The 144,179-nt window shown below is 45.1% G+C and overlaps 1 protein-coding gene across 1 annotated transcript; it reads right to left on the bottom strand.

Annotated features, from left to right (window-relative positions):
* Positions 1–50,986: 50,986 nt before the first annotated feature.
* LOC8038060 (homeobox protein Hox-A5) lies at positions 50,987–141,233 on the bottom strand. Its single transcript, XM_002406361.5, has 2 exons — positions 139,986–141,233; positions 50,987–56,446 (listed from the first exon to the last, which is right to left on the bottom strand). The coding sequence occupies exons 1-2, from the start codon at positions 140,572–140,574 to the stop codon at positions 56,160–56,162; spliced, it is 876 nt and encodes a 291-aa protein (XP_002406405.2). The 5' UTR covers positions 140,575–141,233; the 3' UTR covers positions 50,987–56,159.
* Between the last annotated feature and the right edge of the window lie 2,946 nt (positions 141,234–144,179).

The following is a 144,179-nucleotide window of genomic DNA, read 5'->3' as shown; positions in this document are numbered from 1 at the left end:
TGTCGCCTGCAATTTCAACCTGTCAATGACTGTTTTGTTTGGTGGACATTCGGATATAAAGATACTGGAGATGGCGCATACGGTACATGCAGTAAATTGATTTTGTAGACTGTGACACTAAAGACTATTGCATTAATTGGTTGCTTTTCTTTTCAACCGGGAATGACGCGAACATATAGCATTTCGGTATCTTCAGTTACACTTAAGGTGTGCTATACGTCTTTAATCCTAGAAGTACACATTTCAATGTTTAATACTTTATTTATTTACCAAAGCCTACATGTGATATGGTCACCATGTGTAAGCCGTCTTCTTTTCTTTTGTTTTCGAGCATTTAATATTACCACTGTATTAGCAGCAATGCGGAGATTATGATTCGAGTGTGTTTGTCATGCTCAGTTGGCCGCTTCGTAGACTGTAGTAGGAACGATCAAATTCGCTGCTCCGGTTTTATTTCATTACTCTAATGTAATATAGCATGTTACCGATTTTTCCAGCACACTCCAAAGAGCCGCAATCGCTAATCTTTCCGCGTTTTGGAGAGATGCCAGATAAACTAAACATGCCATTGACAAAGCAATAGAAAACCTGCTTAAAAAACATTTTTTTTTATTATAGTGATTAATCAAAGGAAGAAACAAAGAAAGAAAGAAAGAAAGGAGGAAAGGAAGAATGAATGAATGAAGGTGAATTATGACCGCCTCTATCAAGATTGAGGTCGAGGTTCGCTCTTTCGTGCACATCGCATAAGAAAAGTGTAAACATTTTTTTTAATGAAAGATAGATAGACTTAGCAGTGCTCATTAAACATGATTACATGCCACTGGCGAAACATCTACCCACACCGAAACATTACTGGTACTACAACCGGAGAAACGGCAGCACCAGATCACCTCAGGAAAGGCAGGTGACGAATTAAAACCGACGCCGAACTTATTGGGGCTGCTGATATTAGGTTCACAATTATGGAAAAGTTGAACAAAAAAGAAAGCAGGCCTACACATCTGAACCTTCTTTAGGACTTTTCTTCCGCAACGTCGAATAAATAAATGAATAAATAAATAAATAAGAAATAAAAATGTGGGTGCATAGACACGAACCAACCACGCGAATTCTGCTTTCTGAAGCACCCGGAAAACCCGAGTCACGAACGGAGGAGAGGGAACACACGTTGCCGCCGCAGCGGCCGCTGCAATGCGAGTCCACGCAACGTGTCGCGGAACAAGAGTCGAGCAAAACCACAGCCCTCCGCCATTCGGCATTTCCTTCGTCCGCCGCGTGACACGTATGCGAAAGGCAAGAAAGGGGTGCAGTGGAGGGAGAGAGACAGAGGAAGAGGAACACCGCTCCGAACAGTGGCCGGCCGCCGCCCTTCTCCATTCTCGATCCGCTGTTAATATTCGCGGGGACGAGCCCGCACAACAGCGTCGACGTCGGTCGCCACTGCATCCCTGGTCATCCGCATGCGAAGATGCCAAGCTCGTCGGAAGGCTGGCAGCGAAGAGACGGAATGTCCCCCCACTCAGCCCAGCCCCGCGAAGGAATGCTGCACCGCGCTACAGGAAACCCCGACTGAGTAGGGGAGGGAAGGAGGCGAAGGTTTGTGTGACAGATGGCACGCAGGCTCGGCGAAGAAAAGGGAAACGCGGGCGACGAGGAGGAACGGCGGTCTGACTTCCCTCGCTGGGAATCAAAGCACGTTTCCCGCTATCGTCATCTTTTCGTGCCCGTGTATAGACGGACGAGGCGAGAATTTTTCATTTCGGCTTCAATCTCCTTCCAGAACCAACCTCTTGCTCCGTATACGTATGCGCGTCTTCTGCGGACGAAGGCATGAGGGACCCTTACCCCTTTTCTGTCTGAGGTTTCGTTTTTTTCTGTTCATAAGTGCGTTTCGGCGGGTTGTACGACGACTACTCTCACTTGAATCATTTACGCGTCGACCTTTTCTTTGGCTTCGTTATTTTTTGTCTGTGAACGAGGGACGTGTTGATAACAAGAACTGTCCCTGTGATTGTTTCGAAGCTGACGTGTGAGGCTCCATATTTTTATCTTGCAAATCCGCTGCTTCGTGTTTTCTTCTTCTTTTTTTGTGTTGAAATGATTGATGAAAAATGCTGCGCGTTTGCTATTTCGATGCACTCTCTACAAACAACACAACAAGAAAAAAAAAGGATGTTTTTTTTTTTGTCTTTCTTGTAGGTTAGACCGCGCGTCACCACAGTAACACGCAATTGGTGGATAATGTGCAGTAGACAGCAGTTAGTGTGTTGTGCATGAAAGTAGGTGCTGTGAACAGAGTCAGAGCTCTGTTCACTCTGAACAGAGTGCATGGTTTGAATGCTGTGTAAAGTTCGTTTGCATTGCGCCCGCGTCACACGTTCTAGCAGTCATTGCACCAAGCGTTTGAACCAGGGATGTCTTCGTACGTCAATTAGCAAGTAGGCCATTTTTCACCGAAATTAAAAGGCCAGAATAGTATCGTTTAATATGCCGCGAGAAAGATGTGGCTCTTTCCATTGTCTAACCAGCAGTACCCAGGCTCCTACGTAGTACGCCAGTCGATAAGCAAGTCCAAATCCATGCCGAGGTTCCGGTAATTATATGGGGATTTATTGCAGCAGTCAATAATACCCGGTGCCCCAATGGGACATAATTATATTGACCGTTTCTGCGTTATGATACACAGAAACGATGACCATTCGCTTCAGTAATGTTTTACAATAATGTTTTATTTTGCAGGCGCTAATAGGAAACGCTATATAATAAGTTCAGTGCGGAAACAAACACAGCGAAAAATGCAATTTAAAGTACCACATTTTCCGGGCTATCGTCCGCAGCTGGTGTATAGTCCGCGGGGGCAAGTTTGGGTCAAAGATAAAAGTTGTTGCTTAGATAATCCGCACCCGGTGCGCAAGTCCGCACGTGGCACATAGCCCGCACTTAGTGCCTAATCTGAACGTCAAAATTATCATACACAGCATGCTTTGACAAATGTCTGCTGTATTAGCTCACAAAGAAGCTTGTATGATACATAAATCACGATTAATATACTCTGTTATTTGTAAAATCCCTACATCTCGTCAAGGTGAACGATCAAGAAAAATATTAAACATCGATAACCCGAACCTGTAGATAGACCGCACCGGGTAGAATTTCAACTCTTAAATATGCATAGTCCGCAGGCTGAACTACAAAAAATACGGTATTACCTGACATCTCTCATTAAGGTATTTATGTAATGTAAAAAATAAAAGTAACAAAATTAGATAAGTTTGTAGAACAAACTAAACAAAAACAAATGAATATTTCTCTCTCCCTCTCTCCTGTTCTCCTCAGCCTCACACGATTGTTAAAACACTTTAGAAATGAGCTTTTTCGGCGAAAAAGTTGGCCTCCTTTCTTTAAACTTCATTTGGAACATATTTGTGCCCAGGACACCGGACAAAAAGATTTCGATAGGAAGCTTGATAGGTCCGTTGTTCCGGCACATACAGAACACAATACAATTCTTTCACTCCCCTGCAGATTTTCAGTTTGGGACTCAATATCAGAAGCAGGAATTGACTTTTACTGTCCTATAATACATCGGATGAAACTTGAACGCGTGCGCCAGCTCTCGCTCCTTCATCCTCTTCCGAGGGGAACAAAGGACACGACTTGAGGGATGACGACCGCGCCATCGTGGCATGCACATCCCACGCTTTCGAACCCCGACCCACTCCGAGGTTGGGCGCGAAGGTGGTGGTCGTGGGACGTTAACCGAGACCGATGAGCCGTCCAGAAATATCGGTGATGAACGCGATCAGGAAGCAGGATGCGCCGCGGCGGACCCCGGCTTCCTGTCCGGCGTCAAGGGCGGCACCAGTGCGAGCGCAGCTTCGGGGCACAAGTCGCGGTCGCCGGTCGACTCCCAATGATCTCTGCTCGACCTTGGTTCACCGCAGATTGTGCTCTCCTAGGAATATATATTTTGAGACTATCGTTCCCATGACTTTGATAGCAATACACCATAACGATACAACGCATGCGCAAAGGCGTCGGCGGAGTATGGGGCATCGTTATCGGAGAGTCACAGGAACGAACGATCTACGAAAAGTCTATATTATCTGGACGTTAATTTCGTGCACAATAATAGTTTTTTTTTTTTTTTTTTTAAGCGGGTTACTGCGCATCTTTGCATCCTCTCTCCTGACCCTTGGTTCTGGCTGTCGTCATTTTTGGAGAGCACCGTCTCGCACGATCAACATTGTCAGCAGTTGTATTTGCAAGTATTTCGTGTTTTTCGATTATTCGTTTCGAGCAACGGTAGATATGCGGCATAAAACACATTGAAAACGGATACAACGACACAATGTCATTGTGTTTTGACGGACTCGTCATAAGAAAACGTTTATGCGAACTGCGAACTACTAGAACGTTTCTGCGAACTACAAATGAAACAACATTACATTTGTAGCTTGCAGAAACATCCGCAGATGGCGCTCGTTACTAATAAAAGGCCCATTGTGTTATGTGTATTCAGAGCGCAGGAACTTTGTAAGCCCTTATGAGAGTCCGGTGTCGCCACTGCATGTAAGAAATTCAGCCATTCGGTATCACTGCTAGCCTGGGGGACTTTGACGAGCCTCATGCAGTAGTGATTACAAGAATAGACTCCAGTACGACCTAGCTCAGATCGAAACGGGCAGAGGCGGGGATTAAAGCCGCCCAGGATCCCTGGGTAGGGTGTAGTAGAATGGGGAAGTGTGCCGTCCGGCAACCATGAGAGTGTCGAGATGTGCAAGCACGTCGGTGAGGGCGCTGTGGGCCTGGAGGTCGCAGCATAGATGCTTTATTCGGCGTAAAATGGTCCTATTCTTTGTTTGTTTGTGTCTGCTCGGTTGTGAGAAATAATTCCATTCTATCTCACACCACTGTGAAAAGGCGTGAATTGCGCGAGCGGCACAAGCTTTTATTTAAAGGGCCAATGACGTTCGGCCAGTCTTGCTTCTTCAATTTCGTCTTTGTTGTACTGCTATTATTTAAGAATAATTGTAGGCCAGAAAATCTCTGAATTCATTTCGCCTAGTGAGCATGCATCATATAAAAATGAACACCAAAACTGGCAAAATCAATGAAGCGAATTCGACTGCCGTCTTTATTGGAAAGCAATTCTACTTGGAGAAATTTGTTTCTCCTGACATGTCACACAGGTCACACATTTTCCTTAGGTTTCCTGTCTTTTTTTCCTGCATCAATTTTTTTTTTTTTGCTTGAATCAGACGATCCCATTCCGATACAAGGAGTGTTTCTCTTCGCATGTGTTGTAACCCACGTTGCACCCCGGCACAAAACATTACAGCACCGTCTTTTTCTTCGCAGTATTTAACACCGTTCTGTGTTTTAAAATAAATTCCCTGTGTAGTGCCCGATCGAAAGCTTTAGAAATGTCTATACAAATAACATAAACTTGTTTGTGATTACGTGTGGATGCTATATCATGAGTTATTTCAGCCAGCTGTGTTATCGTTGACAGCCCAGACCGGAACCCATGTTTTCTGGAATAAAGCAACTTGTTGGCTTCAAGGAGATAAAATGTGTGTTTTGCTATCATATGTTCTATGACTTTACATGCAACACATGTTAAAGGAATTGGTCTGTAATTACCTAAGGTTAGTATATCGCCCGTTTCTAAAATTGGGACAATGGGTGCACACCAACAATCTGAGGGAAGCCGCGATGACTACAGTGGACTTAAAAATAAGCAATGTAAATAAAATGGCATCCATTCAGCGTACGTCTTGAAGAAAAATATTAGGTTTCTTAACCGGGCTGCACGTCTTTTTTTGTGTGTTTCGATGTTTAGCAACGTTGACAGAATTCCTGTTTTTGTTATTACTAATGCGGAGCATGGTATACCACTCCCTCGATCTATTTCGAAACTTGTTTCTATGTTCCTGTCATTCTGCGCGTGCTGGCGCGTCATTCTTTCGGTCCTGTTTTCTACATTATTGTGTGATGTCTCGAGCGTAATTACTGACTAAAAGAATATAAAAAGGTTGATGCTATCTGCTAGAATGCTAATGTATGTTATTTAGCCTTCGTTCAAGGTGATTTGTTCAAAGCTCTCTTTCTTTGGGTTCATATATCGCCAGAATATTGGAGGTTTGTTTCTTAGGAAGTCGTGAAGCGTTACTAAAAAGTAAGTTTGTTTTAGCGTTTTCACCATCCGCTTAAGTTGTTGACTTAGTTATCGCATATTAACATTTAAACCGCTCTTTTTTTTCTATCCCTTTTTAGTCTTCGTTTAATGTGAATTATATTTCTTGTTGTCTAAGGATTATGCCGCTCTGTCTCATAAAATCTCATAATAACTCCGTGTATCTTATAGATATGACAGGAGACATACGTTGCCACAGAAACGAGCCCACACAGCAGCGCACTCTCGTCGTTGAAGTGGCTCCGGTGGCCGATGCCAAAGGAGGTCAATGATCGGTGCCGGTCAGTCAAAAGTATCCTAGCAAAAATTATGTTCATGCGCTACGCTAGAAACCACCGAACCTTTGAAGTAATGATACGACTGAGGCGGCTTGCCGGAACAGTCTAGCTGTAAATAGAGCTTGAAAGAAGGCTTTAAAAGTGAGCCGCTCATTGCTTTCTCGTCAGCTGTGTGCTCGTAGAGTGTAATTCATAGCTCTTAACGAAATTAGCTAATGGAAGCAAAATGAAAAGGAAAACGCCACACTCCAATTCATATTTGTCTTGAGGAGGGTCACTTCTATTTTCCCTTCACACTATTCTTACTCAATTATGCATTATGTAAAAACTTCTAAATAACTATGTGAAGGGTTAGATTTAGCCTGTGTTCTGTCTACGCTCACGTCGAACACGAACTGTTGCTTGAATGTCGAATGCTACGCCCACTTTACCGCTCTCCATGACACACCATCGATTGTGACTCTTTGTGACAAACATTCCTTAGCTCCAGGTTGCCCTGATCCTCAGGCAAAGTGATTCTCATTTGGTGTAATGACGGAAGGACAGGTTACATTAGCATTCGACAGTTATTATCACGTGGGCCCGATAATAACACACATTGGAAAGTCGCTATTACTGCTGCACTGGCGTCACTCTATACAGTACCCGGTTGCCCCGGCGCGGTAATCAAGCATCGCTGAGTCACATTCCTCTTCATTACCTCCGAAAACCAGGCGCGCGCAGACGCAGGCAGACACCGCCTCGAAGGCGTTCTCGCGTTTCCCTCCCTCTCGAAGCCAAACCGGTGCACCCAAAGTGCATTGACTGGCACGCCAGAACAACAAGAGCGCGTCTCATTTTCCCCTCGCCACCTCCCCGTCTCTACCAACGCGCTCCGCAAGCCTCCTTTCACACACCGCGTACACGCCGCTGCGTCTGTGGCAACGCGGTAGCCTGATGTGAACGAAGCGGGCAATGGCGTGACGACCAAGTCGAAGAACGCGCGACGGTGCTTCCGATGAACTCTTCGGTAACCGTTCCCGGTCATCGACATTTCAGTATCGCGGTTGTAGCGCTCATATAACGACCGAAAACTCAGGAAAGACCGGGCGCGACGAGCCAATGACCTTATCTCATCATCGCTTTGTAGCTTATTGTAGGTACTCACGTCACATGTATGGTGTGGTAGTGCAGAGAGCGTATGTAGGTACACCTCCTATTCATCGGTTGAAGGGTATAATAACAGTATACTGTCTCGGGGCATTTCTATGTTTTCTGGGTTCTCAACGAACGATTCATGCCGGCAAGTCGGGTCTTGTTATTAGCGGCGAGATGTTTTGGTGGCGCCCTCCTATGGTTCCCCCTTGTGACGTCATTGCCTTGCGAACAACAAGTTCGATGGTGTTTGTAAATCGCATGGTGGAAGCCTGAAATCATTGCGCTCTCAAAGCAACACTGCCAACACCGACGAAATTAAAGTTCTTTCATTCCTCTTATTTCCGTCGATGGTATACCCTTTCCGACGTCATAGTCAGCTTTTCGGCCAATCGTGGAAGGCCGACCACAGCGACGCTTTCGGTCGCGCTCGTCGCCAATACCAAAGCCGAGTTCTAAAGCAGTCTGAAGGCTTGTTCACACATTTGCATCGGTTGCGTTCGCATGCAACTGAAACGGTCGGATAAAAACACCGCAACAACCGTGACTCATGGATTGTTTTCGCACAGTCAACCCTTGCATCGCTTGCCATGCTGTGTACGGCGAACACTTGTCGCGGTGACTTCGTCGTTGCGGTCGTTTCAGTTGCATGCGAACGCAAACAAAGAGGATGTGTGACCCAGCCTTGAAACCTCTCTTTCGGCGAATCTATTCCTTCACACTTGTAAAAAGGTGTTACCACTTATAAGTATGAAGAGACCCTTTTACAAATTCAGTGCCATCTAGGGGCTGAAATATCGGTACAAATTGTTGTATGCTAGTGGCGGATAAAATCTGGCCCGTATTCATCAATGGCAGACGTACGAAAGTTGCGGTGTTTTTCGCTGAACTGTTATTTTTCTATTTGCTTCAGTTTCGAAACTGTCAAGAAACTACCAAACCGTACCAGGCGCTTATAGTTGAGTTAACATTTTGATAAAATTAACATTTTATTGTCTGGGGCGTGTCGAAGCCGAGAATTCCAGGGACTTACATGACAACCACAAATGCGTAGCGCACTTAAGTATAATCGAGGTGATATCGAACAACGATTAAGGGAACTAGCGTATGAATGCTCACGCTCCGCGTCGGTTTCTGTCTTTAGATGCTTCCTTCTCCAGCCATAAAATAAGGCCGCCATTTGCACCTTAATACTCACTTAGGTTATGATAGCTATCGAAGTGGCCAGACTGAATTTCGGAAAGGGTCAATTCTGTGTCCCGCTGAAACAAGCACGTCACTGGGTTTTCTCTAGTCACTCCTATCCAAGATTGTTGAGCCGAGAATTTGAATCCTTATTCAGCTACAAGTAGGCGTCACACTCGAAGATGTCGGAGAGTCCCTTCCTAATATACTTGATGCTTCCGAGTCAGGATACCTCCCGTTCGATGAGCTCCTCATGTTCATCTTAAAGCTTCAAGGGACACGGACAGGGCATTTAAGATTGCCAAGGTTTTTATTTGTACATGGCATTTGAGAGCCCAACTTCCCGGAAAACAATCTGCGGCTCGAAATTCGTTTTCTTTGCGCCCGAAAACCGCCGATCAAAAATTGGCCAGCTCGAGTTGCGCTCACTTTCTTTTCCGTGGTCACGTGCCGTTCCCTATGGTTTAAATATAATCAAAGTCGTGGGTCATCGCATGGCACACACACATTTTTTGTGGCTTTTAAAAAGCCGCAAATTGAAGAAAAATAAAAGTTGCACAGCCATGTGAATTCCGTCCAATCTCTCCTTCTCTGTATTTCTTCTTTTTCCTCCCCAGTCCAGCTTCAGTTTCAAGCAGTTGCTTTTTTTACTTCATTAAACATATACGTGACACTGTAGCTAAATATTGATTGGGTAGTCTTCTGACACCATAATAATTCGCCTTCCCAAGAAATAAAACAAAAATTTGGGGGGCTGTTAGTGTCCCTTTAAGACATAAGGACCACGTTGTAGTACCACATGCAATACACATATTTAGACAAAAACTGAGAGCTCAGCTAACTTACCATGGTACAACCTCAGTGTCAAGGTATAAGATAAGATCTAGCTACTTTCAAACATAGTTGCGCTGTCTGTAGCCGAGTATACGGGAACGCTAAATTGACTGTTATATTTGCACCTTCTAAGTTAGGATCAAACATCGTTTTATTAGTCGTCGACCCTTCACAGCCCTCCTGACGTGACTATAGCTTCGGCGATGTTTTCCCAGTCGCCGCGCCATCTCAAAGAAAGAGAGATAGAGAGAGAGATTTAGGGCGTAGTGCAGCGATGTGTTCCCTCCGATGGTCTCTCTCTCCCCCAAAATGAAATCGAATTCGGGTACACTTGGCTGCTTGCTTTCGGAACGAACGTTCGTCGCTTTCGCTGTATACATCTCTATTATGGACGGCAGGGACGGCAAGAGGGGAGGGAAGTCGGACTCACGTGACACTCCAGGAGCAAATAGAGAGGGGCCCGATCGTCGTCGGGTAGTCCGGTGTCGTCGTCGCCGCCGTCGTCGTCGTCGTCAGCGGAACGTTCCGGTCGTTAGCGCGACGTCTACCTGGACCCGGCCATCGATCACTGCCGCTGCTGCGGCTGCCTGCGGGGCCGTCCCCCAGCGAGGGGACTCTCCGGCAGTCTGACCTCCTTTGCCTCGCTTATCCGACGCTCTGATCGATTGTGGGGCGCCCACTGCGCGCTTCTACGGTTGTCTCCGCTCACTCGGCGGAAAAGCGAGCGTTATCAAATAAGAAACAAAAACAAAAATTCGCTTTCGTCCTGGTTCCGACGCGGTCCGACCGCGAGAGTGAGTCATTCCCGTCGCCGGTGTTTGTAATCTTCTCGAGATCGAGACTCTGGTCAGGGGGATTTTGCGCCGCGGCGATGGTGTGAATCCGCGAGCGGCGTTGATTTGGGGGAACTTAGCGATCGAGCTGGGGCCGAAATATCGATTTTTTCTCTGGCGAGGCGTGGCGGAAGTTTTTGGGGGGACCTTTGAAGTGAGATGAATCTCCAGGGTGCTGACCTTGGATTCGGTGAGGCGCGTGTGTACAACAACCGAAAATCATCGTGCCCTATATTTTTTTCTGGTTTTTTTTTTTTCTTCGTTTTTCTGACAGTTTTTTTGGTTTTAGTGTTTTTTGTTTATCTGAACAATTTGGCGAATGTACAAAAAAATCTCGAGGGTTGGAATAAAAAGGAGTACCTTATCTGGCAAGTTTAGGAACACAGGTTCTTAAAGGGGCCGCGCAACGATATTGGGTAAGGAACGTTTGCCACTTTACACCAGCTTACTGGCACTATGGTGGGACCCAAGAATACTCGAACGTAACGCCACCGACCAGAAAGGTCTTCGTGGCGGTTAAATCGCAATGATAAAAGCAGGCCTTCTTTTTCAGTCTCTCCTTGGCAAAATTTAATGACGCATTTCGTTAAATACTCGAAAGGATGAAACATGCAGGACGGAGAAAACAACACATCTTTCGACTTTCAACGTCAAAAGATGTGTTGTTTAGTCCCTCCTTCAGTTTTATTCTTTCTAATATTTAACTTTATCACCAACGCGCTCTACAAAAGTATATTGATGACGGAGCTATGGAGAAACAGTGCGAACAATACGATTTCCGGGAGTGCGTAATCGAGCTTTGCAATCCCCGCTGTGTCGATATTTAAATGCATGCTCATGTGGACACGAAGACTGCGTACTCGATTTTGGCTCTTGACAATCAATGAATGCCTAGACATGCATTCGGGCAGTGGCTCGTGCCCAATCGATGAGATGACGGGAAGTGCCGAAATTTAACAATGCGTAGAACTCAGCGCGCGCCTTGTGCTCTGCCAACTCCCGACTCCAGCGACCTATAGGAGACGCCACTATCGGGCAAATATGGCGGTCGAATCCAGGTCGTGCCGTGCCATGTGCCAGCTCAACGCACAACGCTGGGGCACCAGCAAGTAAGCATTGGACTCAAAATTGGTTCTTCTGCGTTTGATCTTCCACGTTTTGAACCTGCAGCGAAATGTTCGGGTAAGCGAACTTCCAGAGGCTCTACTTTCTTCGAGGAAACGAGGAAAGGACTGCCCACTGTCCTCCCACGGGGCTGATGAACGTTGAGAAACACAGATTGTCTGGCTCACGCGGTTACATAGGTCACGTGCAGAGCAACCTACACTCTCAGAAAAAAAGGAGCCAAATGAGCAAAAAAGGGTTCTTTTCGCTAAACAAGAACCGATTTCGGGGAAGATCCTTTAGAAGCGTGCTTTCTCAACCAAAAGCACCCCTCGCAAAGTAAAAAAAGAAATGCAGAGCTAGTTTCCGGCCTGGAGAGAGCGAAAAGGGTTCTTGTTGCAGCCAGGAAAGAGATAAAGCGATCTTTGGAAAAAGGAGGTCACTTAAGTCTTCTACCGGATAGAGGGACACAATGACCAGGCTCGAAAGGCTTTGCACGCGAGAAATTGGGTGCGCCATTCTGTGGAAACAAAGCTGCCCGTGCGAGCTGTCAAGTCCTTGAAAGCTTAGAGAGGTGGAATGTCGTAGTTATTTACCAAGTCGCGTTGTGTTGTTTACCACACCGAGATAATCTTCGCCTCGGACCACAGATGAAACAGGCTTCGATGCCTTTGACTCCCGGGCCACCTGCTTCAGCGGTTTGAACACTGGCGTTCGTTTGCAAGCGTAACTGCTCGCCGTGTTTTATTTAGTAAGAAATGTTAGTATAAAGCTACTCTTAGGTACTCATTTGTATAAACCAAACGGGTCATTGAATTAAAGTTTATTTGAAGAAATCTGTACCTCCGGAAATCGATTGTGTAGTTTATTTCCCCCAACCCCCAAAAAATGCATACAAATTTTCAAAGGTGCAAAACTTCGATGAATGAGCAACACACACAAAAAAGTGCATGTTGCGATGAATGAGTGATACGGTGATTAAGCGGCGTCGTGTTTTTTTTGTAACAAAAGCTATTTTTTAACTTGCTTTCGTGTTTAAACAATATACGTATAACTGCGCGTGTGAATGAAAAAAAAAATAGAACAGAGGAACGTTTTTTGGTTGTTTTTTTTTGTTTTAGTATAGAATGCAGTTGTCCTAGCTTGTGGTCATGAGTCATGACACCACCCGTCTCCCAATACGCGCCTCTGATTGTTTCGCGGCACGCGTCGAGCCGCAAAAATAGAGTTGGGACCCATCCGCGAGGGGCATCAAAAATCCTGCTGCGCGGAAGGTTCAAGTAATGTGTTGCAGTCATCTTTATCTTCAAAAATAAATCAGTCTGTAAATGGTGGTTTTTCGATTTCAAGGAGCAGTTATGTCTAGAAGGATACCCCGAAATAATCCCATAGGCATATTCTATAAGTGCGTTTTGAGTGAAGCAAAACTAAACTTCGATATGCTGTGCGTTCAAATTTATGTGCAGTGTAAGAAATGAGTGCTCCGTCCGCCGTTGAACCCCGCTCGCTACTTTAAGGTCGCCCACCAAGAGTTAGGAGAATGGGATGGCATGAGGAAAAAACAACAACACAGAAACGTGGTCGTTGCTGTTCTCGTAGTTTTCGCGAGCAATATGGCATGATAGGATGCAGAACAAATGGCCTGGGACGAAATGGTTCTGGACGAAACGGCCCCGGACAAAATGGTCCCAAGTGCAATCCCGGAGAGAATGGTCCGAAGTGATTTTTAGACACTCATCTTTTAATAAGGTTCTTCTCTGAAGTTCTGTTAAGTACATTCAATGCTCTTATAATGCAACTTTTGTAGAGACTATAAAAAAAAAGAAGCTCAATATAGACGCGACAATGTTGGAGAAACACACACACAGGGCAGGCACCTGTCTCGTGCGTGTTTTTCTTCGACTTTGTACCGTTTATTTTGCATTCTTTTTCATTATGCCGATCAACCAACTAGCCCAACAATCTATTTTACTGTTTGATACAACTCTTTCCGATCTCCCGCTCGAAGCTTTAAATTGATGCCGTACAGTTACATTTTGTGAACTTGATGTTTTACTTTAAAGGAGTTCCCTCTTCTAGCTCTGTTGAAAAGAGCTACAAGAAGACGTTTTGAGTGAAGCCAAACGTAGCACACATTTACAACTAGTTTCTTTGTGTAATGAAATGTTTATTTCACAAAAAAATGTATTGCATTATACGATTATTTATCTTTTTATATGTTGGGATTGTACCAATTAAAGCTAATAAAAATAAGGAGCGAGAAAAAATACGAAAAAAATTTATTTGAACCATTTTGTCCGAGTTTTCTATTCGAAAAATTTTGTCCGGGGCCATTTTTCCGGTTTTGGGGCTGGTTCTATGTTTTCGATTCCCATTTCTAGTGTAAAAGGGATAAGCGCCGCCTGCACGCCCAGCATTTCCGTGACGTGGCGCTTAACTGAGCGAATATTTGTTCAGAAATGGCAATCGACTGTTCGGAGGTGGCTCCGATTGGAAGAAAAATTCTTTGTCAGCGACATCAATTCGCTCTCTCTGATTGATTTATTATCACTTCTCCTTCGAGTTCCAAAATAGGCTCGATTATCATTCAATCTTGTTTCCAAGCCCTCTATTTTGATAAATTCATATAAAAAACACGTCACTGACCGGACACTGAATCATCGAATCTAGGTGCGTTGTCGTACTGCCGGCACAAAAGTCGCTCAGCCACCAAATAGGCCAACACGCGTTGCTCAACACAGTGTGTTGATTGTTTCCGTTGCCGGAAGGTGTCACGCCGAATCGAGAATTTCGCTCTTGTTTATTTTGTGTTTATTTTTGGCAAGAGAGTGAACTGCCAACAATTTTACCGGCGGCTGACGGACATGCTTGGTGACGTGATCGCCGTGTTTCCTGGCAGACAAGGACGGAAAAGCGATGACATCTGCATATTATCTTCGCCAGCGAACCATGGTTCAGGCAGCTCAACGGCACCCCAGAAGATAAGCCGTAATCTGTTCAAAAGCGACGTTTCGGGGGCTAATCTGCTCACCACTAGGCTGACAGTTCGTTGGGAACGTCATGCTCGTTTGACCAGTGAACCTTCTGCCTTGCACCATGTGATCACAACCGCAGAGAAAGGTGTCAGGTGATAAAAACCAGGCGACTAATTGGTCCGGCAAGCACGTAGCTTCCACCGCGCTGTCAGCTTAGCGGTGAACAGGAATGGGTCGCTGAAGGTCACTGGAGCCAACAGGATCTAGTTGTTGTTGTTTTGTCCGTTTTTTTTTTTTTATTTTTCCGTGTCTCCGGTTTACGATGGAAGTTCTTCACCAGCTCGCCTGTGCTTTTACCCTTTCTTCGGTAGGATCTAGTTTCGTTGCTCGAGGGAGTGCCACACTCGCTCGTACGAGTGGCGGATCGGAACAATGTTTGACCTCCTCTCCCTTTGGGTTTGAAGCTCTAGAAGGAAGTACCTTCCTCCCTTTCCTCTTAGCCATCACTTGCAACATGTCAGCGGACATGAGCACATGGACGATTGGAGACGTCTGCTGGTGGCTTTTTGAAAACGAACTGCAATCGGCCTGTTCATCATTTCAAGGTAAAACTTCTTCTAATCAGGCAATATTTATAATTTATCTTGAAAATTGCTATAAGTACAGTAGTGCTCAAAATGGCCGGAAATTGTTTGATGCATAGGCAGAATAAGTAGGACAGGGGGCGGCTTCTTATTAATTAAGCTACTTGTCGTTTGAAATTTGTTTTTATGCTATTTTAACTTGGAGTTGTCCAAACAAGCACGTTGCAAAAAAAAAAAAACATTATTTTACAGTCTTGTATGTTGAACTACACAAGAAAAAAACGTTTTTGAAGCGAACACTGATTTCATTACTACAATACTGACTATCTATAATATGACGAAATGCTGAGTTCAAGCTTTCCGCCAGAAAGATCTCAAGAACAGAACTTCGAATTTACAGCGCGAATGAAATGAGCAATGATATCTCTTCGTAAATGTAACAACGTTTGTTACCGGGCTTTAATTAGCTAATGTATCCGTATTTATGGCCCCAATAAACGTGAGCGAATAGGTGCTGTAAACGTTTTTGTTTTTTGACCGGCCAGGGACATGGCACTCTGAGAGCCAATCACTGCAATTTACGGCACCGGTCAACTAATGAGGATGCCGAACATTTGGTTAGACCCAAAGATGCTGTCTGCGACATCAGGGAATGCAAAACGTCCCGCTTGCTTTGCTTAATGTAACAGCGCAGATTGCATTTCTTGGTCTAAACGTATGTTCCGCGTCGTCATTCGCTGAGAGGACTTCGCAGGTTGCAACGATTGGCTCTCGGAGTGTTGTGCGGAAATCGACAGGCGCGAACTTTTTGTGCATTTTGTGTTTGCACAAATGTGGATGTATGTTTGATAAAAATAACTGTTATATTTGGTCCTATATTCAGTGCTGCAACTATTATGTAAATAGCTTACATGCGTAAACGGCGCATCAACGTAACAAATTGTTTTTGTTTTAGGGATTCGTTGATACTCACAAATGTGAAGACGCCGTGAGTGCTCGCCGTCATGTTTTGCTCATGAACGAAGAGATAACTAAAGCGCCCCTGAACGTCGACTTGATACAAGACCGCATGATGCGGACGTTTCAGTCTTGCCAAGAATGGATCCTCAGCGATGCTGGAGCCCTCACAGTCCTTGAGGAATTTCCGGCAATGACGATAACCGGAATGGTAACTCAATATTATCTTCTTTATATTTAGTCTTAAAGTTTCGAGATTTTTACAGATCATCAGGACTTCAAAAGTTTCTTACTACCCGTTTTATCACCTGTGAATGAGATAAGGGCTTTTGATACGTGCTAAATTAAATAGTTTTACCTCGTAATAAGGCTAGGCAATCAATTAGTTAACATTCCGATTAATTAACTATTGTTTTACTCTGAATCAAGTGAGTTTAACAGGCATATTGGTTGGATTTAGAGTTACGAAAAGTCTTATAAACAAAAAAGTAAAAAGAATATTCATTTAATTCTTTTTTTGTGTTTATAACACAATTGTCTCTCATGGCTACTTAAGTGTTTTATATGATTATTATCTAGAGTGGTTCTGAAGTTTAAATAATAACGTAGAAATGTTTTATTTCAAATGTTTTCCATGCTTTTCTTGTGTATGAGCACAACGGCAAGTTGATATTTGAACTTGTTATTGTACAAATATGTACATATATTTTATTTTAAATGTTAGCCATGCCTTACTTCTGTATGAGGCACAATGACAAGTTGTTATGTACTAAGCCTTATAAGACGTAGTAAAAACTTGTCAAAGAAAAAATCGGTTGTTCTAGGCCTTTTCTGGACACAATATCTTTCCTCGAGATCAGCGCGACCTATAAATTGATTAACTAGTCAATATAAAAGAAAACGTAAATCGAAATTATTTTAATTGACGCCAAGCCCTACTCCACTATAGTGACAGTAAGTGGTCATTTAGTTAATATATATATATATATATATGTGTGTGTGTGTGTGTGTGTGTGTGTGTGTGTGTGTAAACAATCATTGTGTACAAATTCATAGCGCATAAATGTACTTTTGTAAACCAGCAACACTGTCCATTCGTTGTTTATTTTTCAGTTACTACAAGACGTTAAACTGCCGTTCGGCAAAGACATCCGGAGGACATGGGAGCCAAGATTGAGGCATTTACAGCTTCTACACAGGTGCTCCTCAAAGGAAAAGAACGTCACTCTGAACCTCGAAGAGCTGCTTGAAGGTATACTTTAGTTGGTGTTTTTGTAATCTAGCACAAGTTTCAGACTGCGACGACGCAGAGGTTTACCTTCGTCCACCATAAATATGCTGGGTTAACTTACTACATCATTACGAACTGATGACCGCTTATCGGGGCCATTCGTTTAAGACAGGGTTAACTTATACTCAGAAACAACTTCTGTGGCGTTTCTGAAGTGAAGAGTGCGTGTGCATAGCCTTGATTGCTTAAGATGCGCGGGCGTTTTTAACTTCGACTACACATTGCCAAAAAAGTTGCCCAAGTCACCCCCGAGTATAGTGCATTGTCACAGATGGTAATGCAAACTTGTCAGGGTTATATCTTCAATATACGAGCTAGTAATATAAAACATATCCTTGCTTTATTTTCTAAAAATAATATAGAGGAAATATAAGCGACTAAAGTCAATGACAGGTTAAGAAAAATCTAAAAGAAGAAAGCCGATGGACGCTTGAAATGGAGAGAAGGTTTCTCCTCTCCCCTACAAGCTTCTGTCCGCTTCCTCCTCTCCAGCTCGTAGATTTTTTCTTAACCTGTTACTGACTGTAGGGCAAGAAGGATTAAATATGGGTAGAACCAACGTTTCTAGAAACATGCTTAAAATTCCTGTGCATCTACTTCCCGCAGAACACTCGAGAAGCCAATCACACCAATCCACGATGAGAGCTCGGCGAATAAAAAGGCCAAAGCATGTTTAGACATATGAATGAAGCGAGAGATGTCACTGAGCATGGCGGTTCACGTACTGACTTCATGCTCAGTGTCACGTTACAGACTTCATTTTTAAGTCAAACATATTTTCAGCTTCTCCATTGGCCGAGTTTTCTTCGTAGATTGCATTGATCGGCCCCTCGAGTGGACGCACGGGCATTTTTAAAAGCAGAGAAAATTCGGTGGCACGTTGGGCATTGTTTTACGTGTGTACTGCACATATATTGTAATTCATTGACTTCCGATCTTCTTCCTTTACTACTTCTTGGATGGAAAGGGAACGCTTGATGCTGCGTACCATTTTTCGCTTTTACACATTGTTGTAGCGAAGGGGGCTTCGAAGGGGACGCTTCGTCATCCGCTGGTCGCGCTCTCTAGATCGCACTGATTGACCCGCTAAATGTTTTGAAGGAAATGATATCTGCGGGTATGTTTTAGAGCGTAAGGCTAAACGAGAAATAAAATGCTTAGTGAAACCTATACAATTATAATTGATCTGAAAGCGCGGCGAATGAGCAACTCGCAGCATAATAATACAGAGGAAAATACATGTGTTCATATTCTTGCTTTCTTGTTGTAGGAAGCCCGGACACTGATGCCACTCATCCATCTCCAGGAAAATGAATTTGACAACTTTTTAGACGGTGTCCTGACGGTGAGCGACATCAGAACGACAGTAGAAGCTGTGTGCACATTGCTGGCAGTGATACCCGTCTCGTCTTGAAACTGTTTCGAATTTTGTTAGCTTTTTTACTGCGAACAGAAGAATCAATTTTTGCTACTCCAATAAAGTATATGATTGGACATGATGTTTACTGTTCTGTCTGTCACCTAGTTAATTACGTACAGGAATGAAGTGTGTTGACTCTGGCCAGACTGATGTTTGTCAACCTGTCGAAAAGGCCCAGTGCTAGCGATTAATGAACAATCTAAAGACACTTTGGTTGGTAGAAAAAAATGCACCTTGTAAAGCAAGAAATACGAAATACGATTTACTAAAAACTAACTAGGAATGTAAAAAAAAACTCATTTGTCATAAAAGAGGGTTAGAAGTACAAAATATGGTTTACTAAAATAACGCCAACATAATCTAAAGAACTCGGGATTTATTAAAAGAACCAAGGAGGGTTCCAAATAAAACATGAAATAGGGTTCATAAAGAAAAACCAAAGAAGGAACCGTAAAGAACCTCGAAATAAGGTTCATTAAGAGCACGAAAAAGGGTTCTGGAAAGAACCCAAATGGGGTTCAATAAGAAGAACCAATAAAGGATACGAAAAGAACCCTGAAATAGGGTTTATTTAGAGCACCAGAAACGGTTCTGGAAAGAACCTGAAATAGGGTTCATTAAGAGCACCAGAAACGGTTCTAGAAAGAACCCGAAATGGGGTTCATCAAGAGCACCAAAAAGGGTTCGGGAAAGAACCCGAAATAGGGTTGATTAGGAAGAACCAAAAAAAGATCCTAGAAGAACCCCTAAATAGGGTTCGTTAAATAGAACCCAGAAGCGTTCTGAAAAGAACCAAAATAGGGTTCATTAAGAAGAACCAATAAACGATCCGAAAAGAACCCCGAAATAGGGTTCATTAGAAAGAACCCCTTTTGTGGGTTCTTTTCTGCACCTTTAAGGGTGCCGCCCATTGGACAAGCGAAAGAACCCTAAAAGGGTTCTAGTTGGCACGCTTTTTTCTTAGAGTGTAGGTCACAAGGCGATACTACGGTTACGACACAGTCACCGGTAGAACTGTTCTGTCGCGCAAACCACCGACAACATGGAAACACGGAAGCCAGAAGAGACGAGCAGGAATCGCGAAGGAACCTGTTCCGGCCAGTTCAGTGTTTTCCCGCTAGGTGCCGTTCGTTTTGCTAAAGTCGCGATCTCGACTGGTGCCCCCCATACGTGCAAGCGCGTGCAGCGTGCGCGTGAACGTAGCTTTGGCTGGCTTGAAGTTGTATACGTGCTTGCTCACGCGAGCGGGAACATGGCAGCGGTCACATGCCTTGTATGCAATGGTCTATGGGAGCTTTCAGGCAGCTGTGCTATACATAGGTGCTGCCGTAACCGACCTTCAGTTTTTGTATCGTCTTATTCCGTTCGCGAAATATTGAGCCCGCGAAAAATAAGTCGTTTACAGTAAACGGTGTTCGTTTTTTTTTTTTTCTCTATTTCTTTTTTTGCAACTGCCATTCTTTAGAAGAGAAAAAGAAAGAAAAAAAAAAGAAGCAGCATGAGATTTATAGGCTATAAATGTCAAGGAATGATTCTACTTCATTCTACTTCAAAATAGGAAGTTTGTTGCACCGCCCCTTTACACTGTGTCTAGATAGCAAAAGCTTGGTTTGCTGGGCAAGTTGGTTTTTAATATGAATCTAGATAGCTATTTTTAATATGAATCTAGATAGCAAGAATGGCTATCGACTAAAGAACGATTTTCGAGGGTAAGGACTGAAATTGAAACTAAGAATAACGTGCCAGGGATCTCGCGGAAGTTTCGGAACACCAACTGATGTCATCAATATGGGATGGCAGTTAACCTACCCGTGCTATCTTTTGCGCACAATAAATAATATTGTTTCTCCCGGTGCGCGCTTATGCTGGGCGGGGACGTTCCTAAGCATCTCATTACCGCTCCTCAGCCAATCAAATCGCAGCATCAGCCGAGAAGAACACCGAAGAATTAATCACGCAGCACGAATATAAATTAATCCACGCCCTTCGTTTCTTAAGTTGTCGGGGACCAGAAGACAAATAATACGATTTTTAAAGGTTTATGTACTAACGACGTTTTCAAACAAAAATATATATGCCGCGAAAAATACAAACGAAGAACTTTGAGGTATTGATGTTGTGTAGATACTGCAACAGTCAAGTATTTCTTATTAAAAAATTCTGACTTTACCATTAAGAGGTTCCACGTGTGGCTGAAGAAGCGTACCTTCACAATGTTTGCATATTTGCTACAACAAGGCAGACATGAATATGAAAACCAAACTTGGCAGTCCCTTCAACATTCGTAGAGTACAACGTACTCTTGGTCCAAATGCATTAAAAAAAATCCTCCTCGTGATCTTTTTTTTTTTTTTTATAAACAAAAAGCTAAGAACAAGATGGGTTAGAGGTAAAGGGGAATAATTAAGAAAGCACAAGAGCAAATCCACAGCTTGCCGTTCAGACGGGGTAGAATTGAAACTACACCTTCTCGGTTGCTTTGTTATGCTCTCCCCCCCCCCCCCCCCCCCTTACCCCCTCTTTTTTTTTTAGTGGTTTTCATGCGCGCAGTTTGAATTAAATATAAAGTCTCAATAAATTAGGGTGGGCGCAGGATAAAAAAATTCGGTTGAACATCAACACTCGGAGAAAGCGAACGATATCAAAACTATGAATTAAAAACAAAAGACAACGAAAAGCGACCGAGACAAGTGGCACCGATCAATAAAATAATAAAAAAACAAGATCTAATAAAAAAAAAAAAGAGAGAACGCCCCCTTTTGAAAGCTCTGTTCTCTGTTTTTGTATGTGAACGAATTCCGTTGGGGCCTTCTTGAAAAATCGATTGTTAATTAGCAGTGGAATGAATGCTGGAAGGGAGATGCAATCAATCATTGTCATCGCGAAAAGAACAAAAGAAATCTAGACTGAAACAGAATACACAAGTGGTGCGCGAATTAGAACTTACACGATGAAACTGCGCAGTGCTTGAAACCGAAATGAGGTATAGAAAAAAGAAAAAAGGCAGCCGGCCGTTGAAGCTTTGCTTGAGTTTCCTCTCTTGTAGACTGCTCAGATATACTTTTCAAAGTAATCGTAACAAAAAAAAAAAAAAAAAATAGTAAAGACGGTATTACATTTTCGGCTTAGAGTTTATTATCACTTTATTATGTCAAGATTTATAGTGACCTGAAGATTAGTTTGTCGTTATATTTGTGTGATGGCACCCGCAAACTATGCAAGAATACGGCCACATCAGTGGTAGCTATTTTTGAGAATACACGGCAAGAAACTCAATGGGAGGAGGAGACGCAAGCGTGCGGGGGCTTTAGAACGCCGAGCTCAAGTTCGAATGACTAGTGGGTAGACCTAAAGCTAGCTGCCATTGTCTCCACAGCACTCATTGGACTCGTTAGCACCTGGAACTCCGGCGTTCGCCGTTCCGCTTTCGTTTTCGATGGAGTCACTGGATGTTCCCAGAGTATACCGAATTCAATTGAGTCAACCCCGGAGAATCCGGTTCCTATTGGCTGGTTTAGCCCCGTGGCGGAAGTTATCGGTCGGCCAGGTTTTTGTGAATCGGACCAAAACAACCAAAACATATATAAAACGTTTCCGCGTGACCACGGCTACGGCGGGTGTACGTACGGGTGGGAGCTTTGGGTACCGATGAGTTAGGACCGAACGGAAGCTACGTTGTTTTTCTCCAGATCTTTTATATGAAGTAGCCGCTAATCTGGTTTGCCAAAGAAGATTGCCGGCTCGTTTACTCGCTCCGGTTGCGGTGGTGCGCTTCAAATCCTACGACTTCGATGTGTTTCGAGGCGAGAGAGAGAGAGAGACGATACAGGGAGGAGCAAGTCACGCACCGCTCGGAACGAAGAAAACAACTTTATTTAATTAAACAAACCAGTGTCGCCACAGACCAGGAACGTGGATGGAAGAGCTGATACGAGAACGAACTCTAGACTGTACGCAACTCGCTTCGACCGCACACGGCAGCGCCATGTTTGGGATCGCGACTGCTGCGGCGCAACTCGGTTCTGAAAAGAAGCTTCGCAGCTTCGGTACCCCTTGAACATTCAGTGACTCTAGTTTTCGAATCCGCCCGACAAGTGAAATGAAGACAAAGGCAGCCTTTGTCTTCACTGCACTCGTCGAACGTATTCAAATGCGAAAACCAAACAGACTTCGTCAACACTGCACTTGTCGAACGCATTTGAACGCAAAAGCCAAAGGCCATACGCCAGCACTCCGGGCTCTAACTATAGCGGCGCAATCCATCGATTAACCTACCAATTAATCGATCAGTGCTTTAATTGCGTTTAAATTTTTTAACAGGTTAATCGGTAAGAATTTGACGAACCAAGAGAAATTGAAAATTAAACGCTTTCACTACGCACACATGGAAGAGTACACCTGTATGAAGGGCAAACTTTAAGTCAAATTTTAGAATGGAGTAAACTATAGGGGCAAGGCAAGAGTAGTAATTCCAGACAGGTGCAGAAAGTTACACGTGTCCAGCCACCTCAACGCAGTTCGATTATATATATATATATATATATATATATATATATATATATATATATATATATATATATATGTATATATATGTGTGTGTGTGTGTGTGTGTGTGTGTGTGTGTGTGTATGTGTGTGTGTGTGTGTAGTGGCTAGCACACCCGACCGGACATTGGGAGGCCCAGAGTTCAAATCCTGGCTCCGCCAATTTTTCGCTTTCGGCGGGTTCCTGGAAACTTTGATTCTTTGATTCATTGGATTAAGTACGGTTCATTCATCTGCACATATTTGTTCATATCCTCCTCGGAGACCACGTACGATGGTGTGAAGTGCCCGTGTTGTATACTCAATAATGTGGCTCTTGATTCTCGCAGATGATGATGATACCGTGTCTCTAAAAGCTCATAAACAAAAAATACTACATGTACACGGGGCGAGACAAACAGTGGGAGGATTTCTGGAGCACAAACGAGCACGTACCACGTGACACTAAGCGTCGTACCGCGTTCCACGCGGCGGCGTGTGTTTCCAGAACACCTCCGATTGGATACATTTCGTTTCTTGTGCATTAATAAGGCAGGTAGGAAACGCCAGAAAGCCAAGGTGGAGTGGTGTGGGGAGAAAGAAGAAGACGCCGTTCGAAACGGTCGCTTTTCGATGCTCTCCAGTGAAAATACACCGGCCACAGGCCGGGGAATTGCTGAGGCTTCGGCCAGAACCACTGAAATGACGACTGAAGAGTACCGGACCGTCCTACCCCGCCTACCTACAGGTAATCTGAGCCTCAATTCGGTATTTCTGCACGGAGATCTGGCAGCGAGGCCATAGAGAGCACCGGACTTCCAAGACGCCTTACGAGACGTGGTCGATAGCCAGGAAATCATCGGGATAGGCCAATTCCAGATGAGTCACGTATGGATGGTGACTTGCGCAAGTGCACACGCGAAGACCAAACTCGTCAACAAAGCTGAACTACGCGTAAAGGGACGCAGGTGCCTTATTATCGACCCGGACACCAGAGATGTAAAACTGAAGCCACTATGGCTTCCCGTCCACATGGAAAGTCAACGTATCGAGGAAGCGCTGGCACCATTCGGTACAGTCGTTCCATCGTGAAGGAAAAGTGGAGATGCGCCGGAATGGAACAGATGGAGACGCTCAACAAAGAAGTGACCTTGACGCTTCGAGAAGGGATGAACGCAAGCCAAATTCCGCACCAGCTCACAGTCTTTGGCTGCCGAAGCTTGGTGCTCGTGCCGGGCCGTCCTTCACTATGCCTTCGATGTAATCGCATAGGCCACATCCGTCGTGAGTGTAGAACCCCACGATGCGGGGAGTGCCGCCGTTATGGCCACGCTACGAGTGAGTGTGTGATGACCTACGCAGACAAGCTAGGCCAATCAAGAAGTCCGACTGACGACATTGTCCAGGAACACCTCATGGACATCAGCGAGGTTGTCGACGCCACAGGAGAGGTGATCGCTCCCACTTCCTCGACAGCGAAAACTGAGCTGGAAATTTTGACACAGCAGTCACAGTCCGTCAGCCCTGAGAAGACGACACTTAACGCAGGGCTAGGCCCGGCAACGCAAGGAAACACAATCAAGGCAACAAAGGAAGATTGGCCAAATAGCGAATTTCCTCCCTTAAACACGACTCCGGAGCTTTCTCTCCAACAGCTGCTACCACGACGAGAACGTCCCACCCCGTACAGCGGAGCACCCGTCAAGCGACCCGCTCCTTCAACAACGACTACGTCCCAGTCATCTACAGCAGGTGACTCAGAAGACGAGAACGACGAGAGAGGTGACGTGAAACGCAAGCCGACCACGGTGCGGGAACAGCCGCACAGCAAGACCCCACAGCCTGACCACCTGGTGAAAGACGGCGATGCACTGCCACCCTAACTAACATCTCTCTGGCATTTCCTCCCCTCAGCTTCGCTACCATGAACGTCAGAGGACTGTGTTCTCGTGCACGACAATCGCAATTGTATAGGCTCTTCTCAAAAGAACAGATTGATTTTGTTGCCGTCCAGGAGACAAAAATATCGTCTGATGAGGACACGGCTCGTGCACTGGACCCTTTCCTCTCAAACTATGAGGTATGTGTTAGTCATGCTGATGGGTTGTCGGGATGGTGCCTTTTGTTTTTAAGGAAAAAGCTAGGATATACGTCACTCTCACACGCCGTCGCTGACGACGGAAGGTTGATATGTTGCGATTTCTCGTTGCATGGCACATACTGGCGGTTAATTTGCATTTATGCTCATAACGACGTTCGACAGCGATGTTCTTTCTTTGAAAACCTTGCCCCATACTTAGATACCGACAAACAAATAATTTTATTCGGCGACTTTAACTGTGTGTGTAATATAAACGATAGGTCAACACCCCCTTCTCGACCTGATAGAAGTGCTGACACTCTCTACACTCTCACATATGAATATCACCTATTTGATGTTGGAGCTTCTCAAAGTACTACTTTCCGATACACCCACCTCCAAGCTCCATGTAATGCCAGGCTTGATTGTATTTACGTTTCAAGTTCACTTTTTTCACATGTGACTGCGTATGACGTGAAACCAGTTTCGTTTTCAGATCATTGCCTTGTAAGCGTCCGTATCGGAACAGACACGCAACGTAAGGCAAAACCAAAATGGGCTTTGTGGAAATTTAACACGAGACTTTTAGAGAACACAGATTTCGAAGAGCGTGTGCGCGAATGCTTCAACAAAGCAACAACAAATCATAATTTCGGCATTTTTGCTCAATGGGACTCTTTCAAGCAGGAGGTTAAAAACGAGGCAATTGAATGCGCGTGCATTGCATCGTTTCATGCAAAGAAAGAAGAATCTACACTTTTGAAAAATTTACACATTCTTTATGAGCTGGAGTGTGAAACACCCGGCTTGTTTCAGGAAGAAATTACACGCGTTAAATGTCAGATACAGCGTTATGAACAAAACCGTTACCATGGTGCACTAGTACGGTCTAGGTGCAAGCGTTTTCTATCCTCTGAAACACCTTCGCGCCGCGCAATCGACGACGAGATGCGAAATGGACTTTCAAAGAAAATTAAACTTTTAAATTGTAATGGGACGCTCTCAACAGACGAAGACGACATTATGAAAACGTTTGAATTTCATTACCAAAACCTCTTTGGGCACAAACAACCCGTAGACAATCAATTAGCCAAGCCCTTGGTTGCTTTGATGCCCCAGGTTGATCAGCTTCAACGCGACCTGCTTAGCGGACCAATAACGATAGAAGAGGTTCGATGGGCGGTAGATCATCTACCAAACTCTAAAACACCAGGACCTGATGGACTCCCATCCGAGTTTTACAAGAAGTACAAAGAGCAGCTATGCCCTTTTCTACTCGAGGTCTTCTTGGAGGCTTATGAAGTGGGAGCCTTGCCGCCTACATTTTATAACAGCCACACGGTCCTGATTCCAAAAAGTAAAGATCCAGATAAGCTCATTCACGCTGAAAGCTACCGGCCAATTACTTTATGCAATGTAGACTATAAGATTTTTGCAAAAATTCTGACCAAAAGACTTCAGTTTGTTACGTCCAGTCTCGTTGGGGATCACCAGACCTGCGGAATTAAGCGGCGATGCATACAAACCAACATACACGTGGCACGTGCAGTAATAGAAACCTGCGTTTTTCATGCTGGACAAGTTGCCATGGTGCAAGTAGACTTGGCGAAGGCATTCGACCGGGTGTCCCACGCTTTCCTCTTCAATATTCTTCGTCATGTAAACCCAGGATCACTAATCTTGAAGGGCATTGAGATGTGTTACCGCAACTGTGCCACGAGGCTTATAATCAATGGATCGCTTTCAAGTCCAATTCGACTAGAATCATCGGTCAAACAAGGATGCCCCTTATCCCCTCTTTTATTTTCTCTATATCTGGAACCCTTGTGCTTAAGCGTGCTCAGGAACCCTACCGTGGAAGGTTATCATTTCTACTCCACAGACGTTAAGGTGCTAGCATACGCCGATGATATTGCCTTTTTTTTGCGCTGATAAGCGGAGCATAGACAACGTCTTCACTTTAGCTCAAAGCTTCTGTGATGCTACCGGTGCTCTTATCAATAAGACGAAATGCGTTGGCTTCTGGTGCGGGCAATGGGCCACAACACCCTCAGAATATGCTGGCATATCGTGGACTTGCGTCGCTCCCCAGTACTTAGGAGTGCCCCTCAATTGTATTCGGAACAATGGCCACTACTGGACAGAACGAGTGGCAAAGATCAAAAGTCAAGCTAACATTATGAAAACAAATCAGTGGTCCGTTTTTGGGCGAGCAAAAGCGTGTAATATTTTTCTTGCAGCGAAACTTTGGTATGTTCTTCAGGTTATTTGCTGTGCCAGAACCCACATTCAAAAGTTTCACAGGGTTTTTGCTACTTTCGTGTGGAACTCCACCTGGGAACCTTTGCGACGAGACAATCTTTTTCGCCCTGTTGATGTCGGTGGTCTCGGACTATTACACATCTTTTTAAAACAAATAATAACTCGTTTTCTATTCTTCAGAACAACATCACATCACTTCCTTCGTACTTACCTACAGGCAGAACTCTCAGATGCTTTACCTTATTTGGTGGTTTCATCGGTATCGGCGGGAACATCACGTCCCTTGGGATTCCTCAGAGAAGTAGTAAGCGCAATAGAGTATCTAAGAGCCCGTTTTTCTTTGGAATATTTATTTACAATATCACGCAAAGCATTCATGCCGATCTTCTTGACATAACTTTTCCTGTACCTTTGTATCGAAGTATATTCAACCATGGACCAGGACAAGATGTTCTTACGCGTGTCCGAAAATTGCGGGTCTCACCTACCGCGAAGTCATTTTTCTTTAAACTTCACACTTCAACGTTGCCTGTGAAACCCTGGCTTCGCGAACGAGGAATTTTTGTACCCTGGTCAGTGAATTGCCGTCTTTGTAACCAACCAGAAACTATAGAGCATTGTTTTATTTTCTGCACTGATGCCTACCTCTTCTGGGACGTCCTTCAGAGAACACTGAAAAAAGATTTGGACGTCAACGCATACACAATCCGGTTTTTACCTTTAAAACCCAACGATAGTTTTCCTTATGATTTGTTCACGCTCATGGGTTTGCATAGTCTCTGGAAGACGAGAATGATCGACAGAAACGCCGATCCACCCCGGACTACAAAATCAAACTTCATAGAGACTGTATCTCACGTGAGAAATGTGTTAGATCATCTTAAGGAACGCCCAGACTGGTATGCTCTCATTGATCGATGTCTCCACCTTCCTGAATTTTAGTTATGTCATTTATTTTTAATCCTTTCTTCGTTTCCCGAGCGTAAACAGATAACAATATTTTGATGTGATCAAGAACCGTTTAATTGTTTGTATTGTTATTCTTATAAGTAATAACTTTGTCGAACTGTATGATTGCCGTTTGTCCTGTCACCTTTCCATGCAATAAATACAAAAAAAAAAGGTGGAGTGGTGTAGTGGTTAGCACACCCGACCGGTCATTGGGAGGCCCAGAGTTCAAATCCTGGCTCCGCCAATTTTTGGCTTTCGGCGGGTTCCTGGAAACTTTGATTCTTTGATTCATTGGATTAAGTACGGTTCATCATCTGCACATATTTGTTCATATATATATATATATATATATATATATATATATATATATATATATATATATATATATATATATATATATATATATATATATATATATATATATCAGTTTAGCGCAGCAGAGACAGAGACATAAATAAATATATCGCAAGCGTCACAGATTTTATCGTTTGTAATGCATGATATTATTTTGACTTTTCGCAGTTCTGAACTATGGACGCCTAGCTACCCTTTCACTGCATGCATACCTAGCCTTCTCTCTCGGTTTTACAGAAGTGGTGAGTCACGCGAGTACAAAAAGGCGTCTTGGCTTGCACTAAAATAATTATAGTATAGTTCTTGTCATAAGGAATGTTCAAGCTGATTAATCTTTCGAAGGAACAAACTGGACTGCGGGGATGCTGCTGATCTGGTATGTTTGCGGGACAATAGCAAAACTATCACAGGGAGAAATTAATACTTACAGGTTGGACCAAATGTCTGCAACACACCTTAAAAAATTGAGTCTATGTTTTTTTCTTTTCTTTTTTAAAAGGTTGAGTTGTTGATGACCGAAGTACAAAAACGAGAGTCGTCTGTCTTTGTTGTCCAACATGCCCTCCTTTCGTTCAGGTATTATGACACCATCTGCTTATGTTTTTCTCCCTCTTTTTCTGGAGCCTCAGTGGTCATAATTATGCCACAAACAAATTGTGGTTCTTGATGATGGTGTGCACATTTTTGTGTTTCTTGAGAACAAAAAGTGTCACACTACCTAACAAGGTCTAAAAAAAAAAACGCATCTTGACGTGGTGGATGATGTTCTTTGGGGTGAAGCTCTGGTAATGCTTGTCTGCGTAGACGGCGAGCCGCATCATGCCGAGCCTTTCGTTCGTTTTCATCCATGTCACGCTGTGGTCAAATGCTCAAATGCGTATATAACCACGTTCCATACCACACATTCTCTTTCTGACATGGATGAAAACGAACGAAAGGCTCGGCATGCTGCGGCTCACCGTCTACGCCGACAAGCATCACCAGAGCTTCGCCCCAATCACGGTGTCCCCAATCAACATCATTCACCACGTGGAGATGTGGTTGTTTTTTTATTGGCCTACACGAGCACGGGAGCACGTTCACGTGCTCGTGAGCACCTGAGCGCGTGAGCTCACGAGCACGAGCACGAGCACCGGACACCGAACATCGGACGGACATACGGACATGGCTAGCCCCTAAGGAGCTTCGCCCCTAAAAAATCACTGGCATGGAGCAAAAAAAAAAAAAAAAAAAAGCAGCGCAAAGGCGAAATCCGAAAATCATCAAATGTCCTAAAAAAAAGAAAGCCGAAGAGAAGGATAACTTTTTTCGGCTTTATGATATCGCATAATGAATCATAACGATGGCAATGTTCTCATCCAAAATCCCAATTCTTCACGCCACAAACAAATCTATGTAGGAGTTTGATAGTATACGCACCCTCTGGCGCCGGGAGCGCGCCTAGCGGAAGAGATGGTAAACGAGTCTTTTCTCCTCTTTATATCAGCGGCATCAGAGTTCAACTCCGCTCGAAATCTCAATACAAAAAAAAAACAAAAAAAAAAACAAAGAAAGATTCTGGTTTTAGTGTTTTCTATTAGTTTTCGAGTACACTATAAGCAATAACTAAGTAAAAATTATAAATTAAGAAACAATATAGATTAAATGGAGCCGTCAACGAGATCCATCGAGAGAAAGAAACAGTTTAAGAAAAAGCTTGAAACGCTGGTTGATGTGTATTTAAACGTTGGATGAAGCGTGTCTATGTGGTACGAATGAGTATTCTTCTTTTTTTTAATTACTAGCGTGATTACTTTTAATCAGCTTATTTTTTATATATAATGACGATGAGCGCCTTGACGATGTATACTTTTGGCACTGTTTGATTGACTAGATCAAATCAAACGTCGGCTGTTATCGGATTCAGAGGGAAAATGAGTATATAATCAGTTTGTTGTATTACACTAGGCTTTTCCTCGCGTTTTCCGCTTCCTCGGCACGTTGTACGATAGAAACTGGGTATGAAAGAATATAACTCACTTTCGTCGGGAACGGGAAACTTACCTTTATTTCGCTTCATACTAAGCTCCTGCGCATATCATATGGTGGACGTGTTTCCACGTCATTGGGAGACGTCACTGAATCCGTTGAGCGTTGAGTGAGGAGAAATCCTCGAATGTCGCTTGGAGTTTATGAACGTCCTCTCGAGTACCTAAATGCTCGCGAGCAGTTTTTGGTGCTTACGTCTCTTTGAAACATTGCGCACCGTGTTCACGCGATGCCAACGAGGCACAAAACGCAGACACGATCATCATTCATTGTAGCATTGAACAGTCTGTGATCAATTTATCCGAATATATTATCCATTGAAGAACCGTGAAAAAAAGAAATAAAACCTCAAGGAATGAATCTAACAAAGTTCGAGAAGGAGGAAAACTTTCAAATGGAGAAGTTGTTTCCGAGCAGTCGTCGTATATTCCTCGACATTGCTTCATCACCCGTTCAAGTTTCAGTTGCTTTCGCTACTAGTCGAAGCATCCGCCAAACGTAGTGGTAATGAATGGATGAATAACGGCTGTACCCTTCCTAACAGGCGTTAGCTTGCTTCATCTAGCAACGATAATGTCATTGAAGGGGTTGAAAAAAACCTTGTTCTAAATCTTATTGCTATCTTATTGCTTACCTGTATAGGGCCCCTAAACAAGCTACGCTTCAGAATAACGACATGGATGGATGGATGGATGGATGGACGCTAACGGCTGGCCCCCTTATAACGGGCGCTAGCTTGTGCCCCCTAGCCTAGAAAAATCTTGACGCTTCAAATCATTATCGTCTGTTATCCAAGTTATCTATATAAAAACGCATGAAACCCTTTTGCATCCTCAAAAAAATGTTAAAAAAAAACGCAATAGAGCAAAACGATATAACCTTAAATCGGACACCTTAGACAAAGCTCGGGCAGCCGCATTTTTGGATCGTAACGATCGTTAATTCCGCCCACCCTGGGCATCCGAAATGGCGGTACCCAAAAAGAAAATCGCGGAGAGGAGGGTCGTTACTTTTAGCGCATCGTATCTAGTGGCTCTTGACCAGGGAGGAGGATAAAATCAATTGGATTGAAATCGTGACATAAATAATTATTTAAATCGTAATTTAAATTCATACCGGTTTATCTACAATATGTTAAATCAAACCTGCTGCAATCAAAAAAAGAAGAAAAAAAAACCTGAAAATACTTGCTTTATTCACTGTTTGTCTATCATATGAAGTTTCCTACGAGCATTTGTTCTGTATTTATATCCACGAAACATCAAGCAAGATTATATATATTTATATATACATGGCTGAACTCGAGCAAAAATATAAGCTAAATGAAAGCGTCGAGGTTGGTTTATGTCTTCCACTTCGTTTGTCGGCTATTCCAACAAAATCAGAACCAAAGAGAAAGGAACGAAAACTAGAAACGCAATGTCATGTTGCAATTAAGTCGGAACGAGAAAGAATGATCAAATAAAGGTTTATAACTAACTAAACAAGATTACGATGTTGGGGTTCCAGTATGACAGTGATTACACCAGTAAAAAGTTGTCAGTTAGATTGTAGTTTGCGTTTAGATTAATTCTTTCTTCCGCATTGTTATCAGTGATCCGCCGAATTTATAAATCAGTCTGCCCTGTTGAAGAATAGATCTAGCGGTGAAGAGTCACTGTTTAGTAGTCACAGTAATTTCAATAAAAATACTAGGATATGAATTAAAGAAATTCGATTTAAATCAATCTGTGTTACCTAATTAAAAAAAATCATGTTTCTTTTTGCTTTTTTAGACTTATTTTTTGTCGTCATAACGTACCTTCTTGAAAATTGCGTATACGATCGCCCTTTGAAGGCCGGCTTTGGTATCGGCACGCAACGACCCTTTGTCTTTGCTGGTCTTACCTGGGTAAACTATTGGAGTGTCAACTACTAAGAGCTGCGCGAGGAGCGAACAGGATCGAATGCCTTGCGACGAATCCCCATTGTTCGGCCTGCGATACAGCTGCATGTCCCTGAAACGACAGAAAGCAAACTACACGAGGACAAAGAAGCAATCGAGCAAACGTTGACAGAAGACAGGAGACAAAGCAATTCGTACCTACACGCAGACAATCCAACTTTGAAGCCTCGCCAAGCGCGCAGGAGTTCTGTCTCGCTCAAGCCCATGCGCTCGTCAAAGTTATTTTGGAGTAGATGACGTATGTAGCTCGATATGTGTGCAGCGTGCCGTAACGCTCGTCTTCGTTCTCGTGGTGACAATTTTTGCTTTTAATTGACGTCCCTTATGTTTGTTTTTTTACGGCTCATGGTTGTGTGCTGACTTCGCGTTGCAAGAGTAAATTAATCATAAAAAGCAATTTGCTCTTAGGTAGAGGCAAACTCCACAGGAACCTCCTAAATGAAACACACAACTTACCTAAAATACGTTTTTAGAGTTTCTCTATAAAACTCGGTTTATAAAAAAAAATTTTTTTTTGCTTGTTTTTGTTTACGCAATATTTACGTCAGCAGGCTCCTTTCGATTCCAAAACATACTTTTGATTCGGGTTCAAGGTCTAGAAACAAAAACGCTTATACATATATATATATATATATATATATATATATATATATATATATATATATATATATATATATATATATATATATATATATATATATATACTTTAAATGGGACTTAATTTTCGCGGGTTCAAATTTTCGCGATTCGGGCCAAAGCTGAAAATTTGAAATTATTCGGGGTTTCTAATTTTCGCGAATCGAGTGTAGCTTCCGTAGCGTTCACATATTGCCCGAATTGTTCGTGAGAGGTATTTTTCGCGAATTGTAGGCGATTCGCGAAATTCGCGTAATATAGATCAACGCTAAAATTTAGTCGTTTACAGTATATAGAAATGAGAACACAGCAATTGCGTCGCAGATTTCCTCAACTTGGTTCAATTACAACATTTTTCTTTTATCTCGAAAGGTTTGTGTATCACTATACCAATTAAACAAATTCGCTTGACATTTTTGTTGTGTGTTTACATTTTCGTGAAAGTGGAGTGATCTGTATAAAATCTGTTTTATTTCTTAAAACCAAACTCTTCTACAATCATCTTTTGTTAAGATGTACTTAATAAAAACAAATTGTCGCACAGTGAGTATAGCACCCACCAGATTGGCATGCAGCCTACAGGAAAGAACCCAGAAAAAAAAGTTTTTCAAGCATAGAGCAAGTAACAGGTTCTTTACACGCTCCAGTTTATTTATTTTGTTAAGCGCGCGCATTTTTCTGTCCACCTGGACGGCTTTTATGTCCCATATAAGCGACTTTATGCGCCTATGAAAGATGGTGATCAGGGTGACATTAAACAAACTGCTTTACCAAAACCCACAAACTTCTACGGTACGTAAAATGACGTCATAATGAAATGTTTTTTCGACTTAGCACGGTCACCTTCCTTTTGCGTCTAAAGTCTAAGTGTCATACAATTCGCTCCCGAAAGTTAGTCTGCATGCTGTCTTCTTGCTTTGTGTTGTTATAGGAATGTTTTCTGCTGCTTACCGGAATTCTTTTGCTGTAATTGGGTACGGCAAAACGACGAATGCCTAGATTGTTTCAATTAAATGGAGATTCCAGCCAGCTTGTTCAGCTTTCAGTTTTCTTTTCGCATCGCGTGCCGCGCGTCGCCAAAGCGACCTTTGATTGGATTCTGAGGTTGAGTTTTCGTTTTATCTGCACGCTCCCACTTTCGTCATTACATTTCGATGCTATTTTGGTCGTTTTGCTTGACTCTGAACGCCGTTCGGTTTTGTACGCACGAGTGACCATTATGGGCGAATAATTATAAATTAGATTCAAACTACTGTTCATCGAATTTGAATTCACTTCAGTTTACGTGTGGTCGAGAAATGGGAAGTGTACCTGCACAGTATAAAAGATAGGCTTCGAGGCTGGTAAAAATAACGATTTAAGCTTTCGTGTAACTTGTGTTGGACCCATCTACTTACGAAGTTTAAGTTCTTATTTAACATAATAAAGTTGCTCATAAACTTAAAGAAATATCGAACTCGAGGAGTTATTAGAAACTATAGTCCCATCGAAGTTAATAAGTTTAAGTGCATATACTCGCATATCCGAAACTATTCCATCGAATATGCTCGCCTATGCATTTCTTCGAAACTTCGTTTGAGGAAGTTACTTTCAAGTTTACATCGTTGTTTTATATTAAGAGAGAAATACGAGGCATTCACTGTTTATTCGAGTCGAAATTCACTCCGAACCTTCGGTTGCTCTCCATTTGAACCCTTTATTCTTCGCTGTGATTGTCTGTCCCTGTGTTCGGCAGAAACTGAACTCACCGATCGTTTTCAGAGTGTATGTAGTTCGCTCGTTTCATAGTTCGTGACTATTCCCGCTTTGCTAGTCTAACCGGTATAAAACATCGACTTAACTTATCACCCTTTCGCTCCAGAAGGCATCTTGCGCGCCTATCATTTATTGGCGAACTCTACCATAGCTCTCCAGCTCTTAAAGACTCTTCTTACCGTCAGCTCACCATATATCGTCCCGTTTAGATCAACCTTTTTTTCTTTTTTCTTTTTAAATTAACCTCATACATGCAGGAGCATGCTCAAACATTCGTATCTTTTGATGATAATGCAGTTAATGCAAAGCGGCAAGCGAGCTGGACAAATTTACGACAATTATCGATGGAGAATGAGTACATGGGGGACAAAGGTAAAACAGAAATCTCCAAACACAGCTAAGTGACTTGTGCGCGACCGGAAAAATCCGCCTGGTCCTGGTATCAAACCATGGACCTCTCCATTTCCACTGAAGCGCTTTACCAACTGAGCTAACCAGTTCTTAAACGTCAGTAGAGCAAACGGGCTTTACCAGCTGCCATCAGCCGAACTCCAAGAAGGGTGAACGCCCTTCCTTTTTAAGGTTATGATGATAATGAAATTATTGTAAAGGTGAAAATGAGCTGGACAAGAATGACAAAAACGACGATGGTCATGGTTCGATGCAGCGACCAGGCGTTTTTTTATTTATTTTTTTTCAGTCGCGCACCAATCACCTAGCCCTGTTTGGAGAATTGTGTTTGTCATTTGCCCCCTTCTTCCCCCTTCTCCAGGGATTATTATCGTCATTCTTGTCCAGCTCGCTTGCAACTTTGCATTAGTTGCATGATCATCATAACCTTAAAAATGCAGGCCGTTCACCTTTGCTTGTGTTAGACTGGAAGCTGCTGAAACATGTTTGCTCTGCTGACGTGTAACTCTTGGTTAGCTCAGTTAGTAGGGCTCTCCACTGGAAATGCAGAGGTCTCTGGTTCGATACCAGGACCTAGCCGGTTCGATACCAGTCACCTAGCTGTGTTTGGAGATTTGTGTTTGCCCTTTGTCCCCCTTGTTCCCCTTCTCCGCAGATTATTATCGTCATCCTTGTCCAGCTTGATTGCACCTTTGCATTATGCATTATCATCATGACCTTCAAATCACAGGCCGTTCACCCTTGTTGGTGTTAGACTGGAAGCTTACAAAACCCGTTTGCTCAACCGACGCCTAACTCCTGGTCAGCTCACTTGGTAGTGCGCTCCACTGGAAATGGAGAGGTCTCTGGTTTGATACCAGGACCAGGCAGATTTTTTCGGTCGCGCACCAGTCCCCTATAGCTGTGTTTGAAGATTTGTGTTTGCCCTTTATCCTCCTTTTTCCCCTTCTCCGTGGATTATTATCGTCATTCTTGTCCAGGTTGATTTCACTTTTACATTAGTTGCATTATCATCATAACCTAAAAAAATCTAGGCCTTTCACCCTTGTTGGTGTGAGACTGGTGGCAGCTGATAAAACCCGTTTGATCTACTGACGTCTAACTCCTAATTAGCTCAGTTGGTAGAATGCTCCACCCTAAATGGAGAGGTCCCTGGCTCGATACCACAGACCAGGCGGACTTTCGCGGTCGCGCACCAGTCACCTATATATAGCTCTATTTGGAGATTTGTGTTTGTCCTTTGTGCCCCTTGTTCTCCTTCTACAGGGAATATTATCGTCGCCTCTTCTCCTTGACACCTCGGGTTGGAAAATCCTTCCAAGAGAAATTTCTCCATCAGTGATCATGCGTTTTTTGGTTGCCGCCATAAACATCATGCTGCTTGAGTAGGAAGATGAATTGAAATTTTCGTTGTCTGTTTTATGCACCTTCTTATGGAACCGTATTTAGTATATATTTATTCCATTTAGTGGTGAATGTGCTGGAATGCGCCGATATTTTTTTTAAGCATGCATTGCATCTTCTTTGTGTGTGTTGCTGCTTGACTTTTTGTCCTTTGAAATTATAGCTGTCATCTCAAAGAGCCTCTAGAATACCTAAATAAATAAATAAATAATACTAAACTTGGTATTCTGCCCCACCTTCTAGGCCCTTTGAGATGACATTGTCTTCTTTTATATATGCGTGACGGAAATAATTAAAAAAATTACTGGTAGATGAACTGGTGCTTGCATTGATAGTCATGAAAACGTTAGTAAGTGACGTAAAGAACGCTCGCTAAAATGTTTTATCATTTTAATTTTGCCACTACACCAATTATCCAAAGATGTCATGCGATCGTTTAAATGTATGCGGCTAGCACAATGACTCCGCCTGAATAAGAGATATCTTGTTTTAATAACCATAACAAAGAAGCATGGAGCTGTCATGAACTTAAACCAACACATCAAGTTTTTTTTTTTTCCTACAGGTGTTTTTATAGGGACTTTGAAGGCGAGGATACCATATGTTTTAGCAACAAAGGCAAAGAGGCATGTACAAGTTACTCAAAAAAGTAATTAAGTTATTGAATATTGGCGTCAAAAGTAATTTGAGCAGAGTAGAAATTACTCAAAAAGAAAATAATTAAAAAAAATTACTTACCGTGAAAAAGTAGCGAATTACTTTGAAGGTACTTTTATATGTTTTTTGTTGTTAGAGCGCAGCTCTTAGGGGCCCGTTCCCGGCTTGAGCGGCGTCGCCGTCGGCGTCGGCGTCGCCGTCGCCGTCGGCGTCGGCGTAACCGCGCGGTGCATCATGGGAAATGTCCCATAATGCACCGCGCGAGCCCCCCACCAAGGTCACGTGACCTCGTGGGGGGTCACGTGACCCCCGAAGTCACGTGGCCCCCTCCTCGAGGTCACGTGACCCCCGCCGATGTCGCGTGACCCCCGATGACGTCATCGTCACTGATGACGTCACCGGCATCCACATCGTCATCGTCATCATCACTGATGACGTCACCGGCATCCACATCGTCATCGTCATCATCACTGATGACGTCACCGGCATCCACATCGTCATCGTCATCATCACTGATGACGTCACCGGCATCCACATCGTCATCGTCATAACTGATGACGTCACCGGCATCCGCATCGTCATCGTCATCATCACTGATGACGTCACCGGCATCCACATCGTCATCGTCATCATCACTGATGACGTCACCGGCATCCACATCGTCATCGTCATCATCACTGATGACGTCACCGGCATCCGCATCGTCATCGTCATCATCACTGATGACGTCACCGGCATCCACATCGTCATCGTCATCATCACTGATGACGTCACCGGCATCCACATCGTCATCGTCATCATCACTGATGACGTCACCGGCATCCACATCGTCATCGTCATCATCACTGATGACGTCACCGGAATCCGCATTGTCATCGTCATCATCACTGATGACGTCATCAGTGACGTCACTGATGTCGTCACCGGCATCCGCATCGTCATCGTCATCATCACTGATGACGTCATCAGCGACGTCACTGATGACGTCACCTACATTCGCATCGTCATCGTCATCATCACTGGTGAAGTCATCAGTGACGTCACTAATGACGTCATCGGTACCCGCATCGTCATCGTCACTGATGACGTCATCAGTGACGTCAGTGATGACATCATCGGCATTGGGGGTCACGTGACCCCCAAGGTAACGTGACCCCCCCTGGTTAGTTTAACCCCCCCCCCCGTGCCCTTCCCTCCTCCTCCTCAAGAGCTGCGCTCTAATTCGGCGTTACAGGGAGTTGTAAGCGGCTTTTTTTTTTGGTAAAAAGAAAGTACAGAGGTTTTGATCCGCTAGCGAAATTGTGCTAGCCAAATATGAATTGGCTAGTTTTTTGCACAGAAAGGCTTTAAAAGCTGGTTCTGCTTCTATGTGCCTACTTTTTTTTACTTTCTTGTTTGTTTGGTTGATGATGTACAGCGAAAGTGACATTTATACATTGAGGTTTAGCACTATCTGAGCTTGATTTTTTAGACAGTGTTTGCTTGTTTACAGTGTAAAGTACATTTAAAAAGTACTTGAAGTAAAGTACACAGTAAATTAGAGGTTTGTACTTCAAGTAAATAAGTAAGTTTGCCGGGACCAATGTACTTGAAGTAAAGTACTATAAATACAATATATTTCAAGGTAAAGTACGAAGACTTTTAACACAACCTTTCACGACGCCCTTTCATTCTTTACGCAGTGTTTTTTTTAAATGGTATGCATTGCTGCAGTTGTAATCGGAGGTGCTTCCGTTTTCTACGGAAATGGCAGCAAATATTGTATAAGGTCAAGTCGCAGCAAAGTAGTTATTTCACTCTCGCTGACGAGCTATTTAACATAATCAACTTATAAGGCACTTACTTCCATCGGTCTTACAGACGCCCTTACTTCACTCAGGGAAATGACCAGATGACGTCTCGAAAGAGCGCGTTTTTACACGACGATCCCGCCATTTTTTTGTTTTCAAATTCGGGGAATGTACGTTGAAGTAGGGAGTTTTACTTTCCTCGGAAAATACAAGTACATGTTCAGAGAATTTTCTTCAAGTAAAGTATACAATATTTCTAAACAGTATACTTTAGGGACCATGTTTATAGAGTACTTCCCAACACTGCTTGTTTATTATATTTTTATATAAAAACTTTGTGGGAATTACTACAGGTTTCTCAAAAAAACTCTGAATCTTGGAAAATCTGCATTTTCTGGGTTTTGGGAGGAAAGGCAACGCAAAAAGGTTATCTTTGCGTTGCCCTTTAGCGCGTGATTTTTCGAGTACAGCACAAACTACGGGAGCACCAGATGAGTTTCAGAGCAGGTGCTGCATTTTGTTGCCTCCTTTGAGTGAGATGCAGTGTGTGCACCTCCTGTAGGGGGCGAGAGTTTCTACGTTGGGGAAAAGCGGGGACCAGCCCTTTCTTCAAATGGGTCAAGTCTTCTTGAGCTTTGGGACACAAAGAAACGTCAGTCTTCGGCGCTAATCCCGCAGTTACTCGGCCTCTCTTGCGTCGTGTCTGTTCGCTCCCCAAGCCTTGCAGCAGTGTTGTTGCAAGGGGGGGGGGGGGGGGGGGGGGAGGGGAGGTTTCGGACTGTCCAAACCATTTTCTCCCCTCCCCCTTCCTACGGAACATGCTTCCCCCTCTTTGCAAATACTACTCCCACCATTCCAACATCTTATCTCCTTTGTACAGGAATATTTGTTGATAAGCAAAACAACCACTAAAATTCGAAAGCAATTTGTAACTTCAGTAGAAGTTACTAAAAAACGTAATTAAAGCGAACAACTAATTACCGAAATAAAAATGTAATTGAAAGTTAAACTACAGTAACTTGAGTAAAATAGTTGAACTAGGTACAAATCTGGGTGAGGACATGTTGTCTAACACATGGGAAGAATTTGTGTCGCCTACTTCTCCAGGCAACGAACAGAGCACATGACGAAGTATACCAACAAGGTAAAAAGAAGACTCGAGATTTTGTGACATATCTAAGCATGAAACCTACGTGCCTCTACCTATCACATTTTTTGTGCAACACGTTTCTCTTTAATCGGGGTAAGACTTGACGCTCCGATATGAGATGTTATTAAAAAACAAACGTCGCTAATATGAAGTTTTCTAAGATTTCGCAATATATTCTCTCTGGGAATAAAATACACATTAGATTCTGAAGGTACTGTAATAGGGTAGTGAGAATGTTATTATATAATTATAACAACACTTTCATACTCTCAAAATATTATTTTACACAGATAGGCTTCAAATATGATGCAATGAAAGGCCTCTGATTTGAAATATGTCGCTTCTTCAGACTTTTCAGCATATACGGCACTGCCTTAACCTGGTCGTATACTTACCCTATAATGTCGCCGACCTGAAACCAACTTTCAGCCTATACATATAGTCGGTGATAGAATAAGCGTGAAGTGGAAGCTCCTCCCACCTTTTTCCACGCTAGCAGAGCGAACACTGGTGGTGAGGAGGTGACATCCTCGGCAGCGTTCGCTCTGCTAACGGGGAAAGAGGTGGGAGGGGCTTACACCTCCCCCTTAAAGGCCGACGATCAGACTGGAGATTCTGCAAGGCAGAAGATTCTCCTCACCATGGGGGAGGAGGATACAGGCAACGGTGGACAGGGTAGAAGGGGAGAGAGGAGGAAGCGAGGGAATAGTGAAAAGCTCGAACTGGTTGTTGATTTTAAGGCTGGTTCACAGATTTGGGTCGACAGCGTTGCGCTGCGTTGCTTCGTGCAGCACCGCGCCTCCCCACTGGCTCGTCGCGAGTGTCGCCATAGCAACCCGTATACGTCGCAAGCCGTTGCAGTTGCACTTGGTTGGGCTGGACGCGAATGTGTGAATCACCCTTTAACCTGTCACCGATTATAGCAATCTACATTTCCCGGGACTCTGCATTCCTTATCTTCGCGGACTGAGCAGGCAAAAATAATGTGCGTCTCGGCATCTATGGACTTATACCTGGAGGTCGTTCGAGCACTTGCTCACGGCGCGAATGACCTTTTGCACATTCATGCCAGTCCCCGAAACTTCCAGCCGTTGTGGCTTGCAGCATTCGACCCCCGATAACCGCAGCGTAATGGCACGTTCACACACCTGTGTTTGATTACGACCGAGTTCTTGCAATACCTTTCGACGAGAGAGCACACTGGTACGCCGGCGCCATCTGTGAGGTGACCCTGGAATTGCGTATATGCCACTAGAGCGAACGATATTTGCGAGATCAAATGTACGCTCTATCTATGAGAAATAATCGCTTATACCATAAAAAAAAATTAAAAAAAAAAAGAAACGCAAAGAAAGAATGATGCTCGAAAAGAGATGGGAAACTTACGGAATTTCCAAGTGTTACACGGTTACGCCATAGACGGCACCGGCGTGTTCTGTCTTCCTAAGATAATTTAAAAGGTTTTAAGGCGCACACACATAAGCAGTCGCAAGTGTGTGAGCCAGCCTTTAGCCTGATGGCACGCCGCCACTGCACCGTAATTCATAAAAAAGAAGAAAAAAAGCAAAAAGAAAAGAAAAGGCATTGCTTTGAAGTTGTGAGCTTGGAAACCTGTTTGTTCTCTCGCGGAGTTTGCGTACTGATCACCGGAACACACACACACACACGACCCAATAAATAGAGTGGAGGAGCACATTCCTGAAGGAGGTTCACACGTATGTATCCTACATACAGCCAGGCTTATCGGGGCCCGGGGCGCGCATGGGCCTTTATTCATGCAGTCGGTCCTCTCTGGTCCTTCCCTTTGGGTCGGTCGGTGCGGGCCGAGAGCGTGACTGCCCTGCCCTTCTCCAGGGGGCCGAAGGGGAGAGGCCGACATCTCTCATTAGTATTCATAACCTTTCCCCGGTGCGCCCAACGTCGTTTTGGGGCTTCGAGAGGCGCCTCCCTTCCGAAGCAACCAAGGCCGCTGAGATCGTTTCGGCACTGCAGGGAAACGCGCAATAGAACCCATAGAACGCCTCATTCGTCAATCAAGGAAAAAGGATTTGTTTCCGCGGAGCTGTAAAGACGAATTTGCGTTTCCGTTTCAACCTAGCGCTCCCTGGAGTTTTCGAAGCATCTCTTCTTCTTTTTCCTTTTTTTTTTTCTCTCTTCTTCTTGGGGTTTAGAGTGTGAGGCCGAAAGGGTATAATCGATTTCTTTCTCCGCGGTCCTGTCGTATGGAAATTAACGGCTTCAATTTACGAGATGATTTTTTTTTTCTCGCGTATCGCACGCCGATGCACTTTATTAAGCGAGTTTTGCTCGGGCGCCTCCAATTGTCGATCGTTGTTTTTTTTCTTTGATGTTATTTCGGTCGGGTGGATGGAACCTGAAACAAATTGTGAAACCTGCGGGTGAAAAGCAAATTTTCAGGAACATTCCTTGTGTGTTTTGACACTTTGAAAAGCATCCTGGTTGCATTTAAATAATGATTCATGTATAAAATGTGAATGCTCGGAAGAAGCGACCAATCACAAATCTAGGTGGTTCGGATGTTTTGAATTTTACATGCACCCGAATTACTTACCTTGTCGAACTTCCCCTGCCGGGGTCCGATCGTGTTTACTTCCTGTTCAATCATAACGTCAAATGCTACCTTATTCCATAAATATATATAAAAAAAATTGTGCGTATCTTTTTGCCACAGGGTAGACTGAATGCCGAAAACATCCTGGCACTGTAATGCGACATGGGCTTGATCAAATATTTATTACGGAAACTTTCCGTGCATCAAATTTTCCTCAGATGCTCGGACAGCCTATCACTGCAATATACGGAGTGAACTCGCTGAATAATAAAACAGGAGAAAAGATTATATACATGTATATATATATATAATAAAACAGGAGGAAAGATTATATATATATATATGATACGATGCCAAGCGACGGTTCCGATTGTACATCAGTAATTTTTCTTTTTATGCTGTCAGTTCGAGAATAATGTTTTCGTAAAAACGTTGTTCTCATCACTGGCCGAGATCCCTCGTACATCTGTGATTGGCTCTTCGATGGATCCGAGGAGAGCTAGATGCACAGGCATTTTCATAGAGTAGCGTCGCACATGCATTATGTCATAGAGCCGATAGCCTTTTTTTTTTTGTAATTTACAAGACTTTTTTGTAAATTGTAGTAATGAGTGCGTTCACGGAAGTTGTTCGCAGCTCGTGCTCAGAACTTGTTCCCTTTTAAGTTCTGCCAAGATTAAATATCTTGATCGGAAGAAAGTGCACGATTATGCTTGGTCAACGTGCATTCCGCCCAACCAGAATAACTGTTCTCGGCCGACCGTTCAATTTAGAGGTGGTCGTCGCTTCTGAGCATGCGCGATTCGAACAACGACCAACAACACGGCGTCCTGCGATTTGGCTCTTGGCGTGTTTCGTGGAGACGCAGTCGGATGGAGATGTTTTCATTTATTCTTTCGAGAAGTGAACTTATATCCCTAGCTCATTGCCCCATTGCTCAACTAAATTTCCCTTTGGAAGTTGCGCGTGTGAAGCTGGTGTTTAAGGTATTTTCCAGCTGTACCTCTTGGCTATATTTTTTGTAATAGGAAGGAGCGGCACACGACAGAAACAAGGTGAATCGACATATTACGTGTTTTATTTCGTCAACAGCACAAAAACCGGTTAGCATGTCCACCAACACTGTCACTGAGAGGTATCTTTTTTTCGTTTTATCCGACATAAAAACGTTACACCATTAAAGTTTGCGAGGCTGGGAGGCAAAGCGACTGGGAAAAAGGAGGTGGGGGTGCCTTCGGTACACACTCGGGACCAGCAGCGCGGGGAAGAAAAGTGACGGGGAAAAATGCGAGAAGAGGACACTGCAGTAGCGATGTTTTCTTTTTTTTTTTTTCCTTTTGAAAGACCACTCTCCCTTTTCCGACAAACTCGCACGTCTACGTTACGTGCTGCATCCGGGGTGTCAGCCGTCGACATGTACACTATTTACACAAAGAAGGGCCGAGGAGAACGCCTGGCTAGAGAAGAAGAATTCGCCGCTAAGATGGAGGAAAACAAGAAAAAAAGGGAAGCGGAAATCAAGGGAGAAGCGCGTGACTCGGAAGTAAAACGCCAGGGACGCAGACGCTGCTGCTTCCACTCCTTTTGACGCGTGTCCGATCCGAGACGCACTCTCATCGGACAATTTGTTTCTTTTGTCCCGATTTAGGTTAGCGTATCCTGCGCTGATTTTTTTGTTTGTGGGTATGCGCTCGCACGAAGAGTGTGCAGTCCGTAGGTTGGTTGCTCGCTTTCGCAGCATCCGCGTGGAATTGTCACGTGGGTGTGCCGAGATACCGCGCGAGTCGGTGTGGGCGGGTGATCCGCGGGCTATGGTGACGGGAAGGCTGCGTGCAGCTCGACGAGGCTAGTCGTTTCGTAGGCGGGTTGGCAAGCATCCGCCGACCCGACAAGGTTTTTCCACTTTACTTGAATATTTTTTTTTTCTAAGTGAGATCGATGGGATGAAGAAAGAGACTCGACAGTGTGTGCTAACTGCAACGTAAAATTCTGCGAACAGTTCGCTAAAAGAGAAGAAAAAACAAAACGATGTCCACATTCGCAGACGAACAGATTTTCTTTCCTCCTTTTCATATTTGAATAAATTATAACTCTTTTTATTATTTAAATAATGTGCACCTCTCTTCTGTCATCGAGGCTCAGATTTGAACATCCCTATACGGTGCTACCTTCTATTCAACCATGTTTTCCTCGATGAGTTTAGTCACTTCGATGTACTTTTTGTACCCAGTGTTTCAGTAATATGTGATGCAATATATGATAGATATTTTCTTAACTGTGTATACAGGAGCAGAGGTCCACCGATAGCATCCGCTATTAAGCTGTGCATGTCGATACAGGAATTGTTTCTCAACCACTCGGCCCTGAACGCGTACAGCAGCTACCTGAACCCGAAGTCATTAATCAAAACTCGTTCCGAGTTTGTAAACACTTTCAACCGACTCCTTCCATCTGCTGCCCCGCCGTAGAGGCCGGAATCCGCGGAGAAAAATTATGCTGGCGAGCGCGACCAATGATCGGGGCAATCGAAAAGCAATCACCTCGCCCCGCCCTAGAACTCACACTCGCCGCGCTTGTTGCGCCCGGGCGGACTTGAACGGACTGGTAATTCTTTTTTTTTTTGTGTGTGTGTGTTCTGCTTGGTTTCTTTGTTCGCTTGTCGTCTCGACGAACGTTTCATTGCGCTGGAGTCGTTTTTCAGAAAGTCTCCGAATATTGCGTGGGGCGCGAGGCGGCGGGAATGCGCCCGAGCTGTGCCCGCATTCGAATTGGCTAATGAAAGTCTGTCTCCGGCGGATTGGCAGAGAGGGCGAAGCGCTTTCGCAGTCATTATTCACAAGTGGTGCGACGAAGGGCAACGCCCCTGCGAAAAAGGAACTACTCGCACTAGTGAGCCCCCCCCCCCCCCCCCCTCCTCAAAACTACAACAACATGGATTGCAATCTTGCCCAGCGGAAACAAACTGCGATTCCGTGCACGTGCGTTGTATTATACTGCTTTCAGCAGGCGGCAGTTGAAATGGCGTTTAACCGGATGATGATTGAGCAATCGGCGATACAACTACCAATTTTGAGTTTGAGCCTCGCTTTCGCGGCGCTGACAAAAGAGAAATTTTCTTGGATGAAGTATCACTTTGAATTCCCGTGCGAACTCCTATAAAAGAAGTCGATCGGGATATTTTAATTTAAAACAAGAGAAGATGGACATGTTCATTAGCAGCGAGGCACAACACAAAATGTTTTCACCACGACCTGTTAAGACCCACAGAAAATAGAAATGATGAAAGTTTTGTAACTTAATTTCCGCTTTGAGGAGCGCTAAATGAAGCATTCTAATTTATGCGAACACGGTCTGTGAAGAGGCCGACACGTGGTTGTCCAAATGAAATTATAATATTTTATATTCTTTACCTGTAGCGGGTAAAGACTACAAAATAATCTTGATTCAATCGGAAAAAATCAAGAAAAAAAAAACGGCACACACTGCTTGTTAATATTACACGGACAATAACCAATGCTCTCTCCTGCTCGTCAACACTCTTAAGTATGCCTTAGACCAGCTAAAACTAGAAAAGAAGAAAAAAAATCAATGTTTATGAAGCATGAGTTCTGTGGAGCCTGTCGGTCACACCCTCGGAAACGCTGTTTTTTGGTGACAGGCAAAACCGAGTTCATCGGGAAACGATCGGGCACAGCTGCCCACTGCGAAAAAAAACAAACAAAACAAAACAAAAACATCATACGACAGAAGGAAGGTTTTCTGTCTGGAGGGGGGTCACCCAGCCCGTCTGCAAAACCACGGCTGCTGCTGCTGCTCAGGCGTCGCCGAGAAGTCCCTTTCCTGCCCGGGGGGGCGGACGGGGGCAGGCGGTATTTTCAGGAATTTCCCTCCCCCGGGGGGCGCTCCCCTTAGTCTCCCGGCTTCGTCTGTTTTTGTCACCGTTTCAGTTTAGACTGATGAACTGTCTCCGACAGTCGCGAATGCCCACCGCCGCGAGTTGCGGTGGCGCTACTGAGCGCGCCATACGCGAAAGCAAAGTCGGCCGTTATCTGTCATGCAGGTTGCCATGGCGTCTGTTGCTGATGCCAACTTTTTATTCTTCTGCTTCCTTGCTTAGCCCTTTCGTAGACTGACGAAAACAGACTCGGCGACTTTCTTCTGGAAAAGAGTCCCCCTTACGGAAATGGAAAAGTGTTCTTTGACCAAAAAACAAACAAACAAAACATGTTCGAAAAAAAAAAAAAAAAGAGAACAAAGAGAGATAACAAAAAAAAAAGTGGTATCTTCGCTGCCTGGCTGCCTTCCAAAGAGTGGTCAAGAATAACAAATAATGGAAGCGATGATTTCAAACGTCAACATCAAGTTGATGATGTTACGATATTACCGAAGCATATACCCGACATGTAATAAATGTCGAGCGCTGGAAATCATAACCAAAGACGTGCACATTACGTCTTCGATACGTCCCTGAGACGTATCGAAGACGTAATTGCGTACTGCCGGGTTTAATGACAATGCCGTTCATTGAGACTTCAAGGCACCTGAGATTCCATCGTGCTTCTTATCGGGCAGAGCCGAGTGGCAACTGGAAAGTCGAGTTTGCGCCGTTAACGAAATGCGCATCCGTTAATCTTCGCGGCGCTGGCTCTCCCCGATGAAGAAACGACACACGTTGTTCCCGTTCCCGAGCCTCGAAATGCCGTCGAGCTCTTGCCGCATTGCCAGGTTTTCTGTTCACTGTCGAGATCGTCCGTCTTGCTCGGCTGTGAGTCAGCAATCGCCCCTTATCTCACTCGCTGCTGGCGCATGGGCTAACTGCGGGATGCGACGAATTGGTTCTGTTCCAAGTTCGCGTTTCTTGCTTCCCGTGTGGACTCCTCAAATACTGCCGCCGCGTCGGTGAAGAAGGCTCGTTGTTTCGCATTTTTACAAACTCGAGTTTGACGGGGACAGGTTTGTTCACGTTGGATGTTCCGCGGAGTTAGACGGGACGCTGATAAATGGAGCACAAACTCAAGTTGCGGCAACCGCGGAAGTTGTTGGTATTATAAGACGACGTCTGCGTTAGCGTCAGGAAAAATTTAACCGTCGAAATCCGTGGTGCTCGTTGCGTGAAAGTTTGACATCAATTTCGCCACGCAGCGAGTCTGAAAGAACGGATTGATGAAGTCGAGTTCTTGTTAAAATGAACAAAACGCAGCTTGAACGTTACCAATTCAGCCTGAATATCTTGAACAAAAGCTTCTTTCTCTCTAACTCTCCCGATTAAACGGGGACTGCTTGGATCTTAGCTTCACACAGATGCAAGTCCGGTTGGCGTATCGTGCCCAAATGTTGACCGACGCAGCGGCGAGGATAGTGATCTGGAATGCGACTTCCCAGCGCTGGTCCTGAGGTTCATTGTTCGTGGGGGTTTGTGACGCCCTTCAAAAGGCCAGGCGGCTGTATTTAACGCCGCTCATGACTCATTGTTGCTGGCCGGTCCCCCTTTTGTCAACCTCCGGCCACCAACCGCCGCTGAGCTGTTGCTTTCAAGAGAGGTTCGATGCTCGCCACTGGCAGCGAATGAACTCTCCGCTTCTCCTCTCTTCCATTCCATTCATCATTCTTCTCTGAGCTGCCCTTAGTACCTCATTTCTTTTTTTCTTTATTCTCAACGCGTGATTTTGCCCTCCTCTGTCTGCCCCCCTTTCCAGCCGCAAGAGCATTTGACCCTCTCCTCTCAAACCTCATTGAATGAGCTATTTCATTCCCAATGTTTGCACCACCAAGTCTCGATTCGTATACGAATGGATTGTTGGCTCTCGCGGATTCGATCAACCGAGCTAACAATCATGCGCTATTGAAATCCCACGTTTTTGGCGCTGTTTCATTTCTTTTTGTCTATTTTTATTTTTGTACACCATATTATGGGAGACGATCCGAAATGGTAGAGGAATGAGAACCCTCTTCTTTTTTGTTGTTCAGCATAAAAAAAGAATAAAATAATTCAAGGCACTGCTGATTGGATTGACCTAGAGGTGCCCTCGAATGAACTGGTGGCTTCATTGTCGCATTTTACTGCTTTGTCCGTAAGACGGGGAACTCGAAGAGATGATTTGAAGTTACTCTATTTTGTGGCGTCTGCTGGGATCGGCCCCTTGAAGAAATAAACGAATAAAGGAATACAAACCGAAACAGCGACGAAACAAAGCCCGGTAATCGAAAACGGCGGCCTCGTCATTTTTGCCAACTCCCAGGGCTTGTGCGTCGGCGTATGGCCCGAGGGTCGCTCTGAGCGTTGCGGACGAATCAATACCGTGGAACGTTGCTCTGCCCAAAATTTACCATGAAACTGCGTCCAGCAGGGAGACCCGACAGAAAGAAAAAGAAAACTGGATAGACAAGGCAAACTCGAAAAGGCTCTGGCGTACAGAAAACGGTGCAGTCTTCAGTCAGAATAGCTTACGCGAACGGATATATATATATATATATCCATTTCTATATACATGCGGCTCTAAGAGGTGACACGGGACTCGAGCGATAAATCAACGTTGTTACAATATTCGTTTTTTCTTCTTTCGTCTCTCTCTCTCTCCACTTTGTCATTCTTTGATATTATGTGGGTGAACTCGAAGCAGGGCAGGCAGAAAAGGACGCGAGCGAACGAAAGACAGCCCTCCAAATAAAACACCACAGAGAAAAAGCGAATGCCATGTCCCCTCTCTCTCTTACTCTCTTTTGGTTTGCGTTGCCCTGGCTGTCTGCTCCGCCGGCCTTGCTGCAGCAGCGGCGGCGGCAACGGCGGCGGCAGTCGTGCTGGCAGCGCGGAACCTTTATGCTGTCGCTCCGTTGCTGCCGCGATGCCGCTTTGTGCACGGCTTCCATTTTTTTTGTTTGTTTTCTTGTTGCTCCGTTTCATTTTTCTCCCTCTCTCTCCATTCATTTTTTCTTTCGTTTTATTCCTTCACTTCGTACACGGATCCAAGCAGGAGAGCGTGCGCGAACGCCTTGTCCCTTCGCCTGCGTGGTGGGCATGCAAAAACAGGCGGACGAGGCCCCTTGCCTTTCCCCCCAACCTGCGTGCGACGGCGGCAGCGGCTTTGCACAACAAGAGACGCCACTCGCGCACTCGAGCGCCTGCACGCTCACTCGTGTCTCTTCTCGCCCCCCTCTCTGCCTCTCGCGCGTACTGTGAAAGCAGCCTTGCACCCTTGGGAAACAACTCTGCTCCACAATGTAAAAATATAAAAAGAAGAAAACGTACAAAAGAAAGGGTGCAACTGTTGGGAATTGCGGAAACAGCCCTCCCGATTCACCTTCCCCTATTCCTTCGGGTTCATCTGACGTTTGGATGCTGGAGCGCCGCGGTGACGTAGTTTAGGGTGGATTAAGGGTTGCCTGTTTGCTGTGTTTTAGGGGGAAGTTTAACAAAAAAGGGCGTGGACGCTTCGGGTGCCTTTCGGTTGGCTGGCTCGTTTGATCGGCTTTACTATATATTCGGATGAAAGTGATATGGTTAAATGCCGACGAAATAAAATGCTGCGTGCGCGCAGAACGAACTTGTATGCCGGTACGGGATGATGAATAACAGTCCGGCTTGCACAACTGTGGCACCTCGTACTCCATGACATATATATATATATATATGTATATATATATATATATATATATATACATTTTTTTGTGTGTGTGCTTCTAATGATCTTTAGTAACTTTAGCAGATTCTGTGACTGTACGTTTGATCATGTACCCAGGCGAGTCCGGAAAGAATCGTGCGGTATCTACTTCCCGATTCTCCCGAATACGCCGAAGAGGTGCGCTGCCTTCCCATCACCATGCCCTCGTTGTTTCTTCATGCGATTTATCGAACTGCGCGTCATTTGATTCGAATTCCCCGGCTCTGCTCTACGAAAGGAGAAGGGGATCGCGAAAGCAAGGTGGGGTCGCCGTCAAGTAGACAGCCAGCGTGAACGATGGAATGCGACGGTTCAGGATGCGGTGTCGATGTCGTGACGCTAACGCGTGATTGCGCGCGCCCGCGTGTTTTTTTGTTTGCGTGCGTTGATGTCGTACATCTATGTATATGCGTATTTATAGCAGCGGCTGTAATCCGGATGGTGGGTATCAAATATTTACAGAGAAGTCTGAAAAGGCCGAGTCTCTCTCTCTCGCTCTCTCGCACTGTACCTCTTTCTCTCGCTCACTCTCTCAATCTCTCTACGTCTCGCTACTGTGGTTTCTGTCGGTTACTTTCGGACAAAGGCGCCGGAGGGCACCACTCGCGGTTATACACACGACAACGGACGCTAAGCCTTCTTTCCTCTCCGACCGAAGAGTCTAAAAATAATGAGAATCGCATCCTTCGTCGGCTGCACTCTCTGCCAAACTACGCTTTTCTTTCTCTCTCTACACACATGTACACTGCTTGTGGTCCGGAGGCTTGACCGCCGTTTCCGATCCAACTTCTGCTCTTTTAAAGGGATGGTATACACAGCTACCGAACCACGCATTGCCACTGGCCTGCCGCAGCACCTCGCAAAGGAGCGGCGCGCTTTCTACACTTCTCCAGCTCACAGCAACACGAACTGCAGCCTGAGCCACACTCGAGCGTCGCACGCTGTGCACCCTGAACGCTTCCCTGACTCTTCATTGCCATTAGGATCAATGGCACCTTCGGGGTAGACGCGAATAGCTCATTAAAATCCCTTCTGAATCGTCACACCACAAGCAACTGGCACCGGCCTTATATTTAGTGGATGATGTTTTATCCGCTTCCTTTTGAAGGAAATAGTCATCGGGAGAGTTCAGTTTGCGCAGCGGGCAACGCCCCCCTCCCCACCTTCGACAATAGTATCGTCTCAGGCCGCCCAAGAAAATAAGGGTGGATTAAAAACACTAGATAAATAACATCTGTTTGTAAAGTGACTTCACGTTTCCTTCTCGGGATAATTCGATTGAGAGGCTATAGGATGGGAACAGGCATCCTGTACAGACAAAAACACTAGTGAAACGGGAAACGCGGCGTGTGATTGGTTGGATGAGTACGCCCGGCACCGCCCCCCCGCGGCGAAGGAGGGGCTTCGGGAGCTTCCGACAATAGCTTTCCGCCGTAGTGGCGAGCGAGCGCAAAGACAGGCTCTTCTACTGCTTGGGACTTTGGATAGGCCGCATAAACTAGTTTATTTCGTTAAAGACCAGCAAAAAGTGGCCATGAACGTTCATAAGTGACCTTAAGGAATAGGTTGCGGAGAATAATATATTTCTGAGAACAACAATATGCCAGATTTTGGCTCTCTGTTCCTTTTGTAAACGTTTCTCCTCTTGACGTAACTTTGGTGCCCTTATTTTAGAACAATTTATTTAAAAAAAAAGTATTTCTGGAAAAAAAAGAAAGTTATTTCTGATCGTGAAGATGCCCCATCAATCGCCAGCGTAGAAAAGAGGTCCGTCCAATCACACGTCGCGGCATGTTTTATGCACACAACAAGAAACACTACAAACGAGGCTTTCCAAATCCCTCGAACCTTCTCAAGGCAGAAGCAAGGTGAACAAAATGAGTGAACACTGTCGAGATCTACGTTTAGGATTCTATGGCGCCGCGGTTGTCTCTTGCTTGCCTTTCGAAACCAACGTATGGGTTTGTATGAGTTTTCCTTCTTCATATGACTTGATGAAGCAGACAGTTCGCTCTTTGAAAGCAACTGAACCGAAAGCATCATTCAAAAACAAAACACCATGAAATAAGGACACCGAGCGAAAACAAAATGAACCCGTATCTACAAAAGAGATTCACAACCTCAAGTTCAATACACACAGGGCTCACCGAACGTTTCACGAGACACTCGAAAAACTGCACGAAAAAAAACAAACAAGAATGGGACGAATAATAACATAATGGTAATGATGTCTATGGTACACAATCGAAAACCTTGTCAACATTCACCAGTGTTAGAACCTGAGAACTCAAAAACTCCAACGGACACATAAAGGTACACGTAAACGTTTTGAGCAGGTCAAAAAAGGGAGAAAAAAAAAAAATGCAGGCATGTATACAAACTAAAATTAGCATCTTGTAACGTCTTTTCTTAATTATAAACATCCAAAATAATGTACAATAAGAATCAATATAATATAACGCGCCACGAAAAAAAAAAATCACAATCTAGAACACGTCTTGCACAATCGTCTCGTACTATGTCTCGCGTCTCGCCGAGTTTGACTTTCTCGGTCTTTTTTATGCATATCGTACGTAAGCTTTCTCCCCTTGGAACAACGCCACCCCACTTTCCCTTTCCAGAATCCGTTGTGCACACATAAATACGGGACAGACTTTTGCTCTTCCTTCTTGGATCACTTGCCTTTTCTTGTTTTTCCTTCTTCTTCCTCGCTTCGGATAGCACACAGCACAGCGACGAGACACACGCCGTTTCTTGTACACAGTCCCGCAGCGACGCACAGCGCTTGCTCGTCGCCGGAAAACAGTTTTTTTTTTTTTTTTTTTCCACACAGATCGGAAACGTCCGCAAGACAAGCGCTGCGCACCACTCGCGTCGAAGCCTTCCTGCGTGAACGTGACTCTCTTCACACCTCGCACGAGATCGTTCATCACTGCTGTCGTGTGTCTTGTGTTTCTATATAGGCTCATTCCTGTGCGTGTGTGTCAATGTGTGAGTTTTTTTTTTTTCGCCGTGTAATGTGTGCGCGACTTTATACAGATACATAATTTATATATAAATATATTCCCTTCTCTTATTTCCTTCATTTTCTTTTTTTTTAGCGGTGTCATACACGTAATTTGGTGTCTGCTATTGGTGGTTCTTTTTTTTTCCTTCGGTATTTCTTTCTTGTGCCACTGGTATCTTGAAATGCTGGGACGTCGTCTTCCCCGCTTCAACACTTGTCCGGGATTCTCCGATGGACGGACGACGTCCACATGGAACGCGTGTCCCAGCGAAGGCTCGCCGCTTCTTTTTCGTATCGCACCATCCCTTGTTTTAGTGTTGGTCGTCTGTATAGCGCGAGGAAGAGGATCCCGTGCTTGCGTCGTTCTGTGCCGAGTCTTCTTCTTGTTCAAACCATGGATTTGGGGCCAGCCGCTGGCTGGGATTTCTTCGTAAACGTTTCTGCTTGTTTGGTTTTTCGCAACACGCGTTCCCCGGGGTCAACTATTCCTTGACAGAATCCTTTGCTTTAGCAATACCTGCTTTTGTCCAGGTAGTTTCGTTCCTCCTTTGTTGAAGTTCCAGATGGATCACAGTTTGAGTTGCGGAGTTCTCCGTTCTCAGTTCTGATATCGAATGTTACGCTGGATTCTAGTCTAAGCTCGGTTCGACCCCAGGTTGTCGATTACCACGCACGTAGAGAAGACAGTCGTTGTCATTCTCAGGTTTGTTTGTTTCCCAAGGATCTGTTCGGCCCAATTTCATTTTTTCTGGGTGTTTGTACCGGGGTGTACTTTTTTTTTTTCTTTTTAAGAGAGTCGCTTGATTTGTTTTGTCTTGTTTGTTGCTACAAACAATTTGCTTTTATTTTATCTAATTATATTTTTTGGCAATTCGAGACAGTTTGGTACGTGGATAGATAATGCAACAGCGAACCCATCTGGCAGAGAAGGTACAAGGAATGGGTGATAATTTGGTAAAAATATTAAATGATCTTTAACGATGAGTATAGACGCAAGCAAACGATATTTCAATTTCGCCCACTGTACTTTAATGGAGTCGACATGAATGAAATGTTTCTAACAACTTAGTAACACTGCGTGATACGAAACTGCCACCGGGTTTGTTAGCTTTTGGGGAATCATCGCCAGATGGTGTTCGCAGGAGTTCGCGTCTGGCCTCGTTCGAGGGCCAAATGGTGGCGGGCGGTTGTTCTGCTCCTTGTACATATTTCTTTGTTAGGATGGTGCATCATTTTTTTTTCCTCTTTGACTCAGAGAGAAGTGAAAAAGAAGAAGCTTCGTACGCACATGGCAGCCGAGAGGGAGCGGAGTGAGGACTCGGGGGATGGGGCTCTCTCGAAACTCGACGTGCCAGAAGAGAGAAATAAGAAAAAGGGCAACGTATGATAAGTTAAAAAAAAAAGATGAAAAGATTTTGAGAGGTCGCGTTGGCCATTAGAGTTTAATCTTTGGTAAAAACCGAGCGATGTTTTTTTTTTTTAATATTATTGGTTTATAAATTTTTGGGCACAGTGCCTTTTTTAAACCATGACTGAAAATGCCGACATAAATTGTTTCACGTATTAAACATCTCAACGCGGATCACCGGTCTCACGCCTTATAATATGAACAACCCTCTGGAATTTCATAAGGCAGAATTACAAAAAGACTTCACAATCTCTCCCCCCCCCCCCCCCCCCCCAAAACCGAAAAAAAAAACGCCAATTTTGTTTTTTAAAGTTTTTGTAGGCTAATATACATTATTAGTGATTACTGCCTTCAACTCTATCCCTGGTTCCATTTTCGCTAAAAATAATGAACGTAGCTCCAATAGCCAAAGGCGACACACCTCAAGCGGCAATCTAAATGTCGGAGAAAAAAAAAGCAAAAAAAAAAAAGCACCAACCACGCACAAACAACCAAATCGTCTCGATGCCACTCCTTGTACACCCTCCGTAAAAGTAACGCCACGAGGTAGGCTCTGGAAACGGTGTGCGTTTTAAAATAGTAAAAAAAAGAAGAAAAAAAGAATACGGCGAGAAGTGAGTGTTAGGAGGGACAAGGGTAAAAGGAGTCAGCGAGCGCGATCGAGTGTAGGTTTTCCTCCGCTCAGGGGGCCGGGGTTGTGTGGGGCACGTCGTCGCATTGGGAAGAGACAAACAAACCACGATGTTATGAGAATGGCAGCAGCTGGCCTGCCTACGCCTTGGTTTCGCTGTGCATGTGCGGGTGGTGGTCGGGGATCACCTGCGGGATCTGGGGTGGAATGGTGTTGGCCATCTTGTGCTCCTTCTTCCACTTCATGCGCCGGTTCTGGAACCAGATCTTGATCTGTCGCTCGGAGAGGCACAAGGCGTGCGCAATCTCGATCCGCCGCCGCCGCGTCAGGTAACGGTTGAAGTGGAACTCTTTCTCCAACTCCAGGGTCTGGTACCGCGTGTACGACGTCCGCTGCCGCTTCGTCTCGCCCATGGCGTTCACGCCGTCTGCGGGGAGAGAGAGAGAGACAAGCAAAACGGTTTTAGGAGGGGACTACTTTTTTGTATGAGTGAAGAATGGTACCGTCTGAAACCGGGGCCACACTGCTTATACGTCATTCAAAGAGCAGTCTGCTTATAGATTCGGACGCGAGTCACCGTGAGGTCCGTACTTCGAATGCCGCATGGCAATGAGTTCAAGGGAAAAAACTTGGCGCGCTGCATTCGAACCACGAATATTGCACTTGAACTCGAATTCCGCCGCATGAGTTCAAGGAAAAAACTTGGCGCGCGGCATTCGAACCACGGATATTGCGGTGACTCGTGCTTGCAGACTGCATTTTGTGAGTCACCATGAGGTCCGTACTTCGAGTGCCGCATGGCAATGAGTTCAAGGAAAATACTTGGTGCGCGGCATTCGAACGACGGATATTGCGGTGACTCGTGTTTGCAGACTGCATTTTGTGAGTCACCGTGTTTTGTGAGACTCGTGTTTGCAGACTGCATTTTGTGAGTCCGTACTTCAAATGCCGCATGGCAATGACTTCAATAAAAAAACTTGGCGCGCGGCATTCGAACCACGGATATTGCGGTGAATCGTGTTTGCAGACTGCATTTTTTATGATGTATGAGCAGTGTGTGACCCCGGCTTTATGCTCTGTTGCAAGATGGACTCCGCCTCCGAAATCACAAAAGAAAATGGAGTCAGTGTACCATTCAATACAAAAACACCATTTTTCGTTGGTCATAAAAAATGCAATGCGTTCCTGAAATAAAACGAATGCAATATCACCATTGCTTCATTATATGTGCCTATTGTGCGTAGGGTTTCCTCTTTTTTTTTTTTTAGGTAGAGCTTTTCCCGCAGTTCTTGTGTTGCAACAGACTCTATAAACGCCTGATTAGCGCCACGCGGCTACGTATAAGAAAGTTTCGCATTCGAGCGGTTTACGGGCAATTTTGATATGTACAAGAAAACAGAAACGCCGTGTGTCATATAGGAATCCAATCTTACATGATAGAAAATAGAAATGCTTAGAATTTTTTTAACAATCACCAAAAAAAAAAAGCAACAAACGCGTCCAAGCGCCTACAAACGCGCGCGCACACATACACACACACACAAACACACACACACACACAGACGAAAAAAAAAATAAAAGGTGTCCGGACACCGGCTATTCAACTGTGGCGCTCATCCTCAGTTGGTCGCCTCAAAAGCGCCAGTGAACTTTGCGACCTCTTTCAACGAACGACGAAGCGGCGTCGGAGTCGTACAAAATTAATGGTCCCCAGCAAGAAGTGCCCTTATCTGTTGAAGGATCCGCTCTGGGAACCCGACACAAATCGGACCGAAATAATAGACACCTCCGAGCGACGACACGAGCACCTTCCGCTAACAAGCATTGGCCTTTGATATAGGCGAGACCCAACAGCCGGCTGATCCCGACGGCAGCAGCCGAGTGGAGAATAACAACCAACAAACAGCTCGACGACGCGTCGGCGTTCCCATAATCATTCGGATAAAGAGCAACGACGATAAATGTGCAAATGGAAAAAAAAGAAGAAAAGAACGGAAGAGATAAAGAGCACACGCTTTGAAACCCGATGACCGTTTTCCGGTTTTGTACACACGCAGAGAGCTGATAAGGTGTTTTGATTCTCGCGCACGCATCGCGCACCAGAGCATCCTTGTGTGACGGAAACCCACACGCGAGCACGTTCTGCAGAGACGTGCGTGCGAAGTGAAATGAGATATTCGACGCGTAGGAGAATTAATTGGTTCGGAAATTTGACACGGTCGTTGCTGAAGAGTACGAATCGTGGTGACACGTGCATCAATTTTTTTTTACATGGCGTTTTGAGATACAGAATAGATCACGAGGTTGCAGATCAGAGACGCTTGAATGAAGCGATGAACAGTTTTCCGAACACGCCAAATAACGTAATTTATTGTTGCGTTACTGGTACGTGTTATCCTGCATTTGGGAATGAACAATTTAGCATGCTGGTTTAGAATGTAAATGGTAGCTGGGAGCGCCACACATTTTATATGAAACATAAGGCACGGGGCAATGCTGTAGCGTTGCTGTAGCGAATGCCAGGCAATGTAACCCAGGATATGAAGCATGCGATACCTTAAGTATTGCTTGATTTTTTACAGAAAAAATTATACCCTCGAAAGTTATTTCCGCTACAGAGCTTCATAAACCCAACCCTTCGTTGTCCTATCCTCGCCTGTTCGCCAGTCAACGACTTAGCTGTCATAGTATGCAAAGTTTCACAAACCGGTATGTAACGCATCTCGCCATTCTAACCAGATTCATTTATTGTTTGTCTCCTAGTCTTACAAAACATCTTAGTGCAACCTCTCAACACTCTTGAGTGGGTGTGCGCGCAAAATGAGTGCTTATTTCTATATTTAATTATTTATTTGTTCCCGTTTATAACTTCCGTACAGTAACTACTACAACCTTCTGGTCTGCCAAATCAGGAGCCTTATTCTAGATACACATTTCAGTCAGCCTCAGATTCAACAGCAGCGGCGTTTCAGTTTGTGTACTGAACGAAAGAAACAGCAAAAACACACACACACAACGAAAGGCGTCTGCTTTTCTATTCCAAATATGTAATTGAATGACTGTCTAATAAAGATAGTAGAAATGATTACCTTCGTAACACAACCATCAGATTTCGCCATAAATATGTGATTCGCGATAATAGTCGAAATTCACGGGAGGCTGTCACTAAAAGTATGTATGAACTGCGATGTAAGTATTCAATTATATTGCCTGAGAAATACATAGGATTAGAAGGTTGAAAACCAAATAATCGACGTTGATCTTGTGGGAAAAAAAAAGAAGAAAGACGTGAGTATTTATACAATAGCGGCCGCCATTTCGTAACTCGAGAAGCATCTGTTTTTGTTTCAGCCTCATTTGGTGAAGGTCGCCAAACATATCTCCAAGCAGGCACGTAGCCAGGATTTTGTTTTGGGGGGTGGGCCCGCCCATGACAAAATGCTGTATCAGGGGGAGGGGGAAGAGGAAGTCCCCGCAGAAAACGGATTCTCTCATTTTACAAGCCCGCCCTTTACGAGCCTGCGTGCCTCTCTAAGCAACTGCAGGCATGCACAATTTCTCGGCAGAAAATTCGAATAATGTTTCACTGCAACGTATCCGGAGCTTAGCGAATTGCGAGGCCGAAACGACGCTTCTAAAGTCACTGATAGCGTAAGAAGCGCCGGGCGGGGCCAATGTCGACATCTCATTATCGCTCTTCAGCCAATCGCATTGCGGCATCAGCCGAAGAAATAAAGCTAAAGAACGAATCACAAAGCGCAGGAGCATTGTTATAATAGGCCACGCCTTACGTTTCTAGAGCTGTCAGAGAATCTAGCACTCGAAAACCCTGGACATATGAGTACGCTTCTCATATGTTAAGTTTTTAAGCCAATATCGTATTTTGAATCGGGGTATTTTTTATCTTCTGAATTGTAGACTTTTATTCATAAAAAGCAACAGTGATATGCTTGGTTCGAGCGATTTTGCAGCGCCTCTTGGAGTAACCAGAAATTTATTTTGGAGCAGAAAAAAAGAAAAAGAAAAAGATAACACTATTGGAGCTCTTAAAGGGGCGGTGCAATGATTTTAACACTGAACGAATGTGCAGCTTGTATTTTTGATATTGTTTACTTCGGCATAAGTAAGAGAAAAAGTGCCACCATACCCCGAAATACCTCTATTTCGCTGCGTAATTGTGAAATAAAAAACGCTTTTTTCCCAACCTGCGGCCACATGGTGGCCGCAAATGGAACTATATGGTGTGACGTCATTCGGAGTGGTTTTTGTAAGTGATAGTGTTAGGCAATTGTAAGCTTGATTTAAGGTTAAGTTTAAAAAATCTTGTTGTTTAGGCATGCAGAAACGCCTACAAAGCCTAATATTGCCGCTAAAAGGGTATGAATTATTTGTGGCGCCATCTACCGCAAGTCAACCAAACCTGCCGTCGCCGTCATCCGTCGACGCCCGAGGCGCCTACGGCGGCTACACGAGCAACCCGGACGTTTTGTCTTTCCCTCGCTCGACGGAGTGCGTTGGTCGTGGTCCGTAGTATCGTGGTATCGTTATTGTTCCTGGTGTTCCGACCTCGACTTCGACTTCGACTGCCCGCCGCGTCGCAAGCATCTTGCGCTCGACATCGCTCAGGCCGTCCGCCCATGCCGCCATGTTGGTCGGGAATCGGCGGGAGAGCGGCGAGCCTGGTGAGCCGGCGAGCGCTGGGGAAACGGAAGCCAGAAGAACCCAACCGGAAACCAACGCCACTCCGAATGACGTCACAGGCGAAGCTGGTGCCGCTTCAATGTTGAGTTGAGGGGTGCCAGAGAAACCAATTTCTTTTATTTTTTTAATTAAAACTAGGGGAAGCAGAAAAGAATATTTTTCGGTCCTTCGTTTTGTATGTGGCCGGGATCAATTCCCGCAATTAATTAGCCAAAGTCCGCAAATTGTTGCACCGGCCCTTTAACTGCCATTCATTCGCTCTGTGAATGCCATGTTAAAATTGGAGAGTTGGCCTGTCCAGCTCAGAGACAGTGCATCTTTGCCTTTCCACTTCTGTACAACCCCTTCTTGGCATCCATTGCAAAAGATTATAAAGTTGGGAAAAAATTGAATTATAATTATGTACATTATTAGATGTAGAGTTTTACGACGATGCAAAGTCAACGTGTGTACATTAACACCCTACAGACCGATCTTACCAACTAATTCGCTACTTCAAATTTAAAAAAAAAAAAAAAAAAAAAAATATATATATATATATATATATGCAGATTTTTTTTCTATCTTTTTACGCACTTGCACCACTCTACATTGGAGCAGCATCTTACCCTTACGTTTCCACGAGGCTGCGCTACGACGAAGCGACAAATGAAAAATTGCAATGTCTTCTACGCGGGCGTAGCTTCTCCGCAGTGCACCAGTGCGCGGTGGGAAGCGCACTTAGCGGAACTAACGAAACCGCCTGAACAGACCACGAACAATAAGATATATCACGAAACTTCCTACGAGTATTAAGCCATATTCATCAGGAGGTTTAAATCGGATCACAAGTTATCTCAAACGATAGCTGAAAGTTCTAGAAATCCGTGGTAGATACCGGAACATTCCGACGATGCAGCGACGCCTGAACTATTTATTCGTTTGTGTATTCAAAAAGCGAAACAAACTTTTGGAGCAATATAGCCTCAAATTCCTCGCATTTTGGTCAAACGTAGCAGGATGGAAGCACTTTATTGCACTTTAGAACGTTATTGCACAGTAAGCACTTTGGCGCAGTTTGGCTCAAATGGCATATCAATCACAACACTGCAGTATTGATTGGTCCCCGCGTTCTCTGCAGGTAAGTCGAACCTCAAACTTATATTAAGTTTTCATCTGACGAATATAACATGTATAAGACGTTTTTGGGTATGTTCGAACGAACATGGTCTTGGGACAATTTTTAGCTTTGAAGAAAAATATAGTTTTTTCACTCAATGACCACTAAGACAAAAAATCTTTTGTTTTGCAATTTTAATCTCCCCCCCCCCCCCTTTTTCCAAAGGGGAAAAAAAATAGAAGCACACACTGAGTTAGAAGCGCTTTCTGGTGATTGCGCAAGGTTGGCATTTCGGGCACCTTCCCCCAAACAACCAAAACGCTGAGTCTTACTGGTCTAAAAATATTTACTGACAAAGCATGCATTGGAGGGATTGGTCACGCGTATTTATCATGGAGTAACGCTGTCGTTACTTTGCAAGGGTAAAATCGCAAGCACGGCGCATTGGACAATAGTTTTTACCTTATTTTTTTCCCTGGTTATTATTTCCTACCATTTTTCTATTTCTAGTCCTGATTAGTGGGACACATTTACGAGAAACGCTCAAATGGGACCATTTTAATAAATACTGATAATTTCGACAATTTATTTTAGAAATTGGCCATATTATTTTCTTTTTATCTTCCAATTTAAGCTCGTTGATATGAACTAACATAATGTGCAAAACAAATACATGTTTCATAATTTTTGTTTTTGAAGTTATAAAGTGAGAGATCAGCCAAATTAAAGGCTACAGCAGTACCGTACATACCCATAGTTGACGAGTTAATTATTTTCACGAAGCATAAAAATACTGGGGAGAGGTCAGAAATGAACAAATTGACGAGACAGAGGCGGACGGTATTTATAAAGTAAAAAGTCTCTATGCGTTTTTGTTCTACAGTAGCAGAAAACGCTTTTTTAATCACTAGAGATATATTTTCACGCAGTGCAGATTGATAGATCAATCTGTCCGGTCACTGAAAACAATGTGCATGAAATAATTACTGTAAATTTAAAAAGCAGCTTAACTAACATCTTGTTACTGAGTGCTTCACTCAATAAAACGGCTTGATATTTTTTAGGCAGTGAAAAATGTTTATTTGATTTTTCTTTTCAGTACTGATCGACTTTCTTGGAATAGGACGTTGCTTTTCTAGTGTTTCTTTTCCCATCCAATTCACTTGCAACAGGACGTTGCGTAACTTACAAACGAAGTGGAGCAAGTCGAGACGACTTGCTAAAAAACGAACAAAATACTGCTTTGTGGTCTTGTTTAGCCGGTTATAAATCTTTCTGGCTTAATGATTCATTTATTTAAATGCAAAACAAATAGGCATAGACCGCACCAAATAATAGATGAATGGGTAGTAAAAAAAAAAAAACATTTCCCTGGTTATGCAGGAAAGGTTGGATTTACATCATGATGCAAAATCCTGTCACATTTGAATCACGATTTCAAATGATGGCATAATTCACGACATAAATCTTGATCTGTATTCTCCACCCTAACCGCAAAAAAAAAAAAAAAAGTGTTTTTTTTTTATTTTTTTAGGGTGATTGGAGGCATCAAGGACAGCTCACTTTTGCTCGGTTTTCTCGGAGACCGTCCGGCCGAGTCATCATGGGCATCCTCCGGGATTATTGCTTACGCCTGAACACCACTCACCCTTAAACAGGCGGTGCAACAATTTTTGTACTTAGCGCAACTACAACTTAAAATCCTTCTCTAAGGTTTATGGCCCATGAATAATGCGTTAGTTTCTCTCCCTTCGCAATGGTCGTCGCAGAAAGAATTAAATCGAGCCAGCATGCACCTCTCATTTCGAAGCCAGAAAAAGCGGCAACGTCAGGTGGAGCCGATTATACATGCCGCGAGTCTTCATCATTGCTACGCGCCGGGGTTGACAATGCACAGTACACGCGCTGAGTTCCGGACATCATTAGGTTTCGGCTATAGAGGCTTTAAACACGCGCCAGATTGAGCCGCCATAGCCGACCTCCTTTTGTTTGACCGAGGTGCCGAGCCACTGAAGCGAGCGTTGACGAGCCTCTACAAAGGCCTATGCTAGGGAGACGGACACAGAAGCATCTATTGTGGCAAAAACCTGTCCTGCTGTGGCAATGATGAAGTGAAGCGAACGGAATAAGAGGAAACAAAAACTGAAGGTCAGTGTTGGCGGCGCCCTCTAAAAAAAGTGCTCCTGACCGGTTCCATTTTCAGTGTTCGTTTGTATGGCGAGTGATTTGCTCGTTTTCCAAAGCGAGGAACATGCGGGTGCCGGGCTGAGGCGATTTCATGCTGGGGTAGAGGACTTGTAAATATTGAAATGGTATATTGCCATCATTGCGGCCATTGAACACGAGCCAATCTACGTCATCAAGTTTTGCGGGGGATTGAAATAAAATGCTCGCTCTCATACTTGCAATTACCCAGGATCATAGAAGATTCATGGTCAGTGGCGCTGAGTGGAGTGCAAGTATACTTCGGTCCCACTCAAGACAGCAAGTTCGTTCAAAGTAAAAAAAAAAACAAAGAAACATAAAAGCTGAATATCGTTGCCCCGCCCCTTTAAGCTGAGATTGTGGTGCGAGCTAAGCGCTCGCCGGAACAATCAATCACCTCTTTTTCGTCACCTAAGCCCACTATGTCTGCCTGGGCATGAACGGGAGCTTGATCACGTGGCGAAGAACAGCGGAATCAGCGAGCACGTAGCTTCCACCATACTGTCAGCTTAGGAGAGAACGAAGTAGAGCGGTCACACATACCGTTGGCTGAATCAAACAATGGGGATTTTCAGCAAGCCGTTACCGTGTTCCGCATACCGCACGACCGAATCCCTTTGAAGTAAGATTTTAAGCACGCACCTCCGCGGTTACGGTACCACCAGGGCGCGCGCTTAAATGCATCCTTCAAAGGCTCCCGTAGTACAGTACACGAAACATCATAACGGTTTTGCTAAAAGCCCCCATTTTCGTGTCTTGAGGGTTTTGAGGCCCACCTTAACGGTGGTTCGATCGCCAGGCGGGGGAGCAGCCACCATACTCGGTTACCGCCTTGCAAAATGCTAAGATAAACATATGCAAGATTTTTTTTTTTTTAGCGTGGCGAGCAGGGATGCGTTTTACGCCGGCTGTTGACAACAGGCCTTGCGAACAATGCTACATGTTAACCCCCTTGATTGTTCCTGCCCATGCTCATTTTTTGCGACTCCTGTTTTAAACACACTTACATTTTTGATTACCTTAATATCACCGTCCACCTCCGCGCCGTTTACTTTTTTTTTTACTTCTAATTTTTTTGTGAATTTTTACGCTCAGTGCAAATAAGGAATTTGACAACTACGGATACGAACACGCACCATTCACGGCAGAGCCGTATATTGGGAGAGTTTGGCCAATGGGTGGAGCAACGACCGCCACCTGCACCGAATATTCCGCCGCGGACAGAGCGTAAACTAAAAGTACAACACAGCGTTGACCAGTCAGCAGACCGCGACGTCATAGTATTGGAAACGACATTTAAAGCGTGAAATAGAAGCGTTCATTCGGCGTTTCGGGGTCAATGGTGTCAATAGCAAATCAGCAGCAATGAGCGCAACTACGCAGTTTTCTCTGGTTTGGAGTGCACGTGTGTTTATTCTACCGCTGAATGAGATGCACGTGACGAAAACCTGAGATGCGCCAAGTTTTCAGTCGCGAAGAGTTGCCTATTCACTCTAGCGATGCTAAAGCGGCTTAAATTAGTCGAGTCGCATTTTTAGAGCTCACGACCATTGCTAGTGGCTTTTCCGCGGTCTGTGGTTCGTCACGAGATGCTCGCCTATTCAAACCAGTGAATGGCCAAACTCTCCATTCACGGCACTGCGGTAGCCTTAATTTGGCTAGATTTGTCGCCTTAAATCTTCAAAGACACACACAAAAAAGATGCATCATGTTTTGCAGATGCTGTCAGTACATGCCATTAAACTTGAATTGGAAGAGTTAAAAAAAAAGAAAAAAAAAATGTCCATCTTTAATTGATCTTTGAAATAATTAGCATTTAGTAAAATTGCTCTATTTGAACATTTCTATTACATTTGTTCCACCAACCAGGAAAGCAAGATTGAGCGCAAAAATTAACAATACACGGGGCAACACGCGGGTGAACTATGAAAGTCAGGGCGTTTATAAATATGAAAAAGAAATAATCAAAATTAAGCATTACTGCGCAATGCGCGATGCTTGCGATTTTTTCTTTCTCTTTTTTTTTTTTTTTGGCATATTAACGACGCTGTTATTCCGTGATAAATACTTGGGATCACTCCTTCCAATGCGCATTTTGTAGTGTTGGTGGTAACCCGTTGCCAGTAACGGCGTTACCGGTCACGCGTACTTTTTCTTTGTAACGTAGTAACGAACTCGTTACAATATTTTGCTAACAGATAACCTAACCTACTTACGTTGCTTCCTTTGACTAATGGGTAACGTAGTTACGTTATGCATTCAATCTCCTTCCCAAAACTTAAAAAAAGAACACGTAATTTGTGTGTGTGTGTGTGTGTGTTTGCAGGTGCCTCATTTATATTCCTGCACTCATCCCACCTACGTTCAGTATTTAGTCTCCTTTCCCCACGAAAACATTACACTTCGTCAAAAAGTCCCAACGCCCACGTACTTCTTCCCAGTGCTTTGACGTTGCAGGTTCGCTTACGCATACCTGTAATGTCAGGAAAGTCAAACTTTTCAATATTATATAAAAATAACTAACGCAAGAGTAACGTGCGTTACTTTTTTATCGGTAACGGTAGTGGAACCCGGTTTCTTCTAATTTGGGGTACCGCAGGTCGACGACGCCTTGCTTTCATTTGCAACGTACTTCGACAAACTTTTTTTCCTTTTTATTGCGGGGGGGGGGGGGGGGGGGGGGATAGCATTTACATCACTGGTACTTTGTCAGTAAATATACTTAGACCCGCAGATGCAGCAGCTGTTTGGAAGAGGTGCCCAAAATACGAAGTTTGCCCCACCCCCAGATCTGACTGAGAATGTGCTGCTAAAGATTTGTTTCACACTGGCCAATTATTTTTTTTTTAAACAAAGACAGTTTTGCTTTGCTGCACCGTGAGTCAATAAAATATTGTTTTTTGTCAAAACTAAAAATGGTCATCGGACAAAACAAAACTTTCAGATAAGTTTTGTCAATGGACAAAACTTATCTGAAAAGATCCACTATTACAACTCACGAGATTCAACAATCGCCGACAATGGTGTCACACCCTTTCATTTCATTGTTCTGTACGAAGAAATATGTATTGGAGGCTCTGATTGGTTACTCGCAGTCAACTATTCATAAAACATTCTCAAACTTTCTCGCCTAGAGATTATAGCGAATGATCTAACCGAACACCGATATTAGACGATTTCTGAATCGTTAAAAACACCCTCCCAAATCTGCCCGCAAACTTTCCCGTGGAGTACACAAAGAACAGGTCATTGTTATATGTTATACGAAGCAAGCCCAGCGAATAAAGCACGAGACACATGCGCGTCGTCCAAACTGTCCGATCCGACAATCGAACTGTCGGGACGACGGTCGAATGCGGCAGGTTTCGTCACCGGAGCGTCGGATCGAGGCTTCGTCCGGCTCCGGCATGCGACCAACTTGCCGCCCGATATTCGCCGCATGGCCCTCCGACTGTCGGACGGCCGCAGCCAATGGCAGCACGGATGACGCTAACGTCATTTTGTCACGTGACGATCGGTCCGATCGGGAAAGAAGCTGTTGCACCGGAGAAGCGGTCATGAGCGGTGCCGCTGTGCGTCATGGGAGCTGTCGATGGACGCCACGGGGTCTTGGCGCTAAGATCCATTCCAATGCCGTGCGAGTGTCAGACGACCTTCCGAAGAGACGCAGCAATGCGCGGGGTGCGTAGTTACGTGACATGTACGCGGTGGTCGCTTATATGGCTCGGTCCGTGCGTTGAGCAAAAAAGCATCCTTACGTAAAATATATTTAAAAAAAATGGTTTGCTTTTAAAGCGGAAAAACACGATCAAGCGGAATTATAGGCAACATTGAGATGCTGATAAATGGTGACAAAGCCTCCTTGTAGGAATACCGGAACTGAGCAAATCAGAACGGAACGACGAGTCGGACGGGAGGCAGGCATGTGTCTCGAACCTCTCGTGCGGAGAGACGAAGCAGCGACTTCTTCGATGAATCGTAAGTCGGATCGGGTAGTTTTGTCGCGCATGTGTCTCGCGCTTAAGGTATAGTCCAGGATACAAGAGAACCGTAAAATTATATCTCCTTGCATGACCCGAGCATAGTCATCTGTACTTTCAGAACCACGGGACAGTCCATATCACGAAGGCCCGCAGTGCTATATACGTGTAATGAGGACCACAATCGAGTGAATAAATGTAATGTGTCACAGTTAAGGTTTTCACACTTCATCTAAATCAGAGTGATAATGACATTTTATATGGAAACGTTCTTCAGGCATTTCATTACCTACGCACAAAAAGTTCATAGCGTTCGGCTTTTTGCATGTTCTTCGGGGAAGCATACCCAGGGGAATATCTCAAGCTGCCATAAACACTATTCCCAACGACCAGCATGGCCTTAAACCAATATCCTCGATTCGTGGTGTATGATGGACATACGATTACGCCTCGCTCGACAACATTATCCTCCTCCTCAGCCTTGCCTTACTCGCAGACAGGGCGTCCTATGGCGCCAACTTCAAACCAACACCTTTCCGACGCCCCTTTTCTACTCTTACGTGTACCCCTCCCGCGGTCCGCCTGTGTGCCCGCGCTGCGGCGATCGTCCCACCCTTCTCCATATGGTCTGGCAATGCCAAGCCATTCCCTCTGTCTCGCCTCTTCACAACCCCTGCCCCACCTCTTGGGAGGAGCGGCTGACCGATGACACAGCCACCGGCCAGCAATGGCTGGTGGACCGTGCCGAGTCGGTGGCCGCCACGTGTGCGGCCCCGGACAAGGAGCTTTAACTGGGTGTACCAGAACCTATACATGCAATAAAGTGTATTCATTCATGGGCATACGACGAATGCCTCTGGGTAGTATGACGCACCTCGTCGGGGAAGAACTTCAAGCTTCGAGGCTGTAGCTGCTACTTTATACAAATGGATGCTATAGGTTGTTTTCAGTCAAGCATAAATAGCAATGGAGTAGAAAAATGGAGCGAGCGCGCTGTTAAATAGCAGACCAGGATAACATACTCCTAGACACGCACATATACTAGATATGTGCAATCGAATGACAAACTAAACGACACCATCCCAATTATATTGAAACGCTGTTTTCTCTTCTTTTTTTTTTTTTACTAAATGAATGAACAATCTACCATTCCATAAAAAGTAACAGCATGGTCGATGTACCGAGAAAAGCATCGAACACCGTCTCGCATGAGCGCATTTTGATCATGAACAGTTAGCATCCCGAATCACACTCATCCGCAGGTCATAAAATAAACTCAGAAAGCAGTCGCAAACGAACCGACGAAATCTGATGGAAACGTCTGCAAAAAAATCTTCAACTTCAGACATCAGGGTGGACTCCCTCCCTCGTACGCAAGCAAAACCTGCTTTGGATTTGTTCGCGCTCACGAGCACAAACAAGAGCAAAAATGTTTGTGTGTTTGTTGTCGATGGGAACAGAGCGAAACGCAAGCGCAGTAGGCGACGCCCACCTACATATGTATCTCTATAGTAGTGAGCGTGTGTCGACCCAGACGCACTAATGTCCAACTTTCTGTTTTGTTCATCGTATTTCTTTTTTTTGTGTTGTTTTGATTGCGCTTATTTTTGGTCCCGAAAGTTTCTCGGACGAGGCCCCGTTTGCCTCCTTCGTCTCTGCTAGGCCCCGGACACGGTTGCCTTAACCTCGGCGCAAGAAAAGCGAGCCCGTAATAATTGCGTGTTCCGCCCGTCCGACCATTCCCGGTGATGATGCATTGCGAGCGAAAAACCGGTCTCTACTTTCTTTCCGCCGCCAACTTTGTATTCTTTTTTTTCTTCTGCTGCTCTCCTATGCAGAGCGCGCTCGGCTCGCTCCCTCGGCCCGAGGCTTCTTCTTGTTCTCCCTTCGCCCCCCGCTTCGTCCTCCGATTCTCGTGTCCAGTCACCTCGCTCGGCTGGCCGAGTCGTCACTCGCGGGATCGTTAATAGATCACGAACTCTTCTGTGCCGCGGACGCCGATGAATGGTGCCGGGTTGTGGGCCCTTGGCTAATGGTCCTTTTTCGCCCACCGAACTATGCGGGACAGCTCCTCCTCTTTGGAGCCGCCACCGTTGTTTCGCCGCCAGAGAGTGCGTTGACCGTGGGAAGACGTTCATGACGAACAAGTCTGCCCGGCACGTTGGGGGTTCCAAGTTTTTAGGACGCTATAGTCAGACAGAGACTCACGCATTGCAACGCGAACACGTGGCCCACAAAGACAAAAAAACAACGGAGAAGGAGTGTGACGCGTCTCCTATAAATAAGATGGGGTCTAAATCTGTCAAAGGGCTCGCGATGGAAGGGAGGACGCCGGTGGCCATGTTTATTGGCGACGAACAAGAGAGCAAAGAAATATAACGGCATACTGAAAGTGACAGTTTTCACCGGATCGTTAAATGTCCGCGAATTCATTCATTTTATAAACATCGCGAATACGTGTTCAGGAATAAGGTAGAGCAACCCCCTTGGAATCGTGAAATTGGGTTCCCGTTACGGGATTGGCGTGTTTTGTCCTGCTGTAAAAGAACCGCCGCAGTCGTACCAATATATGCCGTACTCGCTTCACATTAGGGGTAACACGAGAGGCGCATATATTGGCATTTCTGAAACGGAAATATCCTAAGAAAGGGCCATTGATAGCTAAATATGAGGTCCCGTCGAAAACACGCTGCCATAATCTGTGATGCGTAAAGGCCCGTCCCCGTGAACTCTTAATGACGTCTGCAAAACCAGCTGCCACGTTACAGCAATTGTCGCTCCTGGATAAATGTGAAGGCACACACTCTGAAAAAGGCCCGTGCGTCTACTTCCCCGCACAACACTCAGAGAGCCAATCACCGCAACTTACGGAGACAACTCAGCGAATGACGATGCCGAAACATGTGTTTAGACCAAAAAACGCAGTCTGAGTTGTGACATTAAGCATTGCAAGCGTGACGTTTTGCATTGCTTAATGTCACAACTCGGACTGGGTTTTTGGTCTGAACATATGTTTCGGCATCGTCATTCGCTGAGCTGCCTCAATAGGTTGCGGTGATTGGCTCTCCGAGGGTTGTGCGGGAAAGCAGACGCAGGTGCTCATTTTAGAGTGTATGTCGTGCCATGGTAACGATCATCACCGTCACCATACTCTCATAAACCTCGATTAATGCAAAGTTAAACTGTCTAACCACCAAACAACCATAAAAACGTCGTTAGTTATTTGAGGGTCAGGATCACGCCTAAAACGAGGATAGCAATCACAATGTCTTATGCCACCCCATGGTTATGCCAGTAAGAAGGAATTCGAATCGTAATGTCGGCCTTAGGATGGCATTACGATTCGACAAACATTTATTGCGACGGCTATAGATTCCTAGAGGCCTAGCAGGCAAAGTTGGGCAGTTGTAAATGGTACCGATTGGGAATGAAGCCGCAGTGATCCTTGGCGGCGTGTATCACAGGGATTGTCGCCTTCCAGCCTAAACGTCCAATTACGATAATTATTAGCCTCTACAGAGATCAGCAACGAAGTTATATTTTCGAATGCATACATGCCTCTAGGCGAAACCAACCATAAGTGATGACCACTCATATGAGTAAGGCCATCCTTTTATATATCGAGAGCCGATACGAATAATGAGGACTGTTATTATTATAAAGACCGAGTGCTATCCAGTTCCCCAAGCACGTGTTCTCGGTCTCGAAAGCTGAATGCTTTATGCGCTACACGACCATATATTTCGGCGCAGAAAGGTGAATGCGTATGGTACCCTCATTTGAAAGATTAGCATTTGGAACACCCCAATGACGTCTGCTGGGATAAAGGACCGGTTGACCATTGACTGGACGAGCAAAATACAGTACAAGAAAAACAAACATATCAATGACACAGGTTTCCACAATGTTTTCATCACTTGCCCAAAGAGATACTCAATTTAATTTTACTTAAAAGAAACTGGATGAAGCTTTAATATTGGAGGGGACTAAGATTTCGGGTGAATTGCAACCTCTGTTGTAAAAAACACTTCCGACAATTTTCATATTTCGAGTTTAAAGCATTTTGACGGGTGTGAGAAGAGGAAGAAGACGTCACGCGGGGGACTAGCAGGGAAGAGCTCGGGGCAAGAGACAGGCTTAAATCAAAGCGTTACAACAGTAGGATCTTCAGTCAGGACGCCTTCTGCCGACACGAATGGACCTACGTCGACGACCTGAGGACGAGCTCCCGCGAGCCGGAGAAGCCAACGTCTCCCGGCGGGTTCCCGACTCCATCGACCCTAACATTCAAACTGACACTTCATCGGCCATTGAAGCACTGCTGGACGCCCACCACCAACTGACCGGCCAGGAGCTCAGGCCCAAAGACCCGACCCTTTTAAAGGTTCTATCGAATTTATTCATACGGATATCAGTCGCACTTCTTCACGGCCTGCGAGCGCTGGTCCAGCCAGGACTTCCACAGGCAAGTCCAACTGATCTTCCGTCGGCATCAGCGACGACCAATGTCGCGCCGACTACTGTATACCCTATCTACGCCACGCCTTAAGCTGCGACCATCGCAATTTGACGGCAGAGGGACATCGACCGCCTACGCAACCCAGTTCGATACTCTTAGTAAAGCCCAATCGCTGGACCACTTGCAGTCAATTTCAGCGGTCCAGCATTCCATGTCCTCCAACATATGCCACCAGAATCCCGTGGGTCGTACACCTTGCTGGTGCAGGCGTTAGAAGAACATTTCGGCGATGGGCCTCAACGTCACCTTCAGCGTGCTGAGCTATGTCATCAACGACAAGCATCCGGTGAGACGTTGTGCCAGCTCGCTGACAACATCGAGTGTCTTGCACGCTTGTCGTTTCTCGGGTCTTCCGAAGACATCGTGGATGCTGTCAGCACTGCGGCGTTCACTGATGCTATTGCACCTACAAACATTCAAGATGCGATGCGTCTTTTCAATCCCAGCACACTTCGGGCCTCTCACAGTTATGCATTAGAAGTGGAGGCCGCTCGCAAGGCGTCACGGTGATCAACTATGCATCAGTCGGCACCCATCCTCCCATCGATGACTTGCTCGAATTACCAACAAGAAGGCCACAACAGAGGATATCATCCCGCAGCAGAGGATATCATCTGTAAGTCAGAAAACTAACAAAATTAATGTAAAAATGAGATAAACTGCTAATCTATAAAACAAGTATACGCTTTACGCCTGAACACTATCAGACGGTAAAACGTCCGCATCGAAGTTCCGAAAAAAGAAAAAAAAAGAGGACGTCTTCAACGATGCGCCACCTCTTTGATTTCTCCCTCCCTCCACCAGTAGAAATGTTCGCGGACTCAGCGCCGCACGCAAAACGCGAAGGAAATGCGTGACTGCCGTACGCGTACGCACCGGTGCAGGTTCCCCCGCGTCAACAACACGCACGCGAAAACCCCAATCCGAGGTCGCATTTTTCAAACCGCTCGCTCAAGTTCTTCCCCACGGTCGCCGTGGCGGGAGAATCGTCGCTACAGCGCACGGCCTTCCGCGGCTCCGTCGTCGTCGTCCAATGGGGAGACCCGGTCGACGCAGCCCGACAAGCAGCCGACTCCGGCTTCTGATGAAGATGGACGAGCGGCGGCGCGCACTCCCGTCTCGTCGCCGAACTCGCAGTGCTGCACGCGGGGGCCGGCGCGATAAGCAAGATGCCGGGCCCTTGGAGCTTCCTGGCGCGTCGTGGCAACGTTCTCAAAAACGCGGCTGCGAGCGTCCGTTGTGAAGGAAGGCGCCCTGGCAGCCGAGGATGATCGATCCGGGCAGCTCCCAAGCTGCGGTCCGCCGGATTGGGCAGCGCGGAGAGCGGTCGCCGTATGCGCGTGTGCGTGTGTACGCGGGGGGTGATAAACAGCCGGCGGACACGGTTGCTCGCCCCTCGCGCCGTGCGCCGTCCGTTGCGATTGTTGTGGCCGTGCACCCGTTGTTTTCGTTGCGCCGCGGCTTGACGGATGAGGCTTCGGAGAGCGGACAGCGGTCCACGCGTGGGCGTGCGTGTTGACGAGAGAGGGCACACGTGAAGTCTTGGAAACGAGCCGATTGGCCGAATAACTCAAAATGTACGAGAAAGCGAAAGCATGCATCGACCCTGAATTGTGCCTTGCGCCCCAGATCGGCGTCGCGAGCGGACTCGCCTTTCTAAGCGGCGGGCAAACACGAGCGAGATTGATTTTAAGCGCGGGCGAAAGAGGGGAGGAGTGAGAGAGAAAGAAAAAGGGAGGCGAGTGAAAGAGAGAAGGGAGGTCTTGTGTGGCATTGGAGGCAAAGTCAGCGCTGAGCACAGCATCAAGTGGAGTAGAACGCGAACTAGGTGTTCGTGCATTTACTCGTTTTTGAGCTATAGCTGTTGTGGGCCCTTCCCACCATTGGAAATGAAGTTCCTTGTTGATGTTGTTGTAGCTGACGTAGTAGGTCGTAAGGTGTCCGTCGTCGGTGTTGCCAAAGCTTCGAAAAAGATCGCCTGCCGCCTGCGGGAACGGAACCTGGATTCGCTGCGTGCAAAGAGCAGTCGTTACCACGGAGCTATGCCACAGCGTTAAAAACCCGCTTTATACTTAGGGTTTTCGCACTACCCGATGCCCACTGCACGCTCTCTCTTGAAAAATACAAAAGAAATATCCGAAAACAAAATGCCGTCGTAGTACGTCAATGCCAATAGCTCGTGCTCACGCACTCCGGAACAAAAAGAAACAAAAACGGTCGGAACAGTATGACCAGATGTCTATTTTGTTCCCGGCGAGCACTTTTGTTCACGCACCAGCGTGCATGAAGACGACGCCGATGCCCATGCGACTTTGCCATGACTGCACTGTTGATGAACGCAGAGCTGTTTTTTTTTTTTTTTTTTTCCTCGTACACCGGCAGCCCGTTTGTCGGCTAAGTGGTTGTTCCAGCAACCGCACATTTCAAATCGGCTCTCGTCATACGCTTTCACTATTATTGTACGAGGTCATCGAACACGTCTAACCCATCGTCCAGCTCGTATTCACCCGCTAGATCGCACTACGATCATGTAGAGAATTTCTTCGTCGCTGACCAGAGTATGACACTCCCATGAGCAGCTCGGCCGCCACGTCCTCCTCTCGGGCTAGACAGTCCCATGCTTTTCTCTCGCGCACCGTTCCGGGTCCCGTCTCGAATCCCTCCTCGTGTGCGTCCCGAATTCTGTTTTGCCCGCGCTCAAGATATGTATACACCCGAAACTTCTAGTATTTTTTCCAACGCTCCAAGGGACGCGCGGCAGTTGTTTATCGCGACTACAGCGCCATTTTTCACCGGGGCGTCCGGCGCGGAGCGTGATGGATGGTATGTGGCCTGTGCTTTTGAAAGGCAGCGCGGGACAACGTCTGCTGCAGTGACGGCGCCCCTCTCTTCGCTCCGGCCAGGTACGCGGACTCGTCCGTGAACCTCGAACGCTCGCATAGCCCAGCCAGGTGGGCCCGGGAATCCTGACGTGCAGCAGCGACGGTAGCACCGGGCCGCCAAAGAGCCTCACCCCCCGTCGCACCAACCGTGCATGTCTATCCTGGGTGAACTCGGTGGGGTTTTACCGCCAGCCGCATTGTCTATTTTTAGTTTCTTTTTTTTTTTCTTTCCTTTTTTTTTTTTTTTCTCGGGGCTTCCCGAGCTCAGGTTATACAGGAGGAGATCCCAGAGAGCTTCGCATTCCTGGGATCTTTATTCGCGCAATTCTAGTGTACAGCCTATCGCGATTGAATTAGACATTGGGCAGAGGATGCATCCACGGTAATAGGTGTTCGCCAGTGCCTTGTGCAGGTGGTAAGGGTCTTCAGCAATGGTGTCATGAATGCTTCGTTTCCATTCCTCATAAAACTGGTGACGCTTTTTAGAACAGGCACTTGGGCGTGGAAAAAAATAATAATACAATAATGGTTCGTTTTTTATAGTTATCTATAACTATTCCTTCAGTGACAAGTCACATTCACCCTTTAGATGACTAAGCTTCCTTCTATAAATGATACCTGTTTAAAGGAACTAAGACAAGTTTTAATGAAAATTTCAATACCACGTATTTTGAACAAGCCTGCATTCAATACACATTTACAAGTTTGCAGGTCTTTCAGTTTTGTTCTCAAGGAACACGTTCAGCTAAGTAATGTTTAACAGATGGTCAAAGCTTCCACGCACGCCCTCTACCTGCGAAAAGGCAAAACACTCTCTCGCACTCGAGAAGCTACATGATTCGCAAAAGAATCGAAGGCGATAACCATAATACAGGCGGTGTGATGAAGCATGCACACGCATGCTTCCGCTTGTCCCAGGCGCCATACACCGAACGAATGTTACTCGCGTCGTTTTCTCTCCCTTTCCTCCTCGTGGTTTAGCGGTTCGTGCTCTCAACACTGGGCTGGGCCGCCATAAATTTGCGGGGCGTGCTCTTAACCTCGTATTATTGAACGGGTCTATGGCAGCACTTCCCGCTTATACGTGCGTGGCCGCTGGTGCCATAGATAACGGGAAGCCTGTGCCACGCGCTAAGGTATACGCATCACCTCTTTGAAATGTGTGCCCGTTTAGATCGCTACGCATTTGTTGCGCCTCTTCGCAGTTCCTGCGCGATTATTTGTTATTTTTAGGGGCTAGACGATTTGGCCACTGCAGGGCCCGATTCATCACTCGGATGTATTGCTTCTCAGTTATCTCTTTCTGAACTGTTTGATCTACCACAACTCATATCGTCAACGACGGATAGAAGTTGTTGGTGTTAAAATATGAAACAGTTTGCGCTCAGTAATAAAATAGTCTAAAGGCGGAGATATTAGAAAATACTCAATTTATTTCTCTCTCTCGCTCTCTTTGTCTTTAATACTTGTGAAACCTATATTGTATTAGCTGGTATCAATTGTTATTGGGGATTACGTTTTCATTGTATGTAGTAAAACGTCGTTTACCTTCTTCTGAAGCTTGGCGCGTGTATACCGGCTGCTTGTTAACTTGGGTCAGCTTTATATTGGCACGTGCACGCCTCGGATAGATCGGAAGTAGAGTATTACTAAGGATCCAGATATTGATAAAGTGTGGTTTCCATTTTGTATTCCATGATACATTAATTAAATACAATATTTTGGTCAAGTACATTTTTAACAACAGTAACTGCAAGTCGATCAATAACTAGTTTGCTGTGTAAAACGTCCCACGTTTCCCAAATGCTACCATATGCAAAAGAAATAGAAACACAATTCCAGAGTGGGTACGTAGCATCTATAAATTTTCAAACATCATAAACTTAATCGGAACCTTTTCATTTGTGTGGGTATGTGTATGTGTGGGTGATCTCAGCAGGTGAGTCGAGTATACCGATAAATAAGAAGTGAGATTGAATAATTTTCAGTTGCAATCAGAGGCCTATGAAAGGATAGGCCCTAAAAACTTTCATAGCTTCAGACATTCAGACGAAGAATCGGAGAGCATGGGTTATTTATTGAAAGTTCACCACTTCGAGAACCGACAAGCTAAAAATGTACATCAAAATAGCGTGTTCCGTCACCCACTTAACGAAAAAAAATATTTGCTGTGTGGGTTTCTTAAACTGCCATTTGTCTGCTGTCATTTGTCGGTTCTTATTACCTGCGGTTTGCACCACACACAGCAAAGCGGAAGCTAATATAATAAAAAAATCATCTTTCTTTTCAACGAAATACATTTTGCTCCCGGGCCCCTGTGCAAAGTGTGAACCTTAATGGTGGTTGAGAGGAAGCACGCAAATACATGATTTGAAGCACTCAATGTGATTCAGCAGCGGGTTCTCCTAGTCCACTCTGCCACTAAGTTCCGAAAAGAAAGCTTTTTTCCCCATTTTTTTTCCTGGGGGAGGGGGCGGGGGAAGGGAAGAGGGCGCACATGTATCTATACGCCTCTAGTCGGAGCAGAAGGCCGAAAGAAAGAACGAGAGAGGGAGAGGCGTCATGGGCGCTCACGCGCCGAAGTTGCTCCGACTGAGGAGACCGGGGCGCTGCCGGTCGGAAATGGCTCGTCAGAGGACGGACGAAGCAGGAAGTGTCCGGGCCCGGGTGCGAACGGCTTCCGGTTTCAGCGCCATCTCTTTGGGCCCAGTTAATTACGAGTCGATGCGTTGTTTGGCCGCCTCTGGCACACGCGCACCAAAGGGGGGCGAGAGAGAAAGCGACGGGGTTGCCCCCGCGGTAGCCTTTTCAAAGAAGCCGGGCCCGCAGACGTAAACAAAACAGTTCTATATATGATGACGCGAGCAGTACTGTTCTCGCGGGAGTTTGCGCTTCATTATATGCTTTTTCTTTTTTTTTTTTCTTGGGCCTCTTGTTGTTTCTGTTGCCAAGTATAGAGCGCTGGGAGTGACCTTGGACGCCAAGCAGAATTGTTTGCGTTACTCGACTTCTCCCCAGCGTGTTGTGTCTATTTAGCTTCCGGACGGCTTTTCGTGGAAGTATTGTTCCATGGGCTGGGAGTTCGATGAACTGCACGCTGGTGGCTTATTGGTCTGAGCCCACGCAATGCTGCGTCCGTCGCCCGATATGGGGAGGACTAGCTGGAGCTTTAAATTGCTGCCGTTTTATGCTCAACGCCAAGTTGATTGGCTTACGGCTTAATTTTATTGGAGAAAAAGCAAGGAACGTCGTATTCCACCATTTCCATCATATTTTAATTGTATTTTTTTTAAACCATGCTTTTTTTTAGAAATTGCTTTAAAACAAGCAAGTTTTTTTTTTTTTTTTCATTCTTGTCACAAGTGAAGAGAGCTAAGCCCCGTTAACTCTGCATCATTCTAAGCAGTGTGGGGCTTCTAGTTTCCTGCAAAATACTCGAACGAGTCAATCACTTCAATCTACGACGGGCGTTCGGCAAATGACCAAGCGGAGAATATGTTTAGACCTAAGATAGCATTCTTCGCTGTTGCACTCAACGCGATGAAACATCATGATCACTGGCACAGCTCAGGCGACTTTTCTTAAAGGTCTAAACATCTATTTTCGGCTTCGTAGTCGCCGAACACTCTCCCTGGGCTTTGCGGAAGAGTTTACGCTCCAGGTTTCTTTAAGTGGTACTTGCCCAAGTGAGCTAACCCCGCACCCCTCATCTGAAGTATTTAGAAAAAAAATATTATTTTTACTCGCTTTACAAAAACTGTTATTAAAAAAAAAAATCCTCTTATACAATCTAATAACTCTCTCATAGTGTAGTAGACGCTGAATCGAAAACCTACGGTGGAAATTACTGTAACAAATACGACGTTATTACGCGCTCACGACTCGCACAACCAAAACCTTCCAACTCAAAAAAAACAAAAAAAAACATATTTGCAGCCCCTGACTCGTCGTCTATCGACGACACAACGCGGAGGCGGCGGTTTGAAAAACTGCCCCGGAGAAGTCCCCCGTGGCACGCCGGTGATCCATAAACGACCTCGCGGCCAAGAAAACGCCGGAGCTCGTGCAGCGAAGGCATCGACTGCGTATAAATATATCCACGTCGCGAACAAGATCCGAAGTACACCCAAAAGGCGCCTCTATATTTAGAAGGTCGGGGGGCTACATGCGACGGTGTAGCGTTTCAGTGTCTCGATGGAGTCTCCCAGGGAATAGCTCGCTGAGAATAACGAGGCGCACAACGGGTTTCCGTCCCGTGGCGGGGCCAAAAGAGCGTAAGCAGGGTCACGGTCTCCGACCCCGTGCTGTCCGTCCGCTCGGCTGCCTCGCATTGATCGCTTACTAGAGGTTCCTCCGGCATGGATGCCTGCAGCCACGGCGATCGCGGATCTGCGTCCGAATTGATTGTACTGGCGCAACAAATGGTGCTGTGATGATAGTGGAACCTGTTAGAGCAATCATAGGTTTGTTTCGTTTGAGTTTTACTTTTTGGATGCTGTGGTGACCAGCGTTGCACAACACGCGGGTTCGATCAAGTTGTTATTTCGGGATCTTGAACGTTTCCTGGTGCCATTGCGTTGAAATGAAAACGATCCACAGATATTCTGTAGCGTTTCTAGAGATAGGGATGTATTCGGGTTGCTCTAATCGGGGGTGGCCAGGAGAAAGAAAGATAAGTGGAACGAGCGAATCATTTGCAAACCTGGTTAACAAGAAGAAGAGTTTTGACAGACAACGTTTATTGAAAGACGGAGTCTAATGATAGACTGTGGATACATTGAATTTAATATGTGGTTTTGTTCCCAGACATTCTTCTTCTTCTTCTTATTATTATTATTCGTTGATCGCCAGAGAATTTAATTTTACATGCTTGTAATATTACATTCGCTTCGAGGAATAAATTGTCAATAAAATCAACACATATATAATTGATACTACTTAATACAACTGCCAAAATTACATGCATACACATAAAAATACGCATTTGCATATATTTTGCAAAGACGTTCGCATAGATTTACACACAAATACCGGCAGAAATCTCCACTATCATTCAAACACTGTTGCACAAACTTTCACGGAGATCTGGGCCAACATCCAAATTAATTTACAGATAAAATACGGCAGGCACTTACATGAACATTGACGGACATTTGCAAAATCATTCACAGACATTTGCACAAACGTTCACGGACATATAATGAAATATTCACAGCTGTTTGAGATACAAACATCGGCAGATGTTTGTGCATCAACATTCAGAGATGTTTAAATTGAACGAACTTTCGCAGGCAGTTAGACAAACATTCCCGGTCATTTACACACAAGCACCGATCGACATTTGAATGAACTATATCAGGCGTATAATGAAGCAATGAAGCAATATTGAGCATTTTGGTAAACCCGAGACTGGAAAAAAAAAAAAAAAAGACGAGGCCGGAAACACAACTGACACGAACAAGTGCCAGTTATCTTTCAGCCTTTTTTTCCACAGCCTCGGGCTTACCTAAATGCTCAATCTCCGGACGTTTCCACAAACGTTTGTGGATATTTCAAGAAACATTCGCATCCATTTACACACAAATATCAGCAGACATAAACACATAAACGAATCTTTAGTCGCTCAGCCGTGCCTTTATAACTGACTCGCTTTTGAAGACCCCTGTAAGGAAGACCCAAATCCCGTGACGCTTTAAAGACGCCATATTAGCTCCTGGCAGCTTTCACCTTCGTCCCCCAGGCTGAGGAAAGGGTGAATAAATTTGAACTTTGCAACTAATACGGACCAAAGGTAGCTACATCCCCCCCCCCCCCCCCCCCCCCCCCCGGGAATTAAATTGACCTGTGCTAGACATGTTTACGCCATATACGAGGAAAACAGAAGCGTTGTTGCCTCGCACCCAGAAGTGCCGAGGGGCATTTATGCCTGCAGCAACATCTCGGACAGCCAACGAGGCGGGACCTCGCATGATCGAGAACGCCTTGTCACGCTACTGGCTCGGCCTCAGCGCGCATGCGCGGTCCGTATAGCCGCGCCCTCCGTAGTCGTGCCTACTTGTCAGGTGTTCGTTCACGTAGCCTTTCCCTGTATTAAGCAGGCCCCAGAAGTATACAAGGCCGGACCAAGAACTAAGAATACTCCGTCAACAGGTTGTGATCAGGCTTGTAGAGAGAGAGAGAGAGAGGGGGCGGGAATAAGCAGGCAAAATAGTGGTAAATATTTTATGCGCGCATGACACAGCTGCTTCGCTTAACGGACTTGAAACGGGGCAATGTTACTTCGCGTTTTAGTGGGCGTGTACACAAGTAAGGGCATAGATAACAGACGATATGGGACGCCTTGGCCAATTTATGCGGCAGTTTTTCTGCGCATCGTAAATGCCTCAAACAAATGTTTCGCTTTAATTCATAATAATATATTATTATAGTGCTCCGAATAGCCTGCAACTTTACGTCTTCGCGGAGGCGAAGTTATTCTTTCCGTAACAAGTTTAAGACTTATTGTTTAGTGGTGCACAAAGAAGTTAATTCGTAGTCAAGTATAGGCAGATTAGGTTTCGATACAACGTTGTAGAATTCTAGCCCGAACTGCCCTTTAGTCATAATTGACTAAAAACCGTGAACGTTAAATCGTATCGTTATTGAAAAGCGAAATGCACACACACAGTCATCATTTCGTTGCAATTCAGAGGCCTGCCTCGATTGGTTGAACAAAAAAGCGGGATCTCCATTTGCAACTGTGGCAGGAGTACGGCACCTGCTCCATAATAGGGAGTTTCAGGGAAACGGTTTTGCACATCCGATACTGCGCATGTGTTACCGCAGAATACTCGCATATGAGCAGTTCGTATTGCTGGGCTCATCGTATACCTTTTCAAATGTGCAAAGACAGTGTCCTGAAACTCTCTCCGGTGTGCGCATTTCGATTGAACAACGTTTGTAGTGCTCTCGGATCAGTCATTAACAGTTTCGACACGCAGGGTGAAATGACACGATTTAAATATACTGTAAAACCCTTAATGTTCGCGAGCCCTCAATTTTCGCGAATTTCACGAATCGAAGAATTCGCGAAATTTAAGGGCGCGCGAAAATTTCGGTCCTTAAGATTTTCAATGCAGGCGTCTGGAATTCGCGAAATTTAGTGGTCGAAAAATAAAGGCCGCGAAAACAAAGGCTTTTACAGTATCCGAATTTCTGAGGAAAAAGCCAGAACAAAAACGGATGTTTCCAGACAGTTTCTTTCTGCCCTTGACGAGCAAACACAAAATCTGCGCGAGCTCCTGCTGCTTGAGCAATGTTCGCGTGCTATCGCTTCCACACTCAAGTGGGTTTTGCAAGAGCTCGACGAGCTTCATATGGCCATCATTTACTGGAGCGTTTCCCCCTCGCCCGAATTTGAGAGATCTGCGTCATTGCTTGCTTTATAGATAACAGGCGAGGCACACGATTGAAGTCCGATTTAGGTTTTGTAACGCTCCATTTTACTTTTTTCTTCTTCTTCTTCTTCAAAACGTCGCATAAAAACTCAAAATATACTGCAACGTTCTATATTATTTATTTAGATTATTTGCTTTCTTTATTTTTTATTCAATATACCATCTCAACAGCACAGCTCGCTCATCATTTTCTACCCATTTTCTACCGACATTAACCTTACCCTTCCGCCTGTCCCCAGTCAATTTTGCAGTCTCCATTCACTGGACATAAAAATTCTGACAAGGAAAAGAGACATCCGGAGCAGTCAGACGTGCAATTTACAGAATAACAAAAATAAACCAGAGGCACAAAAAAATTTTTTTTTTATTTGTTTAAGATATATTTATGCATATATTCAGCTAATCCTATTATTTCAATCTTCCGCTCTCGTGAACGCCTGTGACAGGCGGAACCAAGCGCCCCGGATTACGAGCTCAATATAACTAAACAGAGTAATTCCTTTCAATTTATTTATTCTTTTTTTTTTTTTTCCTTGCGGCGATATTGGAATGAGCGTCAGTACATATCACATTTGTCAGATCCGCTGAACACCCCGATCCATATTCCACCAAACGCGCGCCATGCTTTCCAAGCTTCGGGCGGGAAACACCGGTGGCTGGCGCAGGAAGAGGATCGTATGGCGAGGATTCTCTGCGAGAATGCTTCATGGAGCGCGCAGTTCAAGGTCACCGTGGGCGAGAAGAGGACACCGCCTGTGCGGCAAAAGTGTGACGTGGACCCCCAACTCCTTTTCACGTTTTTCTTCTTTTTTTTCGGGCCTTATCTTCATCGGCGAGCGCATGCAGTCTGGGAAGTAACTAGTGCTGCAGGTACACCCCGTCTGAGGAGGGCCGCTATTAGCTTCATTTGTATTTAGCTGTCTGGTGTTGTATGTGACGCGAGGCTACGCGGTACCGATAGCATGCTGGCCAATTTCACGCTCGTTCCTTCGATGGACTGCTAATTTACTTTCTTTTTTCCCGTCTTTTTTTTTGTGATTTTATTTGTGTTGGGTTTGTTCGCATACCCGCATGTGCCGTGGGAAATAGACATTGATAGTCGCCGTCACACAGCTTCGCTTGATTTCAAGGTTGTCCTGGTCGTGAATGCCGTCGGATTAAAAGAGGTGCCCAGAGATATCGTTCCTTCTTGATGCCTGTTACCCGCAGCTTATTTTGTCTCCGCGGTAATAACACGTGGCGCCATTTTATAAATCATAAAATCATCACAGCATTGGCGGCCTTCCTGTCAGCGTGAATTCTTGGAGTGTTTCTGCTAGGAGCTGATGAAAGGTCTAGGTTGCACGTATATTGCTAGTATGATATTTGTCTCCGGGTACTGAAGGGTCATGATTTTCGTATATTTAGTAAATATTTTGCTTAGAATTAAATCCTTGACGTTTGTAACTTACAGGACACTCATTCGAATTTCTTTCCTTGCAATGGCAGTCTCACAAGAAGGAGAAAAAAGTAAAAGAAGCAGCGTTCACATTTCAATTTCAAGCCACCAACAACCACGAGATTTTGTGTCGACCTATTACGCAAGTGTTTAATCAGCCATATCATCACACGTTGTGTTAAAAAGAAAAAAAAATATGTTAAGGTGCTAATTTTGCTAGATTGAGCATGTTGGACAGGAGATCGAACTATAGGGGCGCATTATCGAGCTTGTTGTCCCTATAGCCCGGTGTTTACTAACACAGCATGCATAACTAAAAACAAAAACGGAACCTCGCCCAGCACGGTCTGGGCACGAGCGCTTCGCTCTGGCCAGTGCTTTGGTCACTCTGGCCGGTGCTTTGGTCGCCTTCGAATTGTCCTCTTTGATTTCTATGGTCAAAAACAAACAAGAAAATTCGTGCTGTTGTCCCTACAGCTAAAGCGTAGCGCTAGAGATGTGACTGTTCGAACTCCTCCCCAATTTACACCGCCACAGTGACTGACCACGAGCGCATCTGCCCGATTGTTCGCCGAGGCATTGATTGTCACGAGTCCATAAAGGGTACTCCCGCACTGCTCGTGTCCTATCCGTGAGCAGCATTTAACTATCGTCACGGGGATCGCCGAGGTACGATCCCCGTGAGTACGTACAACACTCCGATACCAACAACTCTGTACACAACTTTCGCGAAAGAGAGTGTAAAAAAAAATAATAATAAAAGCGTCTGCTGTTTGCCTTGAAATCGCACAGCGACGAAGAAGCTACTGGGGCAACTGCGCCGCGTACAACTACACTTAGCTCACACTAGCGCCAATAAACTTGAGCAACGGAAGAAACATTCCCTCCAATGGTCTCCAATTATCCTTGTTATAAATGCACAACATGTATTACGTCCTCCAGGTGAGCGTCAATGACAGGTTTTGTTGATCGTTTTCGCGCTCCGACAATGATACCCGGTAAGGACACTATGCATGCGCAAAGACTCCGGCGCTGCATCGAGTACGGTGTTGAGAGAAAGATCTACCCAAACTTTCTATTAACCTCGTGATGACGTCCAGGTGCTGAAAACTTTTAACGTTCCTTATAGCTGAACCGTCGGGATAGACCTCACGAGGACCAACAGGTTTCAGAGCGAAGCGGTCGCAACATCCAGTATGTTGGGAAGATTATGATTTTTGCCAAATAGCAGGATTAACCTGTAAAATGTTTGCTTCTTTTTAAAGTACACCGTTTTTTTTTTAAAAAAAATTCAATCTGAAAAGCACATGTGGTGCTCTTCTTTTGGCGATGCTTGGAAGAGAGCGTATACCCATGCTCCAGAAAAGTTTAGCCTGGTCTGGATAACACTTCATGCACCCCGTGCACTTCAAGGATGAATCCTAATGAATCCCGGGGATGGCTCCCGTGCAAGCCATTCCTCTTAGCGTATGAGTGTTTCGATTCTTACCGCCTGGCGGTCAAATAGAGATGCGCCGGCTTACATCAATTGGTAGCCTAAGAGAAATGTACATAATCTAGGCTCGTTTATAAATACACGTATACAGCCAGCGACATTCGGAAGAAAAAAAGTTACGGTAACTAGTTGCTTTGTGATTTGTTTCTAATTGAGGGTTTCTATTGGGTTAGTACAATCGGAATATGATTTATAATATAATGATCGATGCAGTCCACCGCATTTAGTTCTTTCGTTGCCTACGACTAAACAGTTCATATCGTTTAGAAAATACATCAACTTAAACATTAGTCCATCTATCAGTTAAAAAATCTTCCGCTGCACACTGCGAAGACAGGTAGAATAGAAGATGCAATAAAAGCAGCTGTTACGAGAAACGGTTCCGCTGTGGCCTTTCCGTGCTCCTAACTTTGGCCACAATGTCCCTTCTATAGACAAGTTCGTCTAGAGGCTTCTGCAGAAAACTTCGTCTCTTTCTAGCCGAAGTTTGTGTTAGACAGATGAATATGTTAGGAACCCGACCCTGAGGCTAGACACCCTTATTTTGTCGTTACGTGTTTAGCAGGTATAAATTTACTTAACACTAGCCGAATTTACATTTTCGTTTTGCTCCTATAAACCTGCTTCTATTTCGTTGTACACTCTTAAGAAAAGCCAGCGCGTCGTCTACTTACCCGCGAAACACTCGAAGAGCCAATCTCTGCGATCTACGAAATCAGCTGAGCGAATGATGAGGCGGAACATCTGTTTAGACCTCAAAATTAATTCTGCGCTGTGGCATTACACAATGCAAGCGTGACGCTTTGCATTGCGTGATGCCACAGCGCAGACTTCATTTTTAGCTCTGAACGGAACACGCACTTTTTACACTTGCATTTCTACAGGCAAGCCATAGAGATCCCGCGTGTTCCACCCCGTCGGCGATCACAGAGGTTAAAGGACTTTATTTCAATTTGGTCGGGAATAGATTTCAATCAATGATTCGTGTCGCCGACGATTTTCTATAGCCTAAAATTGACGTCTAATTATAAAATACTGGATGGAGACAAGACCAAAATTATTCATCACCAAGCTGAGTAGAAGAAAAATCAATAAACAAATAAGAGTTCGAATATATTATCACAAGTAGCGAAACGTATTCATTGAAATGTAAATTTCCCGGACCACTAAACAACTTGAAGTACGTATACCATATATCCACATCCCCTCCGCGGGAGGGAGTTAGACGCAAAAGTAAAGTTTCTAAGATATTTGATGCGCTCACATTCCCGGTAAGCATTTCGGAGACTCAATCACCGCAATATAAAGAGGGGGAGCTTTCCGAAGGACCAGGCTAAAAATACAGTGTTTACACCTAAAGATACAACTGTGACACGGAGCATGAGCAAGCACGTGAGGCGTCATCTTCCACCTAAAATAGATAATAACAAATAAAAAAAAGAGCAGACCATTTTTTTTTCGGTCTAAAAATATTTTTTGCATCTTCATTCGGCGAGCTGTTTTCACAAATTGCGGCGATTGGTTTTCCCAAATGCGTTGCAGGAAAGTTGACATACCATATTTCTTAGATCGTATCCATTGCACGCCGGATCATGAAACTTCACACAGATTCCTTTTCGGGTAAGATCCTTGTACTAAACGCATCAGAAGTATAGTGGTCCACACTTCTTGCGTTTGGCAAATTGCATCGCTGTGAGGACTTTCTATAATACGTAAACCCCACAAAAAAATTGTTTTTTATGAGTTCGGCATTTCTTGGTCAAAGCAATGAATTAAAAAAAAAGTGCTAACATTTTAGGAAATTGCAGCAGATAGTCCATCTTAATACATGGGCGTTGATCCTAGTTCGTTGGGAGTTTTAGTTTTCCTCGGTTTCGCATTCCAGCACGAGCCTATAGCAGCTTGCCTGCCTTTAAAAATTGGCGCATAAATACCTTTCGAAAATTTGTTGCATGATAAATCTGAGCACGCCTTCGTGAGAAATTTTATCATCCCACGTCTGTTCGCTCATTTATTGCGGTTATTTTGCGCATGCCTCGCGATCTTTGAACGGAAGGTACGCGTTCAACACGTTGGGCAGCAGGCGCCACCTCTACCCCGGGCCTCATTTTCGTCGGACCTTGCACGGGAGGGGGACGTCGCAACGCCTGCGGTTTCGAAGGCATGTTCTTAGGGCCTGCCAAAGTGGCCACTTATGGGGCAGGTGCCACGGGCGGTTTCGAGAAGACCGAGGGCTCCAATCGAAGTCACGGAGGAGTGCCCTGCCGCGGACGGCGAGCGCGCACCAGAAAGGTCGAGGGTATTTTCGGAACTCCGGCGTCAATCTCGGACCCAAGGCGTTTCCCAACCGCAGCGACTTTCTGCCATGATGGATGGTTCGGGGTCGTTCATGTCTGGAATCAAAAACAGGACGAGGTCGAAGGACAAAGAAAAAAAATTGGCCTGCGTCTTTATTTTAGCAACGCTGATGGAGCAGGGAGTAGCGCTATACACACATTTGCGCGGTTTGCGTGGTTCTAGATGTTTGTACGTAACGGATGTTGTATACCTCGTAGATATATTTATCGTAATTGGGGTCACTTACGCGTGATGAGAGGACGCCAGTCTCACGCTCCGATATTTCTTTTTTTGTGGTAAGAAGTGAGACGGCCTCGTAATGAGTGATAATAGGCGTTGTGAAAATATGTTCGATGTTTGGTCTGTAAGCGATTTGCACTTTCAATCAACGTTCTTTGAAACTGTCGTTATTGTGGGAACTTGAACTACCGGGGAATATGCATCTCCAACATGCTCCCACGTTTTGTAGAGGAGACGGCGTTCAGGAGTCACGTTTTGAACGTAAAACTTTCGAACTCATTTGATGCGCAGGTGCTGTTATGTTGTAAAATAAAATGTTTGATAAAAAAGTAATCGTCCTACTTTTCAAGTTTGCAAACGGTTCACGTTTGTGCAACATTTACTCAACACTTGGCGTAAATCGGGTTTTGCATTAAATGAGCCTTCAAGTGTTTAGCAACGCATAGCTGTTTACATTCACACGGTAGATGGGGTTTATGCGTCAAGAATGTTTTAATTCAACGACGAGGCATTGCGAAAATGAAGCGATGCATGCTACTATTGATTTTGTCTATTAATCAATTTTTATAATAAATAATTATTCTGCCTTCGCAAACTTACTCCAATTAGTCAATTGAATAGGATTAAGTTTGTGCATTTCTCACGAAGTTCTATAAACACTCAACTACAACGAGTTTCTAAATCCCCTTGTAACATTTAAAAATTCATTCGCCGAGTTTCATAAAAGCATCATAAATCAACATTTTATAAAGGGATATATATATCTTTACAATATTCACCTTTCGCTCACAAGAAAATGATTAACTTGATTAAGCTCAAATGTAAGTACAGCGCAATTAGGACATATTCGGCCTCACAAAGGAAGCAAACGTACATATATTAGCGCCCAATAAAAAAAAAGTATTAGACAACGAAATACAAGTAGAAACCCCGCGCTCCTGGCCCGGCAGTATCACAATGCACCCTTTGCCTTTTGTAAATATAGCCTTTCACCTTCTTAACGACACGTATTTATTAGTTTTCGGCTCCTTAAAATTCAGAAGGGGGATGAAACCACGAATGCGTCGACTATTCACCGAAATCCCATGATTGGCTGTAGCAACAGGAATCCGCACGATCTGTCTAGGCCAAAGGGGCAATGGGCGGCCACGGCAGCGGGAGCAGCAACGAGTCAGTCGCCTGGCGGCACTTAGTATCACCGGTCAACGATGCAGCAGGACCGACGCCTTGCCAGACAGCGACCGCGGCACTAGTTGTTGCGACAGGACGTCACCGACAAAGAACCTGCTGCAACAAGACGTCACCAACGAGGGTACGTCTGCTACAAGACTTTGCCGCCAAGGACCTGCAGTTACAGGACTTTATCATCCAAGCATCTGCCGCGAAATGGCCTTTCCGCCCAAGGCCCCTCCGCGACAGAACCTCACGGTCCATGGACCTGCCGCGACTGGACCTCACCGTCCAAAAACCTGCCGCGACAGGACCTCACCGTCCAATGATTTGCCGCGACAGGACCCTCACCATCCAAGGATCTGTCATGACAGGACCTCACCGTCCAAGGACCTGCCGCGACAGGACCTCACCATCGAAGGACTTGCCCCGACAGGGCCTCACTATCTAAGGATCTGCCAGAATAGGACCTGCCGTGACAGGATCTCACCGTCCAAGGACCTGCCACGACATGACCTCCCAGTTTCAAGAGATGCTGTACCGAAATTCGGATTTCACAAAATAAGCTTGCAGAAGTGTTCAACAGGGCGCCATAAACCACGAAACATTCCTCATATAGCCATATATTGAGCGAATTGCCGTATTTCTGGAAAATAAAGGAGCAAATGAGGGAGAATGTTGACATCATCTGATCGCAGAAGAGTTGAGAAGGAGAAGACTCCCTTTCCTCTCTGCGCCATCGCGGAGTCAAAGCGAGAAAAGAAGGAAATGAGAATCGCGAGGTCAAGCGTCTTTTCAGCTTTGTTCGAGCGCGCTCTACTTTTTACAAAAATACCACGATCATTTGGAGATATCGCTTTATGAGTGACGTTTTCGGTTTTGTAGCGTCCCGCCTATCGATTCTGCGTTGTTTTCTGAAATTCGATGTTCAGTTCAGCATCCCTTTAAGAACTTGCCGCGACAGGACCTCACCGTCCAAGGACCTGCCCCGACAGGGCCTCACCCTCCAAGGATCTGCCGCGAGAGGACCTGCGTGACAGGACCTCATCGTCCAAGGGCCTGCCGCGACAGTACCTCACTGTTTAAGAACTTGCCGAGACAGGACCTTCCCGTCCAAGGACCTGCCGCGACAAGGCCTCACCGCCAAAGGATCTGCCGCGACAGGACCTCACCGTCCAAGGACTTGCCGCGAGATGACCTCATCGTCCAAGAATCTGCCGCGACAGGACCTCACCGTCCAGGGATCTGCCGAGATAGGGCTTAACCTTCCAAGAGTCTGCCGCGACAAGACCTCACCGACCAATGTCCTCTCTAGCAGGACCTACCCAACTGAGTCGGACTTGCTGCGGATAGTCAGTGGGCACCGATTCCCATGTATACGTGCATGTGCAGCACACGAGATAGGTGTCCCAAAGCTTTAGGAAAAGAAAGGTAAATAGGGAGAATTGAATTTAACCATGGCCTACTATTAGCACCCAAGGCAAAGAAAAAATTGGACGACGAAAAAGAAGTAGGAGAATTTCGGGCTCCTCACCAGACCGCACAGCCATGGGTAACCTTTTTGTAAATATCATAAAAAGACTTTCACCTTTTTATCGATCTTTATGTATTAGTGAATTTATAATGTAGAGCCAAACAAAGGACATAAAGTAATCAACGCTTTTTTAGGCCAAGCGTCGTGTTTGGAAAATACGTATGTGATAAAACATGCAATATTCCCAGCATAATAACGGTGCAGGCTGCAGTCATTCTCATATTTGAGCTCACAATGACAGTGCATATTATTACACGAAAAAAACATATCCGCACTAAATTTTGACAAGTATGTCTCATGAGAACGTATCGAATCTTAGAGAATAGTTTTGATGGAACGACCTCCCCATTTTCTTCCCAATAATTAAATAAATATATATATATATATATATATATATATATATATATATATATATATATATATATATATATATATATCCAATTCCTACTTTAAAAAAAAAGGAAAGAAAACGCACTAATGTGTTTTGAGCTTTATTTGGGTGTAAAAAAGTTCGTATGCATAAACCAATGAACATGAAGCATTGAAACATTTCACAAATGTGTATTTAGGTGGTGCACTTATCGTACTAACATTTTATGATTGAAGATTCGGGAAACCAAATATCTAGCGTAAAAAAGTCGGTTTTACAATGCTCAGGCAGAAAAACAAGACACTCTCAGATCTGCTGGATCCGCTTTCATTTTTTGAATATTTCACGTTTTTGTTTTATGTTGTTTTATCTGTGCGTAAATGCGTCAGCCAGGTGCTTATTTTTTTTTTTTTGCATAGTAAAAAATAAAACGTTTTTGTTTTAAGCTCAATTTTTCAGGGGAGACACCTAAACTCATTAAGTTTAAGTATGATATATGCACCACCAAAATACACCCCTGTGAAAATTTTCAATGCCCTCCGTTTATGCGTAGTTTTTCACATCTTTTTGCTCCCAAATCGCTCGTGAACATTCTGTAGAAGAGGTCTAGCTTTCTATTCCTTGAGAAGTAACGTAATCTCGAAATCGTTTTGCTCCGCGTGTAACCCGATAGCCGTGTTGTCGACAGCCGCGTGCATATCGCCCGAAAACAGCTGTAAAAAGGGACACTTCTTTTTTTAACATTTAACCAGCGAAGGTAATCAGTGTAAAAGCGCGCGCGCGCAGCGATACGAGGCGGCGAATTAAGTCTCTGTTCGGAACCGCGCACTGCAGGCTCATTAAGCCGAGGAGACGAGACAAATTAGCGTCAGTCAACTAGAGCCTGAGGACACACCGAGCACAGCCTCTGCTGTTGCTGCTGCTTCAGACGCTGCATGCGTGCAATAATTATTTTTATAATTACGGACACTTTAATTGGTCCCCGCTATTTGTCTTCCCCCCCAAAATATTCTCCATAATTTACGGTGCGCGAGCGGCGATCTAGAACCTTGAACTTGGCTCGGCGCAAGGAGAGCCTTGTTTGCTCGAGAAATTGTTCCTCGGAAAGTGTGCGCAATTAATCTTCATAGTTTTGCATGAAACTCCCTGAGCGAAACAATGTTCTCTCAATGTGAATCTCTCAAATAAGCGCCCTTGTTCATAAGTATGAAAGTATGATAAACCTATAGAATATATATATATATATATATATATGTATATATATATATATATATAAAAGACTGCATATGGGAATATAGTTTGCAGGGTGTCACGCATGGGTAAATACTCGTGCATGTCTTGGATTATGAGTATGGCACTAAATGCTGCCACGATGCATTTTTCATGGTTTACATATCCGTTGAAACGCAACAGTTGTTTTGTATTGCCGAAGAAGAAAAACAAAACACCTCTACATTTATTAGTGGGAAAAGTGGGAAAAGTTTTGCTGCATTTGAATAACATATTTAACGTAGATACCCGGTCGAACAACTCAAAGTTGAACAGATGCACCGTTTCCGAAAGCCAATCATTGGGCATTGTCGGTTGCTAAATTTTAGCAGGTGCTTTCTGTGATTACACCCGAACCTGAATGCAAGTATTTCGGGTTGGGTACTACTCAAAATGTGATCTAACGAATGGGAGAAAATACATATTAAACAAACTGGGTCAGTTGGTAACACAATCAACTCAACATATTCTGGTATCCTTTCTACGATTAGATAAAGTCAGGTATACAAGCTAAACATTTATACCAGCACGCATCTTGGAACTAAAAAATATTGGGTGTTTTAAGTCGGCGCTCCTTTACTCCTACTCCGACGCTCCGAGTCTCATACTCCGAGCACAGCAACTAAGCGACGCATAGCGTACAGGAGCGCGACACACCGAGGCTGCCTTCCGAACCTACTCGAATGGATCGGAGTTACCCTGGCGGATTACGCCACTTGACAACAAAAATAGACAAACGCTGGACGCGGGTAGGTTTTCGATAACCACCTTTACTCTAGAGTTCGGTCGAGTAAGTTTGGGAACACGGCAAGAAACTATCGACGGGCCACAGGAGCTTCTTCCGACCGTGGGTACGGGTGGTAGAAGCCGAAAATATTTCGAATATAAATAATTAGGCCCGTGTGGAGCGGCAGAGTCTAAAGCAAAAGAGACGGCGACGTTATGAAGTTTCTACGAACGTTTTAATCTTCCTGAAAGGTTTAACGACTCCCTTCGCGCACATGTGAAAGGTTACATTGGCCGATCTATTTATTGACCGTGCATGCTGTTGCGATTTAAATTAAAGACAACATTCTTGAACCCGCTTGTCGACGCAGGTAACTCTCAAATTTGTCAGAGATTCCCTGGTTCCGTCGGTTCCGCCTCGCAGCGAGACGAAAGCTACGCCGATACCGGCACACCGTCGTTCGATAGCACGTCAATTCGTTTTTAGGTGGTATGCATGAACAAACCTTTAACGCAACGCTAACTGGTGTTTCAGCGTTCCAATCTAAGTATCTTTATTCGCTGCGGCTAGGCTAAGCATTCTAAGCAGCGCAGCGGTCTGACTGTCTTTTCATCACAACTTTCGGTCGCCAAGCTATCGGCAAGGTCGTTCGATAGATCTATTTGTTTTCAGGCAAGACGCACGAACAAACCTTTTCCTCAACGCTCACTGATGTTTCGGCTTTCAAATCAAAGTATCTTTATTCGCTGGACTAAGCATTTGTGTTGATTCTAATGTGATGTTCTGGTAAATTCGAGAACCCTGTTGGCTGATTCGAGGTAAGAATATTCTACGTGCCGAGCCTTCTACGCCGATTGTTCCAGAAGCCAACGCGTGTACATAAGGAGCACCACGTGGCGAGCCGCGGTCAGTCTCGCACCAGCGTTCGATAATGCTGCTACGCCCACTTCGACGCCCGCGATCTGAATGCCTCCTCATCTCGACAACTTTTCTGTCGCTGTGCTATCAGCACGCTACCGTTGGATAGATGAACTTCTTTTTCAGGCGAGATGCACAAACAAACCTTTTCCGGAACGCTAAATGCTGTCTTGGCTTTCAAATCAAATCGATTTTACCTGCTAGATGAAGCACTAATCAACTGAAAAGGGGCAGTGGTCCGGCTACGCCTTTCGTCTCGATGGTCTCAACAGCAGCGCAGCCATTTTGTTTGTTTACGTGACGTCACGGGGCGCGAAGAAGTCACTCGCGGTCCTAGAAATTCTCGGTGCACGAAGAGCGCGCTCAAGTGCCCGTCTCCGGTGGCACTCCTGTCCGTTCCTGAATGGAGCGCCAAACTCTCGCGCTCTGGAGCATGGACTTAACGCGCCCATTCACTCGCCCTTTCATGCTGGGCGGAGAACGGTGCGGGCACATGGTATATTTTCATAATATATGAACTAGGATATTCCGTATGACGGGCTCCCACTGATGCACCTGCAACTGACGGGTCATTCCAAGCCAAAAGAGGCACAGCGATTTCTTCATGTCTGGGATATGCACTAAAATTATTTCAACAAAAAGGCCTCTAAACTAAAAAAAAAAAAAGATTAAAAAAATAAAATATTTTTGTTGATAGTATGCTTCAAAGTTTTGAAATTTGCATAAAATCAATGTAGCTAAGAAAAACATTGGGCGTTTTAAGTCGGTGCTCCTTTACTCCTGCTCCGACGCTCCGAGTCTCATACTCCGAGCGCAGCAACTGAACGACGCATAGCGTACAGGAGCGCGACACACCGAGGCTGCGTTCCAAACATACTCGAATGGGTCCGAGTTACTCCGGCGGATTATGTCACGTGACTACAAAAAGAGAGAAACGCTGGGCGCGGGTAGGTTTTCGATAACCACCTTTACCCTAGAGTTATATCGAGTTTGTTTTGGAGCACGGCCAACACGGCCCAAAAAGCAGAAGCCGAGAATATTTCGAATATAAATAATTAGGCCTGCAGTGTGGAGCGGCAGAGTTTAAATCAAAACAGACGGCGACGTTACGAAGTTTCTGCGAACGTTTTAACATTCCTGAAAGGTTTGAAGACTCGTTTCGTGCAAATGTGGAAGGTTACCTTGGCCGATCTATTCATTGACCGTGCATGCTGTTCCGATTTAAATTAAAGACAACATTCTTGAACCCGCTTGTCAACGCAGGAAACCCCCAAATTTGTCAGAGATTCCTCGGTTCCGTAGGTTCCGTCTCGCAGCGAGTTGAAAGCCACGCCGATACCGGTACACCGTCGTTCGATAGCACGTCAATTCGTTTCTAGGCGGTATGCATGAACAAATCTTTCCTGCAACGCTAACCGGTGTTTCGACTTTCCAATCTAAGTATCTTTATTCGCTGCGTCTAGGCTAAGCATTCTAAGCGGGGCCGCGGTCTGACTGTCTTTTCATCACAACTGTTCTGTCGCCGAGCTATCGGCCCCTCGTTCGATAGATCAATTCGTTTTCAGGCAAGACGCAGGAACAAACGTTTTCCTCAACGCTCACTGATGCTTCGGCTTTCAGATCTAAGTATCTTTATTCGCTGGGCTAAGCATTATAAAAGGCACATTGCGGTCCGAATGTCTCCGCAAATTTCTTTTTCAGGCGAGATGCACGAACAAACCTTTTCCGGAACGGTAATTGCTGTCTTGGCTTTCAAATCAAATCGTTTTTACCTGCTGGATTAAGCACTAATCAACTGAAAAGGGGCAGCGGTCCGGCTACGCCTCTCGTCTCGACAGTTGGTCGTGGTCTCAACAGCAGCGCAGCCATCTTGTTTGTTTACGTGACGTCACGGAGCGCGAAGAAGTCACTCGCGCTTCGAGAAATTTTCGGTGTACGAGGAGCGCGCTCGAGTGTCAGTCTCCGGTGGCACTCCTGTCCGTCTAGTGAAAGGAGTGCCAAACTCTCGCGCTTTGAAGCACGGACTTAACGCGCCCATTGTGAAAAACGGCGGCAGGTACCACCCAAATTTAAGTTTGCGACTAATTACTTAATAACATGCCCTATCTTGCACAAACATTCAGATATTGAAAAATGGCATTTTTAGTTCAAATAGGAGCTCCAAAAAGAGGAGACTTTATGCCATTTCTTTATTTCTTTCTGTGAACTCGGAGTTGAGTGTTAGCAACAATGTTTTTTTCTCTATTGTCTTCACAGAACTATTAATTGCATTGCTTGTGTTAAATTTTCAAAGCCTCGTTTTCTTGCGTCCTAATTCAATGGCAAATTCTCCAGTTTATGCAGAACTTATTGAGAGTCACAAAAAGCAATGTGGGCAGCGGTGCCCGGAACTTTCGTAAAATCCAAAGGTTCAAAAACTTCATCTTTTATAAAAAGATTAGAAAACTACCTTTTGTTGTTGCTGATACATTTTTGTTTAATATGAGCTTTTTTGATTATGCCTTCAGGCGCCCGCCTGTAGACGACGCACCCCGCCGTTCACCAACGAAGCTTCGAAGGTGTGAGACGCCGCTGCAAAATCTTCAAGCTTTCCAAAAAACACGTTTTATTCAGTTGAAGTGGACGTTATTCTGACTTCCACGCGTCCGCATCTTCTTAGGTTACGCGATAATACTGGCGTCTTCGTTTTACTCTCCTTCTGCCCATGTAAAAGCAGACTAAAGCAGGCCTGCATCGCCTGCTTCCCGAGTTTGGGAATGCATAGTGCGCGCCGGCGTCGCGCACTATGCATTCCAGATATAAAAACAATTCAGACCGGATAGCTCTTCACCGATGCAAACTGGTAACGGTGATGTCGCCTTTCTATTCAACTGAAATGTATGTCGATAGAACACGTAGTGCTACCAAAAGCAGTGTAATGACGGAAAAAGCGCTCCGCTCTTCGCTGCTGACACCCCACGCCCCTGAGGTCCCGTACATGTGCATATTTTAGATTCAGGAATATACTGGGGGAGGAAAACATAGCACGGCTAAAATTCTGCACTTACTAGTATTTTTAGAGAAAGCGCGTTCGATAAGAGGTGGAAGTTACACGGCTGCCGTCTTCGTCATCTGAGAGTAAGGCTCATCGGACATCAGAGGCAATAACCTTCATGGTAAGTCGGTTTATTAAACAAGTCGTTGATTAACTTTTTAATTAATGGTTTCATGGCTCATGTTGCAATTGCAGTATTGACGCCAACTACTATCAGAGGCTTGACCAACTTACCGAATTTGCAAAAAGGTAATAGTTTCTTAGATATTCATCGATAGGTTTTGACGTGTTTACTCCCAATTTCAATATTGCGCGCATGAAGATTGCCTTAAGCCTTGCCCACAATGACGCTTAGAAGAGTGACGTAGTAGTTTTTATGACGTCGTCACTTTCTCAGCAGCGCGTCCTAGGTGTGTGCGTAAACAAACTTCTATACATCTTAGTTGTATCAAAATGCATTTAAATTCAATGGGGAAGCGATATCACTGTCATCATTTTGCATCGGTGAAAAACTGTCTGTTCTTAATTGTTTTTGCATCCAAACATACGATAGACGAAGCCGACGCGCAGTATGCATTCCCTGTCTCAGGAAGCAGACGATGAAGGCAGTTGCCTGGGCAATAGAATGAAATTAAAACGCCAATATCATAACGTAAGGTAGAGAGGATACGGATGCCTATATGTCAGGATACCGTCCACTTCAACTGAATAAAGAGTGTTTACAGGAAAGAGTTTATAACCCAGAGGCGGCGTCTTACACCATTGCAGCCTCGTTGGCGAACGCCGGCGTGATTCGCCTACAAGTCAGGCGCCTGGAGGCGTGGTCGGAGATGCTCATCTTTGAAAAATAATTTCTCAGCAGTAACAGAAAGTCATTTTTTTATATCTTCAAGATATTAGGTGAATTGATCTTTTGGCTATTTTGAATGTTGAGGGCACCCATTTCCTCACCCTTTCTGTCCTTCAATAAGTCCGCTTCCGAAGAAACTGGAGGTTTAGTCAATTAATTAAAAGGCAAAAAAAAAAAAAACGAGCTTTGAAAATTTAACACATGCAATTCAATTATTAGTTCTATGTGAACAAACAAAAGGTATTGTAGCTAACACCCAAAACCAAGTAAACTAAAAAGAAATTAAGAAATCGCATAAAGTCTTTGCTTTTTGGAGCTCCTATTTGTGCTCAAAATGGCGTGTTTTAATGTTTGTATCTTAGTGCGAAATAGGGCATCTTATTAAGTAACAGTCATCCACCTAAAATTGTGTGGTACGCTACCGTTTTTTCATAACGTTTTCCTTAACTACGTGGGTTTTATGCAAATTCCAGAAATGTAGAGCATGATGCCAGATAAAATAAAAAGAAAAGTTATTACAAAAGAATACTTTTTGTATTGAGTTCAGAGGCTTCTTTATCGGAATTAACTTCTTTTCTTTATCCGAATTAACTTCTTTTCTTATATACTTAACCAAGATATGAAAAAATTGCCGCGTCTTCTTTGGCATGAAATGACCCTGACGAGAATCTCTTCTACTGGGAGTGCATCTAGGTGCAGACGAGGAGATGAGAGCGTCAGGGAACGTCAGATCACCGAGCTCTGATCGGAAGGATAGTGGAGAGACGGAAATGCCAGAGGTGTTCCCACCCACTGTCTCACTCCACACAGAGCAAACAAGAGCGTCACCTGCTCCTGGTGCAGGGCCTGGTGTTTGGTGTTCGGCGTTCGTACGTCAGAGTCAGCGCGAGGAGAAGACGATGAGTCTCTTGTTCGCTCTGACCGGAGTCGGACAGTGGGTAAAGGAAAAGGCAGACTGAAGATTCAGATTAAAAAAAAAAAAAAAAGCAGCAAGAATTTGAAAACAACAACAACAACAACAACAACAATGAGCGTTATTAATTGCGATCGCCTGATAGTTCTCCTCATTCGAAACCGGTATAAATTTCAGAGAAAGTGTCTGGACGTACGTTGTTGGCTCCACCAAGAAATCCCCAGCATTGGAAGCCATTCGTTCATTCGCCGCTAGTTTTCGAGTACCTGTACCTAATTCCACGTAATATCTCTAAATTGCTAAGTAATCTCTGGCAGCTACAGTAACTGCAAGTCCAACGGACGCAGTCGGGCGGATGGGTAATATAATACCGAAGACGTTTCTAAATATGTTTATAGAATTCGGATTTAACACTTTTTGAAGCTTGATAACTAACTGGGAGTAAGAAATAAAATAAAATAATTTTATCGGTGTGTGACGAATTCGCTTTATTGGTTTAGATGCGGGAGGGTAGGCGGATGATTGACATTGAAAATGCGTAAGCTTTTATGTCTCAGTAAGTAAGTTGCAATTTTTCGGATGAGATACATCTTCGATGCTTCAGTTAGTACAAATACAGAGGTAGCCGTTTTTCATTAATTGTTGACAGAATAGTTGGAATGAGAAAACAAAATAAGAAATTTAACGCCATCTTTAAACTATACTCGAAAAAGTTCAAATAATAAAAAGAAAAAGTTTATTCAGATTAATTTTTAAAAACGACAACGGAAGGGTAGAATTAATACTTGATATTTCTGTTTGTGCTCGTCTATAGATTTGTAGGTGTTTTACGTTCGCGGTTTTCTGTCATTATAAAAAAAACACACATATAGCGCCGAGTTGAGAAGCCATCTATACTACTCGTTAAAAACTTAAACACACGGAGAGAAGTGCCCTATGTTCCATGACAAACAACGGCAAAATTAAAAGATAAAAAAAACGCAAAAAGCAATGAAGTGGTAGCTTCGCCCTTCATGGTGTAGAATATTAGCGACAACACTGTGTCAGAGGGGAAGTGAACCTCCTAGCTTGAATTGTATTGGGTCACTGCGCGTGCTTGCAACATGCTGGCGCACTGAATAGTAATGCTTCACAAAAGGCAGCGAGCTTTCAAGGAAACACTACTTCGCCAGAGCAACAAAAGTCGAATGGTGTGAGCTCACTACAATGCAAACACAAAAAAAAAGAACAACAACAACAACAAAGAAACTACAACGAGGATATAATGTAAGCTATGGGAAGTGAAGTGTCTATTGAATGACCATACTTTTTTTTAACCTTGGCGCGAATGATGCCATTCGAAATAGAAAGCAGCCGATCAGGCCGAATTCGGTAAGCACGTGATATAGTATAGTTATACTTCGCACCACGGGCAACCGGCAAATTCGCGACCAGCCCGAACGAGGCAAAATCGACTCACGTACGGAGTCTGAGCTCGTTCCGGTTGCGCCAGCGCGTGCGTCTGCGCTAATTTATTCACAATTACGAAGCTCATTAGCCCTTAAAGAAAGTGCCGCGTCCTTCCGCCTACGTCAATTAACGATTAAATTCTCCGGAGCGCCTCGCTTCGTCATTAAGGACGCGTTAAGATAGCTTCACGCTCCCGGAGAAGCAGTGGTCGCGCTTGCCGCCCCCCCCCCCCCCCCCCCCCCCCCCCCTCCTCCCCCGTCTGTCCCTTAAGCCGGCACAACAGTGTCTCCCAAATCTCGAGGATCTTTAGGGAATGTGTCTGAGGCGTCCGGAATTTGGGGGAATCCCATCTGGAACGATGCCAAGATTTTTCTACGTTTCTGTACCGATGAATCTGTAAATTCATATCAGAAAAGTGAATTAAAAAAGAAAAGGGAAACGGCAAAGTCGTTTTTTGTTTAAATCAACCCACGAAAAAACCAAAAATTAAGCTATGCATTCCACGAAATACCGTGGAATAGAACTAGCATTCGAATTATTCAATGAAATAACAATGATGATAACCTAAAGAAGAGTTGGGGTTTCCGGCGTGGTTTGGACAGTGAAAACATAAATGGGCAAGTTCGAAAACTCTACGCTACCCGATGAAGTAATAGCGTAGACACTTCAAAAAGAACTTAAAATGCACGAAGAGACCACTACTGCCGAGGTACTCTCAGTGTCGTTTGGGACCTTTTTTTTTTAAGTGGGTCGCAAAGGAAAGAGTTGAAGCGAATAAATGAATGATGCCAATGCGGAGAGCTAGGGAGGAACCCCTTAAGGGCCGTTCACACACTTGCACTCAGACTTGTACCGTACGCATTACAAGTAATTAAATTACTTGTAATCGATTACTTTTTTGAGTAATTTTGTAATCAGTTCATTACTTTTATTAGGCAGTAATCAAAAGAGTAATCTGATTACTTTTTGAAGTAATAAAATTACTTGTAACCGTTACAATTTGTCCACGGGACCCCCCCCCCCCCCCCCCCCCGGCACACAGCTTTTTTTATAAAATGACAAATATAAAATTTGCTCTTTTTTTTTTTGAACGGAAAAAAGAAAGATTTTTGCGGAGCTGTAGGAAACGAGGTAATCTCTTTCTATGTACAGTTTCTGTAAAATGTCCGTTTTTTTTTTGTTTTTTTTTTTTAGCTGGGACTGGGAGTGGGAAGCCTCAGTGCGTGACAAAGGCCACTCAGGGCGAAGTTTGAGGAAGCAGAATGTGGCTTTGTGAGTCCTTCGTTCAAACTAGCCCCCTCACGCACACATACACAGAAATAAAAAAAAATAAAAAAATCCTGCTTAGGGTACCTACTCGCAGCCCGTAGGAGAACCAGAACCGAAGAATGCCAAAGCCGATGCAAAATATAACAAAGGCAGTTGAAATATTTCCCCATTTCCCATACGTGGTCTTTGTGACAAGCAATGTTTCGAGTTGAGAAGTGGTCGGGGCGATCTCTTCCGCTAATGGATACTACACATGATCCGTTTCAAATCCTGGAGCTGCTGCTCTTTTGTATAACATGCGAGCTCATCCACATGTGAATAATAAAATGAGCGACGCAAACTTTGAGCGACAACCCTTGCTCAAGCTTAACAAGATCTAGAACCCCCTCCGCGCCCCCCCCCCCCCCCCCCCCACAGACACACACACACACTGGCGAACGCCCAAATCATTAAACGTCATCAAACGAATTCTATGCTTGTGTCCGCATTGTGAAGGTGCAACGACCACGAAAAGGGAGCCAGTTCTTCTTCTTCAATAATTGCGCAAATGTGAAATATAGGTTGAAAGTAGTTCATTGTTATGAGCGCTAAAGATGTGTCTTCACACAATAAAGTAATCGGAAAAGTAACGATTACTTCTTTAAGTAATGTCCAATTACTTTTGCCGTCGAGTAATCAAGTAATCTAATCGAATACTTTTTAGCCAAGAGTAATAGTAATTGTAATCGATTGCTTTTTTTTAGTAACGTGTACAAGACTGCTTGCACTAGACTACAACCGACTCAGACAATACCGGTTTTTAAAGCTTTTGTGACGGCTTACGACAGCCTGCATTGCTGCGCATCCGGTCGCAGGCCATCCTAGGAGGCTTAAAAATCGGTCTTGTCTCAGCCGGTCGGAGTGAAACCCAAATATGTGAATGGGCCTTTAGCTTATCTTCCTTTTTTGTTCCATATTACGAACACTTGTCGTTAAAGACCGACGACCAGTTCGCGCCTTCCATTTTTCCGTCGCTTCCTCCTCTCCCTCTTCTACCCTGTCCATCGTTGCCTCTTTCCTCCTCCCCCATGGTGAGGAGGATCTTCTGCCTTGCAGAATCTAGAGTCTGGTCGCCGGCCTTTAAACGCATTGTTAGCTCGTACCACATTGCCCGAAGTTGCACTATTACCTATTGTTCACGTACGTAAAATGAAACGAACATTCTTCGTGTCTCTCGTACGACTTAGGAAGGATACCATGGGCAGTTTTCTTGTGATACTGAACATTTGGCTGCATCAGCTTAACCTTATCCAGAACATGGGTTACGTGTATGCCCATGCCATTTTACGAGTTCTATTAGTAAGAATCGTCACGTACATATTCGATATATGTGTTATCAAGAGAATAAGCGGGACGAGAAGTACGTTATGCTATCTGTCAGACGTAAACAATTTGATCGAAATGTTTTTTGTTTTTTTTCCCCGGCACTCGTCATTTACAGAGTTATTTGCGAAGGCTGCAGTGATTGGTATAACTTGCATTCAGCGATAAACCATCATGCATGACTTGTTTAGATAGTAATTACAGAAATTACGATTTTATATGTTTAAGAAAATTTACAATCTACACTGCGCGACACTGTTAGTGCCAACAAGTGATCGCTACATTTTCTTTCTTCTTTTATTTTTTAAAAAATCGAAAGGCCGTCATCGAGAGTACTCATGTGGTGAAAAGTTTTCATTTGGCGTACTAACTCAAGCGGTAAAATTTGGTACCGCCAGTGTAGCAAAAATATAAAAAAAAGCGTCCGTGTTGTATTCGTACGAACGGTGTCGCGCAGTGCACAAGATCAAAGGTTCCCTAACACGAAGGCTATGTTTGATATACATGGCGCAGCAAAAACCAAAATTAGTCCAACGAATATATGAGATCTCAGAACGCCGGTACCCGACGGTCAACATACAAAAGGGGAAAACTCGTAATGCTGTGTAAATAACGCAAAAAAAAATAAATAAAATAAAAGATCTGGTTAACTATGCAGGCTCGAGTGTGTGCACAATCTGTGGGCATAACTAAAATCGTGTACAAAAATAGGGCCCCCAACAAATGCTACAAGTTGTTTGTCACACATTCTCGTGAATGTTTCGGTTATACGTTCCTTGGAATATTTGGTTCGACTCCCATAAGAATGTGTATTTCCAAGCAACTCCCACATGCTAAGGATATGTAGTTCCATGCAGATGTACATCGCAAGACACACTCACGGAGGTTCGAAATTAGGCAGGGATTCAACGCCGTAAACCCTGGTTAAAATTAAAACAATTCCCCAGCATGACTCACGCAATCAAGACAAAGGAAGAGTTTTTTCCGCTAACCGAGTATCACCCACCCTCCTTGGAAGGATCCCTCCCACGAACACTGAAATAGCGCACACAAAGGGAAACGCTCTTAAAAGGGATGTTCATCGTGAGCGTAATTCTTTTTGTCAGGACGAGTTTCGCAGCCTCCAACGGGAATTATTGTTCCTTTCCTTGCTCCCCCGAAAATACGTCCCAGGGTTAAATAGAAAAAGCGGCCGGGAGGACGAATGCTACACGGGAGGGATGGATAACCTAATTAAATTCCCGATGCAGTGCGAAGCGGAAGACTTGTAGGGTTGATGTCGCTGCGTATCAGAGATGTGATAAATGGACCTCGCTTGGTTAATTTCGCCTGGTGGAAATGTGCCTTACATTCGAGGAGCCATTGTTGTAGATTGCTGTTGCCGATGCATACGCTGCCTTTGTGCACGGGGAACCAGGGTTTGACAGTATAGGTGGCTGTGAGGACGGCCTCAAGTATTAGACTCCCACGAAGCTTCCCGATTATGTGGAGGGTTCTCCCATGGGGTTTATTCAGCGGGAGAGATGAATATCATTAGAGCGTTTGAATTTCGCCTCAGTTTTTGTTTGTTATTGTTTCTTGGTGGTACCGGTACTTTTATTTGCGCAATATTTATTACTTAAACTTGCGTGACTGTTTATATTTACCGTAAAATACCGCGGAAGCGCCCACTTTCTTCAAGCGCCCACTATTAACATTTCCCAAACTTAGGAATTCTGCAAATCGTACGTTAAGCGCCTGATTGGACCGGACAAGCACTCATGTCTAGATTATCCCAGTTTTCAGTGGAAGTTGGGTGGGCGCTCGTCCGGTATCTTACGGTAGTAATTCACAACGGGGTGACCACACTATACATCACATGTGGATTGAAAGGAAGTTGAAGAATTCGAATCTTGGTAGTGTGCCACTGACGACTTGCAGCGGTTGCCGAAATTAGAAATCGTAAGTTTTAGGTGAAGTTGTATGCACAAAGCAAACGAATAAGGCAAACAACGTGGATCTGTACCGAGTGGCTAAGTGTGCTTTGGGGGGCTGAAATGCGTTTAAATGGTTTTCGAAAATTTACGATTACTTTCGAGAACGTTTTAACATAACGATTCGCATTCTGTGGGAACTATACTGGTCCTTCTTAAAGCTCTGCGTTTTCACCGTCCAACATAACTGGACCCCTTCTAATAAAAATAGTAACAACAAGAAATGCGAGAGCAGTCACATGTAATCTTTTTTTTTTTTTTCCCACTTACGAATACGTATACGGCAGATTCGGCTTGAACAAACGAGCGGATCAAACACACACTTACGTACAAAGTGGGTGCGAGCTGTGCGCAGAGATAGTGAACAGTCCACTGCAGCAAGTGATGGCGTGGCCGTATAACGGAGCCGAAATCAGAACAGGAAGCGACTGCGTTCGGAAAAGGGCGCCGGGGTATGGATCTTTTCCGGTCACGTTTAAGGCGAAATGGCCATGTTGCCTGACCTGGTGCAGCGTTCCACGTTTGGCGCTGCATATTTAGAACACTTAGTGGAGTCTTCCATTCTCCTGCAGCCCAATTTAGAAAGCAAGAAAGAAATCGGGAGAGCCGAGGCCCTCGTAATCGATAGGTACGAGAAAACGCTCGCTTAGAGATCGCAAGGAAAGATATCTTGGCTTCGTGTTTGTCTTGCAATCTTCTACCTATGTCACAGCGCACTTTGCAGATAATGCATTGACTGTGTTTCGTGCTTAGTTTGGACAGGTAATTATAAAATGAATAGTCTATTGTTGCGCTCCACTTGGTACATGACACCTAGCAATGTTGTGAATTGTAGCGCGGGAGTATAGACTTCGCCAGTTCATGGCTTCTGCTTTGTCTTACTTAGGTTAAGCTACCCTAGAATGGAGTTGGATAAATCAGCATAAAATTCCCATCTTTTACACAGGGCTGTTCAGATACGATGGTTCGAAATATGCAGCAAGGCCTCTTATAGTCTTTTGGCTATCGTTATTTGCATAAATTGTACATTACAAAAAAGAAGAAGAAAAACAGTGTTGTTCTTGTTTTCAAATGTTGGCATATTCTGTCAAGCTTAACGTGATACGATCCTCTAATCTGTTAGTTTTACTTTGGGACATCAGCCAAACAAGAAATTGTTGCCCTTTCCTAAGCATGAGTTGTTGTATCTGGTGACACTATTTATTTTGCTGAGACTGTAAGAAACGTTGGATGTTCTAGTCATTCAGCACAAATACAATATTCATGAATTCAGTTATGTAGACACGAATAATTTATGTGTTAGGCCCTCACAACGATACGACCAACCCAAGGTTGAGAAAACTGGAGATACAACAGGGGTTTCATTGGACGGCGTGTCGTATCTGAAGATTGGCTCTTCAACATAACAACCAATCTTCAGTTAAACTTTCACTATTCTACATGAACGAAGACGATAGGAAAAACGTCCTAACTGAAGCGGGTGTCTGCACCATTCGGGTTTTTAGAGTGCTGTCGATCTCAAGCTATTCACGTGTATTTTAATGTGGCAAACAGTGATTAGTTCGCCTGCGCCCTTGTCATTGCATTGAAAATTATGGCTACAATTGTACATAAAATACCCAACAGGATACAAATACACACTGTTTAGCAATAGTTGGGGAGTAGCAGGACTTCTTGAACATCACTAATACAACTCGATCACTATGCTTACCTTAAGAAATCTGGAGCGTATATTTTCCCCCAAAGCACTCGGAAGTGACAGTCATTGCTATCTATGCGTAGAAAGCTCGACGATTGGCGAGACTGGACATAGGTTTAAAGGTATACAAAAGCAATATGCAGATGGATGAATGGATGAATGGTCAGATACGGCTGAATCCTTTAAATCGGACGACTACTCGCGCCACCTAGCCAAAGCTGTTACGCCAAGCACTTTGTTTCACGGTGTTCAGTGGCACAGGGCAGATAGCTTTTCTTTTCATTCTATAGAAATTTCTAGTCTCGTCATTCATCGAGCTAACTCCATAGATTTAAGCATTTGTATCTTCCAAGTGGCTAGCTAAAGTAGACATTCCAAATTTCGGAGTGTTCATTAACCTGCACACACTAATAAAAATACCGTATTCTTTAGTTTCCAATCGGTTCTCAGGGCCGATAGTGTATTCAGAAGCCGAGTAAAATAAAAAGTATTCAATGACTGCTTAAACTTCATAAAACACATTTGACTAAAAAAAAAGAGTGCCTTTACTCTTTTGCAGGGCATTTGGAGACCCGACCACGCGCCACCAATTGAATGACGAGGACAAACGAAGACTTAAATAGGAAGTTTGTGATTTGACACTGCATGAGCGCATACCGTTTCATAAGCTGACGTAATGAAGGAATGACTAAACTCATAATACATTTATACCAAAGTGCAATGTGCGCCGGATAATGAGTATAACGTTTCACTTGCGCACTGTCCCTTAGCACATCGAGTTTTCCACATCTATAGTCGTATTATGAGTTGCACCATCCGCTGGGATCCTTCTAGTTTTCGCTTTGATTGGTTGTCTGCAAATTCTGCGGGAGAGTGAACTCACATACTTTTTATTTAGAGTGATGGGTTTAGAACCTTACGTTCGCCAATCCCAGTCGTTTTTCTTATGAGTAGTTTTGTTTCTTACAAGTACCCCCACAAGATTCCTCAAGCAGGTATATGCAAGCACGCTAAAAGAGCTCCCAAACGATCCAAAGCTCAACAAGGCCTGGCTGCGGAGGTATTATCCTAGTAAACCCGTTTTATCCGTGCTACATACGCGCTTCAATCAGCTCGGGAGCAAAGAGGAGTGCACTGCTCAGTTATCACGCTCGAGCTCATTAGCGAATGTAAAAACAACCGCCGTCTCTCTCTCGAGATAGATACCAAGAGGGCGGCTCGCTACACGCTCCGATGAAAGGGGTCCTCTCTTCGTTTTTCTTTCTTCCGGCCGCGGGTTTCGGAGCCTTCCTGGAGTGCGCCCAAACAAAACCTCGCAGTACTTCCCCCGCGCTTATTCAAAACGACTCGCGCACGGCGGAGAAGAGCGCTCTGAAAACGAGCTAGGTCCGCGGAAAACACCAGCGTAATTCTTAGGGCGCCATTCATCTTGCTGCGCCCCCGAGTTCTTGTAGATTCTGTCTTTGTGATAGGGATAAAATGAATTACCGGAGGTCGAGCTCGAGAAATGAGCCAACGCCGCGCAATTCGTCTCAAACAAGCGCGCCTCTCTCCCCCCTCCCCCCCCCCCCCCTTCCTTCCTCCCCTGTCCCTCCTCCACAGGGCAGCCATGAAATATGGGCTCCACGATTAATCTCCCGCTATTGGTATGCGCAAGATTTCCTTCTGTGTACATAATGAATTCCGCGCCGGCGGTTTGTGCCACGGGTCCACGCTGCGGCGCGAACTATACCCGGGTCCGACTAAGTCGGGCCCCGCCAAGGCGGGAGACGCGCGGCGTTCGTCCATGCATACATACAAGCCTGGCATGACGCTTCGACTGCCAAGGTTGGAGCTTCCTGGCTGCCATTAATTGTCCGAGGGATTTCATTAATCAGCTTAAGGAAGCTTCCTCACAAAAGGGGAAGCCTCGATGTTCTTCTCCCCCCTTTCAAACAATGGCTCTCCGAGCTCGTGCGTGAGCGAGAGGAGAACGAACACTCACGGTCGCTCCCTTCGCGCGCATACGGCGACGGCGACTTGCGGCGGGCGGTAGGCACCCACAGAGTGCCTGATCCACAAAAGGACGAGTCCCCTCCTCTCTTGCCATTGCCGAGAGGCGCGAGACCCTGTTCCACGAGGCCCACACTCCCGTTGCGGTTTTTGCGCTTGTCTCTGGTCGGCTTTTGTGAGCGGGCTCTTCTTCACTCTTTATAAGTTTCCGCCGCTTCTTTTGTCGTGGCCGTGCACGCGCTCCCCTTTAAAAGCCCCGCTCCTGAAAGGTAGGTAGAGATGGCCGGCTCCGCTTGTCGGGGGCTGCGGGACCGGGCGCAAAAGACGGTGCAAGTCGGGTGTCTTTTCTTTTTCTTTTTTTGTTGTCTGAGGGGCGTGAGGAATGGCGAGACCGTTACATCACCGTCAGGCGCTTCACTCGAAAACTGGCACAATTGTTGCGGTTCGCCTCGAATAGTTTCAGCAACGAAAGAGGAAAAGAACGATGGAATACTGTTACATAAGGTGGAGTGCGCTCGACTCCGTATACCCTTCTACATGGGCTTTTTAACGTATTTGTGAACGATATAAGCAAATGTATTAGTCACTCAGAAATATTGCAATTTGCCGATGATGTTACACTTTTTCGAACCATTACGGATTTGTATGCGCGCGACAAACTGCAGCAAGATATTAACACGCTGGCAAAATGGTGTAAAAATAACAACTTGGTTTTCAACCCTGCTAAAATCAAAAATATGGTTTTTGGAGGAAAAACTTTCAAATCACTTCCGAGTACGCTTTGAACAAATGCTTGATTGAGCGCGTTTCAGTTGTGCGATATCTGGGCGTTTTCTTAGATAGTGAATTGAAATTGTCCGAGACGTGGACGTATTTGAGAAATGCACGCTTCCGCACATTGGGCGCAATCACCAGAATGACTTGGCAGTTTAAGAGTTATTCTTGTGTCATACATGTACCGATCGCTCATCTTACCTAAATCAGACTTCTCTAGCGTGTATTGAAATCATCGAATGGGCTAGTTGGCTATACATCTTGGTTTTTACTCCTTTTTTTTCGCGCTAATTTTACCGAGAAGTTAGCTACAGTGGTAGGGAATTTTCGTTAAATAAGACAAACAAAAATTAAATTGACCGCTTCAAATACTGTAAATGTTTTTTGTTTTTCCTTGAGCCAGCATTGTTATGTGGGTAGACGTTGTGTGAACATTTCTTCTTTCAACTCTCGTGTGTCAACAGTTTATGCAAGGTTGCATGCATCTGCGGGTACTATTTCCCCGACTACAATGTGTACAATTTTCTTTTATACTGGCTTCATCTTTTACAACATACCTCACAAACGTTGGTGGTAATGCTTTGCTACTGTTTTTTTTCTTCGACTACGTTGTGTCCAATATTTTCTTCATTTACAATGACTTGGTATTGTTTCTTTAATATCGGGGCTAGTTGGTTCATATCGATTAAAAGCTCAAAAAGCGCGAACAAAACAGGACGAAAAAAGACACACGTATACGACACACGTAATGCTGGCGCGTATCCGTGTCGTACGTGTCTTTTTTCGACCTGTTTTGTTCGTGCCTTTTAACCTTTTAAGTTTAGCATCGATGTGATCCGTACCTGACAATCGGTGCACCCTTCCATAAGCCCGCTGTCTCTTTAGCAGCACCAGAAAGGTACGATGTATATGTCTGCTAGTACAGGGGAGGGCTTCTCCAGAAAGTATCATGGGTTGTCAATTGTATGATTGGCAAATAATCGCAGAAAATAATGTAATTACGCGAGTTGTTTCACCCATATGATATCTCTAATAATTTCTCTGGATAATTTTGTAATAGTGACTATCTATATAAATTTTTTCTCTAAATAAAGTGTCTGCAATGATTTTGTGTAGGCAGGTAGTTAACATCCACAATTTCTGTTTGTTTACACTGGACATTAAAACAAAATCTTCTGATCACAAACCAATCATTCGCAATGGCAGATGTTTTTCGCGTTACTCGTTTTTGGCACGATGCCGTTCGATTGGGGATTAACTCTATTCGCGGAGCATTCCTCTCCAACTCCGTCATGACGGCTGAACTCGTTTATATGTGTGTAATCCAACTGAATGCTTATGCAGATTAGGTGATGTTTACTTAGAAAGTCACATTGACATTTTCTCTGGACATATTGAAGCCTTTCTTGACAGGTGACCACAGGGTTCAGGAACAAGAAAGTAAATAGAGAAGTCTTTAAGAGTCAACATCGCTGTTGAACTCCATAGTGACGTCTGCTCGTTTCGTGCACACATTTTTACAATACTATTGTGCCGCATATTCTGGATGAACCTTGTAAGAAAGTGTTATTTTAGTAAGAGAAAAAAAAAAAGGTTCCTTTGCAGGACCATTTTATATCTAATGTCGGTCTACACCTTAACCATCATTATCCCATTTGGGATCTAACTGCATAAACCATACCACTGCTAATCGATCTGCACCTTGTAACGCTAGCCTTATGCGAAACCAGAACATTAAATGGTTGCGATTAAAAATGTCCCCTCAGTGACGGTGCCTTAGTAAGTGGGCATTTTAAACTAGGTGCTTCACTTTGCGGTACCCCTTTCTGCGAATAACGATGCCAGTTGTACGTTATGGAGTCACATAAATCTAAACAAAAAACCTTGCCTTTTATTTTGTTATATCTGTCTAGGTTTGATATTTAAATCTTCCGTAATAACTAACAAAAAAATACGCTGACAAAATCGTGTGCGCGATGAAGTATGTGAAACTTTTCAGCACGAACTAGTAATACACCTCGCACGCGACATCTACCCGGCTGCGGAGAGCGTGTGAGTTTATAGGGAGACTAACGCTCAGGATGTGGCTTTGACATCGGTCTGAAGCCATTAACAACCTGTTTCCTGCGTGTCACAGAGTTCCATCACGTACACGCCGCTGCGTTACGAGGCAAGGTTGCTTCGCGACTCGATGTGCTCCAACCTGTGCAATGTTTGGCGTTCGGGGCTTAAAAGGGATAGGTTAACCGAGAATACAGCGAAAAACACCACGTGTCTGTAATATCCCACAAATGACACAAGTAGAAAAGTATAAAAAAAAAGGAGACGCTATTTTGGGAACAGCATAAACCATCATATAAAAGATACTCATAACGCGGAAAATTAACGCACCGTGCTAAATCTGGTGCTTGTGTGTGTGTATTTGTTTGTGTGTGGGTGTTTGATTTGGCCCGGGGGGGGGGGGGGGGGTGCTGACCCCTTTAAGCCTCATTTTGGTGGCCTTTTGTCTGTAACCCCTACACCTTTGCAATGAATGTCAAATATATAAATTTGATATGATTTGAAATATATTGGTAGTGTTGTGAACTTATTTTATTAACCTGCCATATTTTAGTAATACTTTAATCGTCAAAATATTTCTCAATCAATTAATTGGTGGAACGTGGTTTTTGTATAGAGTCGTCAAGAGCATCATCTTCGTCGTTGTCAACGCAACATCAAGCATTTATTCATTCGGTGAGACTTCTAAAATCGCAAGGAGCAGAATCAGGCACACGCAAATTGTCAATATAAATTAATGTAACGCCTATGTGTACTGTCATGTTCATATTATAATTCAGAGAAGTTAACTGAAGTATAGTATGCTGTAAAGATGCCAATCTTCTTTGCAAACCTTTCTCAAACTCTACTTCGCCGTATTGTTCTTTTGTTTTTTCATTTTTGTAAAATCAGTTTTTTGTCGGCATATTATCTAGGTATAAAATTAGCTCGTTTAAAAGCTCCCCTATATTTACTTAATAGTTTCGATCCTGCTGCATATTTTATGATCTTATTGGCACTGAGCTCCGTTCGCCATTTTTCTGCCAGATTTCTTTTTCACTTTCTTTTCAATATCTCATATTTTAGTAAAATAAATACATATATTTGACAATTAACCGATATGTCACATTTCTTTTTCAAGTACCCACCTAAAGCAGTTTTGAACACAACTTTGCCGTTGCACTCCAAAAACGCTTTATCATATCTTTATCATTTAATTTATTAAAAAAATATAAATTCATTAGACGTTGGGTTTATATTGAGTTTTAATTGACTATACAGCAATACATTAGAAACCCAATTGAAACTTATTGATGCTGTTTGTAAGGGAATTAACTGCCGCTAGTCTTCCAGATCAAATTTACATTGTTTAAAAGCAAGAAGGCGACGAGAATAATAGCCTTCCTTGACACCTAATTCAATTGAACGATTATGTAATTGACTCTAAGAATGTAGTGGGCATGGCTTGCTCCATGCAATTCAAATATGTCGTATTCCAGCTTTTCCTTTCCGTGTCAATCTAAGCTTCTAGACGTACAACTGCACACGTGTTGCTAGAAATGAACATCGGAAATTCGAAATGCTTAACAGATTCTGAACTCAATTTCACCAAAGGCGCGATCATAGTCAAAGCTATTCCAAGCTCAAGTTCGTCTGCTTCTTTTGCAAGGGTTGTGGTGACGTCACAACGCCGACTCCTGATTGGCTCTGATCGAAAGATAGTGGGTATAGACCTCAAAGCGAGCTGCCTCGAGGTCCACCCACTATCCTTCAATCAGAACCGATCAGAGCTCGACGTTCTGACGCCACTACAACACCTGCAGAACAAGCAGACGAACTTATGCTCCGCGCATGACGCCGGACCTGACGTTGCACGTGCGCAGTCATGCGCTACAAGCTTCGCGCAGAAGCTTCCCACGCTCGTATATAGCTTGGGATTCGACCTTCGTAAGACGAGACTGGGGACAGTTAAAAGTCAGACATGGATAGAGCTCGTGAGGGCAAGAAGTAACTCCATCAACCCGCCGACGAACCACCTGACGTTTATGGAGCACTTCCATTAAAAGCGCTATTCCGGGTCCCCGATTGTTTCTTGACATTGCCCAAGTCCCGCTTCCCCACCCGCGCGCTCCGCCAAGAAGCGTCCCGCACCGGGCCAATTCAGCAAAGCGAGCCGGTTAAAGACCGAGATAGCGAGGCCCGAGCGCGCGGCGGAGAAGAAGGAGAATCCGGTGCGGCGCAGGAGAGCGCGCGCCCGAAAAGACGAACGGGGCCTAAACGGACCGGCGTTGTTTCGGGGGAGCGGCAGTTGAAAGGATGAGGCTCCCGAGGATAAAAAAGCTGCGTGGACCGCCGCCTGTAGCGAGCAGCGCCGAGCAAGCTCTCCTTGCTCGGAGGCCCGCGCTATCCAGCCGTTAGCATGATGGAATCCGCGGATCGAAGCGGCGAATCCACTCTCCCGATCCCTCGCCTCGACCCGGGGAGCTCGCGCGCGCCGAAATCGGCCTGCGGGACTCGGGGCTTCCTCGTCGCGATCCGCCGAGAAGGGTCTCTCTCTCGGCCTCGGCTGCTCGCCCATCTATCAAAAAACGCCGCCCGCCGTCCGTTGCTGCGCCTTTCCTTCTCGGCGCGGGTTCTCCTTCGCGGTCCACTTCCGCGTCCGTCCGCACGTTTCGTTCATTCGGGTCGCCCGAGGGGGCTCCGGGAGACGGTCAAGCAGGGACCGCGTTCTCGGACGTGCAGTCGGCCGCGGACGAAAGAACGTTCAGTGTTCGTACACTTGTTAGAAAATTATACAGACTTCCGTATTTCAACATCTCGAAAACCTGAGACCAAGGAACAAATGAAGTGAGCAACGCGCACAAACATGTGTATCTGTTTTCTTTATTACTTCTTATTTTTTTGCGCAAGTGTATGTCGGGTGCTCAAGCTGCTAAAAGTTCACCCGCTCGCCTGCATGCGCACTGTTATTTCTATCACACTATTATTGCTCATTCCTGTGATCCACAGGGACATTTGTGGTATGAAAAACGTTAAATCAGTAGCGTTTTCAGGAATGCGATACTATCAGATAGTGTCAGGCTTCGACCAATCACGGATTCAGCCACTTCCTCTTCGTTCCTGTTCTACTTTATTGTAACCGAAGCATGTAAAGGGACCTATAGATACATATACATCGGCGAAGTAGTCAAAGCTGTGTACCCTTTACCCATCTCGTTGTTATGCTGCAATGTATAAGGATGGCATAATATCTTCCTTGGACTCTTCTACAGAAGTCTTAAATGAACATTATCAAAAAAAAAAAAAAAACCGGCGTTGAACAAAAAAAAAAAAAAGAAAGAGACAGAAAGAGAGAGAGAGAGAGAGAAAAAAAGAAAAGAGAACAGAAATTTACTGTTTTGGGCGCACGGCGCCGCAGACAACGTGATGCTTGAACTAGGTTGTTTTGTTGACGAGGTTGGACCGTCCTGTGCCCCGTGAGTGTTTAGTCTAGCTTTAGTTTATGTTTTTACCTCCTCCGCGGGCTCGCTCATCTCCACGGCACGGCTGATTTCTGCCGGAGTCGGGAGAGTAGATTGTTGGGCTAGTTGGTTTTGGAACTTGGAATACATTTTAGCGCCCAAAAAACAAGGACAAAGAGACGAGAAACAGACAGCACAGTGCGGTCTGTTTCTTGCCTCTTTGTCCTTGTTTTTTGAGCGCTAAAATGTATTCCGGAGTCGGGAGGCCCTAAATGGGGATGAACGTGAACCTTGTAACAGTACACTTAGTTTATAGAACCCCGCGTCGCAGATGTTTTGTCTTGTGCATGTCTGTTTTTCTGATCTCCACTTTGGAGTTGGTTTTTCTTCGTGTATAACTTCTCTGCCTACAAATGTGGTTTGTATTGTTTATGGCTGCTCCTGTGAGCGTCGTCAAAATGTGGTCTGTCTTGTGTATGCGCTTGTTTTCGGAATGTTCATATTTGCTTTGGGCTCCGAGCGTTTTGATTGGTTCTAAGAAAGCCTTCTGTGATTTCGTTGCCAAAGTGGGTCCAGACTTTGAACCAGGCACGCAGCCAGAATTTTGTTTCGCGAGGGGAGGGGGGGGGGGGGGGGGGCCGCCCATGACAAAATGCTGTATGAGGGGGAGGGGTGAGAGGAGGTTTCAGCAAAACGGAAGATTTCGGGGGGGGGGGGGGGGGGTGCCCGGGCCCCATGGACCTCCCCCCTGGCTACCTGCCTGCTTTGAACACCTTAAGGCTGTGGAGGAGTTCGGCCCGACACCTTTGTGTGGTCGGGGCAACCGCTGGAGGTGTGATCGAGGAGGACGGCAAGCGAAGTCACCAGAGGTTAGTAGTAGTACCCTCAAAAGTTTAATCTCATATTATATAATCTACAAAGTGATGCAAACGAGTAATGTCACTATGTTCATGAAATGAAGAGTTGTTGATTAATAAAAGTATCTTCGTCAACGGAGAAACATCACAATTTTCTCCGCGACAATATATATAGTCCCCGTTTCCATGTTCCTTGTCCGCTGACTAGAACACATATGAGTGACAAGTTCATCGGTATTAATTATTGCCTTTTCATTAATTACAGCCGGAGTGTACGCTAAAGGAAAGGGTTAACACTGTCCAAGCTGCTACGCCTGAACATCTTGCTTCTGCGCTGAAAACATCAAGAAAGGAAGGTATAAGAAACAATATTTTACGTATAGTCACGTCGCTCCATCTTGAACGAGGTCCTGCAGACTGGACAGAAATTCAATCGCAGCACTTAAGGCGAATTGGCGCAGCATGACGAGCTCGACGTTTGACCAAGTGATTATCAAAGGGCATGTCTGGGGGCAGAGGTGTCGAGCCAAAACGTTGTCTGCAGGCTTGACGTCCCTATAGGCTGGCCTAGTACATTTGTGTAGTTGGCTCCAGTGCCACCTAAAATATATATAATGTCGGTGCTATGCAGCCAGCTCAACCGTTTGTAAGGCAGTCAAGGGTACACTGTTCGGAATGTTTTTCTTTCTTATCAAAGAAAATGCGATACCATACAAACTTCGATACGCACCAATGACCCTCTCCACACCTGACGCATGTAGATGCGATAGCCTTTATCCTGCATAATCAAGGACACCGAATCCTTTCAAATTGCACCTGAAAGTTTAGGCTAGCTCTTCGACCCTTGTGTCTGCTCTGTCTGAAAGATAAAAGCAAAACATAAAAATGTCGCTAAGAAAAAAAAAAAAAAGCTCCTCTCGCGATAATATTAATAATAATAAAACGAAAAAATCTATCAACCTCGGAGTATTAATAAATGCCAAGACCATAGCTGCATCCCCATCTCCACCTCAGATGCTTCCCGACTGCCTATGGTCTTCGAGAGATACAGAGCATGACTGATCATATGAAGCCGCCCTTTATAGCTATATATTGTTCATCGACTGACGTAGCCTAAATTGCCCCCACTTTCAAGAGGAGCGCATATTATCCGTGTGTGCGTGTGCGTGTGCGTGTGCGTGTGTGTGTGTGTGTGTGCGCGTTGGGGTGGGGGATGAACTGACGGGATTTCCCGACAGTTCACACCACCGTGGCTCACTTTAACTGATGAGAAACTTCGCTGCAACACGGATATCTGCGCTCTCCCGTGGGGTAGCGCGGTTACCCTGCCTGCAGCCGATTGGCCCATTCTGCGCAGAGCTTCCGCATCCTTATCGACCTCAGGTTCAGGGTAAATAGAGCGTGTAACTTGACGCGCCGATTTAACGCTAATCCTTAAAGCAAGTGAGACCGAACCGGCTTTACATTTTGCAGTTTCGCCTACGCTACTCAGCTGGCTAACGTGCATAACTTAAGACGACGGAAAAAAATATATATACGAGAGCGGGGCGTTCCGGCATAAGCAATGGCGGAACGCCCTTCGAGCCATCCGCACCGCGTTGCTCTGATTGTTGGCGAGGCGAATTATGGCGAAGCGTCGAACTTTAAACCACCTCGATTTTGAAGCCTGCCCGCGCGAGGAGTTCAAATGAATCTCGGAGAAAGAGAGTTGCTCTGATTGTTGGCGAGGCGAATTATGGCGAAGCGTCGAACTTTAAACCACCTCGATTTTGAAGCCTGCCCGCGCGAGGAGTTCGAATGAATCCCGGAGAAAGAGAGAGAGAGAGAGAGAGCAACTGGCGAGGAGGAGATACGCCTACTCGAGACAGAGTATTATGCAAATCCTGCTTTATGGTGCCATTAACGCCGCCGAGAGACACCACTTAAGGAGGTCGGACGCGGCTCCACGGAACGGCGATTTCTCGGCGATAAAATACTCGCCGCCACGCTGAGAGTGTTTCGGGCTTTCCGGGACACGTGTGTGCGTGCTGAGAGACATTCGTAACTCTCCTGCGGGGAGGACCTCCCAAGCTCGCAGGCTCTTGACGCGCTGCGTATTATGTCAGACCGCGGAGAAAGTTACGTACGATTAAAGCTATATGACATTACCGAGACTGCATGTACCGCTATATTTTCTTCCCTGACATTCAGGAAGTGCGGGGATAATTAAAGAGCTTATTTTGGACTATCTTTTTCCTGTGGTCTATACTAGTGTTTCGAAGAACCGACTTTTATTATGGTCAAACGTTGACGTCAAATGCAAGCCAATGTGCTAAGCGCCGTTCGCATATATGCAACCGAGTAAGACCGAGAAAGGCCAGACCGGTTTTCAAGCCTCTTGCGACGTCTTCGGACCGGATGCGGATCCGGTCCTAAGACGTCGGAAGAGGCTTAAGAACCGGTCTGGTCTCTCTCGGTCTTACTCGGTTGCATATGTGCGAACGGTGCTTTATGTTCTTGCGCGTAGCCACGTGACTCGCCCGGTATTTTCTCTGTAACTCTTGTTTTCTATTGATTCTTTTAAAAAAACGAAGTTATATCAGACTGGGTATAAAAAACATGTTATATATGTATTTTTTTTTTCCAAAGGAGCGTTTTGCCGCAAAATAGTCCCCTTAGCCCGAGGGTTCGCCCAGAAGCGACGAACTTTATGGTAATACGTCACGCCGACGCATCCCGAACCATTAGGTGACGGCAGTGTCTAAACTTTCCATTTTTTATCCCCCCTCACCCTGTCTGAACCGTCTTCATGCCCCCAAGACGGAGTGAAATCTACTGGCGGGCCGGCGGGCAGCCCTAAACTATTTTCGTTTCCATCAGTTTTACTTCTTATCGTTTATTTAGACCATATGGACCAACGAGTCGTCTGTCTTGCTCAACAGTTCCCCGTGCGAAGTTATGTGCGAGAACCCAAGGGTTCCCGATCTTCAGCAGACGCCCTCTGTGCAGCAGAGGGTGTACTACTCGCTGCGGCAATGCCTGAGCCGATACCACCTAGAAGAAGACAAGGCCTGCGCATTACGTCATCGTTAGTTGATCTCGGACCTGCCCCAAGCGGCAAACAGCCAGAATCTCGTCGACCAGAGTCGCCGCAAATTAAGCGGCAGACGCTTCCGTATTTGTGTCGCCACATGCTAGCGTCTCGCTTGTTGTGAAGTGCTGCAAGACGCTTTGGCGGCGGTACTGACGCAAGATATGCGACGCTATGTAAATCCACTAACTAAATGTTAGACAAAAATATTTCTGGCAGGGTAGCGCAAGCCGCCGCCCGATTCGACGGGTTCAGCCTGATCCATCCATCTAGTGGTTACGTTTGGTGGGGAAAGAACACAGACCTTGTCATCTAGCTGGTATTCGGAGAGCAAATCGTCTGCTTATTGCATATGGGTTGCGGTGACATCAGAACGACGCCGAGTTCTAATTGGCGTTGCTTGAAAGGATAGTGGGTTGAAAACCTCAATGTTTAATGCCTTAAAGTGTACACACTGTTTCTTTTTTTTTTTTTTTTTGCAATCAGCCAATAAGAGCTTGGCGTTCTGACGTCATCGCAACCCCAGTGCAAGGAGCAGACGAACTTGCGTCTCGCACTGTCTGAGCTCGCCCTGTCGGCTGCTGCTTCGGTCACGGTGTAGCCGCCGACAAACGCGGATCGCGAGCAGGTGCTGAAACGCCGGTTGGGGGAAAACGGATGGCCGGCGTCCCCCGCGATACTCCATTAGTCGTCCTCCTGAGGGCTCCTCGGAGAAACGGCAGAACCACTCCCGGGGAGAGGAGGAGAAGAAGAGAGACAAAGCGCGAAGGAGGGGGTGTGCACATCCTCCGCTACCAAAGGGGAGCATCGGAAAACAGGGCTGCAGCCGTCCTACTGCACCACCCGGGGCTGGACCGGCGGCGACCGCTCTCGGGAGCACCCTGATTGATTGCCGAGAGCGCTGGCCTGCGTCGTTCCTCCCTCGCGGCGCCTCGCCTTCTTGGGTCGCGAGACTCGGCTCTCCCTCGACGGCCGCTTCTTCTTTCGGTCCTCGCGACGAGAAAACCTCTCCCGCGTTGACGCTTAACGGGGAACGGGCGGTTCACGGCGTCACTTTGGGTCCTCGCCTTCGAGCAAAATGTGTCTCGTCCGACGACGACGAGGAGACGGTAATGGAAGCCGAAGTCGAGGGGATCGATCCGTATACCGGTTTCGTTCAGGTATAGAAAGCGCCGATCGGTTCCCTCTGTCCTTTTCCTTTTCCCTCGTTCAAAATGTTTCGGCGTCGAGCACGTGGTACGTCTCTCTGTGCACCAACTCGACCCTCTGACATCACGCCACCACGGTAGCGCTGCTGTCGGCATTGCGCTCGCGCAGAAGCTTCGCATCGAGCATTTTGGTTTCTGCCAACGCAGATGGAGCCAAATCGAGTAGCAGCGAACGTGTATCATCGCGGCATACAAGTCGACTCTATCCGTTTGCTTCGCCAGCTATTTGAGAATCACGTAGAGCGGAGGCGCCGTCATCTTGGGTTGTCTTCTGCGCATGATCGGTTAGGCCGTTTATAGCGAAAAGACGACGAGCTGTGCTTGATGGCCCCATCGGTTCGTATATCCTCGGCTGCGCACGGAGATGCCGTGAAACGGAGCAGACTTCGCCGCTGTTCCATTTCTAGCAACTATTTAATTTCATTCGTTTTATTTCCAACGCTACACAAAAAAGCTATACGCCTTTTTAGTGGTGCACTACTTTCCATGTATTGGTGCGCGGCAACGCGCGTCTCACTAGTATGGCTTTTGTACGACTGGGCCAGTGGTTCTCAGCCATGGATGATTCGCGGAACACTTGGGGATCGGCGGAGATGATGGAGGACCCCGTTCGTGGAGAGAGGAAGGGAAAAGTATAGCTTACTAAACGGATATAATTACATGCTGGTGTGAAGTGTACTACACTTACTGACGTACACGCGAGAAAACTCGCCCAAAAATCATAACCTTTTTTTTTTATTATTATGAAAAAAAAAAAAGAACTTGCATTGCCGGGCTTGACTGATAAGGCTGAGCTTCGCGGACCCCTATAGAATGCCTTCGCGGACCCTATACGGTGCGCGGACCCGCACTTGGAGAACCACCCCACTAGGGGAACAATCGATCGCGTGTTACAGCGGTCGTAACGAATACTCGTCGCTCCAGGTCACGTAATGTTTCGGAGCCCCTAATGACTGATGAACACGAACTGGTATGTCGATAAATGGTACTCTTTCCGGCTTTTTGGAATGTTTTTCTTGTTTTGATCGTGTCTCCGAGCGACTTTGGGCGAACGTTGCCATAATTCGCCGAAGTATTACTGACTCGTGCAAGAGCCGATTAGCACGAACCGAAACGAGTGATCTTCTACTAGTCAGTTCTCACTGTTCTCACCACAGTGTCGCACATGACATCGAGGTATAGATTCTTTCCGCAAAGTCGCCTGAGATTTGTAACAAACACCCCAAAGCGATGTACGTAGTTTTTTGTTCTCTAGGAAACCGAGTGTTTGTTACAAGCTGAGTATAAGCACATTCACCCGAAGCACAAGACATATCTTTACACACGGGCGAAATTACAATTGCCTTTGCTGACCTTCTCTTGCCCTATAGCGAGACACCGAGCCCCTGAAACGGCCATTGAAGAGACTCCACAAAGGCCAATACTGGGGAGGAGGACACAGTAGAATCTAAAATGGCAATGATGAATTGAAGTAGACGGAATGAGAGGAAACAAAACAGAAGGTCGATTATGGCGGCGCCCATGCACAGCCGCGGCAAAGTGTCTGTAAACGCGAATAGATAATTTTGCTATACCGATACGTAGAAGTTGAGCACATTGATTGCAATTAGACGTTGCTGTCCGCATAAACTTTATAGGACGGACAAATCCTCGATAAAGCATGAAAGATGTGCCGTTGCGTGTGTCCGTGCGTTTACAGCTTCATAAGAGTTTATATCGCCAAATTCTGCATTTTAAAAGCCACCTGTAACTACGTTTCACATCATTCACGCAGGCTTCAACGCCGTAAAGAAAGGATAGCCGCAGAATCGTGGTTTTCGCTTCTTTAGAAACACAGTTGCAGCTTGTTTTCCACGGCGATCGATAGTAAACACGTGATAGTGGGGCAATTAGTATGCGGGCAGCACCGTGTGTGCCGATTTCTAAAGAGCCGCTCTTTTAACCGTTGTAGTGCTTTTCGACTGTTTAAAATTTGGCTATCGTTTCCTCCAATCGCACGGATGTGCCAGATTTTGGGCGTGCAGGCCTGATATAAGAGTGCCCCAGGGGAATCACGACGTACTTGGATGGAGCACCGTAACGAAGACTCAGAGGTGGAGAGAAAGAAGAGCGTCGGGAGTCATTATCGTGCCCGTCTCAAGCAATCGCTTCTGCATTCGCCGACGCATTCTACGTAGTTAAGTAGCAATTAGGGACTGCAGGGGTCGATTTCCACCAGATAAGCGTTAGTCTGCATCCGTTTTTGCAGTCCTGTTTTACAAGTTCCGTTTATAGATTCTTCAGCTGCCTAAACACTCCGAGAAAATGAAAAGAGGTGTGGCACCCGGAATTTCGGCGTAATATCTTATCTGTACTGAAAAATAATCTATTACACGATAGCTATTTTTGTAATTTTTGGATTTAGGGTCAATAGTGTTCCAGAAAAAGCAACATATACATTCATGCAGCTAAATGTACACATATGCAGAGACAGTTGACAGAAGTACCTGAACACCCGAAAGGCAAAAAAAAAAGTAAACAATTTCTAAGATATGATTTTGTCTGCTTGGCTGAAGTCACGAACCCTTTGCTTTATAAATTTTAGTCAACATTGTAAAAGTGCTTTCTCTACTTGCCCATGAAGGAGAAACTAGATTTTTTTTTGGTCTGAATTTAATTTAGGAAAATTTGTGCAAATCATATGCTCGTCGTAAAGTTTTTCTTCTTTTTTTACAGTATTTGGAGGTTGATGAAACCCATAGAGTCAGGAAAGTGTTCAGCTATAGGTTAAACAGTTTAAAAGATTGCGGTACACGCATACATCGCATGCGAAGAACTAAAAGCGTGACGGCAATAACTATAATTATTGTATATAAATTCTCTTTCAATACTCGCTGAAACGGGGAAATTAACTCGGTATAATCTGTCGAAAAGTAAATACGCCGACACACATCTCATCTTTCCGATTCCGGCCGACCCTGCCGTGATCCGATGTGGCCGATCAAGCAGCGGCAAAAGGGCATCCTCATGGCGCTCATTGCCTTCGTGCATTTGCCGTCGCCGTCATCGAACACGATGAACGCGCCGCGACCCTGCGCTTTTTGCTGCGAGTGATTGCTTGATAGCAAATCCAGAAAGACAAGGAGCGCCGTGACGATGCCCCTTTGGGCATTTTTGCTCAATTGTTTCTACCGAATAGTCAGCTGCTGCCGGACTTAACGTAAAACAAAGTACAGGTATGCAATCATAAAAAAAAAAACACACACACACAAAAAGACAAGACTAATTAATGCCGTGCGCGACTTCCAAGCCTTTCTTCGTCAACTATTCTTACTTAGCAATACGAAAGAAACGATATCTGCTTTTTGGGTTGTCCAGGCTCGGTAACCGATGACATTTTTTGAAACTCTTTGGTTCGCTGCGGCTCGAAAAACCTCCTCGCTCTCGGCAGATTCATGCGAGTCACGCGACGGTGTTTCAGGGGCACGATGAATGTCGAACCCTCTCTGATGAAACCAAAGTGGACTATGCGGCCACACCCGCGGCGGCGTCTCTGAGACCATGGCCCGACTGCGTATCGACCGTCGCGCAGCGGCGGGTGACAATTTTGGAGCCCGTCCAAAACAGCGAGTGGAGGAAGCGGCCGACTGAGGAGCATTAATTAGCCTCCCAGTCGAAGGGAGGAACCCCGGGACGAGCGAGTCCAAAGACGAATTTCCTCCCAGTCCTTTCTCTGGCTCGCCGACATTGATTCTGCGAGCCGCTGGTTCGCCCGAACCCCGCCTCGGACTGATAAGCCTCTTCCGCTTCTTTTAACATTGAATGTGTTATAGGAGAGGTTCCGACTTAAAATACCGACGCAGAAACGCTAGACGAAGATACTACGTGTGCGTGACGTAATCACCGCGTCGTTGATCGCGTGACCACTGTTTGCTAAATATGGTCGGTGATATCTCGCCCGTTAAATTTAGCGGGTTTCGTTGGCTTAGTACATAGGTAACTTTGCTAGTCGCTGTAATAGTGTAACCAGCGAGGGCTACCACTCGGGTAGTCCTTCACTCCCTTTGGTTGGTATAAACGACACTGTGACCATACCGACAACCAATGGTGTTCTCTCCGGAAGTAGGGACATGAGCCTGGGTACATAAAGTAATTAGTCTAAAGTTTTCAACCCCCCCCCCCCCCCCCAAAAAAAAAAAGAAAAAAAGTAGGTAAAACAACTTTGCCAGGTGTCACCAAGGTACCATGGCAAACTTTAGGATCGAGGGCGTGGTGCGGTTGTGCTAAAGTGCCGTTCAAGAATATGTCCCGCTTATGAAATTGTGGTTTAGAAAGGGACTAATGTATGGAAAACTAAACAAGAAGGAGGGGCGAGGAGAGACATGTACAGGCTTTCAATCACGTCTGTCCTCATGCCCCTAGTTTAGCTTTCATTACAATTTCAACATCAACACGCTCGTCCAACTTTCTAGACAAGGACCTGACTATAATTATCTACGATAATTAAATTTGTATATATTGTACTGCGACAAGTTTACTCGTATTGTTTATGTATTTCTCGTAGAGACGCAAATTACACTTTCGCACTTTCCGCTTGCTATTATAACATTTTGGCAATATTATGCAGCAGAGTACAGTAGCATTAATTTGGCACCGCAAATCTTAGATGGTGAACTTTGAAAGTGCCTTCTTACTTTTTGTAAAACTATTGTAAGAAACCCCTGAATTCTTGCAGCACACGGTCTACATCAATATCCAGCGCCAATTATTTACGATCTACAACCAGTCATCGAGTATACTGAACATATAAGGTGCAGCGTATAGCATGCATTTCAAACCAACATACAAACAAAGACTGCCACTGAAAGTAAAAAAAAAAAAAAAAGATATATCAAAACCTGTTTTTCTTTTTCTGATGAGTATGGACGGTGTCGCTATGCTTGTAAATATATTATTTATACAGTCGTAGGGACACTTAATGCTAAGGTTGCCATTTACACTAGTGCATGTCAATGGGAAAACGATTCGATTTCAAGCTCGATATCAGAGAACGAACGTGAGAAAGGCGCACTAAAGAGGCCAACAGCGCCCTCCATAGTTTCACAATGCAGCAGTGCTCAAAGTAACCAAGAAAATAGTCATCTGCGATACACGCAGTGATTCCCATTTTCCCCCGACAAATATTCTCCCTTCAACCCTGCCGCGACTGTTGTTCCCGTTTCCAGACGTAACTTAAGAGTTTGGGATCCCCTCCTGAAGCCAATGAAAATAAAGACGAGCGAGAGGTACGATACCCGTAAACGAGCACGATGTAGAGACTCGAAGAAAAAAAATAATGAAAAAAAAAAGAACTAAGAGAGTGAGAGAAGACGCCACGGGGCTTGCCAGCTTACACCATCAATACGCATCACTCCGGGCTGGAATCAAACTGGAGCCAGAGAGAGTCAGGACACAAGCCCGGAAAAAGATATTTGGAGCTGTTGCGGGAAGGGGGAGGCGGCATCGTTGGGGTTGCCCGAAGGAACGGCGACTTGTACGGCAGGGGGGGAAAGCCGTAGGGGAGGACGGAAAGTCTGGTGTTTTGCTGATGGTGTCATTGCAACCCCCCACCCCCTCTCTCTCTCTTTCTTTTTTTGTCCCAAACCGACTACTTTTATTGTTGATTTCCTACCGTTTCGTGTCTTTTTTTAAGTTTGTATTTTTGATTGAGAGCGCACAGGAAACGGGGAGTAAGGTTTACTGACGAAATGGAATTGCAACCCGCACTTTTATGGAAGTGTAAGCGCCCAACGGCGAGCGCGTAACAAGCGTTTTTTCAAACAAACACAGTGAGTGGATAAGTGGGGATTTATACTTATTTCGGCGATGTTCGGTGTGTTCCTTTGCCGATGTCCTTGTTTTCATGCTTTCTTTCCGTTCCTCTTTTTCCCTCGTCGTTTTTGAGAGTGGGAGGGGACGAGTTGTGGAGGAAGAAGAAGCGGATGGCATCAGCGCTTGGCAACCCTGTAGAGGGCGGGGACGCCGGCAAAATCGGATTTAAAACGTGGGAAAGATGGAGAGGCAACAAGAACGCTTTCTACGGGCGTGTGCGGTGCCCCCATCCTGTGAGCGCTGCCTGACATCGCTCGTCGTCAGCGTGCTGACGAGGCGGGAGGAAGCGGGGCGTGGAGGGGAAGTGCGCTACGAACGTCGCTTGCGTTTGTGGCGAATTTGGGCGACCTTTTGCACGAGTGCTGGAAGCGCAGACGGAAAACTGCTGTTTTGTAGACGTCGCCTGCGGTCGAAAGTTTCAGGAACGACGGATGCGAAAAAACTAAATACGTTTCTAGTATTCTTAAATTACGCCCGGCGATAAATATAGAGTATTCGGGGTGGTTCCGGACGCGGTGCTCTCCTATCGAGTACTCAATGTTTTGTTGCGTTTAGAAGTTGCGGTGCTGCTCCTACTTTTGTTTTTTCTATATTCCCCGGAACTGTCTGACTTGCCCCCTTTTGAAGGAACGGCTGTAATGTTACGGGTTTGTGTTTTTCTTCTAAACACTTACCCGTACCACTACTAGAGTGCGTAAAATAGTTCCTACATTAAAAAAAAAAAAGAAAAATGAAGCGCGGGTGTTATTAAAAGGACGGCATAGGCCGAAGATATCCGTATGCTACTGATCAGCACGAGAATACCTAACAAGAAGAAATATCCAAAAGAGCGAGCCGGTTTTGCTTAAATATCCTAAATAAATTTGCAATGTCTGAAAGAGGAGCTTTAGAATAACTATAGGCAACAATGATTTAACCGTTATGATTAAATCTGACACCCATGGATATACGAACCATTCAACAATTGTTTACGCTTTCGCACATTCTGATTAGTGAAGCACCTTCTTGCATACTTCACGGATATTAAAGTTATTAAGGGCTCTTAAAATAAGTATTTAATAAAATTATTGGTAAGCATAATTAGCAAGGTTGTACAAAGTAAACAAGAAAACCTTTCACCTGCAGTTTTTTTGTTTTTTCTTTCCAAATATATACATATTGCAGATTTAGTCAAAACAGCATATTTCGTTCCTGCTCGGCCAGATTGTTCGAGTATTCAATGATGTCGTAGATGCGGTCCTAATCTTGTCTATATGTCAAATGACACAGAGAGGCCGACATCACAATCCTCCAGGCTACAGTATTAATGACGGTAAAGGTAGGAAAAAAGCAAAACACAACCGGAGGTGAAAGACCTTCAGACGTTTCAGGTTTACAATTCAATTACATGCCCCAATTAGCTATATTGCGAACAAACCAAGAGGCTGAAATCTTATGCTTTTGTTCAAACAACGGTAAGTTGTTACAAGTAAAATGTGAACTCAATGCGAACAAATTCAAACCACACGAAAGTCTACTCTGATTGAAACGTAAAAGAGAGAGAGAGAGAAAAAAAAGGAATTCAGAAGCGCCGGTAGCCGGGACATTAATTGGCAACACGATAGTAATCAGAGAACAGTGCCTGTTCAAAAGTGTGGCTGCTGCAATTCTCAGATAATGTTATCTCGTACACCTTCCGTTTCCATCGCTCGCACGCTCTGCCGCTCGCGGTGTGTCGTGGAGGCGGAAATCAATATGGAAACTCTAGGAGCACGAACGCCTACCAGGGGCGCTGGGTACCGTAATCGAAAAAGCCGAAGCTACATAGTTCGTCGAATTTAGTAAAGAATGTCCGGGCGAATATTTTCCCTCAGTGAAAGTCAAATTTGGGGGTTTTACGTGCCAAACCAACGACGGGCATCTGGCACGCCCCAGCGGAGGACTGTTGGTTAATTTGGACCACCTGGGGATCTTTTGACGTGCAACCGAAAGCTCGGTTACACGGCGTCTTCTCCGCAATAAGCCTCCGTCAGTTTGCGGGCACCTCGGCCGGGATTTTTCCCTCAGTGCAGTCATACATAAAATATGATGCATTTACTGAGAAGCCCTGTAAAGGACGAGGCAAAAATATGTTTAAATATATAAAAGTAAAATTTGATATATGACATTGAGCTTGACGTGTGCATGTCACACGTCACGTTCAGTTTTAAATCGCAGATATTTTAAAATGCACATTATATAATGCCTCTGACATTTATTTATACGACCATTAGACCTTTCTATCATTACTTCTTGCAGTTATATATATAAAAAATACAGATACATCACGAAAGTATGATTATAGGATCTAATACACTGGTGTAGATATTTTGAAAATGTAATTTGAATGTATGCTTCACTCAAATGTTCGGTATATTGGCCATGGCATAAAAATACAGAAACATTAGACGTAGACGGCAATTTAGAAATGTCAATGTTATGCCTCAGGAGCGCCTGTCTACATCTCAGATTTGACGGTGCTTCGGATTGGCTTTCAGCGTTTATATCGTTTTTAGTCTTGCAGCGTAGTCCTTACTTTAGGATGTAATAAAACCGAACAAAAAGTGACATTCATAAGGATCAATGGTTGTACACCCGCCGGCAATATGAAGGTGAACACCTTACATGGTTTCTTGCCTGTTTTAGGGCTCTATAAAGCTACATTAACTCTCAACGTCTCAAATGGAACGTGGCTTAGGGGTCTAAACTTTGCGTTCTAGCCCTCTTCTGAAACAGAGCTTGTTCCAAAACTTGCAGGAGCGTCGAAAACAAGAAGAGGGCTGCTCACCTTCATATCGCTCACGGGTGTACATGACAAAACAGCGGATTAATATTTTCTAATTTGAATAAAGGCCCGTTCACACTCTTGCAACCGAGTGCGACCGAGAGAGACCAAACCGGTTTTTAAGCCTTTTGCGATCTCTTAGGACCAGCTCCGCTCAGTGCATCCGGTCCCAAGAAGTCTTTCTCGGTCGTACTAGGTTGCAAGAGTGTGAACGCGCCTTAAGGTCGACTACAAAAGAAAACTTGTGTTCTATATTATTTCAAGCTATCAGGATGATGGAAGCAAAACACTTAAAGACAACGAAAATTGTATACGCATTTGTTTTACTGGGTCAACCTGCCTTTTGATTGCTTGTTGTTTACGTGCGTGCCAATCGAATGCCCTATGGCTTGCCAAAGTATGGATTGGCGTGTTTTAGCATTGCCAAACTTTTTACTCGGGCATAACCAATACTATCCAAATTTAGTAAGCCATGCTCTTGACTGAGCTGTTTCAGCAGGCCGTCGCACAAAACTGCTTTCCCAGACAATAAATAAACCTTCGGAACTATAAACCCCGTGAGCCCGCTTGCAGTGTAAACAAGGCTGTAGGACTGTTACTGCAACAGCAAGCTTAAAATGACTGACATCCTGACGTGCTGTTACTGACCGCTAAGAAATGAAGGGCGAGCGAGTTACGGGCATGTATACCTACCGCTCCGCAGCCAATGAGGTTGCGTCATTAAGATGAGAACGCCGAAGATAAACGAATCACACAGCAAGAAGAGTGAACATAATCGTGCACGCCCTGCATTTTGTTTGACTGTCAGGCACTATAGACAATCACATAAGGTTTTCGCTCGCGTGGCAGTAATATTCAGGCATTGCATAGCGTGGAGGCTTCGCTCAATTATGCTCCTCGAGGCTGGAATGAGATGGAAAAAAATCTGCCCAATGCGATTTTTTTTATATCAATGATAGAAAGCGATTTTTGGGAACATTAAATGACAAAATAGCGTCCATGGAGCTGAAAAAAAAAAGAAGAAACAAGGCACTATTTGTCTGACTCAGTTGGATTGCACAGCCTCCCGTAGAAACTTTCTGAAAATCACACATACGATGGATTACGATAAACATATGGGGTTAAATTGTCGCATCTTATTACAACCTACAGCTATATATAATGGGGCGGAGTCGGAAGCCTCAAAGGCCACATGGCTTATTGATCCAGTAGAGAAAGCATGTTTGGTATTGTATTAACACTTTGAAGCTGTAGCCACTGAGAGCTTAAAAAAACTAGGGTGTGAGGAAGTCCAGTGTGATCGCAGGATTAGGCGATAAAAATGTCGAAGAACAAATCATGAAGGCAAGATACGTGAACTGATTCAGCCATGCTTTGCATTTCTTCAGCTCTTAGTAACTATGATGTGGCTGTTATTTCATATTCAGGCGAGTAAAACGCCTTAGAAGAAAGCTAAAGCCAAAATACTAAAAGATAATCCACAATGGTCGCAATGGAAGCAAAAACAAGATTACTACTATATTGGCACGTTGTTTTTGTTGAACCAAGACGACTGCTTCGTTATGTTCTCACAGAATTACACGGGGATATATTTGACGTCGCATCAATTATGAAAATTTGTTCGTGCATGTGGACGTGCATCCTTATATTCGGAAGCTGTAGCCTGTTGTGTTACCGAACTTATGTGGCAGAGCACATTGATCGATTCAAAAACATCGAAGAAACTCTCAAAAGTGACGTTCGCATTGCGGGAAGCCCCAATAAACAAAAAAGAAAAAAAGCAAGTTAATTTCATGCTGAATTAATGACTGGAACACACACAAAAAAGTAAGAGTGATGGGATGACGATTGAAATATTCAAAATTGCCATTTTGTTGGTGTCATTTTATACCTTTTGCCATATAGAGGAAATATACTGAAATCGAAAAAGAAATCGTGCTATTCACCAATGAATTATAGGTCCTGTGTTTTCTTACGGAGTTTACGTTTCCTCTACCAAATGTCTGAAGCCTTGAAATTCTCGCAAGACTTACCTAACCTCAGACTTCAAGTGTTCGCCACATCTGTGTTTACAAATTTTCCCGCTCATAATAATCCATGTGCCAGCTTTTTTTAATCCGAGTGTCCCTGAATCGAATCGAGGTGTACACCACTTTAATCCAAGTTTCAATTAATTCAATTCAGGTTGTCAACAGTTTAATTCCTTTAGTTCCAACGCCATTCATTTTAATTCAAGTAACTTAATTTAATCCGTTCTTATTTGTAAATTAACTATGACTACTAAGATATATGTTACAACCGTTTTAGAGTTCTAAGTTGCTTGCAAGTCATGCATGACTTTTCACTGGATATGCGCTTGCATGTCTGGTTCTTTCATGATTTTTGAGAGATTTCTTCGACCATAATACGTAAGCTCTAGACTGATTGATGGGGTTGTTTTGTTGGTTTTAGAATGACAACATTTTCAAGAGGCTTGACAGTGAAACCGTGCTTGAAAAATTTGTATTCGATTACGTGTACGTATTCAATGACAATAACATTTTCATTGCATGTCAAGATGCTGATTTTCGACTGCGTGTATTCCACACTCGAATATGTGAGTTACATGATCTCGGTTTTAAGGGTGGGCACAATGTACAGGAAAAGATTGCGTTCATAGGCCGCGCAATCAACACGTTGAATTGTCTGCATTGGTTCTTGCGTCGGCGTTTGGAGCATCTGCCATCGGTGTTCTTTAAGATAGTAGCTTCAGGCCACCAAAGTACGGCTCCGCTACGCTCACTGAGGTAAGATTTCACGCCGGGCTCGAAGTTGGAAAGCATCTCTTCAATTGTGTTGAAGAACGGACTGTTAGGCAGTAAGCATTTCAGAGAGTGCCCCTGGAACAAGGCGGTGTCTGCGTCTCGTCGGTGTGTGGGAGCATTATAAAATATAATGACCGCATTCGTGCCAGAAGCTGTTGGCATCATCTCCTTCTAAACTTCCTCCAGGAATTTGTTGAAAGTGAACCAGGGCGCTTTTTCCACAAGAGGATCCCGCCAGCAGACATGCATGCGAGGCTGCTGATATTGGGCCCTTTGGTGCCAGGTCTCACGACGGCGTCCTTCCCACATTTTCACCTCCCAAGCCTTCGACTAGAGCAGACAATATAGTTTGTCTCTTTAACATAGTATCGAAATTGAATCGGGCCGTCCCCCTGCGGTCACATAGAGGATTCTTTTCTTGAACTTTTTACCTCATCGCAATTTCGGTCAACGGGCTGCAGAGAAAGTTGCTTTGTTGTGTAACCGTGTGCATCTAAAAGTCTGTCAATCTTGGAGATCATGGCAACAGCTCCTGGCCCAGATGCGGTCAATATATTCGATAAATGCCCCCGCACACCGACGAGCCCCAGATACCTCCTTGTACCAGATTTCTCTCTGAAGTACTTACCGCCACACAGTCCGTTTTTAACCCAATTAAAGAGGTGTTTTTAAAGTTCAAGTCCGGCGGTGAAAACTTACTTCAGTGAGATTAGCGCAGCCGTGCTTTTGCGGCCTTAAGCTACCACCTTCAAATAACACCGATGGCAGATGCTCCAAACGGCGACGCAAGAAGCATTGCAAAAAGTTCAACGTGTAGATTGCGCGGCCTACGACCGCAATCATTTCAAGTACGGAGTCGAAAATCGGCACCTTGAATTTGGAATGGTAATGCCATTGCATTTATAAACCTAACTGAAATGCATATTTTTCAAACACAGTTTCACTGTCAAGTGTCTTGAAAATTTTTGTTATTATTCTAAAACAGACAAAACATCCCCATCATTCAGTTTTGAACTTGCGGATTGCGGTCTAAGAAATCCCGCAAAGTTTACTAGAAAATGAGTCACGCAATGCGCATATCACAATGAAAAGTACTTCATGACTTGAAAGGAACTTATACTACTCAAACGGTTGAAGCATGTGAGTTAGTAGTCGTTAATTCACAAATAAAACAAATTCAATTGAGTGTCTCGTGAATTAAAAAGAACGGCGTTGGGATTGAATTGTTGAAAACTTGGATTAAATTCATTGACACTTGCATTACATTGGTGAACAGCTGGATTAAATTCAGGGACACTCGGATTAATAAAGGTGGCACCTGGATTATTATAAGCGGGAAAACATGCAGTTTAGGGGTGCTTATCTTTTCATGCGCTTGTAAGGCTATGGTCGTGTCTTTTTGTGTGTGCGTGGGCTTGTGCGTACGTGTGCCCTGGTGGGAACGCCGCACCATCTTTGAAACTACCGCTTTTGTATAGACACAAGGCTAGGGTGATAAAGTCATGCTTTTGAAAATCTCAAATGAATCAAATGTACTCGATTTAAGTTAGATTTATTTTGTTTAAATCAGATCACTTTCATTTATATCAGACTTGTTTGAATTAAATCATACTTATATTTATTTAAATCAGACTAATTTGATTTAAATCCTTACAGCTTGAGAAAAGTACATTTTTATAAGGAGATGTATTTTATTACTAGAACTATCCGTCCAATCACTGAAAAGTACGGGTTGTGAAAAATCCCGAAAAATTAAAAAAAATGCATAAAAAGAATAAAAAAACGTATTTATATTAGCTTAACCATATTAGAACAAAAGCAGCTTAATTTGTTTAGCTAATGACAAAAGCTTTATTTTGTTTTTCTTTCGTGTTACGATTTTTTCGCTGACAATTCGTTTCATGTTTTAGTTTGGCGTTGTGATTTCCTTCCACAGGTCGCTGGGTAACTGACAAACGAACTAGAACGAAACCTCAAGGCTCTAATTTGGTAGCACCGGTTCTTGTGTGTGTTCAGCTTGCTATAAATCTTTCTTGCTCGATGATGATTTGATTTAAATACAAAACAACTGCACGTAGAGAACACAAAATATAGACAAACGTTAAATAAAATGAGATTCTGTAATTCTTTTTGTGCGAAAGTTTTGATTTGAATCACCACTGTACAACTGATCCGATTTAAAACCCGATCCAAACCCTCTTGATTTTTATGATCCACCCTTTAGCAAAATAATGACAACTATGCAGCCGTGATAAAAAAAAAAAGAAGAAAAAATCATTTTTTTTAATCATTGGCATTGCGCGCGATGCGCTCGCCTGAATCAAAATTTTCCACCCCCCATTTCCACTTGCATGGAAAAACCAGGGAGTGTCTTCCTCAGAGAGCGACTATGTTTATCACTGGTCTGGCGTAACACCCCTAAGCAGTTGAGGACCTCGTATATTTCGGCTGACGTACCGTTTCGGTGTCAACAGGGCGGGACAAACCCCGAGACTATTAATCCTGGCACCATTTCAAGGTCCACGCAGTGGCACCTTCTGGCGGGCAGGCTTTGAACTCGTATACGAATAAACTCGCAGAAAGTTAAACGCCCATACATTTGTCACACGTCGTCCTCGGCTGTTCACGCTAATGGCGTGGGTCTCGACTCAAGACACCACCTGTGACGATACATGAAGAATGAAAGAACTATGGAAGAACTTAACGCCTGTCTTTAGCCGATGTTGCGGCGGTTAAAGTTGGAATGAACGCCCACTATGTAGTGGCTGGCTTAACAGCAGAAAGGAGATTTAGTTGTCACCCTTCCAGGGCGAGCTTACCACCTTCGATAGCGCTTCTGTGCCTGGTGAGCCTCGTGGGCGTACGCGCAGCCGAGCACGAGGGAAGGCGACAAGCACGTGCTTGGGAGGCCTGGCGTCCGAAATGCACTCTCTGCCGTTCTCATCTTGTCAGTGACGAAAATCACGCGTACTGAGCAAGTTTCCACGGGGCACGAGTCTCAACCAAGCTGTAAAAGACGCCCCCAAATTACGTATGGCCGAGGGGAATGGATGAGTAGATGGTCCTTTTTCTTGTTAAAATAATTCGAATGATCATTAGTTTAGTGTAAAGAGGGATCCTTCGCTTTATATAAGTGTGTCTTTTCGATATAATTATCACACACTTCGCGTTTTTTTTTTCTACAATGATAAAAAAAAAATAAAACGTAGCGGTTTAGGGGGTCCTAGAATGATATCGATATTTGTAGAGAAAGACACATCAAGATCCTATGCGGATAATTGTGTATATGTACGCCGCGTAAATCGAAGACGTTGTTTACCCTGCGTTATTCTTACATCTTCAGTTGCGCAGAAATATATAACAAACCGTCGCTTACAGAAAGATGCAAACGCAACTAGAAGACACATTTTTTCAATTTGCCTGCTTCCATAACGCCGAGAGATTTCTGAGACTATAAACAGGAAACGGTACATCGGAACTCGAATGACACGAAACACACCCAAACAAAGCCCCTGCCGCACTGTAACAGGTACCGGTCACATGCGTCTTTACTCCCAAAAAAAGAAGTGCCTTCCCCAACCAGATATACACCTTCGTGTACCACGCGGTGCTCCACCACACACAAAACCACACACACAAGAGCTTCCGTTAGTTCCCCCGTGGCCATAAATATTCCCGGGGCGTTCCCAAAGAGCGGCACCCTACCCGACGCTAACCAACCACACACGGGTGGCCACCATTTCCGCGCGCTGCCTTTGATGCCGTCGCCTGATTCCGCGTAGACAAACTTTGACCGTCGAATAAAAACAAAACAAAACAAAAATAACCAAACGGCGTTTTTTGCGATGCGCCCAGTGTGTAAACAGAGAGCGTTTTCTTCCGCGAATCCGCACACCCCGGCGGCAGATACCGAGCAGATATTCCTTGGGGCGCGTTGGTCTCCACTGCTGCTAGGGAGAAGACTGCTTATCGGGGGCGCGCGAGGAGCCAGTGTTCCATTCATGCTGCCCTGGGACTCGTTATTAGAGAGCCATCAAGATACGTGGACGTCGTGTCCCATCGCTGCGCACCTCCTCGCCTTCCTCCGTCCTGCGAGACGCCAAGGGGCCCCCGCAGCAGAGTGACACACCGGCTGCATCGATCATTAGCCCCGGCGCATCATCAGTCAGCCAAAAAGGGGCCGCCATGTATGTATGGCCCCCGGCGGCCGAGGCACCAGTGGCACCGCTCTCTCTCTCTTCGAACCTAGCCCCGGGGTTTGGGCTCCGCTGCGTGGGTACCGAGGCCCCCGCGGTCCGAAACTTCCTGCTGGCGAAAGATGCCCTCCTCCTCTTCCCCACGGCTCGCATGAAGAAGACACACGCGCATTGTATTACACCATCCGCGTATTATGGACGGATTCCGCCCAATTTCTTGGAGAAACATCGATTCGGCGTAATGGTTTTTTTCGTTCTGCGCGGCGGTAATTTATGGTGCAGCGAGAGACCGCCTGGCCGTGGCGAGCATGCAGCAAGCGCGCGCGGCCGCACAAAGGAGATCTCTCGCCGCTCGAAACTCGCAGGTCTCGCTCCGCTTCCATAATTCTTTCGTGTTAAGTGGAGAGGAGAAGATAAATCGAAAGGAAATATAATTAAAAGGAGAGATTAAAGCGCGCGCCGATGAGCGATGCTGTTTAATGCTTTCTAAAGGGGCAATGGGACGGAGCTGGGGTAGTTCTCCGGAAAGTCGCGTGCGTTTAAGGACGGTTGGATGTGTTCACTGCAGCACTAATTTTGAGGATATTGATCTGTGTTCGATTTCTAGTATTATTAGCGATATCCATTGCCAGCTTAAGAAACATAGGACGTGGAAAGTACTGAAAATCTTATTGTCGCTGCTCAGTAAATTAGGCTACTTAAGAACGTCGCTGGACAAATCACCAAGTAAGAAGAGGAAACAGGATAAGCCAACCCATACACTTCTTATGCTGTCAATGATTACAGTAGGAGCAGCGAAGCGTCATTATTTTTACACCTATTGCGCGACCGATTATTCGTTCTAATCAATTTTAGATCTCGACGATGGATAGTAGCACGTCTAAAAGTGTCTGCAAGTCACCTAATACGGACATGTCACGTTGACCTGACCGGTGCGAGCACTTTTCAACGGCAATAACATAGAAACAAAATAATGACGTTGTTTGAAACTTAACACGACACTGCTTGAAGACGTTTACCCGGCATCATCCTTACATTTGCCGTCGCGCGGAGTGATGTTAGACGTAAACACCTGAAGAAGGATGCAAAATCAATTAGAACACATGTCGCGCGATATGCCTGCTTCCAGCCCTCTAGTGGTTTTTGAGGCAATGCAGGGAACAGTGCATCGGAGCTCCAATTTCACAAATCACGCCTAAACAAAACCCCTGACGCACTTTTGACAAATATTGGTACCATAGCAGAAAAAAAAGAAAAAATTGTACGAGCGGTGCAAATTGCATTTTTCGTATTTTTAATATAATATGTTTACTGGTACTGCCATTAAAAATATTATTGGTGACGCAACCATGGGTATAAAAAAAACATTCGCGAAGATCACGATTACGTTAGTACATAATATAGCCGAGTCAAATAGTTTTTTTAATTACAGTTTTAAATTACATACATTTTTTCTCTTTGCCTTTTGTTAAGTCATAATGGAATAGTATCGTGCCTAGGGAGGCGAACGACCTCTAGGTTTAAACCTAAAAAAAATGGAAACAAAATACACAGAAAAGTGTGCTCATTTACACTGTTTCCTTTGACTGGAATCCCACCTCGTCTCGATGAGCATGACATATGCAACGCAAGACAATGGAAAAAATCGTGCACCATTCATCGATTGCTCCGCGGAGTCCTTCGGGGTCGACACGATTTCGTTTTTCTTTTCGCAAGTTTCTTTTTGGTGGCTTTTGGCAGCCAGAGTTGCAGAACTCGCGCGTATATATATTGAACCCGAGTCAAAAGAGAGACCGTGTTCCTAAGAAACCTCGGGGAGAGGGCGAGGGAATCGCGGAGAGCTTTTCGTGGCTCGAGACAAATCGATCATTTGGCTGCGAGCGCGGAGAGGTGTCTTCTTTGTACTTCTTCTCTTCTCTGCGGTGTGTGTGTGTGCAGAAAGGTTCGCGAAAAAAAAGAATGAATAGCGGCGCTCTCTTCCGCAACCATGTACCACCTCTTTCTTCGGTCCCGTGGGTGCACGTGCGGCGCGAGAGCGTTAACAGGGCAGTTTACTGTCCCACGTGGCTGGGGCAATTGAACCCAATGAGTGTGGGCCGCTATGTGTGAGCAACGCTATGCGCGGTTTCGACAAACCAGGTTGGTTGAGGAGCTTTCTTCACGCCCGAGACCTCGAAGAGATAAACAAAAATCTGGATAATGTTCGACCTTTCAACCTTCGAGCAACACCTGCTACAAAGAGTGCCTTTGAAGTTGATATATCAACTACAGCGTGACTCCTTAGAGTCACGCGGACGCAAAACCGAGAGGTACGACCCGAATTTTGTGTTCACCCGCGTTAAGACCGACCCAGTGTGTCATAAAAGTGACTGCCACATAGATAAACGTATATTTGAACCTTTAAAAATGATCGTTGGTGGTCATTATGACTATAAACGCTTAGAAAGTTGAGGGAAAATGTATGAATATGAGATTTGACATAATCTTCTCGTGACTATTCGCTGCGAGGATTTTGGTATCGCCGCCTGATGGAATTTTGTGATAACCTAAGGTGAGGACACTTTAACTTCCTCTTCTGCTGCAAGCACATGCAATGCCAAGCTTCTATGCACTATCAAAATTAAATCATAACCGCGTGGCTATCACGAGCACAACCCAAAGTGAGGAAAACGGAAACGCACAGCGAACTTTTCACCATGAATAGTCCGTCCTAACCATACGTGGACTGCAGCGATAAAAACCGGAAGCACGAGCTCATAGTTTTAGCAAACGTGCATGCTTCAACCCCGACACAATGATTGTAATCAATGCGCGTTCAAAAGCGAGGAGCTTGATCTTGCAGCTTTCTCTAATTTGATGTTCATGCGAGACGAAATAGATAATTTGTTAAGTGAAGCGTGGCCAACGCTAAGCAATGTGAAAAGCACGTGGAATGTTTCGCTGCGGAGTCGGGTTGTCATAGAAACGCTCCCAACTGCCCGCCCTAGTGTCACGATGAAATAAGCTAATCTAAAGGTAACAGCAGTGATGGAAAACTATGTCGAAACATTATATGACCGGATATTAAACATTGGGAAACATCCGTTGACACTAACTCGGTGCCTTCTTGATTTGGACAGAGGCTCGCGCACTTAAAACGAAACTTGTTCGGAGCACCTGCACGTGTACACTGCCGTTTCATGACGAGAAATATATTCAGTGCACACGACACGAAGCAAAGCGCGTAATATTTTAAATCGGACAGCGATTTTGTTTTTGGTGGGAACGGTTGTACGCGTATTTGATTGATCGTGCCGTCCTTTCCGCAAATGAGAATTGTACCCGCACAGAGTTACCTCCACCACATTGCGACTGACAGCGAGCTGGCAGCACCCGTCATAAAATTCAGCGTGTCCAGAATGATAAACTCAACCCAGAACAGTTCACAGGCCACGAGGTGGCGAAATCACGTCAGAAATCACGGGCAGTACCGAACGCGGCCCCACGTGAAAGAACACGTGGAAAGCTCTCCGCACTCGAAACGCCAAGCCTCGAGGGAAGTGGGCGGAGCGGAGAACCAACAAAACACGACCCGCGTGCCTGCGCCTGGATGCTCGTAAATTTCGGGCCGGCCGTTAAAAGTGCCAGAGGACGGGCCCCAATTGGGCCGACCGGGAACGTTTCGAGACCTCCGCCAAGCGAACCGGAGACGGCCGCCGGTCGTTCGGTTTTATGGGCCCGTCGAGAGGAGGCCATCGGAGCACGGGAAACACCGGCAGCGCGGACGGCTTTGCCGCTGACAGGATTACGACTCCGACCGGCCAACCCAGTGCCGGCACGGCCGGTCGCGAGGGGTGGAGACGGCGGATATTTACGACACCGGCGATCCGCGCCAAAGGCCCGACGAACCCAGGACCGCCTCCGGAGGCCGAACTGCTCCGATCGGCGAGCACCGCGTGCGCCTGTGTCGGCGGCGCGACCGCGTGCTCTGCGTCGTGTTTACGGCGCGCGCGGTTCGGCGTGACAGCGCCGGTGTCAGCGCGACCTCGTGCCCGGTACTCACTCTGTCCGACGTGCACTTTGCGCATCCACGGGTAGATCTGCGGCGGCGTGGTCGGGTAGGCCGGCTTCTGCTGCTGCTGCGCGGACTGTCCCGACGGCGGCGTGGTTTGCGACGGCGCGGCCCGACTTCCGGCCTGCTGCTGGGGCTGCGGGCTGGGCTGGCCGCCCGCTGCCCCGGCAGCGCCCTGTGCAGGCTGCCCGGGGGACGGCGACGACCCGCGGGTCTCCGGGCTCGACGGCGACTGGGTGCTGGAGGCGCTCAGGTCCTGCGGGGACGCGGCCGTCGACTCCGGCGCGGCGTACTTGCAGCTCGACACGGCCGTGGCCGACGGCGTGGGCGTGCGCGGACTCGGGTGTCCCCCCGGCAGCCGCTGGGCGCAACCGGCGAACGGGTGCTCGGCGCCGTTCTGCAGGTGCGCGGCGGGCTGGCTGTAGGGGCCCCCGTAGGGCTGCACGGGCGACGCCGGGCCGCTGTAGCAGCCGGCCGCCGCGTACGGCTGCACCTGCGGCGTGTAATAGTCCGAGTCCTGGCCGCGCTGTTGCTGGCCGTAGCAGGAGGCGAGCGAGTTGACGAACTGGTACGAACTCATGGGTCCCCCGGAGCGGTCCCGCGGCGACGCAGATCACGGGCCGTCCAGAGGTGGCGCCATGGGCGCAGACAGTTGTCGCGGCGGCGCACGAGAGAAAAAAAAAAGCAACACACCAAGCTGGCAGGAGCACACGATGCCGACCCAACTCCACCCGACGAAGCCTCGGGGCACGACTGTGCCCGGCCCGCGCGGGGCTTGCCTGTTATACGAAGGGGGGCCGAAGAGGGGCAGCCCTGGCCACAGCGCCCTCTGCACCTTCCCAGCGCCACTGCGGCCCGACTACTGAGCTCCGCTGCTGCCGAGCGCTGCCGCCGCCGCTGCGCTGAGGGGGAGAGCTCTGGAGCGCCGCTTGTCGCTCACTGCTACGTCGCTGCCGCGAGCTCCATGATCGATTCCTTTCTGGGCGAATGAGACGCCAAGAACATTTCCCTCGTAGCCCTGAGACCGCATTATAATTTCTTCCAGCTTCAATTAATATCTGCCAGCGCCAAGATTCCCCTCGCCCCCCTTCGGGACCCCCTCGCACTCCTCCCTGGAGGGCTCCTGCCGTCGAGAATAGCCAGCGTGGCGCTCGCAGCGCCGGCGCCCCCTCGCCCGCGGTGGCTGGGCCCTCTGCCGCGCTCTCCGCCGCAGCCTGCGCTGGCGCGATGGCCGACTGCATGCGTCCCAAGCCCCGAGCGACGCACGCACGGAGCACCCCTCTCCGCGTTTCGCCCCTCTCCACCTGAAAGGATATTCCACTCTCGTCCCCAGCCGTCTAGGCCACCCCTACTTTCGTGACGTCCCGGTCACATGGGGACCTCGCTCCTCCCCGTTGCTTCTGGGCATGCGCAATCGTGGCGCCCTTCGTGCTGCCCGCGCGCCACGGATTATTTCGTGCGCGAACGCCGAGCGTAGATGAGATCGAATTGTGGCGCAACGTCGACTGGTGACACTTCCGGAGGTGGTGTCCCCGAGCCTCACACTGGCACCGAGTCTAAATAGCAGTCTGAATTAAAAAGAAAAAGGAAAGAAAATAATGATAGTTAACTAAAGAAGCGAGCAGATGAGGATCGTTCATCAGTGCACGCTGCCAAATCGACGAAAAAGTTGTTATTCTTCGATAAAATGTTTTCTTTTGGGGGGCAACTCAATTGACCAACCGGATTGACTTTCGTAGGATAGAGACCCCGAGGTAGGCAACCCTTCGTTTACTCTGGCACCTCGCCTAACATTTCATCGACGCTCCTACTGCCTGTCACTAACTCATCGCCTGCAACCTATCGCAACACCACCTTTCATAAATATAAAATTCCACGTTCGCGATGTAATAAAGCTCAGCATCCTTTGCGTCTGTCTGTCTGACCGTCATTTACTACGCTTCTCATTTGGGCGACTTATGGCGGCAAATCAAGTAGCCATATAACATAGGGCATTTTCGTTTCCTTCCACGTCTTACCACACTTTACAAATATAAATATCGCAAAATCATTTTTCAAGAACGAGAATAATGGCAACAAAAGGCCGATTACTACACATTGACCCTCTTCAGATATGCCCTACTCATACATAATCTGCAAGCCAACCTACCGAGCACGCACTTGCGCGACTCCGGAGAGAGAGAGCCAGGCGCGACGCCACGCCGTCCCGCACGCCGACATAGAGAGGCCGCGGTTCAAAAGAGGGCGCCAAAACTCGACGCCGCGCCTCGAGCTGCCGGCCATAAATCTCGCGGCCGGGTTCGCCGTCCTCTTCGGCGGCACTGCCGGAGCAATACCGGTCCGCCGATCAACTCACCCGGGCTCGCCCGATGAGCTAAAACCACCCGCTCGTCCTGATGAATGCTTGCTGAACCCTGCCGGAACACGATTCAGGTAAATTAGCGCCACTCGGCCTCGTTTCCGGCCTCCTTTTGTGCCCCGCTCCGCGCGCCCGACGCAGGCCGCCATTACGCCCGTGAAAGCTTGTGTAAACAAATATGGCGGCGCCCATGCGTCGTCGCCGGCTCGGATCAGCCGAGTTTGGGTCGTTCGTCTCGCCTTAATTGTTTCCATTCTCGTACCGCTATATGAGTGTCGTTGGCGGAGTTTTAGGTTTATGAGGTGTATAGAGTACGCGCGACGATTTTTGAAAATGCTTATTGAGTCCTTGAGATGATGGTTTTCGGTCGTTTGCTCATTGCCGCGGAGAGCTAATTTTGCCTTGTTCTCAAGGGGGAGGATATCGGTTATAAACAAATTTTAACTTCTCTTCTTTTTTTGTTCCTTTTACTATTTTTCATAGAACGTTTCTAGCTTCTATGCCCTACTCCCCGCTCGACGGCGCGAAACAAACAAAATAGCGCTAATATATTTTGGGTGGATACAAAAACTTGAAAATCAAGTTATTATTTTATCGACATAACTTCAGGTTACAAGACTCTTTGTTATCATTGATACAAAGCACTAGCGCGTTATTCGTTCGGTACATTTGTAAGCGAACAGTTTGATTTAATAATAATAATAATAATAATAATAGTAATATTAATAATAGTAGTAATAATAATTTTCGTTGTGTATATTTCATATTACTTTTTGGAGTTATTCAGACTAGCATATTCAGAATAACAGAGGAAATATTAGGTATATCTAAATGCACAGAAGGATATATATATATATATATATATATATATATATATATATATATATATATATATATATATATATATATATATATATATATATATATATATATATATATATATATATATCCTTCTGTGCATTTAAGTGAGGTCGTATTAGGAGAATGGATCGGAGTACGAACCCTCAGTGTTAGGTTTATTTGATAATGCTATGCCTCCTTTGGTTGATGGCACTAAACTAAAACTGTATCGAATAAACCTGGAAATCATTTAGTATGGTGCATCTTTAGCCGAAAACATATATCAAGATTATAATATGTTCAGTTAGCTGTGCTTCCATGTACGGTAAGCATTTTAATATTCCTCTAGTACATGTACCCTATGGTATATTGTAGGTGGCACTAAATTTTTCAAAGGATGTACTGCGTATCTGTGCTCTATCTGGTCTAGCAATAAGTCTTCGTAGATAGAAACTTACAAATAAAACGCGGATATTTATTTAGAAAGTTATTTTACTGTTTCGATGAAGTGACGAATTTGTCATAATGGCGTATTAAAAAATGTTAATTTTTCATATTAAGCCTTGACATTACTCGTTTAGATTTGAAAGGCTTGAAAGAATAAGGGGTCAGTACACATCATTAAAAAAAAAGAGATTTCTTTAGCGTACAAATTTTATATCGGAGTCGGGCTGAAGTTATAACAAAGGTGCCTTCTGGTTCTTCGTATTAAAAAGCACTATTTTCATATTCCCAATCTCAAAAGCTTGAATAAGCTTCCTTTCTTTTTTTTCTCTCACGGGTATGCGGATTAAGCCGAAATTAGTCTTGCTCCCATGTTCCAACACTCCCAACATTTGTTTTGATGGTATGCGGAAATGGGAAATCCTAACGCGCAGATTTAAAATAGAAAATTTCTCGCTGTGCGCTCATACACGCTCGTACTCTTGTGTTTGCCTTTCATAGAAGATAAATATTTCTCGCCATACTCGGCCGAAGGTACTACC

Source organism: Ixodes scapularis, unplaced genomic scaffold (assembly GCF_016920785.2).
Source record: "Ixodes scapularis isolate PalLabHiFi unplaced genomic scaffold, ASM1692078v2 PGA_scaffold0__279_contigs__length_252992795, whole genome shotgun sequence".
In the NCBI taxonomy this organism is placed as follows: domain Eukaryota; kingdom Metazoa; phylum Arthropoda; class Arachnida; order Ixodida; family Ixodidae; genus Ixodes; species Ixodes scapularis.
Note: the sequence above shows the minus strand (reverse complement) of the source record. Positions and strands in the feature narration are given on the sequence as shown.

Excerpts from the sequence above, each read along its gene's own strand:
- LOC8038060 (XM_002406361.5), bottom strand. The coding sequence starts at position 140,574 with ATGAGTTCGTACCAGTTCGTCAACTCGCTCGCCTCCTGCTACGGCCAG. Across the intron at positions 56,447-139,985 it reads CAAAGTGCACGTCGGACAGA|ACGGCGTGAACGCCATGGGC; the intron begins GTGAGTACCGGG and ends CTCTCCCCGCAG.